Below are 144,179 nucleotides of genomic sequence, written 5' to 3'. Positions count from 1 at the left end.
TGCTGTAATAATGCACACACAATTCGATGCTGGCCTCTCGATGCTGGCTGGCTGGCTGGCGGTGCTGTAACGAGGTTCTTCAGCCGAGTGAGGGTTGCACCACATAAGTGTAAGAATTTGCTCTCGTGAGGGACAACAATTCTTGGTCACGGTCAAGCGGTTGGCTTTTTTGCTTCGTTATGCTGAAAAGGCCAGAGAACCGCCTGCGTTCCGTACTGTAGTTCCGCACTTTACCCGCTAGAACCTAATTCAAGGTTGTTGATGAAGCAGCTGAGTTTTCAGATGAATAGTGAATTGCTAGAATAAACACTCAATTATGGCTTCCCACCTAATAGCGCGTGAGATGGCGGAATGTTTCCTTCTCTGTGAAAATTCCAACCGAATGGTGTAATTTGAAATTCTTCTTCTCGAACGGGCAGCAGCAGCGGCTTCAGTCCCAAATCGGTCGAATAATGGATGGGTTCAATCCATTATTATTACGGCTTCATCATTTTACCGTGCTTCCAATAAAGATGCTCAGTCGTAAAGGTTCTATTGCGCGTTTATTTTTACTCTTTCCGAATTCTCGACTACCTCATCTAATATAATCAAACCATGTTTCAGGAGATGTTCCCACTCGCGCCATACTAACTGATTGCAATTAAGGTAGCGAGAGGTGTTTTTGGCCCCAGCAATTTCATACGGCACAAACCGGCTCAAAACCGTTCAATTACCTTAGGTACGATTATAGGCGATGGTTTAGGCTGAAGTAGGAAAATCTATCGATAGTTGAAGGTCACGGCACAGCACGAACTTCATCATCATCATCATCATCGGCTGCCTCACGATCTCGCCAATCTTCGCCACCCAGAGATTCTTCCTACACAGTCGCGCTATGGGTACTGACTGATCTAGCCAACAAAGGTCAATGGCAGAAAAATCGAAAAACATATTCACACCAGCCATAATCTTTCATCCATCGCGTTCCTCCATGATTAGATAATACTCATCTCCTAGGAGATGTGATGGTTTCCAGAAACTGATCGATTCCTGGGAGACAACCGGATATCCTCGGGTGGATAGTATGAGTTGATTTTATGACTCGCTGTGCAACTTTGTTGTAGGCTCATAGTTCAGTGCTCTTCGTGCGAAGGAAAATTTTGCACGGCTCATTAACGCTTTTACATAATTCTCCGGATTTAGTCTTGCAGTGCAGCGAGAACTGGCCCTCGACAATTGCGGTTTGTCTTCTCTGGCTGGTGTGACTCCGCACTCGGATCTCTGGCCCTGGTGAGAAGGTTTACCAAGTTTGTTGTTCTGAATGCAATTTCCTTGCTCGCCACTCGATAAATCACCTCGCCACCAGGATCGGATGGTGAGGATAAGGAAGCTGGTGGTGGTGGCAGAGTAGAAGGTATGCTTAAACAGCATGCACTTATATTACTTCGTGCGCGGCACTTAAAAACGTACTGTTACTCAACCGGTCATAATAGGCCAAGTTCAATGAATCAACAGCAACCCGGCAGACAGGTTCCCCGGCAGATGATGAAGATTTACCAGACTGCTCGGTGCACGATCTCCGCTCGGATCGGATTGCGAGCTGGTTCCTGGCTGGATTCCTTCAATAAGGCTCGATTTGCCAACTGTGCTTCCATGTAAATGTTTTCCTTTATTAAGAAAAATCGTTACAACTAAATTGAATATAACCTACAATCTACCTATTTTTGGTAGCATTTTTAGAGTTACATTGAAAGGTTTCAGACAAAATAACAATAAGGCAGTTCACATGTCGTGTATTAGCTCTAACATAGTCATAGTTTAAACATGTGAGGTTAGATCAAAGCTCTCGAATATGTAGTTATCAGTCAATGTCATACTTTGTTTTTCGAATTCTATACCTCCTGCTGCGGTGTGCTTAGTGGAATTTTAAAACAGTTCAAAACTCGGATGCCCAGTCGGTGGTCTTTCACTCAAACTTAAGGTAATGATCTAAGGTAAGCATCAAAACTACTAAACATGATAACGAAACTGCGAATTCGAATTAATAGCGTGATAGATGTGTTTTGATTTCTGGTTATATGGTGATGCTTTCCTTTGTTGCTGGCAGTGACATTATGATACAAGTTTGAGCGAAGAGCCCCGATGATTTCATTAAATTATCTGTAAAAAATTCCACGTTAGTAGAATTTGAATGTCTTAGTTTTTTTTTCGCAAAATGCAAAAAAAATATCTCTGTTCCTCTCCAACGAAATGGTTGGAGGTTTCTGTCCTCCATTAATTCTTTTTCTACGTTTGTCACAAAAAGGTCATATAAAACAGGCATAAGCAAACTTCCCATGCGCGTTCCTTTGGTTTGTTCATGAAAGTTGTCTATGAATGCCCCCTACATTCTTAAACTAAAAATAAATTGGCCGGATTTACTCTGAACCCGCCCAATCCTAAGGGTTAGGTGATGACCAACAACTCACCACTCCTCAGAATCGACTCGTTTATTTTCCTCCAAACAGTAGCTCTTACCTTTTTTGTTTGTACTTGTCTCTGACTGCACGCAATCAAACGTAAAACTCTTTTTTTTTTGGGAAGTGAAGAACCGTCTGGTACGAAACTGAGAAATTTTTTCGATATATAGACCAAAAATATATCGTGTGGTGCCCAAGAAACAATTCTAAAGCCATTTGGTAATACGAGTCGAAACACAGCTATAAAACCGTAATAAAACTGGTAATAAAGTAAATTTATTCTGGTTGCTTATATTATCACGATATAACTAGTTGGCTGCACCACGTCTCTTATAAATTTACCATAAGTGTGGCGTAGCAATACAATATTTTGGCGTACCAATCAAAATTGATCTTATTACGGTTGCTTGTCAAACCACAATAAATCTGTTCTCCCAATTCTATCATTCCACATGTGTACCACTCGGTTCCTCACCGACAATAATTATTTTTGTATGACTGCCCTTTATTTCTACCGCCCAGTTTCTACCGATAGACGGTTATCGACAGTTATCGACATTCGTTGCCGACCGTCCCAATGATAGAGTTAGGAGAACTGAATTAGATATTGAACTAGCTAATATAAGCGGAAGGCAGTAACTTAACGCAAAAAGCCTTTGGGTACCAACCGAATGAATGTGGTTTGAAATTCCCCCTGCCATTGCACCACCCGATATATTTCGCGAAAAAAAGCAGTTTTTAACCTAACCCACCGTAAAGGGGAAAGTTGATTACCTAGTCAAGTGCCCTAGTCGATTTCTCCACGTGAGAATCACTTTTCTGTATTCTCCCATCCGTGAGATTTCATCCCGTGTGCTGAGTACCTTTTATGTTTTTTACCTTTGCTAAGTCACCTTTGGATTCATTCAGGCCCTGGTTGACAAAAGTTGGTTAAACTGAGAGCATCACTCGCACTCCCTTCATCTACCTTGCGCGCGCTTTGAGACTTCTGGTCTCGCCGAGTGGCAACCCTTTATCGCCGATACGGCTACCTAAAGAAACGGCACAAGCCACAAGGCATGCGAAAGAAACAGTTTATTTAATTTTAATTTGTTTGCGCGCACCCTTTGAGAAACTGGACCGCGCATTTCAAGAAATGTTTTAATTATTTAGGCCGTCGTTGCTCGTTCTATTTGCTGATCAACGCGGCTACTTACGACTTGCCATGAGTTGCAGTTACAGCGGTTCCGTAAATCCCTGATGATATTTCACAAAAAAAAATCAGTTCATTTGACTTTATGTGACCAATTTGTTGAAAAACATTACCCAAGTAACAATTTAGGTTTTATTGCCCTCTTAAGATGGCATTTAAGACCAAAAATGGTCATAAAACGCACCATAAGAGCACAATAAAACTCAAATTGTTGCTTGAGGAACCAAAAAAAGAAGGAATCCATTCTCTAAAAACCCTAAATAAATATCGTCGTCGTCATCGTCAGCATAGAGCTGAGGTAGCTCGTACTGTTTCAAGTAGTCGTCTCTATACAACTCGATTTTGGATCACTCGTCGCCAATTTCCTAGGCGTCTCTGAAGTCACAGTTCGCTTTCAACCTGATCGGTCCATCGACGTACACTTTGACCCCCTCTGTTCCTGATGCCGATGGAGCTGTTGAAGAGAACCGCCTTCGTCGCACTGTCGTCTGGTAAAGCCGTTTTTTTAAACTGTATTAATTAGGCCTCTTGCGACTTGGTCGCGCTGGTTCTTCAAGCTTGGAACTGGGCGAAGTGAAGTTCTGGGCCTCCATACCAAAAATATGAATTATGGCAAACGTACATTATGGCATTCATCTTAATGGAATTCGTACGTATGGCACCCGTCCGTATGGCAAACTTATATATGGCTATTGAGTTGTCGTCATGTATTTGGTCTTCGACGCATTTATTTTTGGCCCAATCTGCTTAGACTCTGCTTACAGCCTAGCATAGATTACCTGCACCGTCGTAAAGTTCCTGTTCCTATGACATTAAAGAAAATTGCGAAGCCTACAATTTGGCTAATGCTTTAGTTTCGATGCCCGTTCCTCGGATCACACCCTTAAGAGCGATGTTGAAAAGCATGCAGCACCCTCGCCGCGTTTCGAAGGGACTCGAGAATGACCCCGAGTTTCGAATAACTTCACTGATACAATGTAGCTCTGATCAGTCGCATCAGTATCAGTCGGAAAACCGTATCCGTGTATTATCTGCCGTAGCTGGTTTCGATTGATTGATTAACGATTGACTGTATCATATGCCGCTTTGAAGTCAATAAAGCTGTGGCATGTTGTACTTGTGACGTTACTGCAAAGTTTGTCGAATGGGAAAAATTGGGACTGTCCCTAACGAAATGGATGACCGATTTTTATGACAAACTTCATAATATCCAAACAGCAGTTACCTAGGAACTATTAGAGCAATCATCAAGCTTACTCTGCAAATCAGATCACAGTTGAGAGAGCTACAGAACGTTGTCGGCTAAGTCGGGAGCATACCATTGCTACATTCTTAATGGGATTCAGAGTAATCCTCGATTTGATTTACTATCAATGGCTCCAATTTAGAAGAGAAGAAAGTTCTGGAATTCTTCGATTTTCACCAATAAGATTTAAAGTGACGTGATGTGATTCACGCATGAGCGTCCAGCTCGGGATACAGCTTGGTGCCTCCTAAGAGTAGCGTCAATCCTTGCCGAGTACTTTGAGACTGATACAGCTCAACATAATGCTAAAACAGTTCACACATTCTCCCAGCTAATATTAGGACATGCGACGACTGGCTTTTTAGACCAGCGTCGCACCTCGTGGCCATGTGGGAGGTTCGTAACCTTTTTGCATTGAACAAACTCAATTGAACAAATTCGGTGTTTGCACCAAATTAGACCGTAATAATAAACAAAGAAAGATTATTTTTTACTACAACCTTAAAAACTATCATTCGTCGCCTTTTTCGTTAAAATCGGTGGAGGCGCTTTGTTCAGTACGAATTTCATGTACTTTTTTGTATTGAGGTTTGGGCAAAATAAAAAAAAAACTAATGTATGCATTAAAAATGGATTGATTTTAGCGATTTTTTAGTAGTGAATCCCCCTTGGCCCTGTAGCGTACAGAAAAACATTGACTACGTTATCAGTTGACTTGCAGCAGCTATGGCGGAAACAGTCAGGAAACTACGCTCGATGCTTTGTTCGTACTGCCAGCTCCATTCCGGAGCGAAAAAGTTGAACATCATGAGGCACTTTGTGACCACCGGATTCAGTCGATCCGGCATTTACAACATACTCCCTCTTCTGGAGAAATGCGAGAAAAAGACCAAAAACAAGAAGTATCATCGTTGCGTGAGACTGGGACTGGGTGGTTGGAGCAACCGACCAAACGGCGAAGAAATATCTGACTAAAATGGACATTATTACACGGAAGCGTCAGTCGAAGCCAATCGTGTTTGAGTAGCAAGCAATCAACCAGAAGGAGCGACTGAGAGCGCTGGTGAAAAACATCTTTCCGACGAAGCGCGGCGTTGTGCTAATAATGGATGAAGAGACCTATTTGATGGTGGACGGCAACGACTGGCCCGGTACTCCCACACCAAGTTCCCAAGGAAGGTCGTTCTTTTCTTGACGATCAGCAAGAAGGGAATGTCTAAGCCGCTTGCGGGGCTTGCGGTAAACGGGAAGATATACAGTACAGATGTACGAAGTGCCTGTAAGAAGTTGCCGCCTTCATCAAAAACTATACCACGAAGGAGAATGTGGTCTGTTGCCCTGACCTGGATTCGGACCATTGTGTCAAGAAAACACTGGGGCAGATGGACCGGCTGAAAATAAATGTTGTACCGAAGGTCGCCGACCCTCGGAACATCCCCCAGCGGCGACCGATTAAACATTTATGGGCGAAACTCAAACGGAGAATCTACTTCAATAATTTCGTGACGAAAGACATTTTTCTGTTTATCAGCCATGGGTAAGGTTTCGACCAACTGCCGTAAGGCCGCTTGTTACTAGCACAAAAATCTACAAGTGACAAGATAGGGAGAATCGATGACTTTTGTGACCGCGTGCTGAGTTCTTCATCGATAATCTAACGAGTCCAGATCAAGCAGACGGTACCGGTCCAAGTGTGGCGAGAGGTTCTCGAGACGCCATGCCAGATTCCATGCTGACATTTTGCCGCACTTAAAGTTAGCAAAGTAGTCCGGTTCACCAGTTGACAAATCAATTGGGTAAAGATTGCAGACGGTGCATTTTTTCAACAGTCAGAAACAGTTTCAGATCAGCCGCGTACATAAATCTTCTACCGATATTCAACAGTACCAATGAAAAACAATGAAAAAAGCAACGGTCCCAAATTACTACTTTGCGGGACACTTGAGATATTTATGAATTGCAAAGAAATACTAAAATTAAGTCTTTCGCTCAATAAAAATAATCAATATGAAGCATGATTTTAGTACACGATTAAACAACTATCATGCGTCCTCGTTTTGTGAAAATCAGTAAAAGGTACAGTGACTTTAGATGGAATTTATTCAAAGATTATGATATTTAGCAGAGAAATGGCCAGATAACGTGCATATTCTCGTTGTTCTCGACTGCAAGAAAACGATTGCATCATCATGCTACCCAGCAAAACGGCAAAATTCAAACTGAAAGGCACACTCGAACCGACGACCGTTCCGCAGTTTAGCACAACAACGTTATAATTACAAAGCTGGGGCTTCCTGCTCCGGGGGAACACAGCTTCAACAAACTTTCAAAAACTACATAATTACTACCTGCAAAGCGAGCGATTCGAATCAATTCCGTGAATCAGCACATGTTTCGCGAAAGACTAATAAATTTCCCGACCGCTCTACCCTACCGAACGCGAAGATTTATTTCCTTTGGGGGTACATTTATTCCTGGCCGTAGATCGCAGGTATTTCCTACATATGCGCGTAAAATGCCTTAATCCTTTTTTTTTTTTGCTTCACTCCTTCTCCTGCTCGGTTGCGCCTCTTCAAAATATTGCTTCCCGTACGTACCTATAATAACCGATGCACCGCAAATGACACTGAACCAACCTTGGATCTGGTCATTCCTAGCCCTTGTTGCGCCCGGCTCGGTCGGGTTGGATAGGGTTCGGTTGGCTTCGGTGTTTTCTTTATTTTTTGTTTTGTTTTATCACCTCTCGTTGCTTCGTTCGAGATCGGCCGAGACATGGTCGATCGAGTCGTTTAGGATCCATTCCACCGCCATCACCGTCCGAAGGAATAATGTTTACTCTTTATCAAAACTACCTCCGATATATGGCACTGTTAAGGTGGTTTCGATTTTCTCACCATCGCATCGCCTTCGTGTTCGATAGTAATGTGTCTCGACGGTGGAATGACTAAGAACAGATAAAAGATAATCTTGTTCTGCAATCACCAGAGCCAGGATCAGAAAACACTTGCACGAAGTTTTTTTTCCTCTGGATTGACTCATTATCACCACAGGATAGAGCGAGCCAATGATGTCACTCTTGTTAAGAAATCCGCGATCATCCGATTGATAACCAATTAATCATATTGAGAATTCTAAGTCCTTTGATCCGTCACGAAATGATCTATACTTTTGTTACTCAGCGGAGGTTAAGTTTATTCTTTGCACATGATTTCATCTTTCGTTTCACAATAAAGGATCTTCCTGTTGTGCAACGCCTCGATCGTCCGTCCTCTCATTTATTGTGTTGTATGTGCCAGTGCCAGTGCCAGTACCATTGCGCATCATCCGACAAGCGAACTGTTTTTGTAACGCTGCTGAAACATCAACTATAGTTGAACCTGTGGTAGCGCAATGTGCTGTGTGCTGTGAGGGTTTGGATTTCACGGCCAAATGATGGATAACGTCATCCAAGAAGATATTTAGCAATGAACTTCAAATCGCAGCCAATTAGGCGAAACCAACCATCTCGGCATCTTACTCATTTCAAAAGCTGCCGGGAAAAGATGAAAAAATCCAGAAGATTCATTTGAACTTTTTTATTGCTTTTATTGTACCGTCGTCAGTCCAGTTATAACAATCAACATCAGAGAGTACCATACACTGGCAGTGGCAGCCCCGGTGCCGGCCCAGCCGGCCGGTGTGGTCGGAAGAGGATACCTTAAAGCAGCACATTAATTTCGTCTTCATTGCTATTCATCACGATTTGCTACGGTCAGTGCTGCCGAGGGGCCGAGGGAACTTGGGCCGCGATCGTCTATTAAAACTTGTATGCGCTGATGATGCTACCGAGACGAGAGGCAAGGCAAGATCGTTCTGATAGATTTTTTTTTTCGCTCCACCGTCACTGCCAAGGATGCGATTTGCGGACGATATGAGATCAGCAGGTGTGACTCCGGGGACGCGATGCTTTGGTACATATGACCTCACACCGAAAAGGCACCGAACATAAACACTGCGTCGAATTTCAATTGAAGTGGTTGAAGTTGGGGGGTTAGGAAAGTTTGAGTTTTAACCATTCTTAGATGGTCCTTCTGGTTGGTTTTAAGGCATAGAAGGGGAGCATGTGCCTCGCCTTCAGTTTAAAATTTGGTTTGAAATTTCCATCGATCATTTGCCTACTCTTTCTTTTAGTTCTGGTAAATTTAAATCTTGCATCACCAAACAGCCCTTTTTCCCTAAAGGTCTGGGAAGTAGACAGTATTATTTGCTCCGAAGAGGCGAAGCAGTTAAAGGCTGAAAGTTTTTAACATGAATGTTTCTTTGTCATCTTACTGTCTTTCAATTCTATTTTAATAATCATATCCGTATTCTATTTTAATAATCATAAATCGTATTCTTACAAGCCAATGATGCTGCTACATCTTCCCGACATTTAACGCACGGCAAATCCTAAATTTTTATAACCGAATAGAATACAATAGAAAAATTAATCAAAATAAATTGAAATTCAGTGACAATTCTGGAGAAAGCTAAGGCTAACCGTTACAGAAACTTGAGATAAAGTAATTATCAAAAGAAACAAGACAAAATCGGTATTAGAACTAAATTGGAAGTGATAAACATATTAAATTGAAATTCCATTTTCAGAAGCAAAGGTGTTGATAGTACCCAAACAGAACGGGGCAAGGCGTGAAGAGAAAAGTGCGGAAAATTAGGTTATGAGGGGGTTCATTGGAGCAGCGCTTAATTAAGTATGTGTACCGTTCCTCTTTACCCAAGATGGGGGTCCACTGATCGAACCAAGCTATAATGGGAGCCAATTATTAGTGAATTTGAACTTAACTTTCGGTTACATAATTGGCTATTTGCACTATATGCGCTTGTAATGTTGCACAACAGCCAAAATTAATTCTTTTTTTCTCTCTGTTGCAATTGATAGATTTTTTTGATAATTTGGTGTTTGATAGCAGTGCCACCGTAGGCAACAGACGTCCTCGAGCAGTGACTGTTGTCTCAGATAGAGCAGACATTTGAAATGATCGTTTTTGTTGGCGATGGAACGATGCTCCAGTGTTACATCTACTAGTCTGTGGTAATATGATTGAAATAATTATACAATATTAAAACAATTAGAACTAGTAGAAAGGCAACTACTATATAAATATCAATATCAATCATCACCGTCATCATCATCATCATCAATATATACAGCGTGTTAGGTAGCTTAGCGGTAGTTGTAGGAATGTGAAAAACAACAACAACAACTATGTTTTTCAGGGTTTTGAGGGTTCGCCTCTACTTTTACTTGCATAATCGTGAATCAGCAGCAGAATCTGCAGTGTGGAAAATTTGCATTTTTATCCGGTTATCATAGATCATAGTTACTTGCATTAGGTAACCGACGATCAGAAAATTTACAGTCATACTCCTGCTGGGCTGTCGTTGCTACACAATTAGCGAAGCTATAACAAAAGTGAATGTCCGCGAGTCCTTTCGAAGAATACAATTTAATACTGTGATCGTTTTCAGAATCTTCCCAGAGAAACCTGAGAAGTCAACTTCGTTTTCCATTTGCGTATAACCGTGTCCCACGCACACGGTGATCTAGTGTGCTAAGCGTAATGTGTGAGTTCGTGCAGTTTTCAGATATTAATTCAACACCGAAAACCATAGGTTTAAAATGACATTGGAGCGAAACCAAAAGGGATAGTCGTTTTACTTCAACAAACGAATTGCAGAACAGTAATAGAGCTTTCAATTGGCAAATAAAAGCAATCAGTTTTATCACGCCTTTTTAGGTGAAATTTGATTAAAATGCCTGGAGAAACACCTATTTCAAAGCTCTTTGCTTCTAAAACGTTGGTAACCGACCATAACTACATCTCTGGCAACTTCATAGTTAGTATACTATCGTTGTACATACTGTTCCAAACCGTCGGGTCGAGAATGGAGCCTTGCGGAACTCCCTCCGTAATGTTCATCTTTTCCCGCTCTACTGAGCGGTTTCATAAACAAGCACCCGATTCGTCCCAGAAATCTGCATAGATATTCTCAGACATGCATTCTATGCAGCAACTGGGCGATACGATCGCATAAACGATATCTTCTTCGTTTCTGTTTGGATGACTTCTCTGCTCGTTCGGCTACTGTCCGAATAGCAATCACTGTGGACTTCAGCGGTTGGCGTTAACTTCTCGGCACGGCTCCTTGCAGCAGTTTCGTTTCCTCAGCTTCATACGTTTCAAATTTCAATGCAGCCCTGGTCACTCTCTCGAACACCGCGCTACTCTCTTCTCGATCTGCTGTACTTCCGGCTCTTTGGGCGCGTTCTGGCGCAGTGTTGGTCTTTTCCACACTTCCACCAACAGAACGATAAAAAAGTTTGTTCCAATACATTGATTATGTTCCGAGAAAAATGTACATAAAGCTTGAAAATTGTATAGACTAATCTCAAGTTTTTAGTCTTGACCTTGAAATGTGGTATATATATATATATATAAGTTACAGAAGAAACTATTCAGCCCTCAGAGCTGCATCTACATAACAGACTTAGCTGATAAGGCGGTACCAACTTCCTCAGAAAGACATTTGGGAAAGGCCAAAGCCTGCATCTGCATAATGCTAAACATCTACAAAACAGGAAAGTACAAGAGATAACAACGAACCAACTTCCCCGGAAAGATACTTGGGAAAGGCCAAGCCTGCATTTGCATAATGCTAAACATCCGGAAAGTACAGGAGATAACAATGGACCACAATGCAACGAAGGGACGAATAACGGACGGACGATAACTACACGAGAAGTTAGGGCAAGGCTAGAATAGATAAGGAAAACATTATGTTATAGTAAAATCTGAATAAACGATTCATTATTAGTTTAGAGTTCAAAGCGAGTAGTCGTAGTTTTTTAAAAAGACTAACCGAAACCCTAAAGTTGTAACTGGCGCAGTCGGTCCAGATTTTAAAAAGGTTTTAAGTGTCGTGAAGTGAGCCTGACGTGAATTTTACCATCCTTAAAAGTATATTAAGTGATTTGTGTTGGTGACGAAGTTTTCCATCCGGTACGGTTCTCTCTCGGCGGATTACCGAGAAACAGGCAATCTCTGCGACCACCTAAACAAAATCTGGAGTTCCCGTCACCATTATTGGAATCAGTAGCGGCACACTAACTGATCCAAGGTGAGTAATTTTTTATTATTATATATTTTACCGTAATATATCTGGCTACCTGGTATTGGTACGCCAATTGTAATATCAAAATTTATTTAAAAGTAAATCTCGAAAAGTGATAAGTGCAAATAAAAGCTAGAGTGCTATAACAAATTAACCAGAAATCAGGATTTATCTTTTATGCTAACAAGAAAAATGGCAGAATCCTTACAACAACAAATCCAAGAGCTCACGGCGGCGCTCGAACGCCAAAAAGTACAAATTGCGGCTCTCCAACGTCCTCAAAATCAGACCACAAACACGACACGGGTCGACAAATTTTCCGTTCCAGACCCCATAAAGCTAATTCCTAGCTACGCGGGAGAACCGGAACTATTAACTTCTTGGATCGACTCCGTCGATCAAAAGTTGCAATTTTGCGAAAGTGTAATTGGCAATCCTATTGCCACCGCAGAAGTAATGCCTCTGTGGCTCGGAATTATCCGGGATAAAATTATCAAAGAAGCCAGCGAAGTTCTCCTGAGGAACCAAGTAGGCTTGAACTGGGAGGCAATAAAAACTGCCTTGAAAGAGGAATTAGGCGACAAGCGTGACTTAGCCACGCTCAGTTCGAAAATATCCCAGCTAAAACAAGGTAATATGGACATTACCCTGTTTTACAACGAATGTAAGAAGCTACTGGCAGATATAAATGCCAAATTACTAACGCAGGACGAAACAAAAGCCTGTGCAAAAATACTAATGGCGAATTACGAAGCCATGGTGAAGAGTGCCTTTATAGACGGCCTTTCGGAAAACTTATCGACACTCACAAGAATAAGCAAGCCAAACGATTTATTCGAGGCTTACCAATGTGCAATGGATCTGCATCAGAGGAAACAGGAAAGGTTATTGGGTAAAAATAATTCTTCCGTAACACGATTCAAATTCAACCCACCAACCAATCAACAAAAACTTCCAATGAACTATCCATACAATAATACAATACAATAGTTTCGGTCCGAACAACTCTTCAAATAGAGCTCCAATAAACTATCGATACAACAATCCAAACTTCGGTTCAAACAACCAACAAAACTACCGAAATTTCGACCGAAACCGCAATTTCGACCCAAACAACACCCAAGTTAGGCACCAGCCAAACTTTCAACAACCAGCAATAAAGTACGAACCCCCATCACTTCAGACAAGAGCATCATACAAACACAACAATATAAACTTACACGAAAATTGTTTCAATCAGATCGAGGATCCGCAAAACGAAAACTTATATAACCAGGAACAACAGCAAACAGAAGTGGAAGAAACATACGATAGCATAAATTTTCGTTTAGCACAAACTTCCCAAATAGAGGAATGACCAACAATTTCCTCCCATACTTAAAATTTGAATCACCTTCATATGGAACCCTTAAATTTCTCATCGACACTGGAGCCAATAAAAACTACATTTCTCCAAAATTAATACCATCTAGCTATACAAAAACTGGCCCAGACCGGAAAATAAAAAATATTAACGGGGAACACCTAGTTAACAAATTTGTCTTTTTCAATCCGTTCTTATATGAAGATAAAATGCTCCCCAACCAAAAATTTTTCCTATTTGAGTTTCATAATTATTTTCACGGACTAATCGGCTATGAAACCTTACGATCGTTAGGCGCAATCATCGACACGGCGAATAATTGCCTGAAAATCGGAGATAAAGTTATACCACTCAGCAAGAAACATCTGGAACCAATTCAAATTAATTCCTCCGAGACTAAAACAGTAACTTTACCGACTTCAAATTCAGAAGGAGATTTTCTCATACCAAGTGAAATAGAATTCCTCCCAAAAATTTATATTCTACCTGGGATATACAGCTGCAAAAATAACAGTGCCGAAATAGCAATTTATAATTCGGATTCCATGCCCAGAACACTAAATTTATGCGAAACAATAACAACAGAGATTAATAATTTCAATACGTGTTCCATTGAATCTAATCAAATAAGCGAAGAGGAGTTACCTATTGAGCAACTCCGACTCGACAACCTGAACCCAGAAGAAAAATCCAAATTACTACAACTCCTCTATAAATTTAGGGATGTCTTTCACCATGACGACAAAAAGCTTACTTTTACCAACGCCATATGTCACAAAATAACAACTAAGGATGATCTTCCAGTTTACACAAAATCATATCGCTACCCCTTCTGCCATAGAGAAGAGGTCCAGCGTCAAATAGACAAAATGCTTAAACAAGGCATTATTCGAGCCTCAAATAGTCCATACTCCTCGCCAATATGGGTAGTACCAAAGAAGCTGGACGCTTCTGGCCAAAGAAAATGGCGCCTGGTTATCGACTATCGTAAGTTAAACGAAAAAACGGTAGACGATCGATACCCAATACCTAACATCACCGATATTTTAGACAAACTCGGTAGATGTCAATACTTTACAACCTTGGACTTAGCTTCTGGATTTCACCAGATAGAAATTCATAAGAAAGATATACAAAAAACAGCTTTTAGTGCCGATGGCGGACACTATGAGTTTATTAGAATGCCTTTCGGGCTAAAAAACGCCCCAGCTACGTTCCAAAGAGTAATGGATAACATCCTCAGGGAGCACATCGGAACACGCTGTCTAGTTTATATGGACGACATCATTATCTATTCAACTAGTCTACAAGAGCATTTAGTCAACTTGAGACTAATATTGGAAACGCTAAGAAAATATAATATGAAAGTGCAAGTCGATAAATGTGATTTCCTTCAGAAAGAGGTAGCATTTCTGGGCCATCTCGTTACTCCCGAGGGCGTCAAGCCGAACCCTGATAAAATAAAGGCGATTAAGGAATGGCCACTCCCGAAAAACGAAAAAGAGCTTAAAGGTTTTCTTGGAATGATCGGTTATTATCGGAAATTCATTAAGGATTTCGCAAAAATTGCGAAGCCTATGACGCAACAGTTGCGAAAAGGCGAGAAAATTGAACATACCCCCGATTTCATCTCTGCCTTCAATCGTTGTAAAAATCTTCTTACTAGTAGCCATGTGCTACAATACCCTGATTTCACGAAGCGCTTTGTTCTTACTACAGACGCATCGAATTACGCCCTAGGCGCAGTTTTATCACAAGGCCCTATCGGCCAGGACAAACCTATATCTTTTGCATCACGTACCCTAACGAAGACCGAAGAGAATTATTCAGCTATCGAGAAAGAACTTTTGGCGATCGACTGGGCGTGCAAATATTTCAGACCATACCTGTTTGGGCGTAAATTTACTTTATATACAGACCATAAACCTCTTACCTATGCATTAAATTTAAAAACCCCAAATGATAGACTCATACGAATGAAATTACGATTAGAAGAATACGATTACGAGATAACATACCGCCCAGGCAAACAGAACATCGTTGCCGACGGATTGTCACGGATACCTCAGGAAGTGAACACTCACGAGAATGAGGAGAACGAATCGTCATCAGACGCAGCAACCGTACATTCAGCTGATTCTGACAACGGGGACCTGATCAGTATGACCGAAAATCCAATAAATTTCTACAAAAATCAAATTTTTATCGAGAAGGGAACTAATAATGCAGAAAAATATGAAGAATTATTTCCAGGAATTAGGAGAAGGACCATAACACGCACAACCTTCGGCGTTCCAATAGCAGTAAAAATATTTCGGGATTATATGCATCCATCTCGTGTTAATTGCATACTTTGCCCCGAAGAATGGCTTAATATCCTGCAAGTAACATACAGGAATCATTTCGCACGTGCAAAAGCCTTTAAAATTGTATTAACCCAGTCTATATTGCAGGATTTACAATCGGAGGAAGAACAGAATATGGTGATCGAAGAAATCCATACCCGGGCCCATAGAGGAATCGAGGAAAACCACGAGGCAATTTCCCAAAAATTTTATTTCCCGAAAATGCGGAATAAGGTAAAAACGTTCGTAAACCTTTGTACAACTTGTCTAGAAAACAAGTACGAACGAAACCCCTACAAAATCAAGTACGCATACACACCCACTCCCAACAAACCCTTGGACATACTCCATATGGATATATTCATCTCCTCGCCAAACCTATTCCTATCCGCAGTTGATAAACTATCCCGCTACGCAATTCTAATTCCCCTGAAATCACGAAATATTCCCGACGTGAAACGTGCTGTAACCAAACTAATAACCACTTTCGGCACACCAAAAATGATTGTATGTGATAATGAGGTCGCATTTAAGTCCATCGAATTACGCAGTCTACTGCAAAGATTAGATGTTACCACATATTACACCCCCTCCAACCACAGCGAAGTGAACGGAATTGTAGAACGATTTCATTCGACTTTGAGCGAAATTTTCAGATGTATAAAGAATAAATACCCAGACTTAATGAATAAAGAAATTTATAAAATTGCCACCTCATTATACAATTCCACAAGACATTCTGCTACCAAATTAAAACCTATTGAAGTATTTTTTGGTATTAAAGAAGGCGATGAAAGGCCACTTAACCTCCAAACGATACTTGAAAATAGAAATAAAATGTTTGATGAAATAATCCAACGACTGGAATCTCATCAAAAGAAACTAATCGACTATCGTAATCAGACACGACCTGACGAACCACACTTCGAACCCAACGACGTAATATACAATAGAGCCTCCGGAATACCAGATAAAAGGAAAAAGAAATTCAACAAACAAACCATAAAATCTAACAAGCGTAAAACAGTTTTAGACCACAGAAATATTAAGATCCATAAATCCAAACTCAAAAGAAAGCGAAAACTGTAAACCCCCATTTATTCCTGCGACTCACGAAAACTAAAAACACACTTCGACTCACAAAACTCAGACAACTAATGACTATAACAGAATATCACTCCTCTTACAGACAATTACGTTACCACATATCCTAATTACGGCATGTATCATCTCATTCGCCCATGCCAATCTACAAATACAAGACCTCTCAAGAAACCCAGGACTACTGACCATACAGAACGGAAACTGCATGATAAAGACAGGACATCACAAAATCTACCACGAGATCGACCTAGACAAATACAGCCCCTTACTAGACAAAATCCACAACATTATAACCGGCCTAAAGATATTCCCGAACTTCAGAGACATGACAGACTTATTACATAACAGATACCTGACCGTTGTTAACCAATTCAAAAACCTGTATCCAAAAAGGAGAGAAAGACGAGGTTTGTTTAACTTCTTAGGGTCTAGCATCAAACTGATAACAGGAAATCTAGATGAAAATGATCTAATAAGCATAAGCATAAGCATAGGATACCGCTCGTGTGCTGCTACTCCGTTATTGACCAAGACCGATGAAAATTGCAAAATGATGGCTGGAAAAAGCATACTTGGGACAGCACGCTATTTTTCATTGTGCAACCTTATCAGGTCCCTGCATGCTGATCAATACCGACGCCGGCCACGTCCGAATGCGGGTCCTGGTGGGATGGAAAGGAATGTTAGTCCAATACTTGTTGCTACTAAAGACCAGGGAATCCTCTGCATCTTCACAAGTATTTCGGGAAAGGAATTGTTGTTAGTAGATGGGCGGAGCTAGATGGATAATGTAAGTATGTAAGCATCAGTCATATGAGACTAAGCTGGATATTCGAAAATTTTCTTGTAAAATCAGTAACTACGAAAATTAAGATATAAAAAATACCTTTTTAACAAATTTAATACAATACCAATGGTGCTTATATACAACCATAATTTAATTTATATCGAAAAATACTATGCACATGCGAGATTTACGGCTCAAAAACCACGTAACAACTTGAACTTATCCGCGATCAGGGAAATCAAGGATAATGAAACGAGCCAATATAGTCCCTAAGTTGATAAGCATTTCCTCTTACCAACGCTAATATGCAGAGATATAGCGCCCTACACGCTTAAATCTAGATGAAAATGATCTAATACAGATAAACAAAGACATTAATGATTTGAGATTAGCTAAAGACAAGCTCATTAGAGAAAACAATGTTCAGATAGAAATCAACAAACAACTCGAAAATAGAATCAACAACATTATAAGAGCCATAAACCAACAACAGGAAATTATAACTAAACAAATTATAGCAGCTAGGCAAGATGTTGTAAATGGTAGGAATGTAAATCAAAACTTAACAGCGCTTAGACAGACTTTTAAGGTATCACACCATCTAGAACTTATGAAATCACATTTCGACAATATTTTCGAAACAATACAATTAGCTAGATTAAACGTTATTTCAAAAAATTTTCTAGAAACTCAAGAAATGAAATTTGTAACTGATAGATTAGAAGAACAAAACATTACATTGCTCAGCACGGACCAAGCCTACGAATTTCTCAGCATCAAAGCCTTTTATAAAGGTTCCAAAATCTACTTTATAATACTTGTACCACAGATAGAACCACTGGCCTTCAGCAACCTCTTACTAGAACCACTTCCGGTAGGAGACAAAGAAATAAAACTTCCTAGCAATATAGCCATAACCAACCAGGAATCCACCTACTTCGCCAAACAGCCTTGCCAAGTCGTAGAACAAAACACCCTATGTAATTTGAAGGACCTAATCAACGTGTCAAAAGACGAATGTTTTTCCAAACTGTTGAATGGCATCTCCGCAAGATGTGCCTTTACAGAAACAAGTAGTAGCATGGAAATCAAAAGATTGACAGACAATCATGTCGTCGTAAAAAACGCGAACTCAATAGATTTAACAACAGACTGTCAATTATCCAAAAGAACGCTATCTGGAACATTTTTAATACACTTCAGCAACTGTTCTGTAAAACTAAACAACCAGAACTTCAGCAGTTTCGAATACCGAAGCCGCCCCTCTCCTCTGATTGTACCACTGGATGGACTAAATATCAAGGAAATAAGTTTTGAACCAATTATTTCCATGGAGAAACTACACAAGCTCAACATACAAACCCGACAAAAGTTACAATATCTAGAAACCGATAACCACCACCAGACATATGCTCTGGCCGGATTTTTTAGTATCTTTTTAGGATCCATACTACTGACATGCATCATAGTCAAAATGAGACAACCTCAAATTCGCCGAATAAACCGTAAGCATATCAACCCGGAAACAAAGAAGGAAGAAAATTAAAACAACAACGGACAAAACCAAAACATTCAAATCGGGACGATTCGAACTTAGGGTGGAGCAGTTACAGAAGAAACTATTCAGCCCTCAGAGCTGCATCTACATAACAGACTTAGCTGATAAGGCGGTACCAACTTCCTCAGAAAGACATTTGGGAAAGGCCAAAGCCTGCATCTGCATAATGCTAAACATCTACAAAACAGGAAAGTACAAGAGATAACAACGAACCAACTTCCCCGGAAAGATACTTGGGAAAGGCCAAGCCTGCATTTGCATAATGCTAAACATCCGGAAAGTACAGGAGATAACAATGGACCACAATGCAACGAAGGGACGAATAACGGACGGACGATAACTACACGAGAAGTTAGGGCAAGGCTAGAATAGATAAGGAAAACATTATGTTATAGTAAAATCTGAATAAACGATTCATTATTAGTTTAGAGTTCAAAGCGAGTAGTCGTAGTTTTTTAAAAAGACTAACCGAAACCCTAAAGTTGTAACTTATATATATATATATATATATATATATATATATATATATATATATATATATATATATATATATATATATATATATATATATATATATATATATCTACAATTGATTAAGGGACGGTAGGGGAAAGAAATGAAAATTTTTGGTGAAGGAGAGAAGAGTGGAAAGGAGGGGGAGGGGGATATTGGTAGCTACGCTTTACAAGTAGTCATTTTAAGTCCTACCTTTTGTCCAATGCTGGACTTGGTTCGACTCATTTCACCTTCCAGCATTGGACAAAAGGCTGTTTGCAACATTTATGTAGTCTGATTAGAGTAGAGTTGCTTAGAAAATTCTTGATCGTTTGCTATCATTAACTCATTTTTTAAAATTTTGCGACTTAGTCCGGTCTGATCTAACACCGACCATATGATATCGCGACAAGCACTCGAGTTGAGGCGGCGAGTCGAGCAGTGGAATCAAGCAATCGAGTCAAACAGTTGGGTCGAGCAGTTCAGTCGAACAGATAAGTCGAGCAGTCAAATCGAGCAGTCTAGTCGAGCAGTTAAATCAAGCTGTTCAGTCAAGCAGTTGAGTCGAGCAGTTGCGTTGAGCAGTTGAATCGAGTGGTCGAGTCAAGCAGTCAAGTCGAGCAGTTAAATCGATCAGTCTAGTCGAGCAGTTAAGTCGAGTAGTCCAGTCGAACAGTTTATTCGAGTAGTTGAGTCGAGCAGTCCAGTTCAGCAGCTGAGTCGAGCAGTCGAGTCGAGTAGTCCAGTCGAGTAGTCGAGTCGAGTGTTCCAGTCGAGCAGTTGAGTCGGGCAGTTAAATCAAGCTGTTCACTGTTCTGTCTAGCAGTCCAGCCGATCAGTTGAGTTGAACAGTCGAGTTGGGCAGTTGAATCGAGCAGTCGATTCGAGCAGTTTAATCGAGCAGTCCAGTCAACTATTCGAATCGAGTAGTCTTGTCGAGCACTCGAATCGAACAGTTTAATCAAGCAGTCTAGTCGAGCAGTCGGGTCAAACGGTTCATTCGACCAGCTAAGTCAAACAGTTGAGTCGAGCAGTTCAGTCGAGTAGTCCAGTCAAGCAATTGAATCGAGCAGTTAAGTCAATCATTTGAGTCGAGCAGTCGGGTTGAGTGACTAAGTCGAGCAGTGTAGTCGAGCTGTTGAATCAAGTTGACAGTTGAGTCGAGCAATCAAATCGAGTAGTCTAGGCGACCAGTTGAATCCAGCAATCGGGTTGAGTCGAGCAGCAGATTCGAATAGTCCAATCGAGTAGTTGAGTCAAGCAGTTCATTCGAGCAGTCGGGTCGACCAATTCAGTCGACTAGTCCAGTCGAGCAGTGGAATCAAGCAGTTGAATCGAGTAGTTGAGTCGAGCACCGAATCGAACAGTTGAGTCAAGCAGTCTAGTCGAGCAGACGAATCATGCTGTCCAGTTAAGCAGTCCAGTCGAGCAGTAGAATCGAACAGTCCAGTCGAGCAGTTCAATCGTGCAGTAAAGTCGAGCAGTCGGGTCGAGTAGTAAGTCAAGCAAATTTGCTAAGCAGTCGAATCGAGTAGTCTACTCAAGCTGTTCAGTCAAGCAATCAAGTCGATCTGTCCAATCAAGCAGTTGAGTCGAGCAGTCGAATCGAACAGTTCAATCGAGCAGTTCAGTTAAGCAGTACAATCGAGCAATCAAATCGAGCAGTCTAACCGACCAGTCCAGTCGAGCAGTCTAGTCAACCAGGTGAGCAATCGAGCAGTCCAGCAGTCGACCAGAGAGATGACTGAGAATACAACCAATTGCACAATGGGCAAAAACGAGTTCGTAATCCCAAGCGGCATGAAGCCGCTGGTTTGGAATCTTACCAGATACCTATTTCCATGTAAAAAATTGCAGAAAAGGTCCATTTTGCCCTATTTTCCCCAAAAATCGTGATAAAAACTAATTAAACAGTATAAAAACTTTTTTACCGCCCGTGAAATGAACACAAATAGCTTCCAAACGTTGTCAAAACATCAAAAGAAATAAATCTAATCCATTCCATACAGTGCGAAATGCAGGTATAGCCCATTTTGCCCAATTCACCCCTAAATACATAGTAAAACCTAATTAGAGCGATTAAAACTAATTCAAAGACAGGAGAATAAACTCGAATAACACCAATTCATTCGAAGGACATCAGGAGAGTTGAATGTCATTGATTTAATATCGTGATGAATTCACAATCGGTCCGTTTTGCCTGATTCTCTCCTAGATCTACAAAAACACGTTCATTTGCTATTACGTGAAAAATTCGTAATTTTTCAACGATGTTGTCTTAAGAGAAGTTTAATAATAAAATACAGTGCATCTTTTTAGGGTGATACGTCTAAAAAAAAATTTTTCTTCAGAAAAATTGTAAAACACACTAAAATGAGCAACTTTGTTGACTATATATCTTTTATTAGTTGCGAGATACAATGATTTGTTTAAAAATCACTTAAAAATCAATTCTTCACAATAACTTTACCAATCGATACATGATGAATTCTCACTAGCCAGACGGAACTGCAGAAAAATAATCAAAGAAGAAAAACAAAAGTCATGGGAAAACTTCGCATCTTCAATAAACGAAAACACATCAACAAAAGTGATCTGGAACCGCATACGCTCAATATCCAAAAAGGGGCCAAGCTCATCTCCAAGAACATGGGCCATCGCGTCGGACAATAAAATTATCACCAAACCGCTCGATATAGCAAATCATCTAGCCGAACATTTTCAAAAGACTTCCTCTAATGAAGCCTACAGCTCCAAATTTATGACTAAAAAGAATAGAGAAGAGGGACGGCCAATACACTTCAAAAGCAGTCGGAACTCAAATCTATGCAAACCATACTCCATGAACGAACTCCTTCAACAGTTAGACAAACTATCTGGAACCGCACCAGGTCCCGATGATATTCACAACGCAATGTTGAAACACCTACCATTTTACGCGAAGAAAAAACTGTTAGAAGCGTATAACGAAATATGGAAAAATGAAACTTTTCCAGAAATATGGAGAATGTCAACACTCATACCAATACCTAAGCCAGGAAAGTGTCCCAATACAGCAAATAACTTAAGACCAATATGCCTCACCAGCTGCGTTCTCAAATTATTTGAACGAATGGTCAACAAACGCCTAATGAGCCACCTAGAAGCAAAGGGATCTCTAGGCAAATCGCAATACGGCTTTCGCAAGGGGCACCAAACAACTGACGTCATCTCTGAAATTGACAATTTTGGAAGAAACGCTATTAATAACAAAAAACATGCTGAAATAATCTTCCTAGATCTAGCCAAAGCCTATGATCTAACCTGGCGAAGATTAATTCTTCAGAAGCAAAGGAAGGAATTTCGGGGAACATGGCTAAATTCTGCAGTCTTTTCCTTGAACGAAGAGACTTCCGAGTCCGATACGAAGGCCAATTATCTGATATAAAAACACAGGAGAACGGAGTCCCTCAAGGATCAGTCCTTGCAGTCACCTTCTTCTTACTCGCAGTTGACAGCATTAAAAACTTCTTACCAAAAGGAACCTTCATCAAAATGTATGCAGACGACATCACGATCGCAGCCGTATCTAAATCAGCAAAATGGACTCGTTCCAAAATACAAAAAATCTTAGACTGCATTCAAAAATGGAGCGATGCAACCGGTTTCCAGATCTCTGCACCAAAATCTGCCATCATGCATGTAGGGAGAAGACGAAAACTCCATAACCAACAGCCCCCAGTACTAAACCAAGAAAACATCCCCCTCGTCACTAAACAAAAGCTCCTCGGCGTGTGGATCGACAGCAGATTCAACTATAACTATCATATAAAAACTACACGGGATGAAACCAAAAAGCGACTAGGCATCATGAACTGCCTCAGCAAAACCAGCTTTGGAGCGGACAGAAAATGGCTACTTCACATCCTGCAAATGGTCATCTTACCTAAACTCACCTACGGAGCACCCATCATAACTTGTGCAGATAGAAAAAACGCTAATAAGCTAAATCCCTTATACCACCAAGGCATACGATACGCGACGGGAGCATTTCACTCCAGCCCCATAGAAAGCATCCTCTCAGAAAGCGGGCTTCCCCCTCTCGACCTAACATTAGCCAGAAAGACCATAAACTATGCTACAAGACAACTCACCAGAGGAATATTGAACACAGATCTGCATATTATAGTCAAATCAAAGAGCCTGATGGACGAACTCGCCATACCACATATTGCCATCGAGAACGAAAATCTCCCAGACACACTAACCTGGGAAGAAAAAGCACTCCATATAAACACCGGAATTCCAGAAAAGCTTCCCCCGAAAGCAAAGCAAACTCTGTTCAGAGAACTTCGTAACACAGACTACCCACATCATAATCATATATACACGGATGGATCAAAAACATCTGATGGCGTCGGCTGCGGTATATTTTCTCAAGATGCAAATATCGTCATCTGTCTTCCCTCACACTTATCAATATTTAGCGCCGAAGCCTTTGCAATTATCAAAGCCTTAGAGCTATGCACCATAGGTCTGAACGTTATATTCAGTGATTCCAGAAGCGTTCTCGAGGCGGTGGCAAATAACAACTCTAACCACCCCTGGATAATCAACATCAGAAAATTACTCCATGAAAAACAAGGAAACACAGCTCTCTGTTGGGTACCAGCACATGTAAATATCCACGGTAACGAAAACGCTCTAGCAAAAAAAGGAGCATCGCTGAAAACCCCAATCGACATTAAAACACCCTTTGAGGACTTCAAACGGCTAGTAAACGACCAGATCATCACCACCTGGTGCAATATATGGGCCAGTAGCACCAGTAAACTAAGGCGAATCAAAAACACACCCTTCGAATGGACAACATCCTACTCAAACGACAGATTCATTAACCGAGTGATTACCAGGCTAAGAATCGGACACACCAGACTAACACATGGCCACTTCGCGAAGAAAGAAGACCCCGCGATGTGCCCAAGCTGCGGCACCAGAATAACGGTTAAACACATTCTTGTCGACTGCCGACTTTACGACGCAGAAAGACAAAGATGTAAACTAGGCACATCCTTGCAAGGAATACTGGGTGACGATATTAGCATTCTAAAGAAAACGGTTGAATTTTTGAAAGCAGCAAACTTGCAAGCGCATATTTAATGAAAGCATGTTACTACAATATAAATTTTCCTACAGACCTGAATGACCATATATGGTTAAAAGGTCTCAAATATAAACAAACAAACAAACATATCTTTTATTAGTTGCGAGATACAATGATTTGTTTAAAAATCACTTAAAAATCAATTCTTCACAATAACTTTGCATCCAATTTATTAGTTGCTTTCAACTGTTCTTCAAGGTTATTCAGTATGATAAAATACACATTTTTTCTGAAGACTGTTTTTGCCTTTGAGTTAGTTTTAATTGCTCTAGTTAGGTTATCTATGTATAAATAGTGCAAAATGGACTATTCTTGCATTTCACACAGTATGGAATGGATGGGATTTGATTCTTCTGATGTTTTGATAACATTTGGAAGCTATTTGAATTCAAATCACGGGCGGCAAAGAAGTTTCTATATTACTTAATTAGCTCTTATTATGATTTTTGGGGATAAAGGGCAAAATGGACCAGTTCCTGAAGTCTAATTCTTGGGATTACGAGCTCGTTTTTGCCCATTGTGCATTGCTACGAAAGCATGACGTCCTGTCAGGGACCTGTTATTAGTTACCGATAAGGCTCTTATGACGTCCTGTCAGAGACCTGGTTTTCGGTACAGGTATAAGCCTTATTTAAATAGAAAGATTAAAGTTTGAGATAGAAATCGACAAGTCTTTGGAAGTCAATTTGATGAACCTTATCGATTGATATATGATATGACCCTCCGGGCTTTGGTACTGTTTCACGTTTTTCGACCAGTTTCCAAGTATTTTTCGACTATACCTATCATATTGTTACGTTTTTCAGAAGCTTTAAAAATCGCAAACAAACAATGAAAAGCCCAACATCTGAAATAAGGAAACACTTCACGGATGGTGAGAGTTTAATAAAGGCTGATACAAGCCGCGTCTTGTCTTGCAAAATGGTGAGCGACCAGAACCTGTCGTATAATGCTTTCTAACTGCCATCATCATTGTTGAGCACAAACTTCATATGGTACGTACGGCTTTGTGACTGACATGTGGGTAGAATATAATACCGAAGCTGTCATGAAGTTGCCGTTATATAGAACAGAAGAGTTTCACTCATGCACATCTTTGTTGTCGTATGTAAATTTAAGGTAGAATTACACGTGAGTGAGATAAGCAGAACATTGTCATTACAGCCCACAAGCCAAGACAAGACGCTATCACAATTGCAATTCAGCTCACAATCCGTCATTCAGCGGAAAAGGAAATTGCAAGTTCTCGTTCTCACAAAACGGTACGGTAAAACCCGCCTCGAAGTTGAGCCCATATTTATCTAACGTTGCCTGCACAGCACCCGACTGGGAACCACCGGCAAAATCACGGTCCTACACTCTCGAAAAAATAGCACCACAGTACCGTTGCTTGCCTTGCCAGGGTACATCGTGAATCATAAAAAGTAATTATTTTTGATTTCAATATTGTTCGATTGTTTTCTTCACGGGACAATTCGTTCGCTCTTCGTATTCCACATAGCGCTCGTCATGATGGCAATTTTCCCACCTTTCCATCTTTTACTGCGTTGAGTTGAGCTGAGTTGAGCTGAGTCGAGTTGAGTCGGGCTGCCAAGTCGTTGGAGAACCGGCGCGACGGTGGACCATCGTCGAAACTCGCGCTTAACCATAAATTATCGATGTTTGTTTTCATTCTATTTCCGCTTGGTTCTATTGTTTCGAACCTCTTGCTAGACTTTGACAGCGGGACTTTCCGCCCTTAGGGGCGGAGGTAAACTGCAACTACGGAGTACGTTACCATTTAATTGACCTTACCTTTACCTGGCGAGGAGACCCTTTTGACTTTTTAGAGTTGCCATGAGTCCAATTTCCCTAATTATTCTATTTTTTCGCACAGTTTATCTGCTGTTGGGCCAAGCAAAACGTGCTCAAAATACGTGATTTCAAGCTTTTAGAGTGACTGTTGGTGCTGCTAATTAGTATATCTAACATGGCTAGTTCAGGCCGTTCAATCATCAGAGAAAAAAAGCTGTCATACATGAACATCATCAACCGTTCGCTGGAAAGTATCGCAGTAATGAGCAAGCAGGATTCGTAAATCACCAAGCAATGCGGAAATATTTTGCAGCTCAAGCACGAAAAGAGAAGTACCTAAAGTGCTTGCAGCTCTGCACAGCGGCCATCAAAGAGAAAATATAATTTAAAATCTAAATAAACAACCTTCGCCACCTGACAGGTCGGTAAGTGTTCGGCTCAAGTGAATATTCTGCCACGCATGCAGGGAGGATATTTACCAACAGGGACAATACGTGGTGGCCGGCAAGTCGCGCACTGCACTGGCAGAATGTCATTACGGAACCTTTTTACACACATGGGTAGTGGCCGCATGCCGCCTCCGGCGACCAGCCAGACAATTCAAGAAACGACCAGCAGCGTTTCGACCGTATCACTCTTTATGCTTTTTGAATAAACATGAGGAGAAAGAACTCGGTTCTCGTTGCGAGACTTATCGGCCCAACATTGCAGTGCAATCGTTACGACTTACCTACCGGTAAGCAACGACAAGTTTGCATACTAAAGATGCATCCCGTTCGGAGAAATCAACCGCGGAGTCGCGGTCTGGAGTTGGCAAACACCGATGCCTACCGAGGACAAACTGTAATGGTCACTTTTCCTCCTACAACCGATGCGATGTGAGACTGTTTGGTAAGCAAACATTTGATGGCGAAAGAAGTGCAGTTAAACTTAATGTTCTACAAGCAACAGCACACTCGAAAGCTGGCGCGAATGAAATATTAAATTTTGCAATTCTGCTGCGTAGAAAAAAGAACAACTTGCATTACTATGCAAACAAAAGTTATGTATTATTATTACTCAAAATAACGTACAATGCAGCTCAATCCTGTAGGGTGCCGATGATATTAGAAACGGGATGCAAACGGTCCATAATCTCAGATCCTCACGAAACATATCTGATTGGCTTGCGCGGAATACGCTCACAGATAAAGTACATATTTTGGTCACACTCGACATCATCCCACATGGTCCGATCATCCGCAAATCGGCCGACGGTCATACAGTTCTGCCTCTGGGACATATCCGGACCGACGTGTCCCCAGTTCGTGAAAAGAACCACCGGTTCATTGTTGGTTATCCAGATCCAACTTCCCTTCCGGCCGACGTCCGTTCCAGCGATCCAGTACGTGTGGTTGGCATGTTCCGGCATATCCAGGAGCTCCCGCAGGATTTCGTTTTCTTCCCGGGTGGTGATGGAGGCCAACTGTTGGCCATAATATTGACAACCCCGCCAGGCCTCGAAGTAATTCACCCTGTTATTAATGACAACGTACTTATTGAACCGACCGACATTGAATGGTATCCCATTTTGACCGAACGACGTAATTGCTAGTAACAGTAATGACGACAAGTATACCGTGAAATGCATGGTAGAGCTACTGGGAAGCAAAACAATTTGAAAGTGACGAATTGGGTTTCGTATCGCTACTATTTATAGGTACTACGAAAGCCGAACGAATCCAGTTTCACGCCAATCTTGATGGTGTTCTGTTTTCTTCACGCTTTATTATAACTTCCCATGTATTACATGATACGAAATTTTCTGGTTCGTTAAAATCAATCAAATTTCTGCTCAGCAAATGTATGTACTAGCTACTTCAGCAGCTAATCAGAATTTTCATGCTATTAAATGCAAATCAGTTTTCCTCTCATGAGACATGAAACACGAGGTGCTGTATTCAAAACTGGTTTCCGTGATTCTTACCGGATTGACCACGAAAAGACTCCGTACTGTCTGTACGCGAGAATGCGAGAAAAAAATTAAAAAAGTAACGAGAAGATGGCGAAAATACGATGAAAATTTAACGAAAAGACAACGGGAAACGACAAAAATACGACGGGAACAACATAAAAATGCAATGCAAAGTCGCCAAAATAGCGACAAACAGAACAAAAACACGACAAAAAAGGTTTACAAAACGACGATGAAAATAAAGTAGAAAGGTAACGTTTTTGTTGTCTTGACAACAAACAGAATGACGAAAAATTGACAAAAAAGTGACGAAGAGACAAAAAACGGAGAAACGACGACAAAAGACAATGAAAAGATGACAAAAACTAAGAAAAAACGGCTAAATGAAGACGAACAGATACCAACATAGCAACAACAAAAGTCAGCACAAAGCAAAAATGCAAATACGACGGAGAGATGACAAAAACACGATTAATGCGAAAAAAGGAAACAAAAATATAACAAAAAGACAGAGAAAAGGCTTTGAAAGGACACCAATAGAATGACGAACAATAGCCAAAACAGCGTCAACAAACTTGACTAAATATGGCAATGAAAACAAAAAAACGCGACGTCTTAAAGTTTAAAAAAAGACGTTAAAACAAAAAAGAAACGATAAATACGGCAAAATTCGACCAAAAAGCGTTAGAAACCACCAAGAGCAGACTTCAAAAACGACGAACAGACGACGGAAACATGTTGAAATAATGGCAAAAATATAACCATGAAAAGACGACAATAACTTGGCAGACAGATGACAAAAAACCGACGTATACGAAGGGAAGACAACTAATAGATGACAAAAAGACGATGAAAAGGTATCGAAAAGACACCAATAAGATGACAAAAAGACGACGACGAGGCGGCGAAAAGACAATAAGAAAAAGACAAAAAACGACAAGAATGCAATTAAAAATGTTAATAAAAAAAAACCCAGAGTATCATCAAAAATTGCCAAAAAGATAATACAAAACGGCGAAATGACTATTAAAAGATGTAGAAAAGGCGATGAAGACACGATAAAAAGACGGTAAAACTATTAAATAACAATTAAAAAACTTCAAAAAGCCAACAATACACGCACTTTTTTGTTTGGCCCATTTTGGATGAATCGGATTTCGTAGAATTCCAAAGTGGGCCCCTCGGCTCGAACTCCAATACCACCCAAAATGGAACAAACAAAAAGGTGCCCAGATTTTGCTCAAATTTTGCGTGTAAGCTGTTTTTCAAAAATAACCGAAAAGGCTACTAGAATTTAAAAATTGCGTTAATTCGAAAAATTATGTAAAAAGCCGCGTTAATTCAAAAATCGTCATAAAAAACCGTGTCAATTCAAAAATCGTAAAAAAACGTGTAAAAGAGACTTGTCTGCATTTTAATGTGTACTATTGTTTATTATTTACTTTCACTTCACTTACTTCCTTCGTTTTTCTCAACATTTTCTTGCTTACATTTTTCTCTATTTCTACTTTTTTAAATTTTTTTCGGTTATTACAGTCTTTGACGTAGGACTACGTCTTACGGCAGGGTTTGAGATTGATTGTCATTCCAAACAATCGAAAAATGCGAGCATCACAAAAATGTAAAAGATTTTGAACGCTAAAAGCTCTGCCAATTATGAATGGATTTTCATGGTTTCGATACCGATCGATTCATAATAAATGTAGCAAATATTTGATTTCTATTGTAATTTTCTTTTTCAATGACGAATGAGCAAAAAATTAACGAGAACTTTCAAGAACAAATACATTTTCTTCACGACCGCCTTGCTTCACAGGCAGAGACGACAGTTTAAGGGGGCATAGTTCCTTTGTGTTTGAAGCCGTTTGGATGAATTCCAAAAATTGACAATGTTACAGCTACAGCTGAAGCGATTACACAGCGAATAAAAACTTCAACGCATGTTTCCTCGAAACCTGGTTTTGAAAGTCGGTACCATAGATATCTCAAGAACGTCTCAAGCAATTCTCTTGATTTTTTTTAAAGCTTATAAAATTATCTAGTGTTTGACCCATCATTTTTTGGATATTACAATTTTTATGTTTTTTATAAAGGTTTAAAGTCAATTTTTTCGACTAAAAACCTTACTTTTACGTTTCAATGTCCGACATTTCGTTGTGCGTTCGAATTTTAAAATAAGGAAGGGTCAAACATGAGATAATTTAATATACTTTCTACTTTCATATGTTTTGGAATTTTTCAATTCGGATAAGGCCCCAGGCGCCAATCTATGGTACCGCAACCCATGCTTTTTATGAATGATTATCTCCAAGGAGCCGTAGGAAAAAGGGGAAGAGGTTCCCGTATGAAAACAAAATTGTAAATCTATAGCTATAAAAATGGAACATAGGGACAGACAGACAGACAGAAATCCTTTTTTATAGGTATAGCACTAACGAACTGACATGACACTTAGAAAAAAATTCTTCAAAAACCATCGTCCTACACATTTTGCTTGCACACTAGCGCCCTCTGTTATGCATGTTGCGGAGTAGCTTGCATTTGCAGGGTTTCATACCGTAGGTTTTTTACATTTGCAGGGTTTTATACTGTAGGTTTTTTACATTTGTATGGTTTTATACTGGAAACTCAAAGCAACACTCGAGCGCCGCGGTATGGCCATGTTGCGAAACATGCTTTTTTGAAAAATAAGTGGTTTTTGAATGGAATTAACTCGAGTGACTCGTCTGTTTGTCTGTGGGTATAGATTAGGAATATAATATATTATTATGAGGTCGAATTAAAATCGATACTACCGACCGATCAAATACCGAAAAGCCATGATAAAAAAAAAGTTAGTTGAAAATGATAGCTCGAACGTTCAGCCATTGCACTATGGTCCAGAAAGCCAAATTAGGTGGAAAAAATTGTTTACTCAGTAGTCGTTGATTTTAGACTATTTACGTCTGAGCAACAAAATCTTGATTTAGGATGCCGCTTTTTTTTGGCATGAGCTATTTTAGGGTGACCCTTAAATTAACCAAGATCCGAAAATTATCTTCAAAACGAAACAAGATAGAGCGATATTTACTTCAACAATTTTATAGCTTGAAGTATTTTGAGTAATATTGCAGTAGATGAAATCCTTCTATCTCGAACCGTTTCCATATTAGAGCGATTTTCCTGAGTCAAGTTAGGGTGACCCTGCTATTTTGCGATTTTTCTCCATAACTTTTTTATTTTGCAATTCTCGCAAAACACTTCCTCAGATGACTTTTGAAGCTCAATAAGACGCAACTTTTGGTGAAAAAAGAAATTGGCTATCTACTTTACTTCTACACTTATATTAATTTTTATGATAACAATAGGCCGTTTTCAAATGTTAGTATCTCAGAAAGGTGCAAGCAGAATTAAAATCGGTTGATTGCGTTTGAAAGATCGTGATTTTTTGTGCATAATATCAAAAAATTGGAGAGTGGATTTTTGTCTATCTCAAATAAATCAACTTTGAATATGTGTGGTTTTAACATATTTAAGTATACGAGTTGCGCCATAACTCCGCAAGGCCTTGACTGTTCTTGATTAAACTTAGCGTACATGTTTCTTGACATAAGTAAATCAGCACAGGGTGTTGACAAAGCGGGGTGGTCGCTAAAAAGGGGAGGGGGAGGTACAAATAAGTAAAAGTGGCTGTAATTATCTTGCATTTAAACCGTTATAAGTTGTGAGTGGTTCAAATCTAAAAGAGAATGTATAAACTTAACCTCATATTTGTTGACTTAAACTTCATAATGAGGTTAGACTCCACTGACGCAAGTCTACGCCAAACAACTGCTGGTACTGTGTGCATACATTCTGCTACCTACACACTCGCGAGTGTACAGCCTCATATCAACTTTCTACACATCCCGCCCGCGAATCCAAAGCTCACGAGCTGTCCATAGGTCGTTAGCACGAGCGGCACACTTGGATGTATGGATACGGATTTTACTTTTCTTCTTCATTTTACACCCTCGCTTACACACACGGGTAAGTGTGCGGGCCGCGAGGGATGATAGGTATCAACTGCTGGGTTACAATGACGAGCGTAAGCAACGAACGTGGCTGATAACTAAATAGCAAAGCATTGCAAAGTCTAGGTGCTACATTCCGTTATCGAAACTTGACCTTCTGTTTTTTTTTACGACAGACTTTGCAGCCAGCTGTTAGAGTGCAGGACAATTGTAGGGCCAGTTGCAACGATCCTATTGACTCTAACAGCCTCTCCCAGCCGGGATTCGAACATATGAGGACTGGCTTATTAGACCAGCATCATACCTCGAGGCCAACTGGGAGGTGATAACTAAATACACTGTGGCAAAAACTTATCGCAGTGTATGAGAATATCAGAAAAGAAATCCGAAAGAAATGTGTTCGTTAAAAGAAAATCGTGAGACAAAATTGGACCACACGAATGCGGGCTTCACAACACTACGTTTCAGTTTGCAAATTCTCATAATACAAAAAACAAAGACCTCATTTAGACATATCTACTCCTCCCCTTGACTTCCTCCCCTTGACTCTCCTCGGTCAGCGGCCCTTTTGTCTCCAGCAACTTGTACGTCTCTCCGAAGATAATGAAAGAGACACAAAGCCTTCCTTATATTGTTCTACTTCCGTAGTTGTGACCCTCCCATCTTTTCACACGCTCTTCATCTTATCTCCCAGCCACTTTGACAACTTCTAACAGACCAAATGCAAGATATTATTATTATTATTATTCTATATTTGAGAGGTTTTCAGCCTGTGGCTGGTTCGCCCCTTAATGCAAGATGATCGCAGTCACTTTTACTTATTTGGACCCCCCCCCCCCCCCCCCTTTTTAGCGACCACCCCCTTTTTGTCAACCTCCTGCGCTGATTCACTTGTATCAAGAAACATATACGCCAAGTTTGCTGAAGGACAGTCAAGGCGTTCCGTAGTTATGGCGCAACTCGTTTACTTTTATATACTTAAATATGTTAAAACCAAATATATTCAAAGTTGATTTATTTGAGATAGACAAAAATCCACTCTCCAATTTTTTGATATTATACACAAAAAATCACGATCTTTCAAACGCAATTAACCGATTTTAATTCTGCTTGCACCTTTCTGAGATACTAACATTTGAAAACGGCCTATTTTTGTCATAAAAATTAATATAACTGTAGAAGTAAAGTAGATAGCCAATTTCTTTTTTCACCAAAAGTTGCGTCTTATTGAGCCTCAAAAATCATCTGAAGAAGTGTTTTGCGAGAAAGGCAAAATAAAAAAGTTATGGAGAAAAATCGCAAAATAGCAGGGTCACCCTAACTTGATTCAGGAAAATCGCTCTAATATGGAAACGGTTCGAGATAGAAGGATTTCATCTACTGCAATATTACTCAAAATGCTTCAAGCTATAAAATTGCTGAAGTGAATATTGCTCTATCTTGTTTCGTTTTGAAGATAATTTCCGGATCTTGGTTAATTTAAGGGTCACCCTAAAATAGCTCATGCCAAAAAAAGCGGCATCTCAAATCAAGATTTTGTTGCTAAGACGTAAATAGTCTAAAATCAACGACTACTGAGTAAACAATTTTTTCCACTTAATTTGGCTTTCTGGACCACAGTGCATTGCAATTAAGGATGTTTGCTGGCCAGGGCTGTCTTGACTAGGTGTTCCCGTAATCAGTTAGAGTGTAAACGAGTTCTGAACGAGATGTAGAGTAAATGTGGATAGTTGGGGGGGGGTCCGTAGCCGCAAGGTTACCGAGTCTGCTTTGACAAGCGAGTGGTCGTGGGTTCGAATCTTAGTAGAATTAAGCCATTCGATGTCAAATGACTTTAACATGGGTTTATTCTCAGGCCCCTCCATTTACCCTTTCTTCATGCTGAATTCTATATTTGCCCTCTGAAGCCTCTTGACAGTGGAAATGTCCCTCCTATAGTTAAGTGTACTGGTCAGAGGTACGAATGAGTCCTCGCCAGGGACGGCTATAACATGGGATAGTACTGGCAGCGAGGAATAATTGGGTAAAGTAGATCAAGCTTTGAAGGAAGGGTAAAATCCCAATACACACAAGCACGCATAAAATTTAACAAGCGATTATAGCAAAAAGAAATGCAGTACAGGTCATACAGCAAACACCCGGGCGATATCACAATAGATCAACTATACTGGTCGCAGTGATGAGTCCACACATGGAAAAAAATGTGGATAGTTTAAAAATATAAACGTCAAAGTTGGTGTTTGGCTTACCTTATATCAGAAGACATATGTTATTCTTACATACAACCTTTCAATCATGCGTTACAACCGTGCACAGATGTCAGAAAAACGAAAAAAGAAAGGAATGCTTATAAGACAACTTTATTGAGACCAGAATAAGATTTGATCTATGCATATATCATTACTCGGGTACTTTTTCATTTCGACGTATCTGCAAATGAGAGACTCTCCTCGTGTCACCCCTCTTCGGCCTTTTACGGCGATACTAATGCGATACACGGAATACCTTATGCCAAAAATTTGGTGATTGCTCAAAGTTTCTCTAAACGCTCTAAACGCTTGTGTCTTCATCAATGGAATTCAAATGAAAGCCAATGACTGTCACAGTCATTATCTCTGACAGTCACCTTCAATTCTACTTATAAACTAGTTTGGCGAAATATACGACTTCTTTACTGCTAACCGTCTCATAGTTCTGCCAATGCCTATTTGCAGTTAATTACTGTCAAGAAGAATTTGAATTGAATTTTGGATGCCATTTTACCACGCCTATGCAGTCAAAAAGTTAATATACAGCATCGTGCAGTGAAAAATGCCAGAAATTGCCATAAACGGTTGGTTTACTGCTTATGTTCATGCTTATTGGTTACCTGGGTTATAATTTTCATCTGTCTGGTAGAAAACTGCATAATTAGCGAGTGAGCAGACATTGCACTAATATCATTAAATAGCTTAGAAATATACTCATTTGAAATTCAATTTTATCCCCGTCCCACTGCAGTACTTTCAGAAAGACAAAGCCAGTCCCTCGCTAGCAGAGTATGACGCTATGACTCAACGGCCAGTTATCCCTGGAATTCCAGAATGATCCTGCCGAACAGTGAACTGCTGCAACTGTAGGTAACTGCAGCAGTTGGGGCACCAAATAAATCACATAATTCATTTCCAAACACTTGGACATTGTCTGCAAGCGTCGAACGTCGAGATTGAGCAGCGGCGGTTGTGGAAAGAATAACGCGCGCACTGCTCGCGTAGGCATACTCTCTGCTGACCCGTAGGACTGTCTGTCTATCTATATGCAAATAGTACGCCAAACTTCAACAATAACAAAATTTGTTAGCATAAATCTTGTCCTCTCGCGCTAGTTGGTGGCCGCGGCAAATTTCTGCGCGCAGTTATTCCAATCAATGTCCCAGGTGCTGTCTGGGCGAGCAATTCGTACATCAAGTGTGGTTCACCGAGAGGTATATAGCACGAGCCTCTGCTAGATGTATACACCTAGCAGTGTTACCAAAGCAAGGTGTTGGCAAACATTGAATTTGAAAACCGACAGACACACGTCAACTGTACGAACGGAACATTTTCTAACACATCTTGAAAGTTCAGTTCGGCATTGTGCACAAAAGCGCCAACCGCTTGACGCCGGCCACGCCACGCCGGCCGGGGAGCAACAACCGCACTCAAATGTTTGACTGAAGTACACATATCTTTTTCTCGAGCCCCGTCGTTGTTGCTGTTGTTGTTGTGAAAAGCAAAATAATAAAGAACCGGAGCACACATAAACGCCGGAGACAATGATCTGCAGGCGTTAAGGTCCACTGTCAGCATCAGAATGCCAAACGGAGCGGCCCCCGGTGGATGACTAATGAAAATATTGTCTGCAAACATGTTCTACTTGAAAGTTCTTGAGCAAACAGCTGTGCTGTGCCCGAGCGTGATTCATGGGGATGCGAAAGAGCAACCGACTGTTGAATCAGAAGGGGGTTAACTACTTCTGGGGGGACGCAGTTCAAACACCTCCCGACGAATGTGCTAACGAGCTGGGTGCACTTAAAAGTCAATAATTGTGCGTAAAATTAAGACCAGACTGTGTGCTGTGCTGCCGGGTGATTATCGTTTTACCATGATTGATAAATTGATCGTCTGGGAAGGCATCAGGACCCCAAGCCCAAGAGCCCCAGCTATGTAACAGTTCACCGTGAAATTAAACTACCATTATTTTTATTGTTGGAAAAGTACTCCTGCAATAGCTAGTCAACGATACTTGTTTTTTTTCTCTTCCTTTTTTTCAAGCTCATTTTAGGTGTCAACGAACGATCTTTGTGCGATGCAGAAGATTATAACAATAACAAGTTCCTGGGAAAAAGACTCGGCGGCAAACACGACCAGTCTGTCCCTCGGCCTTTGAAAGATCACGTAAAAGCGAAAAAAAGGGTTAGAGCATTCTGTGCTCGAGAACATACACATTTCTTGGTCACTTCTTGTAAGACCAGAAGAATCTTCGCACCTTCCGAGTTTACCTCGGCTCGGTCGCGCACTGCTTCTTACTGCTTCTTCGGAGGTTGAGCGAAAATTGCACCGCCGCTCCTCCTCTGCTCTATCTGCCTGCTTAGCTGGTGCTTGTGATTACATAGTGAGGAAAATGTGATTAACTAGGTGTGAATCTCGGTGTTCGGCAAGCGTTGTCGCGCAGGTCGTCCCGCAAACGAGACGACAGAAGCGGGCGGGAATACCATTTTTGCCTCTCTTTTTTTTTTTAAAGCCTGCTCCTGTCTAGGGGCGGCTGCTTGCCTGTTCCCATGAGGATGCTTTAAGGGCACCCAATGGTTGGTAGCCCGCGGCCATTAATTGATGATTAATGTAGACGCGTCCGAGCAGTGCATATTGGTGACTTCGTTACGCTTGAAATCGTCGTTCGTTTTTATAAAGTTGTTAAATTGAAAATCACCATTAAAATCTACGCGACGTTCAATTGTTGTTGATTTTTTCTGCTGGTCGTTGGGTTGGGCTGCGAATACATATCTGAAGTTCTTCAGAACAGCAAGTTTTTCAGCATACAACTTTTTTTTATATATAATGCAAAGTTAACTAATTTTCTTGTCTTTTTTTCCAAAGGCAAACATTTCCTTTTTTAAAAGTTAATAGCTTGAGGATAATGTAACAAACCAATCGTAGCAATTCTCATTAAAACCACTTTGTCATTGTCCACTGTGCAAAAGCATTGTACACAATAGTCGAGAAAACCCCAAGCGTGACTAGAACTTGGATGGTAGGAGATATGGTCCCAAACTTTTGCAGCATGAAAACCGATCTATGCTAAAAGGTAGAAAACGATAACAAAAACATAATAGTAAAAATGAAAAATGCGAGACAAAGCCTTTTACTCGTTTTTGAAACCCCCACCCGCCCTTGCTACTGGCCACACTATTCCCCCTTTCAGAAATCCCCTCTTGTCGTCCAGCCACGTGTACAACTGCTATCGTTCCCAATGCAAGAAAAACACACCATTTTATCCATTTGAACCTTCCTCCCCAACTTGTTAGGGTTATGGTGGAACATACATTCATACTCACGTTCTTCGTCCCACACGTCCCTTTTCACGTTCGCCCCTCCAAGGCAATTTTGAATAGCAGGTTAGGTTAGAGAGCGCATCCCCTTGCTTCAGTCCATCCAACGTCACGAAAGTGACTGAGGTTTCGCCCGTTATTGTGACACATAATTTTGACCAATCCAGTGTCGCACGAATCTGCCTTACTAGTTTCGCCAGAAAACCATGTTCTAGCATTACCTGTTACAGCTCATTTCGTGGGACTGAACCGTACGCCGCCTTAAAGTCCACAAACAGAGAATGAGGCGTGTAGCGATCCTTACGAAAATCAGTTTGGTACTCGCCGTCGAAGGATTCCCCCAATGGTCTCAGTCTGCAGAACAAAATACGAGAGAACATCTTATAGGCCGAATTGAGCAATGTAATGCCTCGATAATTTTTACAGTCGAGTCGATGTTTTTTCTAAACATTGAGGCTATCCAATCACTCCTCCGGTATTGGTTCTTCCGCTCAGATCCTGATAATGACCCGGTGGGCTGATTCGTACAGTCGCTCGCCCAGGAACTTTGATGATCCCATTTTGATAAAACGGCGCCCAAACGACCGACGAATATTCGAGCGTTGAACGCACTAAAGCATAGTACAATGCTTTGAGGCAGTAAACGTCCTGGAAATATTTTCCGAATCGAAAGATGAATCCCAACTGCGACAAGGCCTTGGAGACAACATATGACACTTCATCGTTGAATGTCAGTAAGGAATCAAGAAGTACACCAAGATCTTTTACGGTGTTTTCACGTTTTAAAGAACCATCGAGAATGTAGTCGTGAAGCATTAGTGATCGTTTGCGCCCAAAGGAAATAACACAGCATTTGGAAGCGTTCAAAACCATACGGTCTGTTTTACACCAGGCTGCAAATGCTACTAGTTGTTGTTGAAGAAAGAGGGCATTACTTTGTTTGTTGATGACGTAATAAAGTTTCAGGTCATCAGCGTAAGATTTTTTATAACAATCCAGGATCAAGTTTGCGTCATTCATGTATAACAGGAAAAGAAACGGGCCAAGATGACTGCCTTGTGGAACTCCGCACTTAACTGGAAACGAAGGCGAAACAAAATCTTCTATCTTAACGGACATATTCCGTCCAGTCAGGTACGAATGCAGCCAGGGATGTAGGCTACCAGAAATTCACAATCTCTCGAACTAAGTCAGTGCAAAATCGTGATCTGTTTTGCTAAATGTAGCCGACAAATCAGTATAGATGGCGTCTACTTGTAAGCCTTTCTCCATATGGCGAATGACAAAAGAAGTGAATGCCGCAAGGTTGGTGGAAGTCGATCGCTTTGGGACGAAACCATGTTGATCTGGCGAGATATATGGCGAACATTTCTGCGCTTAAAATTCAAGAACAATTAGTTCAAAAAGCTTCGAAGAGGCACACAAAGCGGCAATTTCTTGATAGTTGGATACGGATTACTTGCATCCTTTCTTGTGAACCGGAAAAACGTTAGAATTTTTCCAGCAGCTAGGGAAACCATCAGTAGCCAATGAGCAGTCAAATATTGGTGCACCTGTTATATCGCCGTTGTGATGCTCATGCTGCCACCTCGCGCTCGTTTATGGCTAGGGTTTCCTCCTCGTGCCTATACATATCGGGCTTCGGTGTGTGTCCCTTACGAGATTGGTTCACCTTCTTACCAAACTTGCGTGTGATATTAGCCCGGAATAGTTGTTCTAGCTCTTCACAATCTCTATACTCTTTTTGGCGCTTCAACCACCTCAGGATCGTGGTCAACTCATTCCGCACTCGTCGATACATGGCCAAATTTTTCCTCGTGGAAATTGCATAGATTTTCAAGCTCTCTTTTCCTCTCCTTCGTTTGTTGGCATTCCACGCCAAAAACATTTCGTGCGCTCAAGGTTTCCTCGCCTAGCACCAAGGTTGTGGCCTCGTTGACGACCGAACGTATCCTACTCCATCCGTCTTCGAGGATGTTTGACCATATGGGACTCTAGTCGCCGTTCACAGTGCTGGCAAAGATGCTGGCCCAAGACCTGTGGAGAACCGATTGTGGATAGAGTGAGAAAATCAACGACTTTCCGTTGAAACAGGGTGAGTTCTAACAAGCAGAATGGCATCTGTTGCGTGTAGTTTAGGCTGTAATGTTTGGAGACGAGCTGAAAACCCTGATTAGGAAAAGGAACTGTCCCACAAACGAGTGGATAGCACTGGAGAAGTTTAGTTCACTGTACAAGTGGACACTATTAATCGACGAAAACAGTATTATTCGGATGCAGGGGCGTCGATCCGTTCCGTTCCTTCCGGTGATCCTACCGAGATAACACTAGATGACGAGAATGATAGTGCAATATTATCACGTACGCCTCGGGCATTGGAACCTAGAGGCTGTGAAAAACAAGATCCGGCAGCCGTTTCCAAGATTGGCTCTGTAATACAGAAGGTTTCAACAACTTGCCAGTGCACTATGGGCCAGAAATTGAAATTTCGGGACAAATATATTTGCGGTTAAACGGCGTGTCTCAGCTCATTGTAGTCTTCGGCAACTTTTTGAATGAAAAAATGATGCATCTTTTGAAGGGGTCTTCCAATATTTACGTGTTACTTTAACAACAATTTAAGTAATAACTTTTTGAGTAAATTTTTTCACCTTTTTGGCTTCAGAATATAAAAGATAAACTAATTTCAAGTATTTTTTCTGAAGATATCAAACTTCTACCTTTTACCCATTTTCAGCAATAGACCTTTGTTTATAAACGACCCCTCAAATCACATTTCTTCTTGTAACATGTTTATTTCAACAGGCAGCTCAATGTGATGTTCTAGACAACATTTTGCACATTAAAGAGGAATATTTTTGCTGAAGACGATTTCGCTTTTTCTGCATTAATCAATAAGATATAACTGTTTTTAGGCTAAAACCCGTTTGATGAAAAATGTATATTTTTTCAAGGGTGGTGTAAAGGGAGAAGTAAAATAATAAAACATAGCGCATCTTCGTGCACTATTAGGGTGACCATGAATTCTCCTATTAGGGTGATACAAACTTTTGTTTTCTTAAATAATTTTTAAAAAAAGTTTTTTTTTCTCCAAAAGTTGCAGAAAATACTAAAATAAGCAACTTTGCTGAATAAAGTAACTATCTATCTCTTACCGGTTACGAAATATAATGATGTGTTAAAAAAAAGCATTTAAAAATCAATTACACTCAATAACTTTGCACACGATCATTGTATTGCTTACAAATGTTCTACAAAGTTATTTAGTATGTTGAAATACATATTTTGTGTGAAGACTGTTTGACGCTAGGACGCATATTTATTAAGTTATAAAATGTATGAAAAAAAATCCGCACTATTCCCAGGTATTCCCAGCCATGGTATTCCCAGGTATTCTCTGAAATACACATTTGGGCAGATAGCTTTAATAATTCCCTACAAATTGGTATGCAAATTAATTGCAGATACTTGCAGATGGCTAAGATATTCGGAATTTTCATCAGACGGTTTTTAAACTAAAATCAGTTATAACTTATTAATTAATGCATATAAAGCTAAACAGTCTTCAGCAAAAATATTCCTCTTTTATGTGCAAAATATTTTCTAGAACACCACATTGAGCTGTCTGTTGAAATAAACATGTTACAAGAAGAAATGTGATTCGAGGGGTCGTTTATAAACAAAGGTCTATTGTTGAAAATGGGTACAAGGTAGAAGTTTGATATCTTCACAAAAATTACTTCAAATTTGTTTATCTTTAATATTTTGAAACCAAAAAGGTAAAAAAAAGTTTACTCAAAAAGTTATTACCTAAATTGTTGCTTAAGTAACACTTAAATATTGGACGACCCCTTCAAAATATGCATCAATTTTTTATTCAAAAAGTTGCCGAAGTCCACATTGAGCTGAGACATGCTGTTTAACCGCAAATATTTTTGTCCCGAAATTTTAATTTCTGGCCCATAGTGCAGTGGTGCAAGATTTTTCGTAGTTGGCCACGAGTGCCAAGAATGGCGGATCTGATTGTGCACCAACTACAACCATATCGAAATATTCGTGTTCCGGCACAGTGGAAAAAGTTGGATGACCGTGTTCGGCTGCTTAGTGACACACGCGGTCCATCTGGAAATCAGCGTCAATCTGACTACACAGCCTTGTCTGATGGCTATTCATCGTGTCAACGGTATCAACAGCGATTGTGCAGATTAGTTGCCCGATACGCATAGGACGTTAACTTTCAATCCACCAACTGACCCCTAACCCAACATGGGTGGAGTATGGGAGCGATTAGTCAGATCGGTTAAGTACGGTAGGACACACATAACGACGGGAAACGGTTGACAGACGAAAAGATGTGGGACCAGCCAACTAAATGGCAAGGAAAATCGAGAATACTGAAGGGGGTCTAGTCAACGTAGTCGAGGAGTCCAAACGAAGATCCTGGGTGCGTGGAAGAATTGAGGAGAACATTACAGCGAGCAACGAACCAGGTTTACAGGCCGGGGAAACGTTGGAAGCGCACTGCACGGAGTGCAATTGACAGAGGATCGAATGCGGAGTGCGTTCGCGGTTACGCTTGGCGCAGGGTAAATAAGCACATAGATTAGGAGCAAGAACGGAAGTGATGGTGAGAATAAAATAATAAGAAGAAAAGTTAAAGATTAAACAGACGTTTTGTGATTGAAATTAAAGAAAACTTGTTTCACAACTGAATTCCACTAATAATTTTATTCACGACAGATACGTAATCGCCTGCGATTTGCAGGTTTCATCAGTGTCTGTTTTCGGACTCAAGCAGTTCGATCGGTATTGTTGCGACAGATTGTCAATTGAGATTGTCAATTGTCTGGGCACACCAGTGAGAAAGAAGATTCTCATAACCTCGCAATGCGTACAAGCTCTAGAAAAGCTCTAGTGTGGCTTTTATCTGATAATCAAATTTGAATCTACAGCAAGTCTATCCACATACAGAAAACAGCAAATCCGATACACAATTTGTGTATATTATTTTAAAATGAAAGGCGAAACTCCTAAAACATCAATCTTTTTTTCGAAGACGTAATATGGATTTGGATCGTTGCTTACAATCTTGTATATTTTGTATTTGATAGTATAAAAATTGAATGGAAAATATTAAACCTGATAGAAAAAACTGTGATGGTTTACGACAGAGTCACGCTATCTTAATTTATTAGGTTACTTGCAAGTTGAAAGGAACAGAAATTGGATCTTATAATGACATAATAAATTTGTACTCTGTTCATATGTGAAAAGGAGTTTGCGTAATTATTTTAAAAGCAGCGAGCGAGGTAACTGGAAATGTAATATTTTTCCCCCGTCAATTTTTTGCACCATAAAATTGAATAATTGTTTGTTGTCAATAGATCCAAATCTGGTATCAGTTCTCGTGAAGTGATTTGCGGGGGTAAAAAAAGAATGCTTTATTTCTTTTTATTTCACTCGAAGCCGGAGACTAGCTTAAGGTACAATTATTGAGCATTGCAACGAGAAACGAAGCCCGTTTAATGAAGATAAACTGCACAAAAAAAATCAACCAGAACAGAATAGAAAGACGCTTAGCTAGAAGCTGTTGGCAGGCCGATAAAGCAGAAGATTCGTAAGCGCACATAGAACTAGAACGATTACGCAGAGGCGTGCAACAACGATCCGTCGGTGGCTATAAAATTTTATCGTTATGACCCGAACTCATTAAATTTACAGTCGCGTTTAATTACGCTCGCCAATTGCTGCTGCTGGCAGGTTCGGCAGGCCTTCTTCCACTGGATGCGATGGGATCAGTGGACAAACAATTTCCTTCAGCGTCGAACAACGAACGCCGATTGCGCACACAAGAGAGAGAACGAGAGGGCCCACAAGAACGGGGGCCTTTGTGGGCAATTTGCTCCTGTTAGATGCCTGCCTGCCTAGGATTTATAGTTAACTGTTGTTTCGAATCCCTGAAGGATTAATTCGTGTCGATAAATTTGAAATTAAACCCACTAAACCATCACTGCACTGTTTGTTCTAAGTTGATCGCTCAGCAGTGGCTCAGAGTGCCTCCTCAGTGATGATGGTGAGGTGTGTGTGAAGCATAAATCTTTTTAATTTAAAAAATAATGAAATAATAACGATGAACATTAAATGATGAGCTGCATTGATTTCGAAAATATTATACGCAGCTTCAGACTATCCGATGTCGGATTGGTTGCAGTAGAAAGCAAATCTAGACTGTTTAAGAAAAATCATATAACAATTGGAATAAATTGCAAAGCCTCTAACAATCAATGCCGATTATTTGAATGTTAGAAAAATACACGAACCCATGCAGCAACATTATTTTATGCTACCCGCCATTGTGATGTTTAAAGTCAGCCCCTCCTCCAGGGCCTGCTCTGATCAAATACTGCTGCTAATGTTTTACGCCTATCTATCATCGGATTGACATTTGCGCGGTGGTCGCGCTGTCTGTGTGGCAGGTGGAAAATACCTGCGAACAATATATGCGCCAACAAACGGGTGCATACTGTATACACGCGGTTATCGGTTAACAGCAACTCCGACACGACAATCCGCGGATCACAGCATGCGTTGATAATCCTACGGATTAAAGCATGCTAGGAAATTCCTTCATAGAATCGACCTCTTTTCCTGCTGGACCGTCAACGAGGTAAGATGTGTGATTGATATACTCCCTGCGCTACCTGGCGAGGCCACACAATGGCGATCCTGTTGGGTTTCTGTGCATCTTGTTTCAAGATGCATATGAAGAAAACAAATAAAAATATGCAGGGAGTCTTATCAAACACATTTCAATTTCTTCAAATTAAATTTCTTTCGCTGAGGTTAATTGCGTTATTCACGCAACGCCTGCTGTGTTTGTGAAAAAACGGTATCGACACGTTGCACTGATTCTGTGCAATTGCAGTTAACGTGCTTACTGCAATGAGATTTGACGAGACGTACACCGCAGTATTGCCGATATTTGAACATAGTCCGGTGTTACGAGACGTCAATTCACGAACCGTTGGTTCCGGCTGTGGCCAAGTGAGACGCCCATTGGAGTAGTATTGGCTAGCAGTTTTGGTTACCAATAGCTCGATGGGGCGAGACACTCGAGTCACCAATTGATAGTAAAAATAGAAAAGTCTTCATATAACGAGACGTTCATCAAAGTACTGTTTATAGGAAACAGGAAAGGTGATGGACGAGACGTTCATTGGAGGATCGGAAAGCTATTATGAAATGTGAAGAAAATTGTCAACAATGTTGAGCAGTCGCGGTAAAATAATTGAATGGTTGTCAGTTGCAAAACCAAATACAAGAGATAGCCAAATCCATGTTTCGATCTTATTGGATCTCATCAGAACGAAATTGCTTCAAGGAAACCGTTCATTTACTTGGTACACAAGCAGTGTTACATAGACATTATGTCTATGGACGGTCCAAGTAGAACTGTCGCATATTGATGAGTCGAAGACGAAACGTCGCGAATAATCTAAATACAAGAGAGCCCGATAAAGTTATTGGTATGTAGTGAATAGTGATTGTATGTAGCTTGTATTGATTGGTTTGATATTTGGATATGTGCATGATCAGCATTGGAATCGCCGGATACCGTTGGTTAGCCGGACAACACAATACAGGCAACTAGAAAAAGATTCTAGTTTACGATTCTGAAAAGTGGTTGCAAAAATTAAAAGCTAGCCTGTAGCTGTAGTGGCAAAACTTGCACACAATACTTGGCTAAACCATAAGTTATTGAACCACAGATGTGTACTTAAAACTCACCTTGACTGAGTGCTAGACTTTGTGGAGCCTTGTTTGAAGGAAAGGCACAGTAAAATGTGCATGTTCTGTGTAAAGCCAATAGGATGTTTATATTCGCCAAATTATGAACAGTATTATTTTTGACTAGCCCGTTAGATTCATGTGCGAGTTGGTATTAATTAATGAACCCTGAATAAATGACCATGTGATCCTCGTTTGTATACATGCATTACGTTCAATTTTCGAAAGCTGACCAACAAATTTCTTAAAAATTATTGGAATCTCACTGGACTTGACCTTGTAATCGGTTGGCACATAAATTAGTTTGCGATGCTATACATATTCCCGACAACCTAACTAGAGAGAGGTGAAATATGGGACGAATTGAATATTAGCATCAAAAAAAGCAATGATCGAGTGCAAGTAAGGACATCAAGAAAAAAGAGGTCCTAGTGGTGATTTTTCTTATTCTGATGCATGTTATAAAAATTCAGTTGCAACTAATTTAGATTTTAACTGTAAAGTTAACTCGTAAAACGATTGAAACAGCTAGTGAAATTCAATCCGCATTAGGATTAGGATTAGGACTTCATCCTACGAATCAATGAATATGCTCGCACTTTGTTATGACGAAATAGCAGAAATGTACAAGACTTTGAACGCAACGTTGGGAACTTAGATAAAGCGTTTTCCGTATGGCTGAGTGACGTCCTAATCAATGATTTTCACCCTATTGACGTCGTCGTATCGAGCTGCAGTGAACAAGAGCATGATATCGTGCTATCTCTTTCACATGTGGAAGTGAAGTGAGTGTCTCTTAGATCATTCTCGGGTAAGCAGAGTTTTCCATAGTGGGTACCAGAATCAAAAGTTTGGTACCGATGAATGATGCATGGGAAATGTGTGAGTTTGACGGCCACACCAACCGAGTCCCTAGACAATGAATGACAGCGTGCGAATGTCCCGAAGTTTGCCATGTTATTTCGCACGCGCTGGGATATTGGCGGCAAGCACATTTCGTTTCCTAATAGTGCGTATACTATACATTTTAATACGAAGCATAAATTATGTTACTCACAATATGTTGTTTATAAAGCAGATAAAATAGAAGTGAATTATCCCATTCTGAATTATTTGAGTGTGAAATAACAGTGAAAACGGCTAGTAAAATGTATCTATAACAACTTCACTTTTTAATGGAGTGGAAGGGGGATGTGTGGCAGGTGGAAAATACCTGCGAACAATATATGCGCCAACAAACGGGTGCATACTGTATACACGCGGTTATCGGTTAACAGCAACTCCGACACGACAATCCGCGGATCACAGCATGCGTTGATAATCCTACGGATTAAAGCATGCTAGGAAATTCCTTCATAGAATCGACCTCTTTTCCTGCTGGACCGTCAACGAGGTAAGATGTGTGATTGATATACTCCCTGCGCTACCTGGCGAGGCCACACACTGTCGATGGCAGAGGCTTCTTTCAACAACTCAAAGAAAACATCTCCAGTAATTAGAATAGATTGTTGTCCTATAAATATGGGTTAGCAAAATATACAATAAACTCAATCGCGCTGAATAAATCATGTAATACCTTGCTGCTAGTAGGAAAAGCCAAATGTAGCCACTAAGTGTGCTGGCAGCATACCGATTTATCGGTAAATCTGAAGCTGCTCCCACCGACGCGGCGACGACGACGACGACGACGACGACGACGAGGCTACTTGCGAGAGCGGCGCAAACACGCTAGACAAACATCTCTATCCAGATGAGGTTCAGAAACAAAACAAAACCTTCAGCAGCAATCGACATTTGAATCCAGCAGCCTGTTGCCGATTGCTGCTTGTTGATAAGTAAGCGCACTACCGCACCGTGATTGGGCTTCTGGCTGAGCACACTGACTGATAGGAAAAAGTACGGCCGAAGAAAGGAGACTTCACCGCAGAAGCGACGAACCGCAGCTTAGTCGGTTGCATTTTACCCCCGGGGCCCCACCAGTCAGTGGGTGTTCGATCGGCAGTGGACTGACAACGGCTAGCATAATGAGTCAGCCCAAGCTGCTGCTTGATAGTTGGTCTGGAATCCTAAACACATTGTAAGCATTAGATCTGACCGTCTAACATTTTGTTGATTTTATTACCAGCATAACATCCCTACCGTGAATGATAACTTTTAAAAGTCCATTTCGCAGTGTAAATAACATAACTTATGTACGGGCACTAATAGGTATGACATTACGTCCTTAACGAAGCTGCATGCTGATGCAGCAGTCGTCCTACAAGAAGAAAAAGAAGTCGTAGATATATCACTGACACCTGATAAAGACTCTGGGCTGGGCTGGGCTGAGCCTGTCCGTCCAAGTCCTAGTCGCGACTGGATGTGTGTTCAATGTTGCCTTTGTAATGAGCACGGACATCATCCTGCTGGGGCTGGCCGGCCGGCCGGATAGGGCTGAACGAACAAACGACCCCCATTAATTTCATACGCACCATCCGAGATCGAGCAACTTGATATCTCCATCGTCGCGCAACCTCAGCCGACCGTGTGCGTGTACAGGCTTGAACTCATAGGTGAGGTCGGCTATCTTTTGTCATTTGTGTCGCTCAGTTGCAGCCCTGCAGCTGGGCCGAGCTGAACTGCTAGACTAGGGCTGCAATCACGAAACCGAACCAGCAACGAACGATGGTGGAAGAATCTGATTACCATCGAGAAATTCCTTCGTCCCAGCAGAATCCGTATTTCTCTTTATCAAGCCGCGTGCGTAATGAAAGCGAAACGATCGCAATAAACAACGTTTCAATTTATGATGACTGTTTAGCTGAGTAATGAGTTCTGCAGGAACCTTACGGTAGGTCCATAACGACGACCGTGAGAGGCTTTTCGTTAGTGATTGATTTAAGGGGTCTCACAACCGCTCGTTTGGTTCGGTTTGTTCAAACATGGCCAACGGTAAGAACGCTCGCTCGGTCTGGGCCCCTTGGTGTAAAGAATTTTTACCACCTACTGCGATCTAGCCACATGGGACATGCATGTTGTTGCGATGGCAGTAGCATCGACCCGTGCCAACAAGCTTTAATGCATAGCATACTATGATACTTCGACAGCGCGGTTGAACTTGTGCGCCCGCACGCGCACTGCCCCGAGACGATGGAGACGCAGAGTGGATAGATCGAAGATACCCTCGGCAATAATTCTTTCGAGCTCTCGGCGGCCACCAGAACAAGGAGACGGTTTCTGATCGCCCCGTTCGGTTTGTTCACTGTTTTGAATAAAATTAATTTAACACGTTACTTTTAGTGACTCATTTCAATTGTTTTGTTCGTCTTAGGAAAAAAGCTGTAAATCGACAAAACGAGGAGGAGAGACGAGGCAAGGTGCCAACAAAGAGTCGTGTTGTATTCTAGCAATGCGATGCCCGAGTTCAGTGACTCCTGTGACTGCTGTCGCCAGTGCAGAGGTGGAAATCTTATGCAAATGTGAACATACGTACTCGGATTGCATTCTATAATAGTGCGATTGTACGCGCCGGTAGTACGCGGGTTCGGACAATAAAATTGATCATCTTCCCTTGGTAAGGGTCCAGCCGCGCCATAGAAGCCAGTATTGTTCGCGCGGTAGCAACTCCTGCTGACAGAGCTATCATCAATCATTACGCGTTTCCTGCTACCGCACTGCACTGCGGTGGTCGGCGGAATGCTTCTGGTGTCACCGAACCGTTCGGCGATGTTGAATCATAATTGATATTCCACCCGGTCGGTCGTATTTTGCTCAAGGCAAATGCAGTTGGTTTTTAAAATGAAATCAATAAAACTGTGAATTTTTTGTTAAACCAAAAACCACCGACGTGTCCCGACTGGGCAATACTGCGGCACGTGCTGCACTTTATTATTGTGGAAGGGAGGGGAAAGATACTTTTAAGAGTAACATATTGTATGCACAATCACAAGCGGTTGAAACTCATTATGATTATGATTTGACTGCTTGCTCGATTAAGATTATTTTTGAATATTTTTTTTTAAAAACCCCATGAAATTTTTTGAATATCATTAACGTAGGATAATTGACCTTTTGACAATTTTTGAATCCACGAGAATTCCTACATATTCTCCCAAATGTTCAAACAAAGTATGTTTCACAAACTCCTTTTAATTAGTGTTGCAAATATCCATTTGTTTGAGAAACTGCTAAGGACGAATTCTACTTATGAAGTAGACTGCAACTGCGCACATCGCACAATGGGCAAAAACGAGTTCGTAATCCCAATAATTAGAAGCCGCTGGTTTCTTACACGCTGGAATCTTACAATATACCTATTTTTATGTAAAAAAATGCAGGAAATCGATTGGTGATGGTTTCATCCTGCGCTGACTTCCGGAAGTGGTCCATCATTTTGCCCTATTTTACCCAAAAATCACGTTAAAAGCTAATTAAACAGTTTAAAAATTTATTTGCCGCCCGTGAAACAAACTCAAATAGCTTCCAAATTTTGTCAAAACATTAGAAGAATCAAATTCCATCCATTCTATACACTCAAGTCTTTTTTTACACGGTTTGTTTTTTCCGATTACTCAAGAACGGTACAACTGAGGGACTATTTACAAACTACGTGACGAATGTCGGGCCACTCCAAAATGTATTGAGATATAAATGAATGGTACCTAAGTTGCCCTGTTCTTATTAATCGAAAAAACAAACCGTGTAAAAAAAGTACTTGAGTGTACTGTGCGAAATGCAAGAATAGTCCATTTTGCCCAAATCACCCCCATATACATAGATAACCTAATTAAAGCGATTGAAACTAACTCAAAGGTAAAAACAGTCTTCAAAAAAATGTGTAGTTTATCATGTGAATAACTTTGGAAAACAGTTGAAAGCAATAAATTGATTTGAGAATTGATTTTTATGTGTACTTTTTAAATAAATCATTATATCTCGCAACTAGCAAAAGATAGATAGTTACTATATTTAGCAAAGTTGCTCATTTTAGTGTGTTATATAATTTTTCTGAACAAATTTTTTTGGACGTATTCAAAAAAATAAAAGTTTGTATCACTCTGATAGATGAATATAAGATCACCTAGATAGTTTGAGAAGATGCGCTGTATTTTATTTTTCTTCAAAGACACTATCGTTGAAAAATTACGATTTTTTTACGCAATAGCAAATGAACGTGTTTTTGTAGATCTAGGAGAGAATCAGGCAAAGCGAACCGATTGTGAATTTATCACTGTACTAAATCGATAACAATCAACTCTCCTGATGTCTTTCGAGTAAATTGGTACTATTCGAGGTCATTCCCCTGTCTTTGAATTAGTTTTAATCGCTCTAATTAGGTGTTACTATGCATTTGGGGGTGAATTGGGCAAAATGGACTATACCTGCATTTCGCACAGTATGAAATGGATGGGATTTGATTCCTCTGACGTTTTGACAAAATTTGAAAGCTATTTAAGTTCGTTTCACGGGCGGCAAATAAGTTTTTATACTGTTTAATTACCTTTAAACATGATGTTTGGGTAAAATAGGGCAAAACGGACCACTTCCCGAAGTCTGGTATCTTGTAAGATTCCAAACCAGCGGCTTCTAATTCTTGGGATTACGAGCTCGTTTTTGCCCATTGTGCATCGGGAGGGAGGAATTGTTCCGTCCTGCCAATGAATGGAAGACATAGCCTTCAACTTCATCTGTTGACCAATGATTACGGTCTAAGACTCAAAAATTTTGCCGCGGCCAGGAGAATGACCATCTGTAGCACCTACTTTCTTCATCTTCTAATATTCGAAAACACACCTGGAGGTTTGAATGCCTCTAACTCTTAGATCTGTCATGTCCTGATCGATGGACTCAGACCACTATTTCGTCGTGTGTAAGATTCGCGCAAAAGTGAACACGGGGGAGGCTCGCACAGAGAGGACGCTAGGTTTCAAAATACCGGCGGTTGTAAAAAGAGGGCATGGCAGCGGAATGAAAGCTTGATCAGCGAATTATAAACCACAAGGAAGAAAGGGAATCGTGGACGACTCGTGGAAGACAGCGCAACAGTCAGGTTTGATGCCGAGTGCCAGAAAGTGACTGATGAGAAGATCCAAACCAGGAGACGCATGCTCGCTGCGGCTAAACGTCTGACCAGAGAAAAGTATAGAGAGACCAGAGCCTTGGAAACAAACCCTTGGTCTTTGAAAACGCAAGTACGAAGAGCACATGCCTGCCGATACAACTCGCCGAAGAACAAAATAAGAATTATGAGTGATGGCCGAGCTGTGGAGCTACCAATACAGGAGGTGCGTCTTAGGAGGAGTTTATGAAGGCAATCAGTGAACTGAGCAACGGTAAGGCTGCTGGGAACGACGGTATCCCGGCTGAACTTCTAAAAGTGTGGAACGAGCGGCTGTACAAAGCAATCTACGGGATCATCGTCAGGATCTGGGAGAAATCACAAATGCCGGAAGAGTGGTTAGATGGTCTCATTCGCCTGTAGACTGAGAACGCAAGCGGAGTTTTTCGTCGGCGAGTGCTAAGCTGGTTTTCATGGGAGTCGCAGTACAGCTTGCAGATTCATTATCTGTTTGCAGACTTTAAGGCGACGTACGATTCGTTCAAACGAAATGAGCTATGGTAGATAATGCCAGAACTTGATTTTCCGACGAAACTAGTTACGCTGATTCGTGCGACGCTGGATGGGTCAAAATCATGCGTCAGAATAGCGAGTAAGACCTCACCCGCTTTCGTGACGTTGGATGGACTGAAGCAATGGGATGTCCTCTCTAGCCTGCTTTTCAACATTGCCTTGAAAGATGCAATACGAAGGGCAAATGTAAAAAAGCAGGGTGAAGTCCCCCAGTTCCGGACACCTGAGAATTTTGACGAATAAAAAATCAATACTTGGCTGGTGAACGGCTGGGCAATGCGCAACACCGGTACCTCGCATACCTTTTTTTAAGAGTAGGAAAATCTGCTAAGCACCTGAGAAGATACGGTGCAATCAGACACCTGGGAAGACAACTCAGGTAGTGTGTAATGGGACGTGAGGATCCCGACCTACTAAAACCCTATTCGAGTCTCCAGCCTCAATCCTCCCTGGCCCCTTATTGGTATTACTTCAGGGAGGGGCTATTGTGCTGATAGATTCACCAGGAACTTTAGCTTCAACACCTCGTCATACATGGCATTTCACAACACCGGGCCCAGTATGGAACCTTGCGGAACCCCTGCGGTGATTGGAACGCGCTTCTGAGCCTCCTCCGTATTGTAGCATTGCACACGATTCTGGAAGTAATCTTCCAGAATTCTGTACAGCGACACTGGCACTTGGACGTTCCGAAGCGAGTTGGCTATGGAGTCCCAGCTAGCGCTATTAAACGCATTTCTCGCATCGAGCGAAAACTGCGCAATAGCGGATACCCATACTCTTGCGCTGGGTTGCTACCTCGGTTGACTTAGTGACAGACATGATGGCATCCACCGTAGATTTTCCTTTTCGTTAGCCGAATTGGTTCCTTGACAGACCGTTTGTACCCTCAGTGTACTGAGGCAATTAGGCTAGCAAATGAGTGAACATGTGCAAATATATCACCTCTGTTTTCTAACTCCTATCTCTACCTCCACGAGGTGCCGGCTGGGGTACGGTAGCCAAAGTTGCGCACCTGGTGGTACGCAACCTTGGCTGTCGTACGCAGACAGAGAGGGTGGAAAACTCGCCGTGTGGTTTCCGGCTACCTAATCATGCAGTTCGGCGCCGGTTTTTCAGAGGGTGTGGCTGCGGGTGTGGGCGCACCGGGAGAGAGTTATTTTCTCTGCTAGCTTACCACAGAGAGAGAGACTCTCAATCGGTCTGTTTTACACAATCTGCAGTTATGCCCTTTGGCGGTTGGTGCCGAATTGTACGTTTGGGCAAAAATTGAGCCACGGGACCTGATCCTGCCGTGAGAGTTGGCAAATCAGGAGCCCCTAAGTCAAGGTCTAACTCCGTGCCGATGACTGAATGGCTGGAGGGGTGAAAACATGCCAGTCACGAACGGAGTGCTTTGGGCATCTTGCCCCTACTGTGCCATGCGGGGCTCTGGTACGGTCGATCTTTGTTGTCCCTTGCGTTTCGTGGGAACAACATAGGGGTCCTGCCCAAATTACCTTATGGGTTTTACGCCAAGTGCGTTCTGGCCAACATAATTGGCTTCGCTTACAATTTGCTGTCTGATCTGTGTTAGAGATTGTTTGTGCATATACTCCGCCAGTCAAATAGTTAGAGTCGCATAAATAAATCTTCAACACAAACGGGCAGCAAATTTGTATTTATGCGAAAAACTTTTAATGGCTCTGTCACCATCGCATTGGTTCAGGAGTCATATTTTCGCAAGGGGTAGTTTCATTCGACGGATATTGGAAACCAGAACTTTGCTGTTTTCAGCAAAACTGGTATGACAAATCCTCGTTTGATGCCCAGGGCATGCATATTGTTGCATAGGTCAATAAGTGCATGCCTTATCTCTGAGTTGACTACTCGAGATATTTGTGCAGTCACAGTAGAACTCGTCGTGGATGATGTCCATAGGCGCTATGTCTACTGTTCTGCATACTTACCACACGATGAACCGTCTCCCAGCGACGATTACAGAAATGTGGTGAGATACTGCCAATCTAATGGGTTTCCGCTCATTGTAGGCAGTGATGCCAATGCCCATCACATCATTTGGGGCAGCTCGGATATCAATCTGAGAGGCTCTGATTTGATGGAATATTTGAGTAGTACCAACCTTGGAATACTCAACATTGGCAATTGTCCAACTTTCATACGAGCTGGTAGAGAGGAAGTGTTAGATATAACACTCTGCTCTAACAGGATCAGTCATGAGTTGGCACAATGGCATGTTTCAAATGAGACACCAATATCTGATCATCTATATATATAAAAATGAAATGCTGTTCGTGTGTCCGGTATAGACTCACAAACCACTCTACGGATTTTGATGAAACTTGGCATATACATTGCGTATTATGTGAGGAATGTTGTTAGCATAGTTTGAGACCCCTCCCCCCATTAGAAAGGGGGGCTCCCATACAAATGAAACACAAATTTCTGCATAACTCGGAAACTAATAGAGCAAATGGAATCAAATTTGGCAAGTAAAGGTTTTTAGAGGCAGAATTTTTTTCTATGGTGGATTGAGACCCCTCCCCACACTAGAATGGGGGTCTCCATTCCAATGAAACACAAATTTCTGCATAGCTCGGGAACTAATTATGCAAATGGAAACAAATTTGGCGTGTGAAGGGCTTTGGAGGTTTTTGGATTTTTTTTTCTATGGTGGATTGACACCCATCCTTCCTCTAAGAGGGGGGGAGCTCTCATGCAAATAAAACAAAAATTTTCTCATAACTCGACTATTAGTCAAGCAAATGAAACCAAATTTGGCATGAGGGGGGTTCCTGGAGGCAGATTTTTTTTCTATGGTGGTTCAAGAATCCCCCCCCCCCTTCTAGAAAAGGTGGCTCCATATAAAAGAAGTACAAATTTCTGCATAACTTGGGAAATAATCAAGCAAATGGAACCAAATTTGGCATCCTAAGGGTTTTGCAGGCAGAAATTTTTTCTGTGGTGGGTTGAGACCCATCCTTCCTCTAATAGGGGGGCTTCCTTACAAATAACCCAAAAATTTCCTTATAACTCGACTATTAATCAACCAAATTTGGCGTTGTGGGAGTTTCTAGAGGCAGGATTTTTTCAATGTTGGTTCAAGACCGCTTTTCCCTCTAGAAGGGGTGGCTCCTATACAAATGAATTACAAATTTCTGCATAATTCGGGTACTAATCAAGAAAATAGAACCAAATTTGGCAACCTCAGGTTTTTGGAGGCAATTTTTTTTCTATGGCAAATTGAGACAACTTTCCTCTCTGGAAGGGGGGCTCTCATACAAATGAAACTCAAATTTCTGCATAACTCGAGAAATCAAATGTGGCCTCCCACATGCCCACATATTTGGAGGCAAGTTTTTTTCTATGGTAGTATGTGACCCCTTCCCTCTCTGGGGCGACAAAAAAACATTAGATGAACCATCAGGCTTTACCAATACCACCAAAAACTGCTTATAGTAACACTAGATGATTCAGGGCGAGATGGCCGCAGGCCGCAAGTGTTGCCTTCCATACTAAAATTAAATTTGGAACAAAACTGATTTTTCTAAGTCCATGGTTTCTGACCAGTTTTCAACTGATTTCTAATGAACTGCACTGATATTTTATTGCGATTTTGCCAACATTATCATTTTAAGGGTTGGTAAAAAAAACCCAAATTGTTACGTGGGATTAGAATTAGGAATATCTTGGTTTGTCAAAAAGAAAGCTCTTGGTTGCAAGATTACAATTAAGCAGATCTTCGGCATTATGCATTTAACTCCTTTTTGGAATGGCGTAGCAACGCGCGCCGGGTCCTCTAGTTGCTTTATATATTTTGATCATTTGGGTGTCTCCTTGAACGCTGCAACATTTCGCAATCCGGTTTTTCTGACTGGGAACTCTTTGAGGAGGAACTAGCACCGAAATTTCAAGGATTCGAACCGACGATTGAGTCATCGATCGACCTGGGTGTGGCTGTAGATGTCACAACATCTTTTATTGCGGAATCTTTTGAAGTAGCTTGCCCGCTAAAAACTATTAAAACGACTAGAGGAACACCATTGTGGAACTCTCATCTCGCGGAACTAAAGAAACGATGCAGGAGAGCCTGGAATAGACGTCGGAGGGATGGCGTGGAGCCTTTCAAGCAGGCCCGGAAAGCCTATGCAAAGGCTCTACGATCTTCAGCACGCACGAGCTGGCACAGGTTCTGTAGCAACGTTTCCAGTTTCGGCGAGGCAAGTCGACTTAATAAAATACTGTCAATCGAAAGATTATCAGGTTAATAACATTCGAAGTTCGAACGGTGAATACTGTTCGAATGACAATGAAATCCTGGAATGTCTCTTTTATAGTCACTTTCCAGGCTGTGTGGAACCTGAAGTTCGAAACGATCCAGAAATCGCTTTAGGTGGCTTAGACTCATGGGCTTTTGTTCGGAGACTTGTCACAACTGAAGCGATTGAGTGGGCCGTGAACAGCTCCTGGAACAGATGGAATATACCCTATTCTACTGCAAAAAGGATTCAAGTACTTCAAACACATTCTGAGAAGGATGTTTGTGTGTAGTATTGCTATTGGGTACATCCCAACTCAATGGCGTGAAATAACCATTAAGTTTATTCCTAAAGGTGGACGCACGACATAGGGGTAATAGGGGCATAATGAGCATACGGGGCAAAATGGGCCACCGTTCGTTTGGGCATATTGGACAATCAATTTCGCTAATTTGATTAATGAACTTGTTGATAATGTTCTTAATAAGCATCTCAACAAAAACTGCATCCAAATTCGCTGACATGTCTGAGATATTGAGAAAAAAACTCGACCCGACTCAGGATTGTAAAAATACTATAAGAATTGCAACCCTCAAAATAAGCTCTATAGCTATTTGTTGCGTGCTCTGGACTTCTCCACTCCATATATGGTTACTATTACCATATATGAACAATCGCTATGTATAATTGAGATATTTTTTTGTTTTATCGCGTTATTATAATTATTTTTGATTAGCATAGCTGTAAGGGGCATAATGGGCACACCTGGCAATGTATTCGTACATAACCAATAAACGCTGGAAAGTAATTTAAACATTAAAATGACACAGTCAAGTATAATGCTGCGTGATTGCACGCAACAATCAGCCCGAAAATAGCGGTTACAGAGCAAAAGTGGTGTCTTTCATCTACCTGCTACTTAAACCACCATGTTGCCTATGTTGTTCAACTGAAAAAAATCGGGAAATAAAAACAATCATAAAACAACCGCTAAATGAAATGAAAATAGTCACCATTTCTCTTTTCTTTGTATTGATATAATCTTTAATGTTATTTTCTATTAAAAACTGGCTAAAATGGTAACTTCAACTGAAGTGCCCATATTGCCCCGTATAGTGGCCCATTGTGCCCCGTATGGTTTTTGAACGAAGCAAAAAGTATCATTTTTTAAACATTCCAATTTGATGGCTGTTTATAGTTAATCAATATTCTAACATTGTTAATTTATCAAAGACATATCAAATCGTAAGTTTATGGCAATTACCAGAATTTTGATTACGCGCTACATGTTTTATGACGCGTTTTGCTTAGGTGGCCCATATTGCCCCTACCACCCCTACGAGCAAGCAAAAAGTTTTAGACCAATCAGTCTAACGTCTTTCTTGCTTAATTCTCTTGAGCGGATTGTTGATCACCACATCCGCGAAACAAGCTTAGTAGAAGTTCCTCTTCATTCAGCACAACATGCTTATCAAAGTGGCAAGTCTACAACCACTTTATTACATGAAGCGGTGGATAAAATTGAGGTTGCTTTTTCACAAAAGGAATCTTGCTTAGGAACTTTTTTGGATATTGAAGGCGCGTTTGATAACGTATCTTTCGCTTCCATTTTGGAGGCTGCTCGTTATCATAATGTGCCTTCAATAATCATAAAGTGGATAGAGCAAATGCTTAGTAACCGATTGCTTTTTTCGTCCTTACGGCAAGCAAGCATTTGGAAGCAAAGTGTTTGTGGATGTCCACAAGGTGGCGTTCTCTCGTCTCTTTTGAGGGGAAGTTGTGACTGTCCAGACAAAGCTAAACCATCTTCAAAGGATGTGTTTAATGGCAATGTCTGGTGCATTTACTACAACTCCTACTGCCGCCCTAGAAGCTATCTTCAATATTAAACCTCTACACTTTCACCTGAAGCAAGAGGCACTATTATATGCTTATCGACTACACGCGATTGACCTTTGGCAGTCTGTGGACGGTTCCACTGGTCATACTCGATTGTGGTCGCAAATTGTTGCTGAGGACAAGTTTGCCCTTGCTCCTAGCGATGTAACGCTCATGCGTACTTTCCCGTATAGGACTTTCTCAAGTGACTTTCCTCCTAGAGAGGATTGGATGTCAGGCTACATGGATAGGAAAATTTCCGACTATGTGGTCTGTTATACCGATGGTTCCTTGTACGAAGGTCGCGCGGGTGCTGGTGTTTACTGCCGTGAGCTGAAATTGGAGGAATCCTATTCGTTGGGTAGTTACTGCACCGTTTTTCAGGCTGAAATCTTTGCAATTATGTGCGCAGCTCAGTTTTCACTTCAGAAAGAACTGTTAGGCAAGATTATCTACTTCTGTTCTGACAGTTAAGCCGCTATAAAAGCCCTTTGTGCGGCTAATTCTAAATCTAAAACAGTCATCGCCTGCCACACCCAACTAGAAGAACTAAGCATTCTAAATGCCGTTCATCTGGTTTGGGTTCCTGGCCATTCTGGTATAACCGGAAATGAATAGGCTGATGAACTAGCAAGATCTGGAGCAGAAAAGTCGGTTTTCGGACCGGAACCTGCTTTACCAATTTCGGCATGTTGGATAAAACAAAAGATTCGATCTTGGTTTTCATCTGAACATGTACGTTATTGGGAAAATCTTGAAACTTGTCGTCAAACGAAAAGTTTCATTGTTAAGCCTTGTGAGAAGGTTGCGAAATTTTTTTTTGCAACACTCAAAGGTAAATTGCAGTATTCTTGTCAGATCACTGACTGGTCACTGCAGATTAAATTATCATATGGCTACGATTCAGCGAGCTGAATCGTTTCATTGTAATTTATGTGAATCCGACTACGGTACACCATATCACGTAATTTGCAACTGTTCTGCAGTAGCACAATTGCGTCATAGGATCTTTGGATCATACGTCTTAAATGAATCGGATTTTAGGAAACTAAAATTACGAGACATTTTGATGTTCCTTACCGAAAGCGGTATTGAGCTATAAGCTCTTATTTATCATGAGTATACCTTCCCGTCCTCATCAGGTAAATGATGACACGGGCAAGATGGGCAAGGCACAAATCTTCCACATGATTGTGAGGAACGTGCTGCTCGAGCCAAAGATGCTGATACCTGATACCTGATACTGTTACTGGGCAATTTTATTGATTTCATTGGTCAAACCGTTATTTTTTAATTAAAACTTAAAATTGAATATTTCTTACCCGTGTAAAATTTGATACTTCCACGCTAGTTTGAAAGATAGCAAGGAAAAATAGATTCGACAATTATTAATCATGGCTTGCTATTATGCCATAATACTACTAAGTTATTAAATTTGCTTCACACTACACCGACTGTCCTTCTACCTGACGTGGTTGCTATGGCCTGCGAACAGTGAAGAACCCGTTTCTTACATCCATAGATACCAGATATACAGACATTTGAGACCCACCAATTATTTCAGATCCAGTGAGTTCTGGTTCTACTAATGTTTCTAAATATTGAAGTAGGTATGTACATTACAGCAAAAATTAGACCGCAAAGATGAAGTACTGCGGATAAAATGATGGGGTCCCAAATTATTTGCATGCACAAATGACCTCATATCTGGCATCTATGCTTACACCCTACTGAACTGGGACTCGTACTGCTAGGAATGCTGTTTAACTGGAATTTGTTCCAGTTCAATCAACAATTCAGGTTATAAATAGCCTCTAAAGCAACATACCATTAAGCAAAGAGCCCCCGAAAAACGTTCAGTGCTTTATGATTTCAATGGCCTTCAATATTTTTACTCTTCTTACCAGAGCACTCATTTCTTGTGACCCTTCGACTACCTGCCGGAAAACGAAAACATCGCATATTTTCGACTCCCATCACTGCCTGCATCACAAGACTGACGGTATTAACATTAAGCCTAATTTTGCAATAAAATTTCACGCAACGCTTGCCACGAACCTGACCGCATCGACGGTCAGCATCCTACCGAGACGCTCTTATTTTTCCGCGCGCCCGCGCGCGCTGCATATCTATTTCCTTGTTCGTTGGCCGAATCTGTGTCAGCCTTCAGCAGTAGCACTTCCTAAATCAGTCAGGCAATTGTTCGGACCGGAACACCGAGGAGGTGCAAAATAAAAACTCTCCGGGGGTTTGATATACCAAAAGATGCATCGTTTTATTATTATATATTAGAAGTTGTTGCTAAAGTTTATCGGTTGATGCTTATAGCGAATAGTTTTCTGCATCCTACGCCGCTGCGCGGGGGCTTTGCAAAGCCCCCGGGGGTATGAAAGCTTACAATGGTTTATAGACAGTATCAGTATGGTACAAAACGGTGCTTTGTACAGTCGGACAGCTTGCTGCAGGATGCAAAGAAAACGCTCAATGTTCAATATCTCTATATTCAATTATTATGATGCATCGTCGGATTCCCTTAAAAACTACACTTTCATTTAATATGCTACAGATTATATTTTGAATGGTCCTGTTCTTTTAGTGCACGAGGACAAACGTTTTATTTTTTTTATTATTATTAATATTAAACTCGAAAAAGTTTCTCTGTTCAAATCTGGGGGGGAACAAAAACAACTACATACATGATGAACATACCGTTTGTTTGTTTGTTTGTTGGTTGACCAAAAACGAACAATTATTTCAGTTTCAGGCGCTACCAAGGGCCCCTGCCCGGGTCCATTCTGGCTAGCTGCTGGATTTTCACTTTATGAATCACATAACGACGTCTTTATGTGTGTTGAGCGGTGTCGAAAAAAGCTAAAATTTGCCGGTAGAGTTTTACTAAAACGAGTTAAAAAGAATTAACTTTAGTTGTCTGACAAAACTGTCTGTCCGCCTTACCTCTCGTAGGAGTACAGTGCCACCCGATCACCACTCCTCGAACTCGACGGTCCGCAGTAAATCTCAAAGTTCCACCTCGGCACCGACCGCAATCGTTTGCGAGACGGAAGCTTCCTCGTCGGATGCCTGCGACGAGCGTTGATTATCGGTTCGGGTGGAACTAACCGAAGTGTCCACCGTGCATTCGTTCGAGCCAAATGTGCCCGTCGATGCGTTGGTGCTCGCGCTGTTGTTGCTGCCTGCACTACTACTGCTGCTACTGCTGCTGCTGCTGCCGCTACTGCTACTTCCGGTGGAGGCAGTAGAAGTGTTCTGCCGGTCAGATTTCTTATCCGATTCAGCCGACTGACGTTTAGCTGCATTTATGAGCGATGCGATCGTGCAACGCTCTTCGCTGTCACTACCGTCGTCTTCGGAAGAGACCTCTGAAAAAGACGGTGGTGAACCAGGCGGCTTTTCGGCTGCCTCCTCCGGAGGAGTCGGCAGCGGTTCGCTAATGGCCACCGATGCTGAAACGACGGGTGGTTCTTCTTCAGCGGAAAAGTCTGTACTGGAGATTAGTTCCGAACAGATGGGCACTTTGCGTCGTTTTTTCGGAGTCGGTTGAACGCTAGTTTCCGGTTTTATGACTGCACTTCGCAGCTTTCGCTTTCTCGGCGAATCATTTAAACTTAGCTTAGGTGATGTATTGCTTCCACTGGGCAGAGATTCCGGTAAGGGAACGCTAGCAGTCCGCTGTTCGATTGAGCTGTTTGCCGATTTGGACGCCGTTTTCGAACGTTTACGACTGGTCCTGCTAGGGAGGGATTTCTGCTTTTTCACTTTGGATCGCTTCTTCAATTTGCTTTGACGACGCTTGGAGGAACTGCTGCGCAGCTGGCGAAGTTTCGTTTTGGAGGTTCGGTTTTTTACGGCCACTCTGGTGGTTCGTCGAACTTTGAAGTCACTCTCGCTGCCGCTGTCCGAGCTCCAGCTGGAACTGGTAATTGGAAAACTACTACTACTGTTGGGAGAAATTTCCACGTCGGAAGTTGAACTCTGGTCACTGCTTTCGTCACTGGTTTCCGCAGACGTTGCCGGACGTCGTTTGGTAGCTTTTCTCCTGCGACCCGCGGCTGCGGCTTTGCTACGGCTATTGTGTTTTTCTTCTGCGTGACTAGACGAATCGGAATCGGCTTGCGTGCACGAATTTTCACTTTTTTCCGACGATTCACTTGCTTCGTAAATACTCTTGATGCCCTGGCCATTCGAAGGTCGGTTGAGTCGAGGTTTGGCGTAGTATTTCTTAAGCCCGGAACCAGCGCCAGTACCAACGGCCACACTGCTTCCAGAAGTCGATGCGCCATTGTTATACTCGGCAGCAGAAGCTCCTGAACATTCTTCCAATTTGCCAGAATTCTCCTGTTTGTAGTTAGCATCCAAACCCTGTTGATCCACTGGAACAATCACCAACGGTACCGGTTCTTCTCTACGGTTTACGTCGTCGTTCACAAACACCACGTCACTGTCACTTTCAGACTCAAGACTAACCATTTCCGGGGTCCTCAAGTGCGGCGGCTTCAATGCGCCCACGATTCTACAATCATCACTGTCACTGGACGAGAGCGAAATGTTTGCTCCATCATCTAAACGGCTTACAGGGACCGGTGCTGGCAATGACGTTAACGGATGCATACGGCTTACATCTGGGAACCCAGAGCTGCTACTACCACCTCCAACATTACCATTCGTTTGCGTGCCAGACGTCGAAACCGACACAATTCCGCTGACTCCTGCCCCACCGAAGGATCCTGTCATTATTACGGTTTGATCGGAAGATCTCGTCTCGATGGTGAACTGCGTTCTGCCTCTTCTGCTGCTGCCACTCGGGCCACCGGTCGATTCAACCGTTCTAGACGTCCCGGGAACTGGTTCCACTATTCTAACGACATCATCCTCTCCATCCGAACCCTCGGACACGGACGACGTAGAAGATCCCGAAGACGATGACGAGGACGAAAGCACGACAACACTATTGTAGTAGGGATCGTACTGAACGCTTCGATCGTAGCCGATCATGTCGTACGGTGAGCGTGCGAAATTCAACAATTCATGGATAAAGTGGACGGTTCTGCTGCGGCCCCAGTAGGAGACTCGTTCACGAAACGTCGTCGATGTGATGTCATGCGTCATAAGAAGATTGGGAAAATCTTCCATAATCAAAGTAATTTGTGACGGATTCCCGCGGCACAGCGCTATCAACTCCCGATTAATCCACGGCATCAGTCGGTGAATTTGAGCTGGGTTTTCCCTAAAAAAAATCAAAAGTTCCAATATTTGAACAAAATTAAAAACATTTCATCCTACCTATAAAAGGCCGCACTGCATTCCCGCAACCGACCGTTGATATCGGGCAGTGGCCTAGCGTGCAGCCTTCGATGGTAAATGTACCGTCTCCATTCGGGCCCGTTTTGTCTCGACGGAATGGAATCGTCGGCAAACTCCCGGCTGAAACGCTGCACGTCTCCCGACTGATGCAAGAACAGTTGCTGCAGCCGTTCGCTTTGACTCGGCTGAACCCGCAGCGTTGCACTGTAGGTGAACCGGGGCGACTGCGAGAGAGTAAAATCCAACCGGTGGTAAACCTGAGGCGCTCGTACTGCACCGGAACCACCGACCGATCCATCCCGGCTGGGGACTAACATGGGCGATCCCGGTGGGACAATTCCGATGATTTGCTCCTCGTAGCGGTCGAACATTTTCTGCTTGTAGATGATGGACCGGAAGACCTGCTTGCACAGTGGACATTCGGCTTTGATCTACAAAAGCGAACCGATAAAATTTCGACAATCATACATTGGAAATAATTAAATTTATGCTCTATTAGCATTCGCCCGTCCTTTCATCTTTACACTGGCAAAAACAAAAAAAAAAGAACCATCCAATTACCTTACTCCACTCGAGCAGACAGCGATAGCAAAATTGATGACGACACGAGTCAGTGTAGCACTTTTGACGGCACTTGCCCAGGCAAATTGCGCACTTGGGCGGTGGCGAACTGCGGCCACTTTCGGCCGTTCCTTCCTCGGCTCGCGTGGGATAACCTACGTCTACCTCTTCGGCCGACGAAGAGCTGTCCAGCATGTCCAGCAGCGAACTGGACGGTGGAGTGCTGGAAGGTAGGAGAATCTCCGGAGTCGGAGGACAATCGATTACTTGAACTTCTTCCATCGCGTTCGGAATTCGTTGTCCGGTTTTTACGTAAAAAATTAAACACTGAGCACACTACTTTAAATCACGGCAAACGAAAAGAAAAGTCATATTTCGGTCATAAATCATCGCTCTCCTTTGCTATTTTACGCCATTAGGGTGCAATCGTCTGATGGAAAACTTTGACCTTTTTTCTCGACTTTTGATCAATTTCACCAAACCCAACTAAACTAAATCACCGTTTTCACTGAATATCGACCAGAGAACATAAACCACATTTCGGCAGCAGCAGTTCGAATCCTAAACAGCTATGAATCAGAGCAAATTGTTTTTTAAAACCAACACCATTTTCTTCGCATTCCCTTTTTCTTCTACAGAAATGTCCGCTACCAGCCAAAACCAGCAAAACCTCCAGTCTCGAATTCGATGATTCGATGTCAAAACACCCTCGTTTGACACTAATCACCAACACAGACACACTCTACACACCACCGCAAAACTAACGAAAATGTGAAAAATGCGCAAAATGAGTAAAAGATACACACTGAGAAAAAAACCATGGTAATGCGAAACATGTATGCATGGTCATCTTAACTATATTGCAATATTGTAGCGCTTACCATGATTATTGTCAACTTGAGAAGTTTCGTGGTTAAAACTACTATGACAACAAGCAAATCGCTGACTATTTCCGTGGTTAAATTGACTTTTCTCTCATACTTCTAATGACAATATTTTTGCAGCTTGATATAACAATATTGAATTGTCAATAGGACCATAAAATTGGTAACTTACTAACTGTAAGAATATCATGGTAGTTTTAACATTTTTATGGGTTATCGTAACAGTATTAGTTTAGTGCTTTTCAACCGACTATGGAAACGCGTTTCTTGATGACAATTTTATGTTTATTTTGCCCTTTTTCTTTCTGTCATTTGAAACCGCACCGCCATTACGAAAAATTTGAGTCACGAGTGATGTGCTTAGTTGTGAGTTTTTTTGTTTTTATTAAAAAATTTTTGATATTATGAACAGTTTGTTAGTGCAAAATAAATAATAAAAAAAATCTAATCTTTAAGTGACAAATTGTATTAAATTATTTTCTGTGTACGTGAAAACAGGTTGAATTATTTTACTGTGTAGTGTACTAACAAAAACAAACTGCTAAACTGTTATGGTGTAATCGGTGTTATTTATAGCTTGTCTGTTTTATTTTTTTAATTGCGGATGGTGCTGGACTTCCGCTCTAAACAGTTCAATCGGTGGTTTAGACGTGTCCGTGAAGTGTTTTTGGATAAAACGCGAAATGATGTCCAAATATTTCCATTTAACTTGACTGCGGCGAGGGAGCTGCGGGATAGACTGTTGGAAACGTATATTTGGAACTGTAATAAAGGCAATTTATATATCCTATCTGCATGCAGACCATCATCTATAGGTAGTATTCGATATTTTTTGATTGTATGAATTATTGGTATTATCTTTTCTTTAATATTCGTCAGGTATATTTGGATTACTACACATGAGACGCAAACTACTAGGAGCAAATTGTGATAAATAACTTTTTTAGGAAATGTACTGGCTAAGCTATGGCTTTACGATTGCCAATTGCAATCCTTGAGCGTAAAATATACCCTTGTGAATTAGTCAATGACCTGGTGAGTAACGGTTGAAAATTTAAGTCATAATTTAATTGAAATGTTTTATACAGATCGAGTAATCCTTAAGCGACAAACATGCTCTTGAGTTAGGCCTTAGAGAGATCGCAATATGTGGAGGCGCGAGTGGAAAAGCACTATCGCAAGCGATTGAGCAGAGAATCATTACTGAACATAGATTGCAAATTGCATCAAAAGTTGCGAAACACAAGAATCTTGCAGACAGGTATGCATTTAATGTTTTTATTGTATTAGCTATTAATATGCTTTGATTTCAAATTCTCTTTTATAAAAATTACTCAATCTGAGCAATTACTTTAGATACATTAATTTCTCTTCCATGAGTAGGTGGTTTGTTGAGGCCTTCAGCAACCGCCAGTTTTAGTTTCATGTATAGCATGTAACCTAACCTAATAACCCAATAACCAACACTCTCTACTTTTAAAAGCCGCAATTACCGTCACCGAGAAAAATTGGAATAATGCGAACGATTGACATGTCCCCATTATACTATATCTGCTCGATTTTTCGTACTTCTGAGCGATAACACTGATCTTGAATAACTGTCAAGAATTGCGTTATGAAACTCCCTCTTCTGTTGAGTACTCTTACCACTGCGTCCATTATTTTGAACTATTGTGCTATGCCCCGTTTATTTCTTTTACTGTACGCTTCAAGCTTACCTATCACTTGTTAAGTAAGTAATAGGCTCGTAGCTGGAGCGAGACAGGTACCAATCAGGGATGACTTGGTTTTTGAACGTTGTTACCTTGATCGGCGACGCAAAGCAGATCTCCCTTGGCTCTGGTAGACCATTTTTGGGATACTGCACTCTACGTCCTATTAGTGCTCCACAATTGCAGAGCAAGTGTTCCGAGGTATCACGCTCGGCATTACACAAGCGACAAATGTTATCTTGTACGAAACCGAGATTCCGAAGATGGTATTTACTCGCACAATGTCCTGTCACAAGACCGGTAAGCGTGCTGAGATTTCTTGATGTCAACTTTTGAGTAACCCTAATACACGGCGTTATAATTTTTATGATTGTTTGAGGGATTGTACGGCCATCCAATTGGCCATGCCTGTTCGGCTCTCCCGTTGTGTCAGCTCACTTTTCAGCACACAGTCAGGGATGCAGCGAAATGGATTTGGAACCGTGAATGGAGGGTTAGATCCACATCTGGCTGGTTCGTCTGCAAGTTCATTCCACTCTATAGCGCAATGACCAGGAACCTAGTACAATTTTACCGAGTTCACTTGGCTTAGTTGCCGTAAGAAGCAATTGCAATCCCAGACAATTTTTGAGGAGCACTTAAAAACTTTAAAGGCTTTTAGTGCCGCTCCCATACCAATGAAACACAAATTTCCTCGTAACTCGTGAACTAATCAAGCAAGTGGAACAAAATATGACATATGGGTGTTTTTGGAGACAAGAATGTTTTCTATGATGAATTGAAACCTTTCCCCGCTTCAGGAGAGGGGGCTCCTATACAAATGAAATACAAATTTCCTTATAACTCGAGAACTAGTTAATCAAATGGAACCATATTTGGCATGTGGGTGTTTTTGGAGGCATGAATTTTTTGTATGATGAAATTGGACCCCTCTCGGTTTTTAGGAGGGGGGGGGGGCTCCCATGCAAATGAAATACAAATTTCCTTATAACTCGAGAAGTAATCAAGCAAATGGAACCAAATTTGGCATGTGGGGGGGTTTTGGAGCCAGCATTCTTTTAATGATGGTTTGAGACCCCTCACCCCTGTGGTAGGGGGATAAGGACTCTCATACAAATAAAACAGAAATTTTTGCGTAACTCAAAAACTAATCGAATTCGAGCAATTTTAGATTCTTTCATAAAACATTAATCTTGTTATTGATTAACCACCAAAAACTATCAATAGTAACATTAGATAATTCAGCGTGCGACGGCCACACGCCGCGAGTGTTGCCGGCGACCTGCAGTCGGAAGCGCCGGCCACTGTGAGGGGCAGCCCCCCGTAGAGATTACCTCTATCTAGGTTTATTTATTTTCCTAGCTCTACTGACCTCTATTACTTTCCTTCAGTTGGGTCACCCCTGCGAAATGGTACTTTCTACGAAAAGATTTTCCGTGAAATGGTACATCCCGCGTAAGGTTTTTCGCGAAATAGTATTTTGCGAAACTCTATATTCCGCGTTATAGTCAACCGAGAATTGGTGTTCCGCAAAATGGTATTCGGCTAAATGGTTTGCAATGATGGCGAATATCTAAATGCTATCCGCTTTATTTTATCAGGCTAAGCAATGGGGGAAGTTTGTCGGGTCAGCTAGTTTGTTATATACTACAAAGTTTTAAATAAACATGTATTTTGTTCTACCAGCTCAATAGGGGCAAGATGGGTTAGACTGAAAAAGACTTGTGTGGCACTCTATGTTTGTCCATATATCTATATTTTTGAGTTTATTTATTGTTGTTATTAAATAAGTTTTTAGCTGGCCCGGCATATATTTTATCCACAAAACAGTTAATGCGGCAAAAGGGTAGTTTTCCGACATTTCACTTTTTGTCTGATATAACTTTTATTTTGTTTCGTTTTATTTATTTTGGTTATTTTTGGATTTATATTATTAGTGATTTATCTAAATAAATGATAAGCTGCTTAAGCGGGGTACGCTGCTGAAAAGAAAACAGCTCAAGAAAAAATCTTGTTATTTACCGAAGAAATTTTGACAACTCCAATGCAAGCAACCACCTGTCATTTTTTCTTGTGGTAATAATTGCGCCGGATATTATTCCGTACGGAAAAGTGACGTTTTAATTCACTTGCGTGTAAACCAACGTCATCTGGACGTGAAATAATATTTCTTATGAGGTGCGTACTGCTTAAGAAATCGTAAAAGAAATCGATTTCTTGAGCATTTCTTGTCCTATCTTTTTACCCATTACTTTTCAGCAGCGTACCCCGCTTTAAAATTGAATTCGTAGAAAAACGCATCGGGTACTTTCCTTAGGTGACCCGTCTTGCTCCACCTGACCCTATATTCTATTATAGCTGTTATCGCTGCCTGGACGACTGTGGGCCAGTCTCCCATAGCTACAGATATTCTTGTTCTGGGACCGTACACTCCAGCACCCATTTTGACTTCCATTTTTGACCTGTCGGTATAGAACTTGATTGAACCATTGTGGAGGCTAGGTCCCTCCCCAACTCATACCGAACGTGAGGGTTCGTTTAATGTGTATGGGATGTCATAGTTGGTTCTAGCTTCCATCCAATCACTATTCATTTCCGCAGCTGGACCGACAAACAGGTAGAAGATTCAGGATACTCAAGTGACCGGTTTTATCTCCGTCGAGTATTGTCTTCAATCGTTTAAGTGTTAGGACACTTTTCTTAGCCTCTAACTGAACATGTTGGTTCAGGGGTAGTAAGTGGAGGATAGCTTCTAGAACCTTTGAAAGTGTGCTTTTCATTGTTCCAGTTACGGCCATGCATGATAATCATTGAAGTTTGTTCAAATTTTCAATAGCTGTGGCTTTTATTAGTTTTTGGCCACCATACCTACGAGGCATAAGCTATCTTAGGTCTCACAACGGCGGTATAGACCCACATCACCATTTTTGGTTTGAGGACCCATTTTTTTCCTACCAGTCTAGAACATACCCATAAGGCAGTCTGCCTTGCTAATTATTAAATCTAAGTGTGCGTGCCAAGATAGTTTAGCGTATAGGATTACTCCTGAGACGAGACTCTACATTTAATTTCTTCCTTAAGGTGTAGAGATTGTAATTTCAGTTTCTTCTTCCTAGTGAAACAACACAAACAATTGTTGTTATAGAGGGATTGATGCCCAGGCCTTCTTTACTACACCAAGGCCCTCTGCATTCTATCCGATATCACGTCGTCGAATTTTCAAAGAACCATGATGACCAAATCATCAGCAAAACCCACAAATTCGAAACCTTTTGCCTCTTAGCTTCTCACAAGATCAGGTCCAAGACTTCCTGCCTCATAGCATTCATGAATGTAGGTTCATTGTTTTTATTAGCAATGTCGATATTGTTTAACGAGAGAAATTCTAAAAGGCACTCATCTCGATTGTTGATGTCGGTGCCAGCGAGGTGGTGTGGCTGTCAAATCACATACATTGTCCATGTCCCACTCATTGGTTTTAATACCTTTGGTGCTGGGACCTACTTAAAGGTTGATTCGTTTAAAAACAACTGAAATTAATTAGAAAGCAGTTAAACGTAGCCTTTTAGTTATAATTTAACTATTATTAGCTGTTATTTTCGATACGCTGGCTGGTTCCAAATTGTCGTCATTCATGGATGTTTAGTCCGCAAAATTTTGACAATTTCACACCCCTGGTCGGTGCTTCCCCACAAAATGCGATAGCGTTGGCATCGCAGCCGATAATACAGTCTTTGTTGACTTCTATGCAGAATTTGACGAACGCCGCAACCTCTTGAGTTGCAACCTTAGGAACGTCTCCAGGAAAATGGGGCGATGCTACGATAATATCGGATTTCCCTTGGCGATTGATACCTCAACTCTGATCGCCACTATGTCTCGTTTGATGAACTCTGTAATGGGCAAACAATTAATGTTTGCGTTGGCCAAGACAGCAGCTCTCGGAGGATCATATTTGTCATCATAGAAGAACTTACATGTTCTTGTTTGAATACCTTGTATTCTTCCTTTGTAGACCCAGGGCTCTTGAATCAGGGGTGGTATTGCGATTTTCGTTTCGAGTGATTTTAGTTCGTTTCGCCCATTCATTTAACGTGGTCGAAACGAACCAAAATCACTCGAAACGAGAATCGCAATGTCACCCCAGGGCCAGGTCCACACCGTGTTCGATAAACCTCCTGAAAATTACGCCCGAAACAGCTTTCGCAAGTGGAAGGTTTATCTGCACTGTATTTTTGTGATTTTTCCGCTCACTGGCATTTAGGAGAGACGGAATTACCGGAGGTTTGGCCTCATGGAGGCCGTAGTTTTCTTACTACCAGTAGCCGAACACACTTTGGATCGAGGGGGAGCTGGCTTCGTGTGGTCTCGCCTTTCCCACGTATATTACCGGAGTTTCCTAGAGACCACTTTTTTGTTTCCGCTCGAGGTTTCCACTCCTAGCGCCGAGGTTGCGACTCCGTTGACGGCCGAACGTATCATACTCCACCCGTTTTCGAGGGTCGAAGCATCTAGCTTTAAGCGCACGTGTACTGCTATTAGGTAATTGTCCGAGTCGGTATCCGTACCCCGTAGGGAGTGTACGTTGGTGATATTCGAGAAAAACCGGCCCTCGATGTGAATATGGTCGATTTGGTTCGAAGTTCATTGGTCAGGTGATCTCCAGGTGGCTTTTTGGATATCTTTGTGGGAAAAGAAAGTGCTTCTGATCACCATCGCTGGTGATCATGCATCGCTGGCCGTTGTCGTTCGTATCGGTGTGCAGGCTATGGGACCCGATCACCGGTCTATACATTGCTTCCCTGCCGACCTGGGCGTTCATATCGCCGATGACGATCTTGATGTCCTGTCGTGTGCAGCTGTCGTACGTTGCCTGCAGCTGCACATAGAACGCTTCCTTCTCGTCGTCGGGTCTACCTTCGTATGGACAATGCTCGTTTATGATGGTGTAGTTGAAGAAACGGCCTTTTATCCTCAACACACACATCCTCTCGTTGATCGCTTTCCAGTCCATTACGTGATCCTGCATTTTTCCCAATACTACGAAGCCCGTTCCCAGCTCGTCGATCGCTCCACCGCTCTGGAAAAATTTGGCTTTACCGCCACGGATCCTCCACACCTTCTCGCCTTTGCGACAGATCTCTTGCAGTGCCGCGATAAAAATGTGAGCCAAAATATTTCGGGGGATGGGCCAAGGCCGCCAGGCCCCCCTGGCTACGTGGCTGCTCCCACCATTATTATTACGGCAGATAAAATAAAGCTAATAGTATTTAAATATTCACCGTGATTATATAACATTTCGCCGAATTTTCGCGGAAAACCAATTCTCAGTTGACCATAATGCGGAATATAGTGTTAGCGGAATACCATTTCGCGAAAACCCTTTTAGCGAAAAGTACTATTTCGCGGGTGCGATCCTCACTTACCCGCCGTCGCTCGTTCGGACCCAACTGAAGGAAAGTAATAGAGGGCAGTAGACCTAGGAAAACAAATAAACCTAGACAGAGGTGTTTTCTCTGGGGACTGCCCCCCCTCGTAGTGGTCAGCGCTTCCGCCGGCAGTACTCGCGACCTGCGGCCGTCTCGCCCTGAATCATCTAGTGTATATAAGCAGTTTTTAGTGATCTTGATATTGACTAATGTTTATGGAAGAATTTTTCTCGAGTTCAATTAGTTTTTGAGTTTTGCAAAAATATCCGCTTTATTTGTGTGAGTACAACCCCTTCCAGAGAAGGGAAAACCCCACCTCATCCAAAATTTGGTTCAATTTGTTCTCGAGATATGTAAAATTTGGGTTTTATTTGTATGGGAGCCACCCTGTGTAGTATAGTAAAATATTTATAAACTCTATTATCCGTTGATCTAGTAAACATAGATTCTTGGATATGCTATTTAATATCAGGGTGTCGACTCAAATCCAAAAATAAAATTCCCTGACTTTCCCTGATTTTTCCTGATGCTTCAAATATTTTTCCCTGACCCTCAAAACTCGAATATCAAGCTTAAGTTTTTAACCCTTTAGCATGGCTTATGCGAGCTGCTGAAAACTAAAGCTAGATTACTTCATATTTTAAGAACACATATTAAAGATTCTTAACCTATTTCTTACCAGCGTTTCGAAAACGCCCTCTTCTATCGAGTCTAGGGACAGTTATGTTTGAGGTATCAACTTGAATCCAAAGAAACAAAGATTGAGAAATAATCTAATCGACCTGTTTTTGCACAAAGCTTAGATATTACATACAACAAAATTACAGCCGTGTAAACATAACAAATCTTGCTAATTTTCAGTCAGCTCAAACTAGTAACTTTGCCGCTGGAAGGTGGACACATGTCTGCGGGTTTTCAGTTAAACTAAAACAAAAATTTCCTGGAAGTTTCAGCTTGTTATCTTTGCTGAAAAAAGTATGGGGTTAAGGAGATGATTCCCCAAAGATTTTTGGTACAAAAATGTGCGTTTTGCTGGCTTCGAGGTACGGCAAAACTTTAGCTAGATATATTGTTAGAAAATGTCCAAATGGCAAATATTTTAACCCTCAATGGTGGACAGTATGCGAAGTTAAGACTAAAGCCGTGTGTCATGATTTTGGATTGCAACTATCGAGGCTTGAGAGCAACATTGACTCGAAGGTAGTTCGGTGGCCGGCCGTTCGGTCCGATGACCGTATATGGGTGTTGAGAATTAAGGCAAATTCTTCAACTAAAGCTTAATCAACGTATAGTCACCAACAAATCATAACTTCAATGATACTAGGGACGAATTGAACCGCCCAGTTAGCTTCGAAGTACGATGCTGACCTAACAAGTCAGTTGTGTTCGAATCTCGGCTAGCCGGTTTTTATTAGATAGAATCAGTAGGATCGTTGCACTGACCCCGTAATTTTCCTGTACTCTAACAGCCGGCTGCGAAGTTTGTCGATAAAGAAGGATAATGTCTAGTGACGGTTAATACTCAAGACTTTGCTTTGCTTTGCTAGGGACGAATTCTATGACAGGTTCGAAAGGATTTATGGGGTGCGCACGACTTGAAAATTCAAGACTCTAGCTCCCAGATCGATCCTGTTTAATGGTCAATATCTTTTGGAAGTCACAATATACAGTCTCTTCTTAGCGACTTTGACCACTATCTCGTCGTAAGATCCACGCAGAATAAGGGTGAGTGTAACAGCTTGTTTAATGTCAATTGCCAGAAAATGACAGATGAGAAGAACCAGGCCAAGAGTCGCATGCTCACTGCGGATCACGTCAGAACAGAGAAACATGTAAGCTTTCTGCCGTATTACGTAACCAGCTGAACCAGTCCCGAAGGTTGCCAACTCGCATAAACGCAAATTCTACAGAACGTTAATGCTCCCGGTAACCCTTAACGGGCATACATCATGGACACTGAAGAAAGATGATCAATGCTTGGGGCTTCTGAGTGTAAAATTCTGCAATTGGTGAAAACGCTGTAGATCGCGTGTAAACAGTCTGTATCCCGCTTTGTGCTCTTGATGTCTCGTGAAGTGCGTGAGGCCTGCCAATGCCGATTTCGAGTACCACAGCGAGTGAAGTCTGGCAATTGTACGGCGCAAAACAAATAAAAAATTTACGGCAAACTGAAAGATAATCGAATCGCCACTAGACATGTAACAAGTTTTAATTCAACCGATCAATCTGCGTATATTTTGCACGAAAATTGATTTGATTCCAAAGTTGATCAACAATATTGCCGGGTAAACAAAATTTCCCTGATTGAATTTCGAAATTCCCTGATATTTCCTGATTTCCCTGATCCAAAAATAAATTCCCTGATATTCCCTGATTTTCCAGGTTTTTCCAGGAAATCGACACCCTGAATATACATACTGGGAAGCACAAACTTTACAACTGGGCGGCACAGACGTATTTTCATTAGCAGCACTAGCTAGTACAATAAGAACCTTCCCTGGCCCTAAAAACCGCATACAAATTTTCACTCCGATCGGTTTAGTAGTTTCCTAGTCTATAAGGCACATGCAGAACAGACAAAATTCATTTTTCTGTATACCCAACAAACATTTTTGTTTAATAGTATACCTTATTAAAACCATTGTATAGCTAATACCGAGTAGCAAACGCCTGATAAGTTGTTATATAACAAAAATATTTGTTGGGTAGCGTAGATGTACCAGTGGTTGTGGGTGAACCAGTAATAGTGGAAACTCGAAACATTTCATAATTTTGGCGAATTTTAGTATCATTTCGATAGATTATCAATTTTCGATTGTTAAATGTATATTTGTGAACAGTTTTATCTAACGTATATAGTTAAAATTTAAGATGTTGGTGCATAAATTACAAATTCCTTTTGAGTAGACCAAAACGGTGCAATTACTTAAGAAATTCATAACAAACCATAGCATTTAAACAAGCCTACGTTGTTATCCACCAGCTGCCATGCACATTGCAAGCGTTACTAAGGGCGGTAAATAAAATTCCACTATTATAGGCAAATTTTCCACTATTATAGGAACATTGCCACTACTTTAGGAGCACAGACTAATGTCAGTAAAAGCAATATTTTAGATATATTAACCAACAGAATGGTATAATTTTGGTATGTATATAAAGCCAACATTATGGCGCACCATATTATCATATAGTTAAATTGGAAACTGGTAAATTGAGCATTCTGATTGTCTTTAAATACTTTCCCCTGACATAATCCCTCCATTACTGGAGCATCTACCCTACAATATTTTCTTTTTCTTTATATTTTCCGCAACATATTTTTAAGAAAATTTGCATCTGTTACTTGCTTCCGAAATATCGAACATAACCGGATTGCTGCTCTTTACAAAAACTAGGAATGAGCCAACACCATCCAGCAATCACAACATTTAGCCTCTATTGTGCGAACGGTATTGTTGCCGGGTCCAAGATCCACGTCATAGATCTTCTTGATTCGTCGTAAATACAATACAATGATCACGGTTTGCTCACCAACAGATGTTTTATATCGGAATCCACAGGCCAGTGAAACTTTTTATTTTATTAGGCCAGTAAAAAAAAAGAATCAATCCAAAGTTTTAATCGCCGTCATCATAACTCCATACCGTACGGACTACAGGAAGCACCATTTGTGCTTTAGGTAAAGAAATAGAAAAATCATCTTTTATTATCTTCAAATACACCATAATAACTCTTTTTAGGACCAGCAATGAACTCGATTAGGACTGTTTCAAACGGTTGAGGCTAATATGTTGTTTTCCAGGTACAGTGTTTTACTGGATATTTCAGCAAAAAAAACAGAAGTAAATACGTTTCGACAGAGGAAAGCGGCAATATAGTAGACCGACAGGAATCAAAAGTTAGTACATATTTTTCCTGACCGGTAGAGTGGCAGGTGCGGAACAAGCGTAGCATCCAGATGATCAGACAAACCAGTTCGAACATCCTGCCACACGTACAAACAAAAAGCAGGTTCTGGAACTGCCAACGATGCCAACGAGGATTACACTTTCGGTACCTTCAGTCGAATAATTCAAAATGACATCCTATGTAACACCAACTAGACCAGTGACGGCCAAACTGCGGCTCTTGAATTTGGCCTTTGCGGCCCGCGAACTGGTTTGATAGATGGCGGAAGGACACTATAGGTTGAATTTATTAATGTCAGAAGTCATTTAGGGCCGCGGATCTATTGGGGAGATCTGATTTAGCCCGCAATATGCTTGTACCGTGGCCACCACTGAGCTAGACCATCGTCAAACTATTTCCGTCAGCAGACACTGGAGCACAATAGACTTCTAAAACCGATCAGAGTCACAATTAGCAACTCCGAGACTTTGAAATATTTCAATCGTAAAATCTACTTCTACCAGCAGTTATGACGTCCTACTTGATCGGAAGATTTCGGCCGGCCTTTAAACTACCCCGAAACTACGGCATATCCAACGAACGAACGAAGTGAGTATTTAATTTTTGTCGTATTTCAATGTTTATTCAATTTTGTTCATTTCAGTCGTCTGTTATTCAAGTTGCTGACACACTACGAACGGACATAACGAAAACATCGCTCACAGTCGATGGTATTTATTATGTGGTTAATCCAGGATTTGTTGAGCAAAAAGTCTTCATCTCAAAAACTAGAATGGAACGTAAAACGCTTCCGATGCTGGTTCCAAAAATTTAGCGTACCGATTTGACCACAATGATATTTCAGCTGGGAATTAACGATTTCCTGCAGTTTGATTTTATGGATGCTCCGCTAGTTGAATTACTGTTGCCTGCTTCAGACCTATTGCACTCTTTATCTGCATTAGACAACGAAAGACAGCCGGCATGATTAGATTGCCGTATGACAGACTTTCCCTTAGAACCGAACATATATAAAATGCTAATTATGTCGGTTGTACCAACCTGTTCTGATGAAATTGATCAGAAACCAATTGGTAAATCACTTGACGGAGATCACCTTTGCTTGCCGTTTATAACAGTTGAAATAACAATATTTTCAATGCATGGTGCACGGTGGAGAATCTTATCCTGTAGTTAATTGGCATCATGGATAGGCTTAAGTTAGACGTGTTGTCTGCAGTCAAGAATACGGCATATGTCCAGAAAACTATTTCCAGGATTATCGATTTTCCCATCCGTACAGGATTCTGCTGCATAATGCCCCCGGGAGATGTTTCAAATTTATTCGAAGTCCCAATAACCGATGAGCGTCATTGGATGTGCCATCATGATAAGGATTTTTAGAGTAGTAGCTACACGGGCTCGACAACTTTGAGGTAAATATTGGTATGTGTTAGTTTAGCACACGTCTAAAACCGCTTCTCATCCCAAATAGGATAACGAAGTCTATGCCACATTCGATTAATGTTCAGGCAGTTCAAACTAATAGGTAGCCAGTGGTTTCACTTCAGTATATTCCAGCTAAATATGCCAGATCTGACCGGCTCTGCTGCAGGCTGAACATCGCAAATTGTGGTTTTAGCCGCGGATGAATCTATACTCGGAATGCAGGTAACCACAGTCAGCAAACCTACACTGCAGAGCCACACCAAAAACGTACGTAAAATTCCTGTTAAAATTATAGTAATCTACGATATATATGTATAGACATAACCGATTGTTTGTTATTTGGATTGTGAAATAATGAGAAATCCGTCTAATGTATTTATATATTACCGTTCACATTATGCTTACTTCGAAAGAATCATATGAATCTTTTGCAATAATTGAATGTGGTGCATCTGCAAGTATACTTGAAAGTTTCTCTGCAAGTATACCTGCAGATGCACCACATTCATTTATTGCAAAAGATTCGTTTGATTCATTCGGAGTAAGTATAACGTGAATGATCATAAAAACTATAAAATTTATAGTTGAGATGACTACGTTCATGGTTATTTCAACAATAGTTAATAACGTCATTTTTACCACGAAATTGTCACGACAACCAACTCGTCCCGTTCATTGCGTGTTTAAGATGACTATTTTCTTGTCAGCAATATCATACAAAACCTGGTCATGATAACAAAACCATTGTCATGATGACAATTGTATAGTTTGAAATTATAGTTGTCCCAACCATACATGGTCATTTTTACCATAAAATTGTCACTGCAACCAGCTAGTTCCGTTTATTTTTTTGTCCAAGATGACTATTTTCTTGTCAGTAAAACTATACAAAAAGTGGTTAAGATAACTAAAGCATTGTAATGATGACAATTTTATGGTATACAGATTATAGTTATGCCTACTATGCGTGGTCAACCGTACCATGCGTCCATTGTTCAAGCTTATAGTCGAAATAACCATGAAAATGTTGTCTAGACCAGTTTTCCCAGTCGGTTGAAAACCACCATACTTTTCTGGTCAAGCTTACCCCTAAAATGGTAGAATTTACCATGAAATTTTTCTGTGTGCATGATTAAACGAAAAGTGATGGAAAAATTGTAAGCTTAGGTAAATTTTACTCAAAAATAAAAACGACGCATCCAAGGTTAGTCAAGATAAGGTTTTCTGATGTTCAAATTTGTTTTTTACCCCCGCTGGGTTACCCTTGACGATCACCGAAATTTTCAAAGCGGAAACTGTTGAATGTATCCAGCTTTTTACGAGCCATAACGGCGGACGTGTTCGTAATATTTGAACAAACCTTTGCACGGTGCCTCAACTCTGGTTTGACGTTTTTGTGTGTTTTGTTTTGATTCCCTTTGTAACCTAATTTTATTGCTAGTGGGTTTATTACTTGTAATTCGTACCACTTGTTTGCGGAAACCGGAAACACGCGACTTTTCCGAAGCAGGAAAATGATAACAGTGCTGTACAACATATATTTTGTCCTTTTTGCAGTTTTTTGCTTCTGGGTCTTGCGAATAAGTAATCAAAACAAACCCCACAACACTGTCAAACCTGGGAGGAAAAAAAACGCACTGACATCTGCTTGCAATGCTTTACAGCATTTTTGACAATTTTTACCGTGAACGCGCGGAAAGAAAACGTGCGATGTATTGGGGAAATGTCAAAAATGCTGTTCAAATATTACGAACACGTCCGACATTATGGCTCGTGAAAAGCTGGATAACCTATCAGTTCGTAAACATAAATACACTTGCGAAGCTCTAATAATCTCCCGAATCAGAAACAATATATATCAAATGAAAGGAAATGCATTTTCTTTCCTTTATTATCCATTTTCATCATTCCCACTGTTGTTAATTTAGTAAAATATTACTTTTAAAGTTGAGCTCCATATCCAGCTTTTTACAAGCCATAATGGCGGACGTGTTCGTAATATTTGAACAGCATTTTTGACATTTCCCTAATACATCGCACGTTTTCTTTCCGTACGTTCCCTTAGTTTTACCGTAAACGCGCGGAAAGAACACGTGCGATGTAGTTAGGGAAATGTCAAAAATGCTGTCCAAATATTACGAACACGTCCGCCATTATGGCTCGTAAAAAGCTGGATAGGTGCCAGCAAGCATTTTGGGAATTGCACTTTTTTTGTAGTTCCAATAATCACAACCAGGTAGCGAACGGTTGCTATTAGTTTTGCTCGAATTCGCCTTTTGATAATGATGTTATTGGTGTTGATTTGATTATTTCGATGGCGTAGATGATGATGAGTTTGAACATCATTTTGATGATGTTGATAATTGTAATTATGTTGACGATTTTGATTATGATGATTTTGACGATTGAAGCCAAAATGATGATGGTAATGAAGAAAAAGATAGTAAACATGCAAATAATGATGGTAATGACGAAAATGATGATGGTACTGTCCAACATGATGATGGTAATAATGAAAATGACAATGGTAATGACGAAATTGATAGTGGTAATGACGAAAATGATGATGATGTCAAAAATGATAATGGCCACAAGGGGTCGGACACTCAGCACATAGTGCCCCGGCACTGCAGAGATATCAAACGGCACACCTCTAAAGCCTTATAAAAATAACATTTATAGGTCTTTAGACACCTCCGGTTCAATTTTACATATGAAATGGGAGCACTGCCAGTTGTCAAAATCATCTCGCACGGTTGCCAGATCTATCAGATTTTAATGAATTTAACAAATTTTGCAGTTCGGCACTTTCGGTACAGCATCGGCACAGTTCGGCTCGTTTCAAGTCGCCTAACATAAAAACGGCTGTGCCGAGTGACCGACCCCTTGAATGGCCATGAGTTTTTATTCGGATAATTTATCAGAAGAGTAGAAGAGGGAGTGAATGTAGGTAACGAGCCGAGTTAGATGAATCAGCGTAAAATAAATCTAATGATACTGAATTATTTACTTGAGTGTAACTGAAATCCCTTGCATAGGAAGAATACCGTCATACGAACGATAAGAGACAAAGAGAGAAATGTATCGTTCAATAGGAGAGTTACGCATACTGTGGCAAGATATAGCATACTCTAAACAAGAGTCAGTTTTTGGACGAACATAGACTTTGACGGACGTTGTTCCGTATTCCGGAAGGCTCGGTTGGAAATAACCGAAGGATACGACAGGTCAGGTGTGAAAGTGGCTTTACAAACTAATACCAAGCTTTTATTCGGTTTACAGCACACATACTGTCAGATCATAGAGTTTCACAGTTAGACTGGCAGCAAAAATATATGTCAGTTATCGACATTATCGACTGCTTGAAGTGTTAAGATATTTTCACTGTCTGTTCTGCAGATGCAGATGGGGCGGATCATACGATGAGTGCTTATGGATCAGAAGATGGCGGTACAATTCCCGAAAGATGACGACATGCAATTTTAATTAGCTTGCATATACGAATTCAAGTTATTTAAAATTTAAAATATAGCATACGACGCCATAGCAAAAATTGTACCATCCAAAGTGCGATATCGCTCATAAAAGTGCTATTTTGCATTAAATCGTTTCGGTATCTTCGGCGCACTTTTTCGTTATATTCCAAGCAATAAGTGCGCCGAAGAGACCGAAACGATTTAATGCAAAATAGCACTTTTATGAGCAATATCGCACTTTGGATGGTACAATTTTCCTTGCAATTGACAATATTAGAAATGAAAACCTTTTTTTAGCTCTTAAACATCTAAGTCAAGCTTCGGGCTTGCTTATAGCTGCTTTGAAGCTGTAATGTAGCTTAATACAGGCTTTTTCGCGTTTTTAAATAACCAATTTGCGCAAAGCTGGAAACAAGGCACACGGAGGCGATATCCAGCTTTTTACGAGCCATAATGGTGGACGTGTTCGTAATATTTGAACAGCATTTTTGACAATTCCCTAATACATCGCACGTTTTCTTTCCGCGTGTTCACGGTAAAACTAAAGGAATGTACGGAAAGAAAACGTGCGATGTATTAGGAAAATGTCAAAAATGCTGTTCAAATATATATAAATACACGTCCGCCATTATCGCTCGTAAAAAGCTGGATAACTGCTTAACAAGTGTTTTTCCGCCTCGAATAAAATAGGTTGGATAAGTTCTCCAATTTCGGCTGAATAAGTATCCAGCTTTTTACGCGCTATAATGGCGGACGCTATAAATTGTGTTCGTAATATTCGAACAATCTTTTTGACAACTCTGCATCCATCAAAACTGGGCACTCTTCTCATGTACGGCAGTGTTGCTCTTTCTTTCGTTTACGCAAAATAAGGAGAGCAATCCAGCTTTTTACGAGCCATAATGGCGGACGGGTTCGTTATATTTGAACAACATTTTTGACATTTCCCTAATACATCGCACGTTTTCTTTCCGCGTGTTCACGGTAAAACTAAAGGTATGTACGGAAAGAAAACGTGCGATGTATTAGGGAAATGTCAAAAATGCTCTTCAAATATTACGAACGCGTCCGCCATTATGGCTCGTAAAAAGCTGGATAGTTTTGTTTATACATTTCGCACATTTTTGCTCTCCTTCTTTGGCGTAAACGAAAGAAAGAGCACGGTAGTGTTGCAAGAGAAAAGTGCCAGATTTGATGTATGCAGAGTTGTCAAAAAGATTGTTTGCATATTACGAACACAATTTATAGTGGCCATCATTATCCAGCTTTTCATGAGCCATAATGGCGGACGAGTTCGTAATATTTGAACAGCATTTTTGACATTTCCCTAATACATCGCACGTTTTCTTTCCGTATATCCCTTTAGTTTTACCGTGAACGCGCGGAAAGAAAACGTGTGATGTATTAGGAAAATGTCAAAAATGCTGTTCAAATATTACGAACACGTCCGCCATTATGGCTCGTAAAAAGCTGGATAGCGCGTAAAAAGCTGGATTGTACACTCAACCCCCGCTAATATGAAAAACAGCCAAGGGTAAGTCGCTGAGAACATTCCGTTCACCTCATTCATAGAAATTTTGTTCAGTCTGTACCTTACTGTGCCGCTGAGGTGCTGATCGTGTGAAACCTGCCAAACTCGCCTGGGCCCAGCCAAACTGTTTTGATCGTTTTGACAATAACAAACATTGGCAGGGCTGCCAATTTCTAACATTTCAAAATTTAAATGTCAAAAAGGTGGGCCACAGTGTGCCATGAACTGTGAAATGAATGTACCGCAATTGTAATCAATGAGGTAATCAGTTCCTTAAATTGAGCCTGCAACAATGTTCTAAGCGACTTACCCTTGAAAACAGCTCGTTCAGATTGGGCGAGTTCATTTTTAATCTGAATATTTGGTAACTCTTCATTTTCACACACGGGCAAAACGCGCACCCTATGAACTTGTTTTGATTTGACGAAAACAGACGTTTTGAAAACATCTCAAATATGCGCGAATTCTAAAGGTTCGGTTTGTATAATACGAAAATGGCTCGGCAGTTTCGACTAAAATGGTCTATTTTGAGTGCTGGAGAGAGATAAGTTGCATATGAGCTATATTGCCAAAGCTCCTGAGCAAGAGGAAACGCATTAAGATTTTTTGCTTTTTTTTAATTTGCCGGTCCACTTTAACGTCAATTGTGTGTGACGCTTGATCGGTTTTTAATGTGAACGCATTCATACCACCGGGGTAAAGATTAAAAATGTTCAGATTAAAGAAGGTCATACCACCGGGGGTACACGGTACAGTTGTTTAGATAAATTTTATTCGATGCATATTCAGCTATAATTATGGCTGCTAGAATGTTTATTCAGCGCATAAATGTTTCTTGGGTCCACCATGAAATGTTAATATCAAAAGTTGGTAATGCTCGGTGTCACTAAGAGTATTTTAGAAAATGAAAAACTTTTTAAGCTTTTGCCATCAGTTTACTATCCTGCTTTTTACGAGCCATAATGGCTGCCGAGGTTGCTCGTATTCCGACACTTGGAGGTAGGGATAGGAATTGCTGGATAAGATGCTCAGGACCACTGCGTAAAACAGACCCCATTTTACGCATTATCCAACCATTTACCAAACCTATTTACGATAGTTGGTTTGCTTGGTTCACAAGTTATGAATGTCCAAGAAAATCGGAAAATTTTCTTTACAGTTTTCATGGAAGCTAGCAGGCCTCGAGTGATTTAACTACTATTTTTGGTTTTCGTTTATAATTTCATTAACTATGCACAAAAATTCTGGGAATCTTCGTTCCAAACTTGTATTTATACGATAATCTTTTAATAGTGCTCTCATTATTACTTAAGACCTTTCGGTATGTTATTAGAGAAAATGGTTTTGTACACTCTTAAATGATTCTACCTGTAAATAGGTCGGATTTAGTTAAAGCTAGGTTGAAACTACTCAAAATGCCCTTAAAGTGTACAAACTCAAACTTTGGGTAAAAATTTCAACCAATTTTGGCTACTTGCTACCGATAATTGAATTATTCTCTATGACAAATAACGCAATTTTAAGTTCCTACTACCAATTTTTTGGTTGAAAAACTACTCAAAATCTGAGTTTGTACACTTTAAGGGCATTTTGAGTAGTTTCAACCTAACTTCAACCAAATCCGACCAATTTACAGGTAGAATCATTTAAGAGTGTAGTCTGTCGAAATGAAATACCTTAATTTGATGTTCTTTGGAAGTTTGACAGCAGCTGTGCATTTTTCCGAGCTTTCCTTTTCGCTATGTGCGCGAAACGGTGCTGCCACTTTCCCAAGTCTGTTCTATTTGTGAAGTCGGTGCACAGGTTTGTTAAAGAGTGAAAAGGATAGACAAAACTTTGCACCAAATCTTCACAAACTTTCCATATGGCAGTTCCATGAGAGTACAAGAGATCGATTTGTGCTTACATAGCGATTTCCTTAATAAAACCAGTGTTGCCATGTGAAATGATTTCGTACTGGTAGAAATTCTCAGGTAGAAATCAAGCTGAAAATGCTGAATATTGATATCCGTGAATTTGGTACATTTTTCGTCACTCAGGACATTTTACACAAATAATTTAATCTTGATATAGATGCAGTTATCACATCAAACAGTAAGAAATTAATATTAATATTAATGTTAATATTAATATTAATATTAATATTAATATTAATATTAATATTAATATTAATATTAATATTAATATTAATATTAATATTAATATTAATATTAATATTAATATTAATATTAATATTGTCAATTGCAAGGAAAATTGTACCATCCAAAGTGCGATATCGCTCATAAAAGTGCTATTTTGCATTAAATCGTTTCGGTATCTTCGGCGCACTTTTTCGTTATCTTCCAAGCAATAAGTGCACCGAAGATACCGAAACGATTTAATGCAAAATAACACTTTTATGAGCGATATCGCACTTTGGATGGTACATTTTTCCTTGCAATTGACAATATTAATATTATGGAAAAAACGTTAGGACTCCTTCCTGTTTTACTCGTCGCAAAAAAGACATGAATAAGAACTCGAACCGGCAGCTCTGCTGCGAAGGAGCGAATGAAAAACAAAAACAGTGATGCTGTGTCGTGTCCGTGTGTGCACTGTGGACCGTGCTTCTCCGGTCCGTTCTTCCGTTCACAAGAAAGACCGCAGATCAGATCTTTGAACTCAACTTATCGCGTTTCTTTTGTCGTTCTTCGGATCTCTCTCCTGATGATGATGGTTTAGCTTACTTTAGTAATGAGAAAATCTTTCGTTCGTGTGGTTCGTAGAGTAGGACGTTCCGTAATGACTGAAATAAGTGTCTTCCGGTTCTAGACTGTAAACGGCAGATAATAATTATTCGTGGTTTGTTGTTCAGTGTTGCAGCGTAGAATAATTGTCGCAGTTGTGATCGATTTGAAAAGAAGTTTTTAATCTAATACAATAGTCATTGTTATCTGATAAGCTTATCTAACAAAGCCCAGCAATGTCCGGTGATGTCCAACCACGGAAGCGCAAGGATAAGAAAAGGAAGAAAGGTAAAATCGTTTCGTAATCAGCAAAGTATATATGATACTCTGTGCCTTTGGGGGGGCCTTTTACTTTGTCCAGCAACCGCGTACGAGCGAGGGACTCGGCGATTCCGTGAATATATGGTTTAATTTAGAACTTGCACAAGGCAGTGTGAAAAAATCTTTAAATAGAAACTTTCGGCTGGCTGTCGTAGTCGCCGTTCGTCGTCCTATCCGCTCTGGTTTATTGCTATTCTCGCTTTGACAACGGCAACCGGCAACGCAAAACGGCCCCAAACAGCCGGTACAAATCTGAGATGTGGTGAAACGAAAATCGGCTTGCCTGTGCTGGTGACATTGGGAGTTTCTAAAACGTTTGGTACGTTTACCTAGTAGTCTAAGGGCGGGCTTTTAATCGGTTTACAAAAAGTAATAAATTGGTGTAGGAAGTTCTAAAATAAATTCTCCAAACCTAGATCAATCCAAATCTAGATTGCAATCTAAATGTGTCTGCCTTTTTCCATCAATGTTTCCAAAACTGATTTATTCAATACTATCAACACAGCTTATCAATATCGACTCGTATTTTTACCACTAAATGATCGTTTTTTAAACTGTGTTTTACTATTTTATCAAAAAAATTTTTTGGCGGAATTAGCGCTCATTTCTAGGACGGCATTTTTCTACCATTTTATATTTTTAGAACATTAAGATAAAATGAAGGCTAATACCTTGAATTTCGTTTCAAATTTGCATACTAATAATTAGACCTAATATAAATAATGGATTAACGGCTCGAAACAAATTGCCTTAGCAAGTAAGGCAAAATAAATTCAAGGCATTCGAAACCAAACCTCAGTAATTGTACTACGGAATAGTCGTAATTCACTTGTCCTGCGACGCATTCGAAAATAATTAATCTGTTTTACGATAAAAGCAGCCGAATGCTTTAACGGTAAGTAAACACGACCTCAAATATGGGCCACCGTCAGCAGAAGCACATGGTCCCGCAGTAGAGCAATAATATCTTCAGCGATCATTTACGTTCTTCATGCAGATTGGTAGCATACAAAGCGGGAAGTACGTTGTTTTCATAGCCATTTAAAAATAGTACCGTTGATCTATCTCCTCTGGCACGACAAGCAGCCGGTCGACAACAATAAGGTACTGCTAAAAGATTCAATTGCGCCTGAAGAATTTTGCATATAGCCTAGCCAGTCGATCGTTGAAGTGGCAAGAAAAATGGAAAACTTTCGCTTGTTTGCAGGAAAAGTCGCAATAATATTAAGTGGCAGAAGAAACCAAAACAGCGCGAGAGAGGAAAATCTAATGCCCCGTTGGCGAATGTTGGCCTCCACGTCAACCACGCTACACTACACTCGACTGGCTGGCTAGGCGGGTGGCGTTTTAAGACGCAGCGCAATTCACATAAAGGCGGCGGCAGCAGCAGCAGGGTCGGTGGCCAAAATCACATGTTTTCTCTAAAAATAAACTGCACCGTTTTTGTCCGATTGAAAGGGAAATCATTAGTAATGAGGTGTCGAATAAAAAAAGCATTTGTTCTTTGAACTTTGAAACTTCAAATAGTACTTTGTACCTATGCATTTTGATTGACTCATTCGTTTTTGTTTTCTGTCTTACGGTAGATGATGAAGATGCAGTCAAGGAAACCCCCAGTGCGAGGCAGCCTAGTGCAGGAGCAGCCCAGGCCGCTACCCAGCCCGGCGATATTCAGATGCACATCCACAGCGAGCATGGAACGGGAGGCAATTGGTGTGCAAAGATTGTCTTTTTCCTTCTGTTGACCTGCTTGGGTGTGCTAACCGGTCTCATTATGATTGAGAACCGTGGAGTGTCGAATGCAGATACTCCCCTGTCGGAATCACGCTACGCCGAGTATTTCAGTGGCTGGGTTGATGAAAATCGTGAAGACGATCATCACCATGAGGATATTCTTAACGCACTTAATCAACTGGAGGAAGAGCATGGGGACGATGATGGGCATGATGAGGAACCATACACCGAAGAGGAAGATCATGATGATGACGAACAGGGCGGACACGACGAAGAGGATGAAGCAGACGAGGAAGAACTTCGCAAACTAGACGATGATGAAGTGGAGGAAATTGTGGCAGCAGAGAAAAAGGTCGCCCAACAGGAAGCGGCCCTTGCACGAGATGACGACGACGCGGATGGTATGTTTTCTTGTTTATCTCAAAATGACTCTACCAATGTTTCTCTACTTGAAAAATTGGTTTCTGACGACCTTTTTGATGCAGTAATAGTTATGTAAAATTTTTGACTGACTTGACAATAAACATTTGAATAAAAAAAAATTGGCTTAAACTGACTAAATTTTGTACAGACAATGGAAATGACGCTGACGATGATGAAGAAGGGGATGAACCCAATCAGGCAAACAATATTGATGATGATGATGATGATGATGATAATGATGAGGAGGAGGAGGCGGATGACGATGATGAAGAAATTGATCAGGGGGAAAATGACGATCAAAACGTCTTCGAAGAAGACAACAACGATGACGATGATGAGGACGATGATGAAGAAGAGGAGAGTGATGGTAAATCGATATTTTCCTTCCTCAAATTTTGACTTAGAAAGCTCGAGTGAGTACATTCCCAATGTTGGATTTCGCATTTTCTTCGCCGCTAGCTTTTTTCTCTCTCTGTCTCTCTGGCTGGCTCGTACGCTTTGCTTCTTCGGCGGGGATCTGCTTTGGGTTTTCCGTTAATAGTACAGGACAGATTGGCGGTAGCCGCAGTTTCTACGATCGATTTAGGTGCTTTATTCAGAAAGTGTGTGCTGTGTGTTAGCTGTTGTTGCTTAGGAAAATTGCCTTTCTTCAAATTGGGAGTTTTTTCAGCGCCGAAAATTGTGGACAACCAACCAACCGACGATGATCCGAATGACGACAATGACAATGACGCAACCGACAGTCCGGCGGGTGAGGAAGGTGAAAAGGATGACGTTGATGATGATGATGATGATGCAGATGGTGCAAATGTTGATCAGGATAACGACGATGATGCTGATGATGACGATGACGCGGCCGAAGATGGTCAGTAGTTTTGGGTCAAAATTAAGAGTGCTCGTTGACGATTTCTTTTTATGGCTTTGTAAATATCGCAAATCTAACAGCAAAAACAAATGTGTTTGTTTTAAGTTAAAATATGCTTTATTGATATTCGATATTCGAAAAAAGATGCTGGACATCTTCCGGATGTTTTTCAACAGCGCAGTGCTGAAATATATGTTAAAGATAGTTAAAGTAGCGTTAAACTGTTTCTTGTATTGTTTATTTGTCTTAATGGTGTGCAACTTTTGTTGCGTTTTCCAGGAAAACAATCATATGTTTAATGCTTTTTAAGCGTTTTTCAATTGGGTTTATTAGGGATTTCAGCACAATCATTGTATAGTTTGGGTCGAAAGGTCAAAGCTTATGGACCTATGAACAAAAAAAAATATTTAAAAATTCTAAGGCCTAGATTACTTTATTCAAAGAAATGTCTAATGCAATGAATTATACACTTTTAAGGTACACTCTAGTGCATTATCTGCCATAGCTTTTCCCGTGCTACTATATCGAACGCTGCCTTGAAATTGATGAAGGTATGATGTGTGGATGCCTTATACCCCAGACATTTTTGAAGCCCGCTATTCTTAACAAGAGATAAGACTATTCTTAACAAGATTTAAGAGCGCACCCTGTAGGCGGTAGTTTCTCCTCCCAAATCATGGAAATTACCCAAACAAGTGCCGTTACTAGTGGTTTCTTTTATGTTTGCAAAGTTCTGTCGAATGTCAATCTTTTCTGGTGGCTCTATTAGTCTTCAGCCCGCCGGATGTTCTAGAAATTGAAAGCTGAAGCGCTGCTATTATTTGTGTTGCGCCTCATTCTCTTATATCGCCATTGAGGTGCTTGCACCACTGTTCGCTTGTCTATGACCAGGTTTCCCTCCTTGGCATGTCAGGTCTGCTAATCTAGCATGTGTTTTTAAATATATAAAATTTGATTTTTGTCATGAGGGAATGAATTTTCTAATTTTAGCTTCAATAAACTAGTCTTCACCGGTTCAAGTTTTTTTCCCTGTAGGAGACTAAACCACTGCGACCATTATTAGAGATCTATTGTGGTATGCTCCGCCTTAATCTAAGTGCATACTCGTGGCTCATCACTATTGACGGAGTTGATGGCCGTGTCAGATTACACATGTATCCTAGTTCGGTAGTGCACTTCGTATAAAATTAAGTACTTCAATGGATTTTTATTCCTGATTTCGGAAGAACAATTTTTATACTTTAACGTTTTGTTGACCTTTAAAAAAGTCATCAATCGGTCGGCATTTTGGTAAGTTTACCTGCATTCTACGATAGGATGGATAAACACGTTACATCCGCTACATTTCATACCTGTAGTAGCGGGGCACCATAAAGCTCGCTCTCGCCTGCTATTACTAAATCGGGAGACCCATTGGATTTATGGGGGGTTTTCAACCCTAATTACTTACTTTAGTTGATTGGCGACGGTCCGTGATGGATCCTGCACCGAACAGCTTATGGTCCTCCAGTACTGTCGGTGCTGGGCTGCCGTTCTCAATCCCTCCAAACCTTAGCTGACCGTGCGTCGTCCTCGACAGCGCACATCCATCGGGTTGCGCGATGATAGTCCCGGTCATTTCCACATTTGCTCTTCGTATTGCACCTTCCAAGGCAATGTTGAAGAGTGAATCCCTTTATTTCAGTCCATTCAATGTCACGATAGTGAGATAGCTGAGGTCTCAGCCGCTTTCTGACGCATGATTTTGACCTATACTGCGTCGCACTAATTAGTTTCGTCGGAAAACCATGTTATAGCATTATCTTGTACAGCTCATTTCGTTTGACTGAATCGTACGCTGCCTTAAAGTCCACAAACAGATGATAAGTCTGCAAATTGTACTTCCGCAACTTCTAGTAACTGACGTAGGGTAAACGTCTGATCCGTCGTGGAGCGATCCTCACAAAAACCAATGGTACACCCCGACGAAGGACTACGCTAACGTTCGCATTCTACAAAATAGGATACGAGAAAGCACCTGATTTGATTTTTCCGCAGTTCTAGTCTCTATAGTTTTTTCTGTTCGGTATCAAATTAGCTGTTACAGAGCCGGCGTTACAGCGCGCGAGGCCCCTTTTAGTATACCAGAATGGCATTGGGTTGAAAGGTCACTGTGACACTCTTAACGAACGTCTTTTGGCGTAGGTTTCGATTGCTGTACACAGTTTCCGGACTGCTTATACCCATTGATAAAGTTGAGCTATAGATAGTTGTATAATCTTGTGTCGTGAATGACCTTTTGGGACTTAGGTTCTATAGTCGGTATGGAGTAAGCAGTAAACTTCCGAAGATGTTATGCCTAGATAAAGCAAGAGCTCCGCAATTACAGAGCAGATACGCTGAACTTTCAAGTGCAGAGTTGCAAAAGCGGAAGGTGTCGGTATCATTCGATATTGTTTGAATGATAAAGAACAGGACTGTGTAAGACAGTTAGTAGTCCCCTGATTGTGCGAAGCTCACTGTTTTTAACTGTTTAGTCTGCAACCCTGTATTTGATTCCATCGAGATGCTATCTTAACAGATAATCTAGGCTAGCAGCTAAGTTTAATTTTTTATCTCAAACTTTCCACTGACGATAAGTACTACGTCCTCGACGTAAGCAATAGTCTCGTAACAAAGATGTTGCTGCTTGTGAAGGATACGCTATCGAAAGCGCCTTCAATATCAAGGAAACCCCCAAGTGCCTCCTCTTGATATATGAACGATTTCTCAATTAACGTTACAACGCAGAGCAATGCAGTTTCCGTAGATTTACCGTGTTGGTATGCATGTGGATTTCCATGCAACGGAAAGTTCTTTGAAAACTCATTGCGGGTATGATAATTCGCGATTTCCTCTATCAACTCGAGAAGCATTGATGCCAAATTTATTGGTTTGAAAGCCTTTTGCATGGTTTTCTCTTTTTTATATGTCTTAGGTATACCTTTCGGTATCTGCCTACTTTCCGCTAATTCTCCGGGATATGTTCCAAAGTGAAACTGCCTCGACAAATGTAAATAAGCTCGGACATTATAATGCTGTCCATTTTCTGTAAGAAACGAGTAGAATACCATCCGGATCTGGAAATTTCATTGGTTCAAAAGAGCTAAGTACCCACTTGATTGAATCCTCCGTAAACAATTGACATGCAAGCAGAGCCGAGTCGTTTGGCACCATATGTAACGACACATTCTAAAGCAGCGAGGCCTAATTTCATCGATTTTTTCTTAACACTAACCATCGTTTCAAAAAAATATTAATATTAATGCCTGACCGCATTTCAAGGCCAAAGAGTAAAAACTCAAGTTTGGTCAACTTCACACTCAACATTTTAACAAAAGAGGAAACGAGACAATACAAAATATACAAATATTTCTGAACAGTCAATTGTGTTGTATACAGCCAGGGATTGTCTACTAGAATTTTTAACATTTTTCTCTAGTCATCACCAAGCGCGAGGCCCCCCTGAAGCGCGGGGCTCCGTTCCACCGCACGGATTTGTCGACCTAAACACCGGCTCTGAGCTGTTACGCTGTCTTCCACGCGTCGTGCCTATACAACCACCTCTCTCACAGTTGTTTCAATGGTACCATGAAGGTTCCTCCACAGCCCACTTATATCTTCCCTATCTGTCTGCTGTTCTGCAATTAGTTTATAAAGCTTTCTGGCCTATTCTGCTGCCACGCCATGCACCGTAACCGTTGGACCTTGAAACGTAGCATTCTCTCAGTGTGAGTATTCACCTTGCGCGAATCTTACATACGACGAGATAGTGGTTACAGTCGATATTTAGTTACTTATTTACTTAGGGTCGATATTTGGTTCTGAAAAAGACCGTACGTCGATGACATTCGAAAAGGGTCGATCGTCTCTTGATCGACGATCTGATAGCTAGAGTCCCCATTTGGATGCCTCCAGGTGTGTTTCCGAATATTAAGATGTGGAAAATAAATGCTACTGATGGCCCCTCATCTGGCCGTGGCGAAATTTACGAGCCTCAGACCGTTATCGTTCATCGATAGATGAAGGGTATGTCCTGCAATGACAGGACGGAAAAATTCCTCCCTTCCGATGATGATTTTCGCGTCATGTTTTGGGCACTCTCCACAGGTCCTCTCGGAGTCTATCGTAGAACTCGTCCACAGCATCATGGAATTTATTATTTATCCGTGTGTATACGTTGATTAAGCTGTAGTTGAAGAATTTGCCCTTAATTCTCAACATACATATACTGTCATCTACGGGTCTCCATCGGATAACTCGTTGCTTTTGTAGGAAACCGACTTCATATTCTGTCTTTCTACCGCCACTGTAGTAGATGTGGTACTTGAAAAAAGTGCCTGCAATAGGGTCTACTGCACCGAACTCCGTTTCCCCGGAATTTGGCCATCGAACTTCCTTAATAGCAGCGATCTACGAGTCGATGTAGCTCCCGGGCAAAAAGTTCTGACATTCCAGGTACCTACCAATTTTACATTCGTTTACATTAATCGTTTCTTTGTTCTTCGTCGAGTCCTAGGGCGATTGATCCGTTCCGTATTTGGTAAATGAGGGTTCCAGTATACTACCTTACTGGGGTAGCGATATCTACATCCCGCTGATGGGTCTCCCATTTTGAGTGTAGTTTGTGGAAGTTCAGCCGTTCGCTCCGAAACAGACGCCTTTTAAGCCGCCCCCCCCCTCACCTGGGAAACAGAGGCTCAAGTTCGTACCTTCTAGCTCAGCTACTGCAGTATGTACATGAAGTATTTCTAGGTATGGCCATCGATTGTCATCATTGACTTAGTTCTTCGAGGAGGCGCTTGGTAGGGGCTTGAGAGCCAGAGCTATATTTGATGCTCGTTCCAAATAACTCTCCCCATCTTATACCCAGTCGCAGTCGCAGTTACAAGTCTATAAAAAAGTATCAGTCAAGTGAGGTTTTTGCACATTATCAGCTACGTACGGCGGCGTACGGTTGCTATTCAGATCTTTTGGCGAACAGCTTACTTGTGTCATTATCGGCGATCTCCGGCATTTCCAAATGCACGAATACCGTCTGTGACAGGTTAATATTAATTAATTTAATTCTGATTGTGGATATATATTCGAAAACTTTGTGAATTCAAGTTTCGGGATTCGGGGTAAAAATTACCAAAAGTGATTGTTGCGTTGATCAGAAAGTGCCATCATCTATAAAAATGGATTTCTGTCTGTCTGCCCGTATGTTCCTTATAGAATCGAAAACTACTGAACCGATCAGCGTGAAAATTTGCATGTAGGGGTTTTTGGTGCCGGAAAAGGTTCTTACTTACTTACTTAATTGGCCTAACGTCTTACGACAAGGCCTGCGCAGTATAATTTCTCCATCTGTTTCGGTCCATGGCAACTTATCTTCAGTTCGCGGGCACCCAGTGCTCGCCAGATCTCGCTCCACCTGGTCTTGCCACCTCGCTCGCTATGCCCCTCTTCGTCTTGTTCCTACCGGATTTGATGAGAAATATTTATATTCTATTTCTATCTATTTTTGCAGGATAGTTGTCCGGCATTCTAGCAACATGTCCTGTCCAACGTATCCGTCCAGCTTTAACCACTTTCTGAATACTTGGTTCGCCGTAGAGACGCGCGAGCTCGTGATTCATTCTTCGCCTCCATACACCGTTCTCTTGCACTCCGCCAAAGATGATTCTTAGCACCCGCCGTTCGAAAACTCCGAGTGCTCGTAGGTCCTCTTCTAGCAATGTCCACGTTTCGTGCCCGTAGAGGACAACCGGTCTAATTAGCGTTTTATACAGTGTGCAGTTTGTACGGGGGCTCAAATTGTTTGACCGCAAGTGTTTGTGTAGTCCGTAGTAGGTCCGATTTTCTCCGTAGTAGGTCCGGCTGATAATACGTCTTTTAATCTCACGGGCTGGTATTGTTGTCCTCAGTTGCCAGTGAGCCAAGGTATACGAACTCGTCGATTACCTCGAACTCATCCCCGTCGCGCTCGGTCCCGCCCGCCAGCATATACTTCGTTTTAGACGTATTTATCTTCAATCCAATCTTCTCTGCTTCGCGTTTTAGTCTGGTGTACTGATCTTCCACCGCCTCAAATGTTCTGCCGACAGCATCCATGTCGTCAGCAAAGCAGATAAATTGACTGGATTTATTGAAAATCGGGCCGCGCATTTTGATCGCTACTCGTCTTATAACACCTTCAAGCGCAATGTTGAATAGCAGGCAGGAGAGACCATCTCCTTGTCGAAGTCCCCTGCGAGATTCGAATGGGTCCGACAATCCACCCGAGATACTCACACAGCAATGGATCCCATCCATCGTAGCCATGATAAGCCTAGTAAGCTTACCCGGAAAGCCGTTTCCGTCCAAAATTTTCCATAGCTCTTGTCGGTTTACGTTATCATATGCGGCTTTGAAATCGATGAACAGGTGGTGCGTGGGGACTCGGAATTCGCGGCAACTCTTTCCACTCCTCCGGTAGTCGTTCCCTATCCCAAATCTTGACAATCAGTTGATGCACTTGTCCGGGCCCATTTTAATAAGTTCCGCTCCAATGCCATCCTTTCCCGCTGCTTTGTTGTTCTTCAGCCGCTGGATGGTTTCTTACAAATCTTCTGGTTGGATACAAATTTCTGCATAACTCGAGAACTAATCAAACAAATGGAATGGCATGAGAAGGTTAATGGAGGCTTTTAGAAGGGGGGGGGGGGCTCCCATACAAATCCCAGACCCAGATGATATTTATGATACCAGATGATATGATGTTCGATTAAAATACAAATATAAGGGGTTGCATACGTTTATGTTTATTAAGTTTATTTTACATAATTCATTCTAATGAAGTCGTACACCACGGTAAAGTTCAGTTTTATCGGGTTGGGAGACAGATTTCCGGGTAGGAAGGCGGGTGAGACTCTATGTTTTAAGGCTTCTGACGACTACCGCGAACGCCCAGGTCGTGCTTCACTCAATTTACTTTGTAGATCTCTCTTGGGACAGTGGTGCATGAGTGCTAGAGGTACGAAAGATGAAATTTGCCCTGATAAGTTTGTAACCACTGATGCTCCAGGGTTTTTCTTCCCATTGGTTCATTTGTGGTTGTTTGTGTTGGAAAGTTGATGGTGGGTGAGCGGTTGAGGGCTAGTGTTGGGCGGGGCTGACGAGATTTCCATTTTATTAAACAACATATTGCAATTTGAGTAATACAAAATGTCCTGGGCAAAGCACAATTACAAATTCGATCTATCATTTTTCCTCTCATCATCATCATCATCATCATCATCATCATTATCATAATCATCATCATCATCATTGTACTTTAAATATGACATCCCGGCCTTTATCCGAGAGATCCTAGAGTAAGTTCGTGGAGTCCGCGCAGGGCCGGAACGCCTCCGCCCGCAGGTATTGGCATGTCGGCCCAGTGTTTTAGTGGGCGACATTGCTTTTTTCGTCAGATAGAACTGGCGTTTGATAACACAAAAGGGCCCAGCGTAGAATTTTATACGCTATTAAGCGGCCAGCTGGATAACCTCAAAAAGGGAAAAACGAAGGAATTGGAACATAGTTTCTTTCGATTTCTTTTCAACCAGTGTAGAAAGTTTTGTGAAAGTTTTTTCTAGGTGAAAGTTTTTTAAGGTGAAATTAGTCGTCATCGATTTTGCAAATTTTAAAAGCCGTTTTTCTGCTTGAAACAAAAATTTTGTTCATAAAAATATATTCGCTATGTTCAGATTGGCAAGAAGAAACAGAACCCCGCTCTTGGGCCCAAAAACTGCTTCCGAAATTCTGCTCTCCGACGAAAAGTTGATGACTGCTAGTTTCCCGTAAAGTACTTTGTACAAGATAGGTCGAACCATAAAGCTCCCCAGTAACAATTTGGGTTTTATTATACTCTTATGATGGTATTTAAGACCAAAATTGGTCTTGAACACTGTAATAAGAGTACAATAAAACTCACATTGTTGCTTGGGCTAGTAAGGATTATTTTCATTATAAAACTTAATTGTCGATTCGCTTTAGCGATCATTCGCAAATAAAAACTTTTTATCCATCAGAACTCTTAAATCTCTCTTTTCTTAAAACATTGTTAAGTTCGATGCCTTCTATGTCATATTTAGTTGTGTGTTGTGAAATACGGTGGTTGTCATGATGGAGCAATTTGGAACGCTGATGATCAAATTTATTGCATTGCCACCAGTTAATGAAAATATTCAGCAATTCTTGTAACTAATAGTTACCTGCGATAGCACGTAAATCCGTTGAAAAATATCGTAAACAGCAAAGGCCCCAAGTTGCTCTCCTGGGGTACTTGTCTCAGATTACCAAACGGTGAAGAAATGAATCCTTCCAATTTCTCACATCCTATTTCAAAGATGTGAGTTCAATCTTGAGACCTGAAGAAATTGCTAGGTATGGACAAACCGGACAAATAAAAAAGCAATTGTATCATATTTTTTATCTGTGCCTTATTATGATTTAATTACTAACTATTTTAAACCTTTTGCAATTAAGTTGTTTACAATTTTAAATTTTTTGAAACAAACTAATCTTGCTGTACATAAATCAACCCAAAATTTGTAGTTTGGCCGATCTTTTACACTTGTGCTGTGGTATCATTTCAGCTCCTGCAGCAGTTCCCCAAACCACCACTGGCAAGGTCGACGACGGTGATGATGATGATGTTGATGATGGAAAAGAAGATGACGACGACGACGGTGCTGTTGTTAAGGATGAATCGAACGACGAAGCTGATGCCATCGCTAAAGAAATTGAAAACATTGCCGACGCTAACGATGCCGATGATGATGGTGACAATGATGAGGATGATGATGATGAAGACGATAATAGTCCCTTCGATGAAGAGGTAAGGTAGCAGAGTGCATGAGCCTTTTTTCTGACTATATTTTTCTGCTTCAAACAAATTTTAATCCACGCTTTGAATGTTCAGGCTAACAAACTAAACCTAGCTTCAACAGAAAATGAAGTGCCGAAGGGTGCTGAAGCCACTGGAAGTAGCAACAAGGTTAGTGTAAATCGCTTATTCTACCCGTTTGAAAAGGTTTTGCTTGATTTTTGACAAAAAATCCTTACAATCAGGACTCCACTGTTGTTGTTGATCAGTTGGAGAAACCGGACATCAGCGTTGAGATACTAAAATCGCAAATGGATGATTTAGTAGAGAATTATAACAAACTGGCAGAAATGCTCAATGTTCCGAAAGAGGACTATTTCCAAGATACCATCAGCATCAAGGTGCGTTGCTTTGATAACTGCTCCCGCCAAGTGCTTGCTTTTTATAGGAAATGTTAATTTCAGGTTTTCAAATGAACTGCTTTTATTACATTCTATTCTGCAGGATGAAAACGATGATGATCAGATTGACCAGCAGGTTGATGACGATGGTGACGATGACAACGATCTAGGTGGAAAAGTTGAAGAAAGAACTAGTTTTGCTCCAAATGATGATGATGGCGACGATGATGTTGATGGTGACGATGACGGCGATGGTGATGCGTTCGAAAACTTCGTTGACAATGACGGTGGAGAGGAGGAGTATCTAGCCAAAGTGAGACAAGAACAGGAGCTGAAGAATCAACGGCTTCAACAGCAGGAGAAGGAAGAACCTAGGGAGGAGTCTTCGCGTAAGTATGCTATCACTAGAACCATCGATAATGAGTTGGATCAGTAGACTTGTGAATATTTAGATGGCACTTCTATTGCTACAGAATCACATATGAACAATGCAGTTTTTCAACATTTCGTTATAAATATTTCACTCAAAAAAAGAAAAAAAAAAAAAAAGAAAGTGCAACTTATTGCTTTTTGTAGATTTTGGACGTTCCTAAACTTTCAAAAGTAGATTATTTACAACCTGACTGAAAACTCCACAACTTTTCCAGTTACGGTCCAAATCTTTGTCGGTGTGGCGCTGATCGTCGCAGCGCATCTTGTCTTAAAGCCTCCGGGTGCTCCCGCTCGGACGGATCCGTCAGCCGCCAAATCCAGTGAGTCCTAGGCGTGCTTCTTGTTGTTCTACTCTGTTGTTTTTGCTCTAATTCTATGTTTTTTATACGTTTCTCTTACTGGTTAGTTAATTTTCTTAACTTAAACTTATTTTTTTGGATGTCGCATGGACTTGCTCAAGCTTACCAGTCTGATTCTGTAACCTTTAGTGATTTATTCTGATGTATTTTTTTTTATAATCGTCCAACTGCTAATTAGATGTCAACTCACAGAACATCTGATAATAAATTGCACTTTCCAAAAACTCGTAAACTACCCAAACACACACACAAACACGTTGTTTAATTCACAGCGCTGTCGTTTATTTTACTGAACAGTTTTGTACACCGACTAAAAGGATCACTGTGATTCGCTCTAGTGCTTTGTACAGGCTACCAAAGAGCTGCTGCGCAAAGTAGTTGGTTTGCATGGATGCCTAGCCGTGATTAACCGTTGTTGTGTTCTAGTTAAATTGTTTTAAAACTGTTGGTCTTGTTTGAATTATTCAAGAACAATCAATGCCACAAGCAGCTTCCACTGGAATGCCTTCGGTTGCTAAACTGGAAGAGAAAGTACAAAACAGTGCAGCTACCGTTAGAGCCGCTGAAGAGCGAAGTGCTCGCATGGAAGAATTCGTTAACGAGGCGATCAATTTGGCCAACCAATCCATGTTCGGAGATGAAGATGGCAAAATAATCGTAGGAGGTGGTAAATAGGCTTTATGTTTTATACGTTTACTTTTACTGATCTTAAAATTTCTCTTCAGCAATGGTTGATAAAGAGCTGGAAGGTGAACTCTACTCCGGTGATGAAGATTTTGAATACGACCAGGAAGAATACATCGATGAATTGGAAGAAATCGAGGAGGAAGAGGAGGAGGACGTTGAAATCGAATATGCTGCGAATGTGGAGGAGAAGAGATTAGAGGAGGCAGAACGTGAAATTGGTACTTTTGTACCGACGACCTTCGAAGAGTTCAGTGCAATGTATCGACCGAACACAACACAACCAGAGATTGAAGAACCTGTACCGGAACCAACGCCGGAACCCAGCATTCCATCTGCAGTACCATCATCATCATCGTCAACGAAGAGCCCCGAACCCAGTATATTTAAAAACTCTCCACTGATGAAAAAGAAACCTCCCAAAGGTGCCGTAAACAAGCTGATTTACGGATTACACAAGGAACCGCTACTGTCAGCGGATGACTTCAAGTCCTCTGCGGAGGCTAAAGGTGAGGCCAGAAGTGTCCTTGCAGCAATGCTTTCGGAAATCCATTCACCACCACCACCACACAGTGATCCCGTCCAGAACCTAAAACCCGAACCCGCCCTAACCGCCGAACCGAGCTCGGCGAACAACAACCCTCATACGACCACAACCACAGTCATTTCCGGTCCCGTTTCCGCATGCATGGCCCCGGACACTACCGCATCCGCCAGTCAGCCGAGTTCGAAGGAGAAACATGTTGAATTCTTATTGCCCGCCGATTCGGTCAGCCTCACAAGATCGGAAGAAGATCTTTCCTTTGAAATGCAACCGGATGACGGGGAGCCGGTTGATAATGGGAGCAAAGAAAACCTTTTTATTCCGTACGATGACAATAGCGTCGAGTTTGATGATGAGTTGCTCTACGAGGAAGATGATGAGGAACTAGATTCCGTCCTGCTCAGGCAGTATCCGTCGGACGAGGAAGAGGAACCGTTTTCGGACGAAATCCGCGATGACGTTTCCGACGTCGACGATTCGGATCTAATGAGACGGCTTGATGAGAAGTATGGTAAGCTGGAGCACCACTCTGCCGATGCGGATGATGAGAGAGGAGCAGCGGCAGCAGAGCCGGAAGATGACGAGGATAGTTGGACAAGTATATCAACGCATAGAATAATTGATGGTAGAATAGTGCCATCATACTAAGCCAACTGGGCCAACGGCCTCCGGTCCATTACTATAATTTGCGCAAATCATCATAATACTCATCTCTCTCTCTTTTATTTCTATGTGATTCTGTAGTAATATTTCATAGTAGTTTGATAGAAGTACGGTGAATATCAGCACATTCTTTGCTATTATCTAATTTATGTATACCTAGCTGCTTCAGTAGTGCACCTGTGATTTGCTAACTGATCTCTTTCTTTGTGTGATTTTCCTAGAAATTCCTTCTAGGCCTAGCGAATCGGACTCCTACCAGGGAGAGCTAGAAAGAGCAAAAAGACAACTCGATGAGGTAAGAGCGTTGGAACCGTTGACGATGCCATTGTAAACGATTGTATGCCATTCCCCAGAATTCAATACCTCCAGAATGACCCATTCCCTAGAAAACTCAGAATGCACCGTTCCCCAGAATATTAGCGCCACAGGAAGCTTGCACGACAAGCTTGGCTCGAAGGTCCCCGTTCACTGGTAAATCTGGTGTATCGCAAGGCATTAATTTGCGACCCCCTCATTTGGTTCTTTAACGACGTTACTTCTGTTCATGAAAGAGTAGACCGGTATATATTGACGATTTTAAAATTTACGTGACGTTTTGTTCCATAGAGGATTATCGTCTTTAACTTCTTTAGGGTCGGTAAAGGGATCCGATTTTAGCGCCAAATATTCCAAAGATCCAAAAAGTCATCGCTGGCCATCCTGATCTACATTAGTCTTAGTACCACCGTCTGGGGTTGTCTGGGGCTATCAAGATATTGAAAATTTTCCACATCCTCAACTATTACTGTGAAATTGGAGGGATTGTCATTTAATTTGCTCACTTCTACAGCAAACCCCGGTGTTAAGTCAGACCGAACCAATTGACAAAACTCTGATTTCGAGAAAAACGCGATCAAAGTTTGCTACTCTGTATAGTTTACATGCTATCAATCGTTCGAAATCATCTCATAACTCTGGCTGTTTGCATCATTTATGTAGGCTGATTAGAGTAAAATGTAGCTTAGAAAATTCTTGATCATTTGCTGTCATTAACTAATTTTTTTTAATTTTGTGACTTGGTTCGATCTGATTTAACACCGACCATATAAGGTCCGAAAGCCGTCCGCAGTGGTCCAAAAGGGCAACTTTTTTCCTAGTGTCTTTTGCTTTCATTTTATCATTTATGGTCTTCAGCATTTTTGTTCGTATGATTAATCTAAAGCTGTCAAAAGTTAGTCATTGTTTACTATAATGAAAATAAAAAAAATAATTTTTTTTTGTGTTAGGAAATATAGATATAGTTTCTTCGGCAAAGTTGTAAATATTGTAAAAACAAGCAACTTTGCTGAAGACATAAAATTTCTATCTTTATCGAGTGCTGAACTATAGGGCATATTCTTTGAAAATTCTTTAAAAATTAGTTTTTCATACTTAGCTTTTGTTAGTTGCATTTTACAATGTTCTAGAAAATTATCGAAGCTCGCAAAACACACGTTTTGCAGAAGACCGCAAATCTCTGGGACTTTTACTTTCTAAGTTATTATATATTCACGCTTTAAATTTCCGTAGCTTCACGAGCCTATGGGGTAAAATGGGGCAAGCGGATTTATGAAATTAGTGCTTCATCTTAAAACTCAAGTCGAGTACTATACACTTGTATGGGTTCCGCTTGTCCCCAACTACCCAAATGAGAGTACGGCAAGCATACATTCTAAATGTTTCGCATTCGCTAAAGGCACGATACACGTCTATTTTTTGTGTTAGTAGATAAACACATGGTTATTTCGGGAAAGTTATGAAAAATATAAAAGCAAACAACTTTGCTAAAGAAATGACATTTCTATCTCTATCGAGTGCAAAGCTATAGAGCATTTTCCATGGAAATTCTTTAAAAATTAGTTTTTCATACTTAGCTTATATTGGTTGCATTTTACAGGAATATATGATTCTAGGCGATTATTGAAGGACTCAAAATACACGTTTTTGCAAAAGATTCCAAATCTCTAGGACTTTTTCTCACAAAATTATCGCTATTGGCTCGTGAAATTAAGAAAAAATTAAAGCTTAAATAAGCGATAACTTTGTAAGGAAAGGTCCTAGAGATTTACATCCTTCTGCAAAAACGTGTGTTTTGAGGCTTTTAATAATCGCCTAGAACCATATACTCTGGTAAAATGCAACTAATAAAAGCTAAATATGAAAAACTTATTTTTAAAGAATTTCCAAAGAAAATGCTCTATAGCTCTGCACTCTATAAAGATAGAAATGTCATTTCTTTAGCAAAATTGTTTGCCTTTATATTTTCGATAACTTTGCCAAAGAAACCATGTGTCTATCTACGAACACAAAAAAATGGACGTGTATCGAGCCTTTAGCGAATGCGAAACACATAAAACGTATGCTTGCCGTACTCTCATTTGGGTGGTTGGGGACAAGCGGAACCCATAGAAGTTTATAGTACTCGACTTAAACTTTCAGATGAAGCACTAATTTCATAAACCCACTTGCCCCATTTTACCCCATGGGTTCGTAAAGTTATGGAAATTTAAAGCTTGAATACGCGATAACTCAGCAAGTAAAGGTCCAAGAGATTTGCGCTCTTTGCAAAAACGTGAATTTTGAGAGTTTCGATAATTACCTAGAACATTGTATTCTTGAAAAATGCAACTAACAAAAGCTAAGTATGAAAAACCAATTTTTAAAGAAGTTTTAAAGAATATGTCCTACAGTTGAGCACTCGATAAAGGTAGAAATTCAATGTCTTCGACTGAAATGCAGATTATTCCGGATGCTCTGCAAAATTTCTTATATTTGAGTGCTGCTTTAATTTCAACGAACGACGGCGCCTTGGAGGTTGACAGGTCGATGCGACGTATTGTGGGCGTCACGCGCTGCTGATTTCGTTGGCCTGCGATATTTGAGACACGGAAGAGTTGTTTAAATGTTTACTAAGGCAGCAAAAAATGTCTACAATTTGTAGATCTTTCTATTAGCAGTAGCCCAGTCTTTCCAGTCTTTCTCTGGCATCACTTATTGAAATCTTTATAACTCTTGAACCCCGTATAGCAGAATAAAAATGTAAGCAGATTGAACAAAATAATCCAAGTAATTCTCGAAGCCTTCAACAACCAGGCAAACTTTCGCCTTCTAGCATAATATTCTACACAAAAAAACTTGAATTTTTTCAAGTTTGTAGCCAACTTTAACGGCTACTTCGCCATTTAATGCGTTGATAGCATGATATTTTTCACTTTCAGGTATCTTTTCTGGCCATAGTATATTCACACTTATATTTTCCCTGTAAAATAATTTGATTTCAATTTCACCATACATTTTGATAGTTCCCAATATAATTTCTGTAGTACGATAGAATTTTAAAACCCTTTACTGCTGTCAAGCGAATTTAGTTATTCTTTATAACCAAGTAGGTGGCATTCTTGTTCTAATGCAAATGCATTAATTAGCTTTAGTTTTTTACGCGACTATCGAAAATTGTTGAACACTTAAGCTTTTGCAGTACACAAGACAAGAAGATCGCAACGTCGCAAGGACGACGAAAATGCGATAGAAAAATTAAAAAATAATGAAAAGATGTTGAAAATACGATGAAAAGTTGACAAAAAGATAACGAAAAATGACAAAAAATAGGAAGGAAACAACAAGACAATGCGGTGCAAAGACGCCAAAACAACGACAAAAAGAACATAAACATGACATATAAAGGTTCAAAGAGCGTCAAAAGGGCGATGAAAAATGCTTCGAATGAACACAATGAAATGAAAGAAAGATGAAAACCACAACCTTGACAACCAACAGAATGACGAGAATGGCGACATGCGGATGGTCGTGAAGTGACAACATAAAAAAGGCGAAAGTACGACAAAAGTCGATGAAAATATGAACAAAAACGAAAGCAAGACGCCAAAACAGCAACAAAAAGTCGACAAAAACGGTCCCAAGTAAAATAAAAATACAACAGAGAGATAACAAAATGACGACGAACACGAGAAAAAAGACAACAAAAAGATGACAAGACGACGAAAGGGCGTCAAAAAAAAAACAATACGATTACGAAAACAAGCCAAAGCAGCGACATAAAAAAAACATGAGTAAATACGTCAAGGCAAACAAAAAACGACAAAAGGACGTTTAAAAGTGCCACAATCAAAAAGAAGATGAAAATGGCAAAATCCGATGAAAAAGTCATAAATATGCCAAAATCAATCTTCAAAAAACGACGAAAATACGCAAAAATGGTGACAAAAAACCATGACAAGACAGCAGAAATATGACACAGAGATGACAAAAACATGGCGTAGATGAACAGAAAAAAAAACAAAGAATGAAGAAAAAGAATGAGAAAAGACACAAAGATGACGAAATGACTATAAATAAAACAGGGGAGTAATTCTCGCTGAAACGGGGCCACTACTGACACCAGGCCTTCAAATATTGGAACTTTTGCGCTTAATTGGTTGAAAATGATTAAAAAATGAGAATTACATTTTTAATACCTCGAAATAGTGGACCCCTCGTTCGCCAAGGGGCCTAACAGTTTCAAAAGAAGTTGAATTTTGAGCAAACCTTGAGATCTATATCATGAGAAATTTCATCAATTTGCCACAACTAATGGCCCGGTTCTGTAACAACTAACAAACGACTCGGTTCTGTAAAGAAAGAGAACACGGCTTTCAAATGCAGTAAAAAAATTTTTGGCGGCCATCTTAGATTTGGTCGTCATATTGTATTTTAGAGCCCCCCCCCAACCGATTTTAATTTTAAGACCACCATCGGAAAGCTGTGAAAAAATGCTATAAAGAACACTCATCAAATTATATGTGTAGTGGCTGTAAATAAACGAAACTAATTAAAATGAAAATCGGTTGCAGGGCTCATGGTAAAAATAGCGATTTTTTGATAAAATCCAATATGGCGACCAAATCCAAGATGGCCGGCAAAAATTTTTTTATTCCATTTCAAAGCTCTGTTCTTCTTTACAGTGCCGGGCCATTAGTTAATTTTTTCATGCCAAATTTATGAAAAATCACATGATATAGATCTCAAGGTTTGCTCAAAATTCAACTTTTTTTGAAACTGTTAGGCCCCTTGGCGAACGAGGGGTCCACTATTTCGAGGTATTAAAAATGTAATTCTCATTTTTTAACCATTTTCAACCAATTAAGCGCAAAAGTTCCAATATTTGAAGACCTCGTGTCAGTAGTGGCCCCGTTTCAGCAAGAATTACTCAGGGACAAAATTAAACATGACAAAAAACAAATAAAAAGTTTCAAAAAGGGGACAAAACATGCAAAGACGATGAAAAGATGACGAATATACGACAGAAAGACGACGAAAGAACAACGAAAAGACAGCTTTTTATTGTCTTAACAGCAAACAAAGATGACAAGAAAAGACAAGCACAAGCAGCAAAAATACCAACAAAAACCGTCGAAAAAATGCCAAAAAAACGGAGCACAAAAAAACGAAGGATGAACAGACAATAAAAAGCCGTTTTAAGAGCGTCATTAACACGACATGACATGAAAAAAACGATGCGAAAAATTACGAATATGCGGCAGAAAACCGACAGCAAGACGACGAAAAGAAGCCAAAACAACGACAACAATGACAAAAAGCCGTCAAAAACCCACAAAAAATCATTTAGAAAGCGTTAAAAAGACCACTGAGAACGACGAAACGACAGTAAATGAAACAACATTCTGGTTGCTTTTGTTATATGTCAGAAGGTTAATGATACAGTGTTAATGATCGTCTTTTGTGGCAGTTTTGGTTGTCTTCTAAACAAACAGGACTGGCGAGAAAATGTGCCAAATAAGTTAATAAAAGACAATAAAAAATGATGGAAAGATGTCAAAAAACGAAAATAAAAATCGACAAAATGAAGATGCCAAAATTGCGGTGCTAAAACAGTAACAAAAAAGACGGCAATAACGGTAAAAGCCGGTGGAAAATGTGACGTAAATATGGCAAAACGACCATGAAAAGGCAACAAAAATATAGAGAGAAAGGTGACCAAAAGACGTCGAAACGCGACGAAAAAACAGCAAAAAATAACGAAAAGACAACGAAAAAGTGATGACAAGTAGGCGAAAAGCTGATGAAAATATAAAGACTAAAGACGACAAAAATACGATGAAAGGACACCAAAAACGACTGAGAAATGACAAAACATGTAAAAAATGACAGAAAAAATAGAAATAGTTGCAGAAAAGGCGATTAAGAGACAATTAAATAACAGTCAAATAGCGATGAGAAATGCTAAAAACATACTACAATTGAGGACAAAAAGACGTAATTAAGAGCAACCAAGAACGCAATAAAACACTTTTAAAAATAACAACAAACCGCTGGAAATAGATAAAAAAGATGACGGAAAGTTGTCAGAAAAGCAGATGCTGAAAAGATCGAACTACAGAACCGAAAAACCCCGCGAGGAAAAATAAAACGTGAAAGACGGAAAAATATAGATGAAAGATCCATAACTAAGGTTGAGAGTAAGCGACCTTAATTAATTTAAGTCAAATATCAAATGTACATGAAATGGTTTAATTCAAAATAGTGCTAATTTTCTCCAAATACAATCAGGGACAAATGCCTATAAAACTAATGAGATAAAGAGTGATCACACATTTGGGCGGAAACAAGCTGATTTCATTCGTGTTAATAAAAACTATATATTAGAAAACAGGCAGTACTCGTCGAAAAAAAATCTACACTTTACAGCAAAATGAACAAACAATAGCAGCAAACCAGAAATCAGATGAAGCACAAATGTCAGTTAATTTTTTATTTAAACTAAAATTTGATTCAAACATCAAATTTTGCTTCTTTATTGATTTTGAAACGGAAGTATGACCTTGTCTTCGGTGATAAAACTGCGGATTTTCCGCAGCAAAGCCTGGCAACGCTGGTAAGGACCCAACAATTGACTAGGCCGAATTTTTCCATTTCATAAACCACCAATTACTAAATTAACTAATGTTTATTTGAGCGTCTTAGTAGTCACAGTAGTAGAATTAAAGGATATAAATAACTTTTTGTTTTCTTCTTTTTTATTGCACCAATTACTAGTTTGCGACAGCATTATCGTCTCATTTAAGATCTATTCGTTTTCCTAGGTTTACTGAACTTCTAGTTATGATCCTTTAGCCCTCGCAATGATTTACAGTCCGCTGTTATAGAAACTTTAATGCTATGGTTTTTGGCAGTATCTTTCTGGGGAATGGTATATTCGGGGAAGTAGTACATTCGGGGGAATAATTTTCGGGAAAATGATGCTTCCTGGGGAATGATTTTCTGGGGAATATTTTCCGGGGGAACGGTATACAATCATTGTGAACCATTATGGATAGACTCTCGCTTTGATTGTCCTTATCTTATTCTTATTTTTGTTTCGTTTCGTTTCGTTTCGATAGGAATTCGGGTTTGAATAAACAGATTTTAACACTAACTCTATACTGTTAGGAACATTAGCATAGTATGGCACAAAACACACCAATTATTTCAATCAACAACAACATCAAAATTTGATCAATTTATTTTGAATTGAGCATCCAACTGCATTGTTTTAATCATCAATACTGTGACAACGGACCGAACCGCCACTAGCAACTGTGACACTGACCAGACGACTTCAACCTAAACAGACAGGTGTGAAATTTGTTCTCATTTAACCTTAGTTTAGACATCTTTGGTAAGCTGAAGAACAAATCGTGGAAAACCACTTTTAGCCTAAGAAACATAATACTAGATTGCCCGTCGAAACTGCATCGAACTGTGATTATTTTTTTTTCTTTTGATTATGGCACATTGTTGTATGACACGTGAAATGTTGATCTCAAACTTTACAATCACCCACCCACACGAAAGTGGATAACAAATTGTTTTTTCAAATAATCTGCTATCTCTAAGCGAAGCTTGAGTTCCACATTTCGTAGCTTTGTTTTGCATCGATTAATTTATCTTACGAATAACCTAATCCATTAGTGTGATTCTATATTTTCTTCCTTTCATCATTCGCATTTTCCCTAACGCTTGCGTGTGATTTGCTAACCCGAACGCTGGACCAACAACCGAACCGAACACAACACGCACACATGAAACACACTTTACACCCGTGCGCCGCGGAAGCAACCGTCCAGTTCAAAGATACGAAAGCGGCTCTGCAAAGTTTCGAAACTCTGTTAGGCCGGTACCCAGACCTGAAGCCGGCGCTCGTGGGTAAAGCGCGCACCCTGGATCTGATGGCTGAACAGCAGCAAAGCAACACGATCCTGGAGGATGCGATCGAAGCGTACCGCAAGGTACTAGCGCTGGGGCGGTCGCTGGATGACGGCACGCTGCAAACCATTGCCGAGCGCTGTATCAATCGAATTCGGTTCAGTGGGCAGTACCTGAAAGCTGTTGACGTCCATCAGGTGCTGATTAAGCGTTTCGACTCGGAGCCCAAGTTTAGGAATCAACTAGCTGTGACGTATCTTATGGCCAATCGGTTAGATTATTGAAGTGTACTAATTCTAAAGCATAAAGATAATTTAGTTGGTTTTTCAGATTAGCAGAAGCCAAAGCCGTTCTGCATGAAACTCTCCTACGATGGATTGAAGATGGATTTGCGCTCGTACACTACGGGTTTGTCGTGAAAAACCATGACAAAAACATGGAAGAAGCTGTCCAATATTTGCAGGAAGGAATAGCAACTGGTCACGAAGGTACTCAAGATGGTCGATTCTATTTCCACTTGGGTGATGCCTTACAACGCTTGGGTAGAAACGAAGAAGCCCTGAAGGTCTATCAAAAAGGTGCTGATAAGAAGCTGTTTCTATCGATGTATCAACGTTCCCTGTACAATGAGGACAATCTTAAGTCGCATCCATTTTGGACGGTTGAACAAACCACCTACGGTGGTCAGCTGGAATTGATTCGATCCCAGTGGACCACCATTCGTGACGAGGGACTGCGGCTGCTGAACTCGGCCGGTAACTTCAAGGACGAGGCAGAAAACCTCCGCGATACGGGTGACTGGAAGCAGTTCGAACTGTTTATGCGCGGCCATCGGATAGAGAAAAACTGTGCCAAAGCTCCGCTGACATGCAAGCTGGTGGAGCAGTTCACGGCAGCGCGTACCTGCAAGCGCGGCCAGGTTAAGTTCAGCGTTATGCACCCGGGAACGCACGTGTGGCCACACTGTGGCCCAACCAACTGTCGGATACGAGCCCACCTGGGGCTGAAGGTGCCGAGCGATACGTACATTCGTGTCGCGGAAGAAACAAGGTGAGTGCGTTATTAGTGATATCTGATATTACTTGATACTATATTACGAATAGCGGTAAAATTTTTCAAGTCAAACGTATTTATGCGGTTTTAACATACGGTTGTGCCTAGTGTCACATTTGAAAAAAGAATATTTGTAGTAAGATGAAACACAATCATTTTTATTGATTAAATAGGATTCTGACTTGAGAGGGATGTATATGAAATTACGGGGCTCTGCATTGAACGTCACAAGGTCTTCTTTTTGGAGTCACCCCCTTTAGAGGCTCAATGTCCCTTTCAAAATAAATGCAATCACTTCGGTACCATAGTAGCTCCTGTTTTCCGCTCTATTCGTGATCTGCAAGCGAACTCTTCCAATCCGCTGCTGAGTTACTACCAGAATGTTGGTGGACTTCGAACCAAACTTGATGATTTTGTACTGCGGGTTTTACTCTTTCTACGCGTGATCGTATTTAGCAGAACAGCAGAAAACCTTGTGACAAAGGTGTGTTGATCGCTGTCTCCAACGTAGTTCGTTGCTCCATCGGTCACGCCTCAGATTATGAAACACCAGACCAACTATAGCTAAAAGTCACAGTGACAAATTGTTCTTTGAGCAGTAGAGTAAACTATATACCTCCTAGCCGTCATACGACGACGACGTAGGCAGTGTCCCTGCAGTACATATCGATTTAGCTGGAAGTGTGTACCTACTCTAATCTGGCGTCGAATGATTTAGCGTTGCTGCTCGGTGACTACAACCAGTGCGGTCTAGTTTGAGATATTCCTGCAAACGATTGCGCTAGCATAGATTATAAATGTTTATACCGTATGGTTGCTTTTTCACGATCTAACACAAATTAACCAGTTTTGAACAGGAATAATCGCTTGCTAGAACTGATGCTAATGATCCTGCCGTACATGCAGATTTGTAGTTTTATTCATCTGCTACATATGTCTTGAAAAATAATTTCATGACCATCTAGAATATCTCTGGGAAATTTGCTAATAAATTTTTTCATTAAATGCTAATCTAATGTGTTGAAAGACTAGTTGCATAAAAATCGAACAAAAACCAGTGAAGATAGAGCCAAAAGTATAACAGCAAGTACCCTAATTTTAGATGTCGGGAACGTAAAGGCTAATAGCTTTTTTGCATCCCCCAAACAAGTTGCGTCTACTGCAGCACTCCTAACGAAGTTATTCGCATGCCGTTTTGCATGCCCCTGACGAACTTGTCGAAACTGACATTGGAAAACTAAAACATTCATCATTTGTCCTGACGGTATTGCATCTTGCAATTAATTATCTGTATCAAGGTTTACAACTCTCATATAATGGCATATCTTGCTACAGAAAATTAATTGTTTTATTTAGTTAATGCCATTACACATCTAACTTGATGAATGTTTCTTATAGCATTTTTTTCTCAGTTTTCCGATGGTGTTCTTGAAATTAAAATCGGTTGGGGGGATCATGGCGAAAACTGCGATTTTTTTTTATAAAATCCAGCATGACGGCCGAATCTAAGATGGTCGCCGATTTATAACTTCGTTTATAAGCCCTATCTCTCCTCTTTACAAAACCGTGTCGTTTGTTGTTTGTTTTATAGCAAATTTTGGAAATATCACAATAATCATATAAAAATTGTGAACCTTGCTACAAATAACTGGTTGTTTTATTCAGTTAATGCCATTACACACTTAATTTTATGAAAGTTGCTTGTACAATTTTTTCTCAGCTTTACAATGGTGGTCTTAAAATGAAAATCGGCTGGAGGCTCATGTTGAAAACGACGAATTTTTGATAAAATCCAATATGGCGACCAAATTCAAGATGGCCACCAAAAAAAATTTACTCCATTTGAAAGCCCTGTTCTTCTTCTTTACAGAGCCGTGCCATTTGTTAGTTGTTTCATGACAAATTTATGAAATATCACATGATATTGATCTCAAAGTTTGTTCAAAATTCAACTTTTTTGGAACTGTTAGGCCCCTTGTCGAACGAGGGGTCCACTAATTCGAGGTATTAAAAGTTCTTATTCTTATTTTTTAACTATTTTGTTCATTTTGGTGTACCGCAGGGGCGCAAGGTTGGACTACTGTTTTTCTCTCATTTTATAAGTGAACTATTAGGTCGCTGTCACCTAACCGCCGGTTTCTTTTTGCCGACGATGTAAAATGAAATATAATTAGAACGGGTTTTGGAAGGTTGAAACTACAACTCCTAGTAGACAGATTAAAAATTGATGCTCGTGTCACCGTTACCGTCGATACCGTCGAGATACCGTGTTACCGTCAGTGTCTCGAGTTGGTTCGTTGTCTTCTTCCACTGTAAAAAATGTCTACCATTTTATTCCAATTTCAAGTTCAACCTTCGTACTAGAGTAAAGCTCATTTCGCGAAAAAAGAATGAGAGCGAGCAACGAAATAGTAAAGTAACCCAGTGTGTTTATCCCGTTCACATTCCGTCAACAAAGTGCCGTTAAAATTCGTAATAAAGTGCCATATCGAATATACCTTTATCTATGAGACGACGGGATTATTATATTCGTGATCACGATAACTCATTAACATTAACTCATTTAACAAGAAAGTTAAAGCGAATTTAACGGAGGAGCTACGCTCGTGCTATTCGCTGACTCACGTCTTACTGCCCACGAGTATGGTCGACGAGTTACGGATTTCTAAGTGGACGATACTGCTACGGACAACGACCTACGTTTTTCGCTTTATCAGTATGAACTGCAGTTTACGAAGTCCAGATCAGCCAATTCAGAATCCGTGTGACGAAAAATATGGAAAAATATTGAAACGGTCAGTTGTAGCTCGGAAAGAGCCAACAAGCAAGGCGATTCCTGTGAAAAATAGTAAAAATAGTGACGTAGTTCGAACTCTGATCAGTTCATCAGAATTAAGGAGTGGACGTACATCGTAAAATCCAGTCCTTTGATACAGATCGTCTCTCTTTATAGATAAATGGGACTTGCTCGAATGGAATGAAGAAATGCTAACACTATTATTTACGCCAATTTCGACGGGAGACTTTTAATACTTTGCCTAACGAGAGTCTCATTACTCAACAAACTACTGGGCTGGATCACAATCATTGTCGTTATGGTCATACAAACAACGCAACGATCGTGAATGAATTTCGACAACGGTTCGTAATTTCACATCTTCGCTTGGCGCTAGACAATATAGTTGCAGTCCCCAGATCCACAAATATAGAAAATCGGCTTATACTATTCGGCAACTTTCACCTATACCCAAATGAGGTGATCATTTAACCCCACATGGGCGGAGTGTGGGAGAGAATAGTCTGCAGTGTTAAGGAAGCATGGCGTCATTGGATGATGGAAGTAAACTGACCGACGAGATTCTGGAGACAGTGCTCATCGTACGGAGGGGTTTGTAACAAAACACTTTGTTACATGTTGTGAAATTTGCCAGCCATTGGCATTGGAAATACTCGACGCCGGAGGACTGCCTGCCAGAGAACGGGTCGATGAATGTTACCAGAAAGCCGAAGAGCCCCGGTTCATACCAATGCGCTAGTGCTAGTGCATGTGTCATCTCGATAATATGCTGCATCAATCTACACTGATGCGAAAGATGAAACATTGAGTGCCGCTCAATGCTAACGAAGAACTATAATTAACTTGCAATGGGTAGTTTCGCTCGTATCACACAGATATGTTTAATGTTCTTTGAAGTATTACAAGTGTAGATTAGCAAGTGATCAGTTGGAAAGCTTTCGAATTGTTTGGAATGTTTCGAATGCTTTGAAGAAACATGAAGTTTGAAAACCGTATTTTTACAGAAGCGGAATTTTATCCGTCGAGGTTGTTCCACGCTGCACTGGAATTGAAAAATTTGAAGAAATTTCTTTTAAATCTACTGAGAAGCACCAGGCGCAGATTAGGTACTCTAGAACCAGTCAGTTGATGCAGGTTCTTTAACCGCAAGGTTACCGAGTCTACTTTGACAAGCGAATGGTCATCGTTTCGAGTCTTCTTACGATCAGGCTATTCGATGTCAAAGTGGCTTTGGCATAGGTTTATTCTCAGATCTCTCATTATCCTTCCTTCACGCTGAATTCTTTATTACCCCGATGAATCCTCTTTGACAGCGCAAAAGTCACTCCGTTATGCTAGCGCCAGAAGCTAGCTGTTGTGAGTTTAGTGTAGAATTTTATGTGCCTTTAGCGACATCTTCTTCTTCTTCAGCAGCATAGAGCCGGGGTGGCTCGTGCTGTTTCAAGCACTCGTCTCCATTCAACTCGGTCTTGGGCCACTCGTCGCCAATTTCCTAGTCGTCTCAGAAGTCGCAAATCGCTTTCGACCTGGTCGAGCCATCGTGCACGTTGGGCCCCCCTGTTCCTGGTGCCGGTGGGGTTGTTGAAGAGGACCGTTTTCGTCGCACTGTCGTCCGGCATCCTTACGACGTGTCCGGCCCACCGTAGCCTGCTAACTTTCGCTAGATGTACGATGGGAATCTCCCCAAGCAGTGCCTGTAGCTCGTGATTCATACGCCTCCGCCACTCTCCGCTTTCAGTTTGTACTCCGCCAAATATCGTCCGCAGCACTTTCCGCTCAAACACGGCAAGGGCGCGTATGTCCTCCGTAAGCAGCGTCACGGCTTCAAGTCCATAAAGAACTACCGGTCTAATAATGGTTTTGTACATTGTTAGCTTCGTGCGGCGGCGTATGCTTCCTGATCGTAGCGTTTTACGAAGGGCAAAGTAGGCCCGATTTCCCGCTTGGATGCGCCGCTGGATCTCCTTACTAGTGTTGTTGTCCGCGGTCACCAGCGATCCCAAATACACGAACTCTTCTACCACTTCTAGTTCGTCGCCGTCAACGGTTACCGTCCGTGGGAGGCGCGCATTTGTTTCCTTTGAGCCTCTTCCTTTCATGTATTTGGTCTTCGACGCATTTATTTTTAGCCCAATTCTCCTAGACTCCGCTTTCAGTCTGGCGTAGATTGCCTCCGCCGTCGCAAAGTTCCTGGCTATGATATCGAAGTCATCTGCAAAGCCTAGAAGTTGGCTACTCTTGGTAAAAATCGTGCCTCTCGTTTCAATGCCCGCTCGTCGGATCACCCCCTCAAGAGCGATGTTGAACAGCATGCAGGATAGACCGTCACCTTGTCTCAACCCTCGTCGCGTCTCGAAGGGACTCGAGAGTGTCCCAGAGATGCGTACGAAACACATCACTCGATCCAATGTAGCTCTGATCAGTCGCGTCAGTTTGTCCGGAAAACCGTATTCGTGCATTATCTGCCATAGCTTGTCTCGATCGACTGTATCGTATGCTGCTTTGAAATCGATAAAGATGTGATGCGTGGGCACGTTGTACTCCCGACATTTCTGCAAGATCTGTCGGATAGTAAACATTTGGTCCGTAGTTGCGCGAGCCCCCATGAAACCCGCCTGATAATTCCCTACGAAACCTTGTGCTATCGGTGACAGCCGGCGTAACAGGATCTGGGAGAGTACCTTGTAGGCGGCGTTTACCAACGTAATACCACGATAGTTGCAGCAGTCTAGCCGATCACCCTTTTTGTAGATGGGACAAACCACTCCTTCCATCCATTCCTCCGGTAGCTTTTCCTCCTCCCAAATCCTCGAAATAACCCAGTGTAGAGCCTTTGCTAGCGTTTCCCCGCCATGTTTATAAAGCTCTGCCGGTAGGCGGTCCTTCCCAGCGGCTTTATTGGTCTTCAGCAACCTGATTTCTCGTTTGACTTCTTGGAGATCAGGTGCTAGGACATCACTATCTTCCATGGGCGCTCCTAGGTTAATTTCCGTTCCGCCTCCTTCTGCGACTTCGCCATTGAGGTGTTCATCGAAGAACTGCTTCCACCTGTCGACCACCTCGCGCTCGTTTGTAATTAGATTCCCTCCCTCGTCCCTACACATGTCAGGTTTCGGTGTGTAGCCCTTCCGAGTTTGGTTCACCTTCTCATAAAACTTGCGCGTGTCATTAGCTCGGAATAGTTGTTCTAATTCTTCACGATCTCTGTCCTCCTTTTGGCGCTTTTTTCTCCTCAGGATCGTGGTCAACTGGTTCCTAGCTCGTCGGTACTTGGCCAGGTTCTCTCTAGTGGCAATACTTAGATAATTTTTCCAAGCGTTTTTTTTCTCCTCCACCGCTTGTTGGCATTCCCCATCAAACCAATCATTTTGTGTACTCCGAGGCTCAATACCTAGTGCCGCGGTTGCGGCCTCTCCGATGGCCGAGCGTATTCTGCCCCAACCGTCTTCGAGGTTTGAAGCACCTAACTCCTCGGAAGAAGGCAGTGCCTCATTCAGTACTCGCGCGTAGTTCTCGGCAGCTTGTGGGTTATCTAGCTGCCTGATGTTCAGCCGAGGAGGGCGGCTTTGACGTGTCCGGTATACGGTGGACAGCTTTGAGCGCACATGTACTGCTACTAGGTAATGGTCAGAATCAATATCCGCACCCCGACGGGAGCGTACGTTCGTGATGTTAGAGAAGAACCGGCCCTCTATGAGAACGTGGTCAATTTGGTTCATTGTACGTTGGTCAGGTGATCTCCAGGTGGCTTTGTGGATATCCTTGCGCGGGAAAAAGGTACTTCGGATCACCAGGCCTCGGGAAGCTGCGAAGTTTATACATCGTTGGCCGTTATCGTTTGTGTCGGTGTGCAGGCTATGGGGTCCTATCACCGGTCTATACATTTCTTCCCTACCGACCTGGGCGTTCATATCCCCGATGACGATCTTGATGTCCCGTGACGAGCAGCTGTCGTACGTAGCCTCCAGCCTCGCGTAGAACGCTTCTTTCTCATCGTCGGGTCTACCTTCGTGCGGGCAGTGCACGTTAATGATGCTATAATTGAAGAAACGGCCCTTTATCCTCAATACACACATTCTCTCGTTGATCGCCTTCCAATCTATCACGCGATCCTGCATTCCGCCCAGCACTACAAAGCCCGTTCCCAGTTCGTTGGTAGCGCCACCGCTCTGGTAAAACTGGGCCTTTCCGCCACGTATCTTCCATACCTTCTCTCCTTTGCGACAGATTTCCTGCAGAGCTACGATGCCGAGTTTGCGGGGTTCCAGCTGTTCAATCAGCACCCGCTCGCAACCTGCGAAATTTAGCGATCTGCAGTTCCAAGTCCCGAGTCTCCATTCGTCGTCCTTATTTCGTCGCCTAGGTCGATGCCGAATATTCCGCTCCGAATATGCTTGAATGTTGTTAGTTTGTGTTGTTTAGGTGTGTAGCCGTACTGGGGCAACACAACCGAGTCTCGTGATGGGGCTGCCATCTTATAGTGCCGAGACTCACTACCTCCTTCCCGGTTAGTATACGACCTTAGTTTCCACCGGGGTTGGTTACCCGATCTCCGCTAAGGTTGCTCGTATTCCGGCTGGTACCACGAGGAGGTCGGGATCGGAGTTGCTGGATAAGAGGCTAACGACCACTATGGGGTCTATATTCCGCATTATCTAGCCGTTTACCAACCGACTTTAGCGACATCATCACTATAGTTTCTCAACTAATTTGACAAGTTTTATCCAAGTGGGGACCTTTCGCTTGGATGTCTGTTCTTTGTGCTGTGGTGGTCGCAGTCAGCACAAATACTACTATAAGCGCTTTATTCCGTCTCTAACGAAAACCAGACCCTTGACAGGACGTCACGTTTTCATAGTAAGAATCGCATCTTGCTCCTAAATGCTTTATACAAACTAAAAGATGTGCACTTAAATTACAGTCTTATTCGGGACAGGATTTGTTGTGGGCCAAAAACTGGCGTTAAAAACATACCATAACAACATTCTTCTGACTCATTCGTAATTATAGAGGAAAATGGTACTCCGACCCCAGGTCGCAAGCAAGATGTCCTAGTCTTCTATCAAAACGCCGGTGGAATGAATTCCGATATTGAAAACTACCGACTACCGACTCGTATCGGATTGCTGCTATGATATCATTGTCATTTGCGAAACGTGGCTTAACTCTCAAACGATTTCCAGGCAAGTCTTTGGATCCGATTACGAAGTTTTTCGTTGTGATTGAAACCCTAAGAACAGTCGCAAATCCACTGGCGGTGGTGTTCTGATAGCTGTTCGACGTGGATTGAAAGCAAGAGCAATTGAGAAGGATTCATGGAACTGCGTAGAACAGGTTTGGACGGCCATCAAGCTGAGTGATCGCTTCCTCTTTTTTTGTGTGCCTTATACATCCCACCTGATCGTGTCCGGGATAACGATCTAATTGACGCTCACTGCCAGTCAGTTTACTCAGTTATGAGGGACGCTACGCCGCTCGATGAGATAGTTATTTTGGGCGACTTCAATTTGCCAGATATCTCGTGGAAATCTGCCCATAGCGGTTTCCTCTACCCTGATTCTGAAAACTCTACGATCCATGCCGGAGCAATTGATCTTTTTGACAACTATAGTGCTGCAATGCTGCATCAAGTTAATCATGTCGTCAACGAGAACAACCGTTCGTTACACCTCTGCTTCGTGAGCTCACAGGTCAAGGCCCCATTCGTCTCAGCGGCTTCATGTCTGTTAATCAAGAGAGTTCCACACCATCCTCCCCTGATCGTCTGTATAGAAGATAAACTCCTTCAGGACTTCAGGACTGCCCCGCACTGCTGGGACAGATTAACATAAATGTTCAACCACTTGCGTTGCGGAACAATGCAATGTTTAGATTGCCACCTCGTCGCACTAACTACAGTATGAACGGCGCTATCGGCGGTCTGCAGCGGGCCTTTAATCAAGTATCGTCGTTATTCTACTTTCATCTGCCACGACGGATACTACAGGGCAGATTCACTCGTTTTTTTTCGGGAGAGGTAAACCTCGAAGAAGATACAGTTATTTTAAGATCTGTTTGTATACGTTTGATAGAACTTTACTCACTTAATTCAACTTGACTATTTTTATGTTAACCTGCCAATCATTGGGGCCAAATCGAGCCCGTTGATTAATAATAATAATAAATAAATAAATTCGTGACACATTGATGTACATGTGTTAATATCCGCAATACCCTTGTTAAACCACCAGCGCCACAGTTGACAGTGGCAAATTAGTATACAAATGTAAACCCCAAACAAAGTATTCCAGATAGCGTCCAAAACAAGCATCAGTAATGTAGCTGCATTTCATAGAGTTATATAGAGTTAGAGGTATATTGAGGCGTTTTGGTCATACATTCCGGTTATCTCCGTTGTAGTGAATCTAGATCATCATATCAAAAAAGTATTTTTTGCCAACATTAAAGAAAATTAGGTTGGGTACCTTCGATTCGCTTTCAATTAGACGCGTTTTGAATTGCCAAACCTTGACCTGTAGGTCAAAAGGCTGAATAATTTTCACAAAACTATCACCTGGAAATCCTTTAATCAAATACGGAAATAGCACATCTTCAGATACATTCTGAAATCATCTTTAAAAATAAGTTAGGCTCATAAAATGCGCTCGTACTCAAATTGTTTTCCATCGGCAATTAGAATACCCAGTTGTACTAGGTTCTCCTCGCTGGAACCAAATTATAACTGTTTTATTACCGCCTCGAATGTTCCCTCGAAAATATTCACATAGGTTTCACGTGTTATGTACAATCAGAGCGAAAACATTAAGCAGATTTGTACTTGCATATTATACGCCATTCGTCTCATGATAATCTGAGATATTACTTTGCAAACAGCGTCTTTAATTTTAAGCACTTGGTTGCTCTTAAGTTCACTTCATCACTATTTTTTTCCCTTTTTGCTTTGCTTATGGGACAGACAGATATTTTCGTTCGCAGTCGCCTACTGCTAGATGAACACATCAAAAGGCTGCTTGCGAAATGCATTTATACAGCGATTATTTTATTTTATTTGCCAAAAATGTCGGTAGGATCTGTTATAGTTAACTAAATATTTTCGATTGTATTTTTGATCTCAAATTTTTTACGACCCATAAATCTAATTGCACATAATTTTTCCTTTTCCTGATTTTCTTTCCACGCCAGATCCTGGCAGGACGGCCAGTGGCTAATCTTCGACGACAGCTACGAGCACGAGGTGTGGCACAACGGTACCGGCACGCGGCTGGTGTTGATCGTCGACTTCTGGCATCCGGATCTGAGCGAGAGTCAGCGGAGAACACTGTCGCCGATTTAAATAGCTTCTCGATGGTGCTGCGGAGCGGAGGGAGCGAGGCAAATCACAACAGCGAACGTACGGTACCAAAGGCAATACATATTATTCTCATATTTTCTTTTATAGTGTTCTTTTAATGTAGGGAAGGGGAAAAAGAATTTTGAATTTTATTTTTTTTTGCTTAATTTTAGCGGAAAATGTGAAAAGGCATGAAGTTTTGTGCCTCTAAATCTAATCATTGCTTCTACTTTACTGAAGTTTGCATTTCAGCCATAGTTTTCTTTGCCTTACATGTTTTTTTTAATTTTATTTTATTTGTATGTTTGATTTAGAATAGTGATAATGAGAGTGAGAAAAATGAAGCAAACCGGATCATTTGTATATTTTGAGAGAATGTCGAGAATGATAGCTAAATAGCCGGCTGCGACGCAACCAAACTATTCGGTTCTGCTTTCTACGAGAAAGACTATGCTCTTTAGAAGGACAATCAAAGACTTACACTATAATTACTTGATGCGTGCGAACGCCTGAGGTCATATTTTGTATCAAGAATTTAAATCTAAATCGTAAATTTATAGTCTTTTTTTACTTTTATCGTATGTATACCTTAGCGTAGCGGAAAAATTATGACCAGTCGTAGATTTCACTCCAAAATGCGACCATTTGTTCGTCGAATCCTTTCTTAGTGCGGGTTTCAACTGGTTTGTTAGGATCGTTGGAGTTAGTGAACTCCAGTATGTCACAGTCTTGTTTACAGCTCTCATTCGTTACTCTGTAAATGAGAGAAAAATTTAATTGATCAGAAATTATACGTATTTGCCCGTATTGTACCCATCGTAAGCGAATTTGACGTAATAATCGACTAGTTGTGTTGCCATTGCGAGCTCCGAAGAGTTCGGTTCGAAATCCTCGAACAGATCCTTGGAGCGGTAGAGATAGGATAGGTCATCCGAATGGCACACCCCGAAATCCGTATCTGTCTGCGAAAAGTATTTCGAATGTGAGTGATCGCCCTTGAAGCTGAAGTAGTACACGTCGATTGGTGATTTATTTTTGACAGTGCTAGCAATATGTTGCTTGACCGACAACGCCACTGGATAGGTGATGAATGCTTCGCTAAAAAGCTAAACGAAAAATTGGTTTTAGAATTCGTTTAGGCTAAAAAGGTGGGAATGCTTTTCCTACGTGTTGGAGGTTGGCATAATTTGCAACAGTTATCCAGTCCTGGTCGGTTCCATCGGGAAAGAATCTTTGTCTAAGCATTCTCCGTGATTTATCATCTTCTTTGACGCCGAACATCCGAGGAATATATGAATCAGCGTGCTTATTAAGATCAGCGATCAGCGATGTATTGGTGATAAGAGCCAACGACGCAAACGCTCCTTCGTTCGGAACATAACCAATTCTCCATGGAATTTGATGGTACGCTCCGGTTGCCCAAAGCGTACGAGGATCTTGGCTAATGAACGTACCATCGTCAACGTGTTTCTCCACAACCGGACGGTAAACGACCAACGGAAATATGTGCCAAAACTAAAAGTTGATAGTTAGTAACAAAAACAGTAGAAAAAAGATATGTCTTACCTTAAGTTTATCAATACTTCCACCTAGTTCAAGAGCGTCGACCTGACGTAAAGCTTGTACCAACTCTTCCGAGGACATTGTGCTGGCTGATTGAATTCCTACGGCAGTGGCTTGTTGCTGAGCAAATTCCAGTGGATTATCAACAGGTTGATGCCAGAATCCGAGCGCACTTCCACTCATGATAACCGCACGGGAAAACAATCCTTTACTCAGATCACTCATCATGTGCATCTGCACCGATGAACCACCTGCGCTTTGTCCAAACAACGTTACCAGCGTCGGATCGCCTTCAAACTGCGCAATGTTCTTCTGAACCCATTTCAGCACAGCACTTTGATCCTTCAAACCGTAGTTACCTGTGGCTACCTGATCACCGGTAGACAGAAACCCGAACACTCCCAGCCGATATTGCATCACAACTATAATAACCTCTCCGTTGTCCATGAAACGATCCGGTCCGAACTCACCCTTCGATGCTGATCCGGCAAAGTATCCTCCGCCATGAATGTACACCATCACTGCTAAAGGCCTATCTGGATTTTTAGGAAACTATAAATGCCATTATTCTCTGTTATAATAAACAAAATAAAAAATATTTCTCACCTCGGGCTTGTATATGTTCATGTACAAACAATCTTCACTCCCTTCCACTGCTGCATTAGGCCAGAGGTCATTTTTCTGCACACACTTATCACGCTCATAGGTCGCATTGTAAACCCCGGTCCACGGTTCGAGGGGTTGAGGATTTTTGAATCGTAACTCACCGATCGGAGGCCTTGCATACGGAACACCCAAATAAGCTTCGTACCGGGTTCCCTTTTGGCTGCTAAAGTATCGCCCCTGAAGGCATCCACCGTCCGCTAAACAGGTGCGCGGTCCATTCGGCCGAATAGTATCATCCGAGGCACTACAACAAACCAGCAATATCGGTCCGAGTAAAGCAACTAGCCGAAACATGGTGGTGTAGATGGCGGTTCGAAACGATCCACACCATGCCAGAAAATGAAATGATTGCGCTCGCTGCGGGTTCTGGCTTATATAATATGTTGGTCGGCCGACGTTTCGATTATCAATTGCCGATAACCTTTGTAGTTCTAGCTTATGGAAACGGTGAAATGCCAAATAATCGCTAATGTTTTTGCCGGTTGGTTCTCGCTTATTTTGAAACAATTAGTGATATTTTTGCTCTGTATGTCGATAGTGTGGGAGATTATATTCAACCATCGACCAGATTATATTATATTATAGATTATATCTTCGGAGTATTTAAATACGACCAATTCAAATATACACCAGGCAAATGGGGCTAGAGTTAAGAACATAGTATAATACTAAACACAACAAACGATGGAAAGAAACCGAATTCGAATTCGAATTCAGTTCAGTGGGTGGTTGAAAAAAGAAAGTAGCGATAACGGAGAATGACAGCGATAGACTCAACGGCGGGGACTCATAGCTAATAACCACCGTTGACCGAAATGCACTAAAGTAATGCAGTGACATTACTATGAAGCGAGTAAAAACAATTTTAAATTGACGAATAAGAGCGTCGAATTAGCTAAATAAAAATAAAAAATCCTGAAACATAAAATGCGCTGAGCACGGCATCGTTCTCCAGGTTGGTTGCAGTACGCATTCCATCGTTTAATCAATAGTAGCCGACCGACACGGTTCCGTAGGAAGTCCTTCAGCTAGGCGAACAGAACGAGGATAACTTAGCTAAAGGTTAAATTCGAGAAACCGACCCGTCGTTTGTATCTCTTAATCCAAGCAGTAAACCAACTTTAATGGCTTTGCTCTTCGTATTCAAAGGCAATGCAAAGGCAATCCTCCTACTCCGATGCATGATTTGGACCTACTCAACATTAAACGAATCAACTTAACTAGTTTCTTCGGAAACCATTTTCTAGCATTATACGCAATAGCTCATTTCGTTAGACTGAATTATATGCCGCCTTCAAACAGAACGGGATACGGGAGAGCACCTTATAGGCGTTATTGAGCAATGTTGCCTCGAGCGTTTGAACACTCGACTCCTCCTTCCTTTGCAGTCATTCAACCATTCATATGGCATTTATTCTTTCGTCCAAATCCTGATAATGGTCCAGTAGCTGCGGCATCCGTGTTCAGTGAGTGGTTTGATGCAGAGTGCCAACGAGTGACTGACGAGAAGAATCGAACCAGAGCTCACATATTGGCTGCAACTGTGACACGCCACAGCAGAGGCAGATTTACCGAGATGCTAGAGCTCCCGAAAAGACACTTCATCGTCGTAAGAAACGAAAAGTTTCTTCGATACGATCAACGGAATCAGGAACCGGACCGTGCCACTTTCTGTTATGTGCAACGACAGGGGAGGGGAACCTGATTACCAACCAATCGGTTGTGACCAGGCGTTAGAAACACCATTTCGATAAACTATTGAACGGTGAACAAGATAGAGCTGTCAACAGAAACAGGATAACGATTGAGGATGATGGATCCGCAAACCTTGGACGAGGTTAAAAACCAGCTAAAGAGCTGATAAACGGCAAGGCAACTGGAAAGTATCAGGTTATACTAAGAGTGTGGACTGCGGTGGAACTGCCTATGGACTAGACGCTAAATAAATTTAAGCAAAGGCCTCTGTATTCTATTGGTGTTTAAGCAGTCAGCGAATGCGCTGCAAATCAGCTGCTTCACATAATAGTATCACAAGCAGATTAGGCGCATCTTCAACCTCTCCACAACCCGTCAATATTCTCAATAATTGTGCTATACTAGCTGAATAAACGTCATCTTAATAAAAAAATCCCTCTTAAGAATCATTTATGCGCAGATTAAACATTTTAGCAGTCATTATTATTCAGCCATAGCTGAATATGCATCGAATAAAATTCATGGAAACAATTATACAATACTTATTCAGTCGAAATTGGAGAACTTATACAACCTATTTCGTTTGAGGCAGAAAAACATTTGTTAAGCAATTATATCGCCCTTTATATAGCTTCTGTGCGCCTTGTTTCCAGCTCTGTGCAAATTGGTTATTTAAACACGCGCAAAAGCCTCTATTAAGCTCCATTGCAGCTTCGGAAGTAGCTATTAGCAAGCCCGAAGCTTGATAAAATCACCAAATTTAGATGTTTAAGAGCTGAAAAAAGGTTTTTATTTCTAAAATTAAACCATAGTTCAGCCTAATTCCCGAAAGATGACGACATGCATTTTTAATTAGCTAAAACGCCATAGCAAAATAAATATGACGCTTTCTATTTTTTTTAAATTTAAAATAGATTATTTTTTGGCTGCATAAAAGTTGATGAAACGTTGATTAAGCGACTGAAAAATAGAATTGACAGCATTGCGCAAATTGATTATTTAAAAACACGCAAAAGCCTCTATTAAGCTCCATTGCAGCTTTGAAAGCAGCTACCTAAGTAACAATTTCAGGCAGCTAGAATTTATTCAACCTGTGGCTGAACTGTGGTTTAGTTGTTGATATAAAAACGTTTTTTCGGCTCTTAAACATCTAAGTCAAGTTTCGGGCTTGCTAATAGCTGCTTTGAAACTGTAATGTAGCTTAATAGAGGCTTTTGTGCGTTTTTAAATAACCAAGGCGCACAGAGGCGATATAACTGCTTAACAATTGTTTTTTCTGTCTCAAACGAAATATGTTGTATAAGTTCTCCAATTTCGGTTGAATATGTATTGTAGAATTGTTTACATAAATGTTATTCGATGCATATTCAGCTATGGCTGAATAATTCTGGCTGCTAAAATGTTTAACCAGCGCATAAATGTTTCTTGGGATATGTCCTATTTACAAAAAAATCTGAGGCGGTGTGCACAAGACACGACCGTATAGGTGACGTAGGACTACGTAAGTCTCTTTGTAGCGATATTATGATGTATCCATCTATGTAATAATACGATTCTTCATGTATACAACCTACATATGCAACGTTTATCCTAGTAGTAACATTGTTTACGTTCAATCTTCAACCGATTTTGGAGTTATTTCCATAAATTGATTGAATCTATTTTATTAAAACGAATCAAAGTCACTAAACCAAACAGTAAATAAATTTTCATGGTCTGTTTCTACGTTGAATAGTGCTTTTCCTCTGCTAATCGGTAGACGGTACGCCCGAGTTTTCAAAAAGCTGAAAAGTTTGCGCAAAACTTTTCTGCAGTTTACAAAAGAAGAACACTGATAATAAAGCATTTACAAGCTACAGACGTTTTGGAAGTGGCAGACAATGTTGCTCGTGACCAGAAAACTTATTCCTGCCATTTGTTGGTCGTCCGCAACTGCGAAAAATTTAACTTTTCCCTCGTTGCCTGTGTTATTATGGTATTAACTGGGCTATAAAATAAAATAAACTCTTCAATCGTTGTGTGATCCTTAAAAGGGCCGATTGTTTGATTATCAAGACCCTAGCTTGCAATAAATTTGCACTAACGCACCTAACGTAATTCTCTTTTCGGTAAATTGGAGTACCGATAACCGCTAACCAGGCACGGCTTGTTGCAACAGACCAGCCGGAAAGCCTCAGCAGCTATGCGATCGACGAAGCCGTTAGTGTATGGTCATGAGTCATGATGAAATACCAGTCCAGGAGGCCAACCTGGACTGGTATTTGATCATGACTCATGACCTTCAAAATTATGCCACGCATGTGACTCGAAAGCAGCCTGTCCAATGTATCAGAAGCTAACTGCTTGCCGATGAGTCGCCAACGAAAGCCGCTGACCGACTGACGATGCGCAGTAAAAGGCATAGCAACCAAAACCATATCGTTCACTGGCGGATGAGTCGATGAATTCTCCGGTTTGTTGGCGTCTCGCTTGGTGAATTTGGATGTCTTCGTTGCCTTACCCGGGGAAGCAGTAACAGCTGAAGCTCAACAATTTTCGATCGGATTCTATAGAGCGTAAATTAAATACAATCATAGGGAAGCTTAACCCATAGCTTACATCGTATATATTTCTGTCGTCCGTGCTAGGGAAGCACTAACGTGGGAAGGCAAAAAAAATGAAAATAATTCAATTTTCCAATGACGCGCATTGAAAATCAATAGTTTTTTATATTTTCAATATTTTCCAAATCGATTTTCCGATCAATTGGTGTAAATATCTTGGAAATCTGCTGAAAATTGACTGAATTATAAGCCGAAATGTGAAAACATTTCCACTTTGATGACGTCATTTCCAACAACCAATCACGAATCACGATTCAATTTTTCAATAGTTCAACATCAAGACCCCATACTTTTCTTCATTTGGGCCAATTCTTAGAAGATTTTCCAATCGATTGGTGTAAGAATATTGAAAATCGATCGGAAAACCGTGACGCTCGCATTTTTCGATTTTTTGGAATGACACCCTATCTCAAAACTTGCCGTAAGACGTAGTCCTACGTCGAAAAGGCCATCGATTCGAATGGCGCAATTATCGATCATACAACATTCTCTCCCTCATCCTGTGTTTACAACTGTAGCCGTTGCAGGAAACTTTCATTGGCGAACACCAGTGCGTTTTTCAAAAGGGATGCTCCACGACGACCAAATGTTTCCCTTGCAGCAGATCCCCGATGAATGCCAAGAATTCAACTTGCACAGTCACCATTTGTTTATAGAGTTTAAGGCGGCGAACGATTCAGTTACACGAAATAAGCTGTGGTGGATTTTACTTGAACATGGTTTTCCAACAAAACTGAATACGTGCTACCCTTGATGGCTCAAAGTCGAGCGTCAGAATGGCGGGTGAGATATTGGACTCTTTTGTGACTCGTTTAAGTTCGTTTGTCTTAAAGTAACTCGTGCTCTACAAGAAGCTGGTTTTGGTGATACTGTGTGGAAATTTAGGGAGAGCAACCGACGAGCTCTAGGTGTGTTCGGGCGTAAGATCCTGCGATCAATTCATGGTGACAAACTGGAAGGAGTGTGGCGCAGGTGCACGAACCCCGAATCATTTCACCACCTACTCAGTTCACAATATCCGCGTCTTTATACACTTTTTGGTACTTAAAACTTGGGGTAATCAAACAACATCAATGAATGGGAGGGTGTTTGAAGCAGTGTGCTTAGGGAGAGTGAAGTGGTCAACTTCCTAAGGTTAACCTTGGCCCGGCTGACAACACATTGTGGATAATAAGTGAGCCATAAAATCACTTTTCTTCGACGGAACATTTTCATTGGATTTTTGGGAATATAGGATATCTCGAATTTTTTAAATGTGGGTATGAAATCGGGAAGGTAAATGAGGAAGCGTCCAACATAGCTCTAGCCATCCCTAGCGCCTCCACGTGGCCTTACCCGGTAATGCTCTATTGAGTAGCCAAGCTAGGAGGTGCGATGCTGTGTGGTTCCCGGTTGCCTGATCACAAAACTGCGGGTTTGGATAACGGCTGAGCCACATGACCTTGTTAGTAGGTAAGCTTAACATAAGTTATTTTAATTATTTGGAAGCAAGCACCTCCTACTGTACAGTGAAAACTCGGGCCGAAGAAAGTTTTAATAATGCTCATGGATACCAGAAGAAAAAATTAAATTAATAATGGAAGCACTCATGTAAATTCAAATGATGCAACTCTATTCTATTCGAAGGACTGCTGGTGAGATTGTTCTATTTTTGTCCATATATCTTCATATAATGTATATTCATATAACACATATCTTATCCCGTGGAATCATATAAGCGACATTGCTTATAGATCCACCCAACCCGTTTTAGTCCTTCACGAACAGCATTGATATGAAAGTTGCTAGGTAGATAAATGTGATTCTGCAGTAATTCTACTTGCATACAATGGGAAACCCTTGAGTGATGGTGGCTAACCCCTTACATATACATACATATAGGATATCTCGAATTTTTTAAATATAATTTTTGTCCGTAAATCTGTTAACTATGGCCGAGCAAACTTTCATGAAAATTTTGGATTCCATGGCACATTCAATCCATAAATCCTGCTGTAGATCTTTTCCTATGAGCATCATTGCACAGCCCCACCTCGGAAGCTGAACAACGAGCCGTTGTTAAGTAGATTCACTCAAAGTTACCGTAGACTACGCGCATTCATTCGAGGCTCCGCTACCTGATGAGTGTAACCTGGAGAAATCCCCTCTCGAGGACTAAATACCATCAAAACATCCATTAACAATGTAGCGGAGAGCATCATTGGGCATGTGGCACAAAATCGGCGGAACGACTAGTGTGACGATGAATGTAGTAGGGCGATGGATAAGGAGTAAGATTCGGGGTCGTCAAAAAAGCGTAATGCCACTAGTCAGAACATGGGAAGACACAGACAGAAGAAGATGCAGTAAATCGAAACCCAAGCTTCCGGGAGAAAAAGCGCTGCCTGGAAGAGCAGATGTACGAGGAATCAAGGCAGTTCGCGGTATTTTACCCGTAGCTGAATGCATCCCGCAAGAAACGTTTTCTGATATTCAAATTTGTTTATCGCCCCCGCTGCGTTACCCTTAATGATCACCGAAATTTTCAAAGCAAAAGCTGTTGAATGTGTATAAACAACGCAGATGGTTGCGACACCAATCGCTCCGCGCACTTCTGTTCTACAAACTGTGAAAGCTAGATCATCTATTTTAACCCACCTTGGTGAGGACGTTGAACACGTGACCAACAGTTCAACAGTTTTCGCTTTGAAAATTTCGGTGGTCGTCAAGGGTCACCCAGCAGGGGTGAAAAACAAATTCGAACATCAGAAAACCTCTCTGCACTAACCTTGCACGTGACGCTCAGGTGGAGAGCTATGGCGGCGGTGAAAGTATTTTGGACAGTTCGACAACCGTGGAAGAGATGTCAGCCCCAACGATACGCCATCTAGTAACTAAAGAACAAAAAAATCGGCTGGGAAGGATTGCATCGAAGCAAGCTGGTCACTTGTCGACACTGGCTGTAAGCATTTGGGATGGGTTGCAAGCGATGGGCTGCAAGGTTACCGAGTCTGCCTTGATAAGCGAGTGGTCGTGGATTCGAATCTTAGTAGAATCAGGCCATTCGATGTTAAGTGACTTTAGCATGGGTTTATTCTCAGGCCCCTCCACATCCTTCCTACTGCATTCTGCATTTACTAACAATGAAAGCCTCTTACCAGGGCAAGTTATAAGAGTGGTACTTGCTTGAAGTGCGAATGAAGCCTTTTGTTCAAGGGCAAATTATAGCTTGTTCCGCTTCCTGGTTCTAGGAACGAGATTGGTAATGCATAAGTAGTAAGGAACACATACATACACTTATACACACCCTCACTCTGCTGAACTCTGCTTTACCGACCATGAAACCTTGAGCCGGGACTGGTTATAAGAATGATACTTGCTCGAGGTGCGAATGAAGCCTCTTGTCCAAGGACAAATTGTAACTAGTCTCCGCACTTCTTGGCTCTAGAGCTAGATTGGTTGAAAAGTAGTAAGAAGCGTAGATGGAAAATGGGGTGAACACACCGACACTTTAAGCACGGATAATAAGCAGTTCGCTCACTCTATAGCGATATTGCAATAACAATGAAGTGCGGAACAACACCTGGATAAGATCACAATAGATCAAAATGCTGGTCGTAGTGATAATATCCACACCACAGCAGCTACCACAGGAGTGGAAAAATAGGGTTATCTGCCCGATATACAAGAAAGGTAAAAAACTGGTCTGTGAAAACTATCGTGCGATCACCGTTCTCAATACTGTGAACAATGTCGTCTGCCAAATCATTTTCCGCCGACTTTCGCTATATGCGATCTGATTTTTGAAAATCGATCAAGCCGGCTTCGTTGAAAGATGATGGCTTTGTGTGGACGGCTGAGGTGTATGGGACATGTTTCAATAAGGTCGTACAACGATTCTGTGAAAATGGTATTTTCTTCAAATCCGGTAGGAGCAAGGCACCAGGGACGCACCGAACATGATGGTTAAAGGTTGTCCCACATCAAATTTCACCACGGAAGAAACGCTGTAGAACATTACCCAATGGGTATTTTCTCTTGAAAATTTGAGTAGAATTTAAAGTGCATTATTTACACTATATTTTTATCGCGATCAGTTTTTCGAGAATTGGAAAAAAATGGCGTCACCCGAAAAGCAACGCCGCGAATTTATTTGGTGCAAACACCTGGAAAATCCTCAATTCTCTCATCATGAATGATGAGACTTACGTCAAGGCGGACTTCCGGCAGCTTCCGGGGCTACTGTACTTCACCGCCCAGCACAAGTTTGATGTTCCGGAGGACGTAAGGATGCAGAAACTTTCATAGTTTGCCAAGAAATACATCATGTGGCAAACGGAGTGCGTCGTTCGTGACTTCCGGGACTGTAAACGGGCAGATCCACCTCAAGAAGTGTTTACAAAAGCATCTGCCTTCTCTGTCGAAGCAACACGAGGGTCCTACAATCTTCTGGCCGGATCTATCTTCGTGCCACTATTCAAAGGATGTATTTGAGTGGTACGAAGTTACGGAGTCACTTTCGTACCCAAGGACATGAACGCCTCCAACGCACCGGAACTACGGCCCATCGAAAAATACTAGGCTATTACTAAGCAGGCACTACGGAAGCATCCCAAGGAGGTCAAGTCTGAGGAAGACATGAAGAAAAAGTGGATTTCCGTACAGATGAAGCTGCAGCCAGATTGTACAAAACTTTTTGAGTGGAGTTTATCGTAAGGGGCGAGCAGACGGTTATGGTATTGAAGTTGAATGAAACAAATATGCCAAAAGCTTACTAATAGGTTATATTTTGTTGTCTGAAAGTTTGAAAAGGATCGGTCAATTCGGTACTTTTCTACAGCGTTTCTTCCGTGGTGCAATTCGATGTGGGACACCCTTTAGACCTGGTGGAGCGAGATCTAACGGCGCGCAGCATTATCGTAGACCGGCAGAGAAAGGAGTTGTCAAAATAAAAATCTTATTACCGATAATAGGCGTAATTTTGCAAGTGGAAGAATCATAAACTTCTGTTTCGGCGAAAGATGGCTAACTGAAGCAATCGCAATGGCGAAACCGAATGCTAGACGTGTTTTGTAGAAAGTAAAAAAGACATGGTGGACTTAGCTCTCATCTATGTAGGACCACCGGGTGTACAAAGGGAGAATACCTGCTCAGTAGTGTAACGTTACATTATGATGGCAAGCACGACTCGCCAAGACCTGTTAGTTGTTTTAGATAATTCTAATTTTTAAAATGCTTTCCCATTACAGAGTTCATCCAAAGGGACTGTGATCCTGTTTTGCTAGTGATGTTCCTAGTGAGGTTCCCGCTTCAAAAATCCAGGTGAGTGTTTTTGAAGGATTTCACTCCTCAAACAATACAAAAAATGCCAATAAAGGTAGTGAATTTACTGTTTTAAAGGATATTAAGCAAGAGATACTGGATGTGACAATCCGCCAATCTCTTAGAATATTATAGACTGGCATGGGATCACTGAAGAATCAACTGGGCTGGGATCAGTATGCAATTAAGCTCGAATCTAAAAATCTAACTCGCTCGCTTTTCGGCATCCATTTATGGATTTTTAACTACTGAGTCTGTACTTGCGTCGAACAAGGTCTTCTAAGCAAAAGAGTATTAAAGATGTCGCGAGCAGGACAGTGAGAAAAGTATTCACCAGAGCTAGAGTCGAAAACTTGGTAAGTTTCATCTAACCTTATAAATTTGCGGGGATAGATGAATGGAATGACTCAAAATGATATGTAACCGCTATTTCCATCTCTATCTCTATTATCTCTACCTTCCATCAACAGTGTGTAGGATAATAAAAATAACGTTAAATCAAATGGAAAGTAGATGTAGACGTTTTTACTTTCGCAATGAAACTTAGATTAATTTCTGATGTTATGTTCTCTCATTCGGTAATTTTAGTTTGTATTGGGATAACATTGCATTGAATCTTAAATCCAGGCCAAACAGGATTTGTATATCTTTTACATAAACAAAACAAATGTTTTGTTGTATTTGCTAAATTTAATGTCGGAATTGATTGATTTTAAAACGCTTAAATGATGTGAAAATAACATACTGAAACCAACATTTATACATCCAATTTGAAATTAATTTCACTCTAAGCTAATTAATTCAACCGTTCAATTGGTTTATATTTAAATATAAAATTTCACATACTTTCAATAAAAAATGCAGTGTTTCTGCAGCTCTGTTTGATAGTTGTTTACCAACGCTTTCTGCACGCTAGGCTAGGAAAAAATAATAAAACAGTTTTTTTTGTCGAGCAAAAAAAAAATCCAGGTGCTTCGCACGCTGCTAGTGCACAATCGTTCAGTTTTAAATATCCGGCAATTTTCTAACCGATTTATTAAATAATAAACTGGTCACTGGTGATGCAAATCGGAAAATGTACCTGCCGTGCGCCTCCGGCTCACCGCATCACAATCGATTATGTTTCGTACAATGCAGCACACAATTGGCCGCACGTGTTTCAAGGGTGGTCTGCGTAGCAGCTGAATCGTTGTTGTACCGAAGAATGTGAAAATGAAATGCTAAACCAGACCGGTTAATTTCAATGCATGCATGCCCATGGATGTGATGTTTTAGTCACACGACATTAAAAACATATTTCTAAGTTATTTTCTAAAGCAAATGGATTTATAGTTACTAGATTCCTTGCAACCGATAGAACTTTCGCCAAAACTGGAACATTTCTTCGTCGAAACCGTTGTACAGGTTCAGTTCGACTGGAGCCTTCGTATCGTCCGAGTTGACGAATTCCAGCAGTTGACAATCGTCCCGTTCGCACGTTGGACCAACGACACTGCATTTAAAGTTAAAATCCATAAACATCAAACATATTTTTGTTAAAATGAAGCACAAAACTTACCCTTCGTAGGCCGTCTTGACGATGTAATCTACGAATGCTTTCGCCATAACGTACTCGGGCGATCCGGTGGCAAAATCGGGTGCAAGTGCAGTGTTTCGGAACAGATACAACAGTTCATCCGCATGGCACACCCCAAAATCTTCCCTCGTATAGGTGTACAGGTAGGAATTCGAGTGCCGACCTTTGAAATTAAAATAATACACACCGACAGGTGCCCTTTTGGAGCTTTTTAACGCGGTATGCTGCTTTACACCTAGGATTATTGGATAATGCATCGTTGACTCTGTGAGCAACTGTAATTAGAAACAAATAATAGATTCGAACGTTGTTCCACATTCTTACGAATCTAACACTTACATTTTGTATGTTCAAAAAATTGTCCTTTGTCAACCAATGTTCTCTGGAAGCACTATCGTTAAAGAAACGTTCCTTCAACATCTGCGTCGACCGTGGGCCAGCGTCTCCTCCGGCCAGACGTGGAATGTAAATCCGGGATTTTTCGTTAAGCTGCTCGAGCAAAGTAACGTTGGACACTATGCCCAGTGAGTCAGCGGCACCGTCATTGGGAAGGAAGCCCGTAACCCAGGGAACCTTCTCAAATTTCCCCGTCGCCCACAGAGCTCGTGGTTCTCTGGGCATGAATGTTGCATTTGTCACGTGCCGCTCTACGACGGGCTGATACAGTGCCGTTGGATGCACGTAGAAGTATTTCAGTCGGTCAATACTTTTAGCCAGCTCGATGGCATCCACCGCGCGTAACTGGTCGATCAGTTGCGTGGCGGGTATTGTGTACGCGTCAGGAATTCCAAGAACGGCTGCCTGTCTGCGTGCAACCCTCGCTTGATCGATGTTATAGTTCCAGTAGCCTATCGCGCTTCCACTCATGCTGATCGCTTTGGAAAATGTGCCTCTACTCAACGGTGACATCATATGCAGCTGAACGGCCGCGCCGCCGGCACTTTGACCTACCAGCGTAACGCGCTTGGAGTCGCCACCGAACTTCTGAATGTTTTGCTGAACCCATCGCAGCGCCAGACTTTGATCCTTGAGACCGTAGTTGCCGGGCGCGCAGTCGTCTTCGGTAGACAGAAACCCGAACGCACCGAGACGGTACTGAAGCACGACCACAATCACCTTGCGGGTGTTCATCAGCCGTTCGGGGCCGTACTCGGCCACTGAAGCGGATCCGGAAGCGTAGCTGCCTCCGTGGATGTAGACGATTACCGGCAGCGGGTCCATGATGTACTGAAAGTGTGGCCAGTGAAAAAGTTAAAAAAAAAACGGTGAGAAATCGCATGTCTATACATTGACTGGAGTGGAACATCGATTCAGAATTCAGAAAATTCTAAAATTAAAAAATAATTAAGTCGAAAAAAGTTTATTTTGATGATTTTCATCATATAAATTTTGGTTCTCTTTCACAAGCCACAAATATTAATTAATTTTGAAATTATAGAGGAACATAACATTCTTGAGGTTCGACAACGTCTATTTTCGGTATAATGGAATAAGACAGCCTACAGCCTTCCAACCGGAGTTGCCATTTTTCAGAAGTCTGGATGCGTAGGGAATAAACGTAAGGATAAACTAGAGTAGTTTATTTTTTTTTGTAAAGTTATGCATGAAATTCTCTTATATTGCTTTGATTGTCTGCAGAGCCTTGTGGTACCCTTGGCGAAGACCCGATTTAAACACTTCCTCGTTTTTTAAGTCAGTGTTCCTTCTATGTTATTTTTCATGAGATTTTAGACCACCAACCAGATTCTGAACCTGCACCAAATTATGGACCACATTTTTATCAGATTTCGTTCCAAATTTTGTAACAACTTTTAGAACAGTTTTGGACTAGATTCTGAACCAGATTTTGGACCACATTTTTAATCAGATTTTTTGAGCCAGATTAATCAATTTTTAATCAGTTTCTAGGCCAGCATCTAGGTTTTGGATCAGCTTTTGAACCAGATTCCGGACTTGGACTACATCGTGGACCACAATTTGCATCAACTTTTATTTCAGATTTTCGAACTGTTTTAGACTAGACTCTGTACCAAATTTTGACCAACATTTTCATCAGATCATATTACACGACACGGCCAGCTTTTAGACCACATTTCTGATCACATTTTGGACCGCATTTTTGATCAGATTTTGAATGAGTTTCGGAACGTGGATGACATTCTAGACCTGAACCAGAGCTTGGAGCTGCATCAGATTCTGGACCAGATTTTGGACCACATTTTTATCAGATTTGGACCAGATTGTGAACCTTGCTCCGATTCAGGACCTTATTTTTTATCAGATTTTGAGCCAGATTTTGAATCAAATATGGGTTTATATGCTGGAATCGGACCAGGGTATAAACCAGATTTTGGGTCACATTTTTGATTAGATTTTAAACCAGACTCTGGACCTGGACCCTATTTTGGAACTGGACTAGAGCGGACCACATTTTTTACTGAATTTTTTTCCATAGTTTGTATCTAATTTTGGAACAAATTGGATCTAGATTCTAGACCAGATTTTGGAATAAATTTTCAATTAAATTTTAGCCATATTTTTGACCAGATTCTGAACCGCATTTTCATCAAATTTAAACCAAGTTTTGGGTAATATTATGAACCGCATTTTTGATCATCGCATGGCTGCGAAGTCTGTCGTATAAAAACAGAAGGTCAAGTTTCGATAACGGAATGTAGCACCTAGGCTTTGCTTTGCTTTACCACTGTATTAGATGTTTCTCAAACTAGGCTAGATTATAAACCAGATTTTAGACCACATTTTTGATTAGATTTTGGGCCACATTGTTAATCAGATTTTAACCCAGAAACCAGATTTTGGATTAGATTTTAAACCGGATTCTAGACCTGGATCATGCTTTGGGCCTGGGCTATAACGTGGACCACATCCTTTAAACCAAATTTTATTCCAGATTTTGGAACAGATTTAGACTAGATTGTGGATCATCTTTTGGACCACATTTTTATCAGATTTTAGACCTCAACTCTGGACCTGGTTCCAGAGCGAAGCTATATAAACAGCTGCCCTCCGTACGAACTGGCATTCTTGTGACGGATTTCGGAGAGGAAGGATCTCACCCTCATGGACCAGCAGCAGAAGCAGAAGCAGCAGCAGACAGCGAAACCAGTGGCCCCTTTGGAGGGTAAGACCACTGCTCAACCCAAGGAAGCGGTTCCACACCGGCGGCGCGGTACTCTGCTGTTCACCCCCGAACAGCAGAAGGGATGGACGGCGGCGCTGGCAAAAAAAGGCTGGCTGAAGGACAGCACCAAATCCGTCTCGGAGCACGACAGGGGTGATCCGACGAGCGGTCATCGAAACGAGAGGCACGATTTTTACCAAGTGTAGCCAACTTCTAGGCTCTGCAGATGACTTCGATATCATAGCCAGGAGCTTTGCGACGGTGGAAGCAATCTACGCCGGACTAAAAGCGGAGTCTAGGAGAATTGGGCTAAAAATAAATGCGTCGAAGACCAAAAACATGAAAGGAAGAGGCTCAAAGGAAACAAACGCGCGCCTCCCACGGACGGTAACCGTTGACGGCGACGAACTAGAAGTGGTAGAGGAGTTCGTGTATTTGGGATCGCTGGTGACCGCGGACAACAACACTAGTAAGGAGATCCAGCAGCGCATCCAAGCGGGAAATCGGGCCTACTTTGCCCTTCGTAAAACGCTACGATCAGGAAGCATACGCCGCCGTACGAAGCTAACAATGTACAAAACCATTATTAGACCGGTAGTTCTTTATGGACTTGAAGCCGTGACGCTGCTCACGTAGGACATACGCGCCCTTGCCGTGTTCGAGCGGAAAGTGCTACGGACGATATTTGGCGGAGTACAAACTGAAAGCGGAGAGTGGCGGAGGCGTGTGAATCACGAGCTACAGGCACTGCTTGGGGAGACTCCCATCGTACATCTAGCGCAAGTTAGCAGGCTACGGTGGGCCGGACGACAGTGCGACGAAAATAGACCTCTTCAACAACACCACCGGCACCAGGAACAGGGGGGTCCAACGTGCACGATTATCTAGCAGCAAACGTATTGTAAACATTGTTGAATGTTTGCTCCAATTATGCCACCGTATCTAGTTAAATAGAGAGAAAATTCCATCCTGTATCTTAAACGAATAACTTGTACCGCAGTTAACAAATTATTAGTAGAAGACAAGTTTAATAACAGTTCCAGGTGAATGTAAAAGTGATTTTGGAAACGGTTGTTGCATATTTAAATCCTACTTTTTATTCAATATCATTTTCTTTTGGTGCTGCAACTAAAGTTTTCAGTATATTCACAATATACCATGCGCCTCCGTTGAGTCACATTGCTATACAAATTTCAAGTTTTCTCAAAAAAGTTCCATAGGGAACACCTAGACGAGCAGTGTCGTGAAGTTCTGGTTCAACAGAACTACACTATGGCGTATATGGTAGGGCTTTAAGCCTGTGCTGTGTCCGATAGCGATATTTCCTTGTCAGTAAAATTTTACCGACATCAGTTGTTTAAACTATGTGTGTATTTCAGGGACGGCAAGACGCCAGTTTTTCCGAAATCGAATCCAAATGTATTCCTTTTCTGTACATGATCTACTTTATTGTCCATTTGTTTTAAAATAGATTACCGGTGACCAGAGCAGGCGTTACAAGGCGCGAGGCCCTGTGCAGATTATGCAGCAAGGCTTATTTTTATAGACCACAAGGCAGGCTTCGTTTGCTCTACATATTTCACGGACTGCTTAATCCCATTGTTGGAGTTAAGGGGCCATAGTACCTTTTCAATTTTTAAAAACCGAATTTTTTTTATTGATTATTTCGAAAGATTAACATTTTGACCATATGTGTTTGAAGCCGTTTGGACAAATTCCAAAAATTGACAAAGTTACAGCTATTCGTACCGCGCATGTCTGAAGCGATTACACAGCAAATAAAAACTTCAACGCCGTTTTTCTCGAAACCAGGTTTTGAAAGTCGGTACCATAAATATCTCAAGAACGGCTCAAGCAATTCTCATGATTCTATTTTTGTTAGAAAGCCAACAAAATTATCTAGTGGTTGACCTATCCTTTTTTCGATATTGCAATTTTTGTATTTTTTAGAAATATTTAAAGCAAATTTTATCGACTGAAAATCTTATTTTTATGTTTCAATGTCCGCCATTTTGTTATAGTTCGAATTAAAAAAAAAAAGGATGAGTCAAACACGAGATAATTTAATATACTTTTATGTCGTTTTGAAATTTTTCAATCCGAGGTTCCCATATGAAAACAAAATTATAAATATTAGTATAAAATGCAATGTTTTGAATGCAAAAAACCCGATTTGATTCGCCTCTCGCCTTATCGAGAAAAAAATATTTGAAAAAAGACAAAAAATATGGCGAAAAAGGTACTATGCCCCCTTAAGCCAGATAGTTGTAATCTTGTGCTCCAATTCGGTACTACATAGTTCATAAATTCTATGACTTGTTAGGATTTGGGCTCCAGGAAGAAAACTTCCGAAGAAGTTAATCCTAGATACAGCAAGAGCCCCGTTGCAAGTGCATTTCAGCGCAAATACGCTGAGCTTTTAATTTCAGAGATGCAAAAGTAGCAGGTTTCGGTATCATCCGATATTCTTATGCGTAGTTTGGCATGTTTCAATAATCTTACTTTAACTTGCTTGTGGCCTTTAAAAGGGCCATTGGTTACAAATAAATTTAAAGCCAAAGCACGTTCATCGTAAATATGACGTGCCATTCGAATGTCCTTCTCTTTTGACATGAATGGTAACAGGCACATAAGTTAGCGGCGTCGGTGCACTGTCTTTTACCCTGAGAAGATTTTACTAGTTTACTTTCACAGCTTACCGCTTGTTACATAGCAGAAAATATGGCACATACGCAAAAATTTCTGTTTTATTTGTTTTAGAGTCCTTATCCTTAAACCATCATAAAATAAATTCATGCCTACTATTACCCCCCCCCCCCCATCCCAAATTTGATTTCATTTGCTTGATTAGTTCTCGAATTATGAGGAAATTTGTGTTTCATTTGTATGGGAGCTCCCCCCCCCCTCTTAGAAGTAGAAGGGGTCGCAGAACACCATAGAAAAAAATCTCATCTCCAAAAAAACCCCACATGCCAAATTTGGTTCCTTTTGCTTGATTAGTTCTTGAGTTATGAGGAAATTTGTATATTATTTGTATGAGAGCCCCCCTCTTAAAGAGGGAAGGGGTCTCAATTCACCATAGAGAAAAATTCTTGCCTGCTGAAACCACCACATACCAAATTTGGTTCCATTTGTTTGATTAGTTCTAGATTTATGAGGAAATTTGTATGTCATTTGTATAGGAGCCCTCTCACTCTTACGCCCTCCATAAAATTGATCTCTAACCCTCCATGAAATTGCTGGTCATTTGATCTATCCAACGACATATAAATTGTTCAGTTTCGTTCAGTAGCTTAGTAGTTATAAGCATTTGAAATCTTTCATTCAAACGTTACACTTCTATTTTCGTTTTCACAAAGTGCTACCCAGTCCCAGTATAGTACACACAGTATAGTAAACAAAGACGTAGTCCTGCGTCAAAACCATTCATGACATTCGATCCACTCGATTAATAAGCGCACTGAAAATAACACTCGCGGCCTTCGCGATTACCAAGTGCGTGCTGTCCTTACTCGCTGTCGCTCGGGTAGAGTTAACTGAGGGAAAATCTCTAGAGATGAATAATTTTAGCAATCTAATAAACCTAGGTTTGCATGGACTAGACCACCGTTTCCGTCGGTGGGTCGGAGGCATCATTAATGCGGTTCCATCACATGGCTTCAAAATGTATAAAAGTTCAAATTATCTGATTCGGCCAATTAGGGGGTCGGCCTCTCGAGTTTCGGTCAAATAAAATTTCGACCTTCTGTGGCAATTGGTGACATTGCGTCATTCGGATTTTGGTTGTTTGTTTGATTTGAAAGAGAGCATAAAAGAGAGAGAGAGAGAGAGAGAGAAAGAGAGAGAGAGAGAGAGAGAGAGAGAGAAAGAGAGAGTGAGAATAAAAGTGATAATGAAAGAGAGAGAATGGAGAGATGGAGAGAGAGATAATAAGAGAGAGAAAATAAGAGAGAATGAGATAATTATAGAAAAATAAATATAAAAAAGAGAGAGGGGAGTACGTGCGCTTGAAAAAATTAGATCACACGAGTGCGGGCTACTCCACGGCCCGCCAGTGTTGGTGGAGTTTTAAAGACGTCGCACGCTTTATTAATCCCCTTATTAGGGGATTGTAGCGTTTTCTTTTCATCCAGTCTGCTGTGGCCCAAAGGTTTATTATTTACGAATCTCAGAGCCTAGGGTAGTCAGTGGGTTCGAATCCAGTTATAATTGGCTCCCATTATCCCACGGATCCCCCCGCTCAGGTAATGAGGAACCAACTTTGTTATGTAACTTGGTGAACCTATGAAGCGTTGCTTTAATGACCCTGTATTATCTAATTTTCCCCTCTTTCACCTTCACGTCTTGTCCCACTCTGTTTGGATAATATAAACACCTTAATTTCATTACTTTCTTCTACCGCTCGCTCCGTCCATAGGAAAGATTGCCGTTATAAAAATTAATTATTGTCTGAATTCATTATAAAGATTAAGGCAACAATAAGGAAGGTTGGTCTAAGAATGGATATTTTAAAAAATTTCTAAGCATTAGAACATGGTTGACTGAAGTTTTTGGAGCATCTTAGTAGTATACAAAACCTGCAATCCATGTTCTAATGTGAAATTAAAGAAAATAAGAGAACTTTTAATCTAAATCAAATTGCACTATTTATATTTATTTGCGATAGATACACATTTCGCCTACGGCCCCTACGTTTCCGAACTCAGACACTGATGAAACCTGCAAGTCGTAGGCGAAATACGTATCTGTCGCATATAAATATATATAGTGGAATTTAATTTGGAAATAGTTTTCTTCTTTTCTTTAATTTCACATTAGAACATGGATTTTTGACTGCGCTGCTGGAAAAAATTTCTTACATTTCCTTAAAAAAACATTACGTTGCTTGGTTCAAGTTATGAACTTTCGCAATAAGCGATGTCCGAGAAAATCGGAAGTTTTTCTTTGGATTTACGGAGAAAATAAATTAAAATAAGGGAAAATAAGTGGCCTGGAATTTCCCAAACATTATCCGTGTACAAAATTTCGTGCAATTTTGTGACTCTTCAGCTCTAACTTATGCAATATTTTTGAAAAAACTGCTGGTGTCTATTTAATAACCAAATGTGTTAGGAATGTGGGGTGAACTATTTGTTAGTTTGTAATTAAAGTTTGCATAAATCTGAAGTTTTTAAAAACAAAAAACAAATAATGCACATTGGGATATTATTGATATTGGGATTTTTCATCAGCCAGTTTTTAACCTAAAATCAGTTGTATCTTAATTATTAATGCATATAAAGCAAAACAGTCTTCGGCAAAAATATTCCTCTTTTATGTGCAAAATGTTGTCTAGAACATCACATTGAGCTGTCTATTGAAACAAACATGTTACAAGAACAAATGTGATTTGAGGAGTCGTTTATAAACAAAGGTCTATTGCTGAAAATGGGTAAAAGGTAAAAGTTTGATATCTTCAGAAAAAATGCTTGTAATTAGTTTATCTTTAATATTTTGAAACCAAAAAGGTGAAAAAAAATTTACTCAAAAAGTTATTATTTAAATTATTGTTAAAGTAACGCCTAAATAATGGATGACCCCTTCAAAAGATGCATCATTTTTTTATTCAAAAAGTTGCCGAAGACCACATTGAGCTGAGACATGCCGTTTAACCGCAAATATATTTGTCCCGAAATTTTAATTTCTGGCCCATAGTGCAGAGGTTTCGCCTACTATAAACAAAAAAAACAGAACACTTTTTTGCTGGGTGAGCTTGTTAATGGAATTGCTATGAAATATTTGTCAAAAGAGAAGTTCTCACAGTTACAACGAGTTTTTAATTCTGTCAAAGCAAAGTCTAGGTGCTACATTCTGATTTCGAACCTTCTCATTCGACCTTCTGTTTTTATACACAACAGATTTCGTAGCCAGTACAGGACAATTACAGGGCTTGTGCTACCATCCTATCGACACTTACAGTCCTACAGACTGTTACTTTTACACTCCCAGTAGAGATTCGAACATGCGGCGCCTGGTTTGTTAGACCAGTGCCGTACCTCGAGGCTAACTGGGAGGTTTGAACTCTGTCACTGACGTGTTTTCTGTGCACGATTGTTAGTTACATTACATTTACCACTTTTTAACGTTTATTACACATTAATAAAATCACGGTTTTATTCTCAATAACGAGCTATACGCTTTCGATTCGAACAAGAAAAAACTCTCCAATGTTGGAAAAAACTGCTGCACATCCACAAAATTAGATTTCATCGGCAGCATGAAACGAGGTATCCACTCATAACGGTGTTTTTAATGTTCTTATTAACCTTAATCCAAGTCAATAAAACGGTTCCACAGCGAACGGTAGGGAAATTACTTCTTCGCTTAATCACTTTAGGCGCGTTTTGGAAATTTCACACCATGCAATGCATTAATTATTCAGCGTTTTTTGCATTCATTTGCAACCTTCGCTGCACGATTGCCAATTTCACACTTGATTTGAAACTATTCGATCACTTTTCCTTCAGAACACACGCAAAAACCTTCAACGTCACATGTAATCACACCAAAACCCTCGCATAAACACAAACCTTCGGTCTGTACAGATTCAGATACAGACAATCCTCACTTCCTTCCACCTGCGATAACGGGTGTGAATTGATTTTCTGCATGCATTTACTGCGCTCGTAGGTGGCATCGTAATATCCAACCCAGGATTCGACCGGAACAGGGTCCTGCAGATGAACGGCAATCAATTATTGTTCGTCGCTCGTTGCCACCAAAAACTCACTCTGAACCTCAGCTTTCCGAGCGGCGGCTTGGCGTACGGTATCCCGAAATAGGCTTCGTACTGGTTTCCCTCCAAGCCGTCCCGGTTCTTCCCGATGATGCAACCACTGGTGATGCAAACCAACGGCGTTGGTGGGAATTTGGTGTATTCAGGAAACTCACTGGTACCGTACACTAGACACACTAACGCAGCGATTAACACGTGTTGCGTCGGCTGATTGAACATCTTCACCGCGCGTAGACCAACCGATAAGTTAGGCGCAACCCGCGGCCGCACTTGGCTTTTATTAACGCTAGTGCCAAGTACGAAACGTTCCGCACCACCGGCCATCGTGGCAGGTTAGTCGGTTGTACGGCGTGCAAGTTGTACCGTACCGTTGTTGTCCGAGGATATTCTGTCTGGGCTGCGGTGATTTGAATCGTCCGAATTACATTCGCGCATACATATATGGAACTCTCAGGTGTTATTTCACCTACACCTTTGCTAGGCTAGCATGTCGATCGGTAGATGGGTTGGTAGTTTACGTAGCAGCAACTAGACAG

At 41.1% G+C, this 144,179-nt stretch overlaps 4 protein-coding genes across 4 annotated transcripts; 1 reads left to right on the top strand and 3 right to left on the bottom strand.

Moving 5' to 3' along the window:
- Positions 1-27,761: 27,761 nt before the first annotated feature.
- LOC128736858 (perlucin-like) lies at positions 27,762-28,247 on the bottom strand. The gene has a single exon (XM_053831357.1). The coding sequence runs from the start codon at positions 28,245-28,247 to the stop codon at positions 27,762-27,764; it is 486 nt and encodes a 161-aa protein (XP_053687332.1).
- A 32,691-nt stretch (positions 28,248-60,938) lies between these two features.
- On the bottom strand, positions 60,939-65,205 carry LOC128734233 (E3 ubiquitin-protein ligase Topors-like). Its single transcript, XM_053828305.1, has 4 exons — positions 64,548-65,205; positions 63,966-64,417; positions 61,620-63,909; positions 60,939-61,559 (listed from the first exon to the last, which is right to left on the bottom strand). The coding sequence occupies exons 1-3, from the start codon at positions 64,827-64,829 to the stop codon at positions 61,683-61,685; spliced, it is 2,961 nt and encodes a 986-aa protein (XP_053684280.1). The 5' UTR covers positions 64,830-65,205; the 3' UTR covers positions 60,939-61,559; positions 61,620-61,682.
- A 20,300-nt stretch (positions 65,206-85,505) lies between these two features.
- Positions 85,506-120,867, top strand: LOC128738702 (aspartyl/asparaginyl beta-hydroxylase). The gene is made up of 10 exons (XM_053834027.1): positions 85,506-85,933; positions 87,553-88,101; positions 97,610-97,851; positions 97,936-98,010; positions 98,085-98,240; positions 98,344-98,629; positions 101,144-101,217; positions 109,064-109,413; positions 109,473-110,192; positions 120,175-120,867. The coding sequence occupies exons 1-10, from the start codon at positions 85,882-85,884 to the stop codon at positions 120,323-120,325; spliced, it is 2,655 nt and encodes an 884-aa protein (XP_053690002.1). The 5' UTR covers positions 85,506-85,881; the 3' UTR covers positions 120,326-120,867.
- On the bottom strand, positions 120,355-143,967 carry LOC128736857 (uncharacterized). Its single transcript, XM_053831356.1, has 11 exons — positions 143,638-143,967; positions 143,438-143,581; positions 134,066-134,953; positions 133,709-134,001; positions 133,487-133,642; positions 129,617-129,642; positions 122,492-122,832; positions 121,889-122,437; positions 121,490-121,837; positions 121,136-121,428; positions 120,355-121,076 (listed from the first exon to the last, which is right to left on the bottom strand). Exons 1-11 carry the CDS (start codon positions 143,965-143,967, stop codon positions 120,929-120,931), a joined length of 3,516 nt encoding a protein of 1,171 aa, XP_053687331.1. The 3' UTR covers positions 120,355-120,928.
- Positions 143,968-144,179: the final 212 nt, after the last annotated feature.

This window comes from Sabethes cyaneus, chromosome 2 (assembly GCF_943734655.1).
Source record: "Sabethes cyaneus chromosome 2, idSabCyanKW18_F2, whole genome shotgun sequence".
NCBI classification, from domain to species: domain Eukaryota; kingdom Metazoa; phylum Arthropoda; class Insecta; order Diptera; family Culicidae; genus Sabethes; species Sabethes cyaneus.
The sequence above is the reverse complement of the archived record's forward strand: the minus strand, read 5'-3'. Positions and strand labels throughout refer to the sequence as shown.

Bases quoted from the DNA above. Each gene is read 5' to 3' on its own strand.
- LOC128736857 (XM_053831356.1), bottom strand. From the start codon at position 143,967: ATGGCCGGTGGTGCGGAACGTTTCGTACTTGGCACTAGCGTTAATAAA. The intron at 143,582-143,637 runs GTGAGTTTTTGG...GTTCATCTGCAG, and splicing joins TCGGAAAGCTGAGGTTCAGA to GACCCTGTTCCGGTCGAATC. The intron at 121,077-121,135 runs GTACAATACGGG...TCTCATTTACAG, and splicing joins GTCAAATTCGCTTACGATGG to AGTAACGAATGAGAGCTGTA.
- LOC128736858 (XM_053831357.1), bottom strand. From the start codon at position 28,247: ATGCATTTCACGGTATACTTGTCGTCATTACTGTTACTAGCAATTACG.
- LOC128738702 (XM_053834027.1), top strand. From the start codon at position 85,882: ATGTCCGGTGATGTCCAACCACGGAAGCGCAAGGATAAGAAAAGGAAG. The intron at 97,852-97,935 runs GTAAGGTAGCAG...TTGAATGTTCAG, and splicing joins ATAGTCCCTTCGATGAAGAG to GCTAACAAACTAAACCTAGC. The intron at 98,241-98,343 runs GTGCGTTGCTTT...TCTATTCTGCAG, and splicing joins AAGATACCATCAGCATCAAG to GATGAAAACGATGATGATCA.
- LOC128734233 (XM_053828305.1), bottom strand. From the start codon at position 64,829: ATGGAAGAAGTTCAAGTAATCGATTGTCCTCCGACTCCGGAGATTCTC. The intron at 64,418-64,547 runs GTAATTGGATGG...TCGCTTTTGTAG, and splicing joins GTCTGCTCGAGTGGAGTAAG to ATCAAAGCCGAATGTCCACT. The intron at 63,910-63,965 runs GTAGGATGAAAT...GATTTTTTTTAG, and splicing joins TGCAGTGCGGCCTTTTATAG to GGAAAACCCAGCTCAAATTC.